We start from the raw sequence: 144179 nt of genomic DNA, 5'->3' as shown, positions 1-144179 counted from the left end.
ATAGTATTCTCTGATGGTAGTTTGTATTTCTGTGGGGTCAGTGGTGATAACCCCTTTATCATTTTTTATTGCATCTATTTGATTCTTCTCTCTTTTCTTCTTTATTAGTCTTGCTAGCGGTCTGTCAATTTTGTTGATCTTTTCAAAAAACCAGCTCCTGGATTCACTGATTTTTTGGAGGGTTTTTTGTGTCTCTATCTCCTTCAGTTCTGCTCTGATTTTAGTTATTTCTTGCCTTCTGCTAGCTTTTGAATGTGTTTGCTCTTGCTTCTCTAGTTCTTTTAATTGTGATGTTAGAGTGTCAATTTTAGATCTTTCCAGCTTTCTCTTGTGTGCATTTAGTGCTATAAATTTCCCTCTACACACTGCTTTAAATGTGTCCCAGAGATTCTGGTATGTTGCATCTTTGTTCTCATTGGTTTCAAAGAACATCTTTATTTCTGCCTTCATTTTGTTATGTACCCAGTAATCATTCAGGAGCAGGTTATTCAGTTTCCACGTAGTTGAGGGGTTTTGATTGAGTTTCTTAGTCCTGAATTCTAGTTTGATTGCACTATGGTCTGAGAGACAGTTTGCTATAATTTCTGTTCTTGCACATTTGCTGAGGAGTACTTTACTTCCAATTATGTGGTCAATTTTGGAATAAGTGCGATGTGGTGCTGATTAGAATGTATATTCTATTGATTTGGGGTGGAGAGTTCTGTCGATGTCTATTAGTTCTGCTTGCTGCAGAGATGAGTTCAATTCCTGGATATCTTTGTTAACTTTCTGTCTCGTTGATCTGTCTAATGTTGATAGTGGGGTGTTGAAGTATCCCATTATTATTGTATGGGAGTCTAAGTCTCTTTGTAAGTCTTTAAGGACTTGCTTTATGAATCTGGGTGCTCCTGTATTGGGTGCATATATATTTAGGATAGTTAGCTCTTCCTGTTGAATTGATCCCTTTACCATTATGTAATGGCCTTCTTTGTCTCTTTTGATCTTTGATGGCTTAAAGTCTGTTTTATCAGAGACTAGGATTGCAACCTCTGCTTTTTTTTTGTTCTCCATTTGCTTGGTAGACTTTCCTCTATCCCTTTATTTTGAGTCTATGTATGTCTCTGCATGTGAGATGGGTCTCCTGAATACAGCAAACTGATGGGTCTTGACACTTTATCCAGTTTGCCAGTCTGTGTCTTTTAATTGGAGCATTTAGTCCATTTACATTTAATTTTAATATTGTTATGTGTGAACTTGATCCTGCTATTATGATATTAACTGGTTATTTTGCTCATTAATTGATGCAGTTTCTTCCTAGCCTCGATGGTCTTTACATTTTGGCATGTTTTTGCAATGGCTGGTACCGGTTGTTCCTTTCCATGTTTAGTGCTTCCTTCAGGGTCTCTTGTAAGGCAGCCCTGGTGGTGACAAAATCTCTAAGCATTTGCTTATCTGTAAAGGATTCTATTTCTCCTTCAATTATGAAACTTAGTTTGGCTGGATATGAAATTCTGGGTTGAAAATTCTTTTCTTTAAGAATGTTGAATATTGGCCCCCACTGTCTTCTGGCTTGTAGAGTTTCTGCCAAGAGATCTGCTGTTAGTCTGATGGGCTTCCCTTTGTGGGTAACCCGACCTTTCTCTCTGGCTGCCCTTAAGATTTTTTCCTTCATTTCAACTTTGGTGAATCTGGCAATTATGTGTCTTGGAGTTGCGCTTCTCGAGGAGTATCTTTGTGGCGTTCTCTGTATTTCCTGGATTTGAATGTTGGCCTGTCCTACTAGGTTGGGGAAGTTCTCCTGGATGATATCCTGAAGAGTGTTTTCCAACTTGGTTCCATTTTCCCCCTTACTTTCAGGCACCCCAATCAGACATAGATTTGGTCTTTTTACATAATCCCATACTTCTTGCAGGCTTTGTTCATTTCTTTTTCTTCTTTTTTCTTTAGGTTTCTCTTCTTGCTTCATTTCATTCATTTGATCCTCAATTGCTGATACTCTTTCTTCCAGTTGATCGAGTTGGTTACTGAAGCTTGTGCATTTGTCACGTATTTCTCGTGTCATGGTTTTCATCTCTGTCCATTCGTTTATGGCCTTCTCTTCATTAATTATTCTAGTTATCAATTCTTCCACTTTTTTTTTTCAAGATTTTTAGTTTCTTTGCACTGGGTACGTAATTCCTCCTTTAGCTCTGAGAAGTTTGATGGACTGAAGACTTCTTCTCTCAACTCGTCAAAGTCATTCTCCGTCCAGCTTTGATCTGTTGCTGGCGATGAGCTGCGTTCCTTTGCAGAGGGCGATGCGCTCTTATTTTTTGAATTTCCAGCTTTTCTGCCCTGCTTTTTCCCCATCTTTGTGGTTTTATCTGCCTCTGGTCTTTGATGATGGTGACGTACGGATGGGGTTTTGGTGTGGGTGTCCTTCCTGTTTGATAGTTTTCCTTCTAACAGTCAGGACCCTCAGCTGTAGGTCTGTTGGAGATTGCTTGAGGTCCACTCCAGACCCTGTTTGCCTGGGTATCAGCAGCAGAGGCTGCAGAAGATAGAATATTGCTGAACAGCGAGTGTACCTGTCTGATTCTTGCTATGGAAGCTTCCTCTCAGGGGTGTACTCCACCCGTGTGAGGTGTGGGGTGTCAGACTGCCCCTAGTGGGGGATGTCTCCCAGTTAGGCTACTCAGGGGTCAGGGACCCACTTGAGCAGGCAGTCTGTCCCTTCTCAGATCTCAACCTCCGTGTTGGGAGATCCACTGCTCACTTCAAAGCTGTCAGACAGAGTCGTTTGCGTCTGCAGAGGTTTCAGCTGCTTTTTGTTGTTGTTGTTGTTGTTTAGCTGTGCCCTGTCCCCAGAGGTGGAGTCTACAGAGACAGGCAGGACTCCTTGAGCTGCTGTGAGCTCCACCCAATTCGAGCTTCCCAGCAGCTTTGTTTATCTACTTAAGCCTCAGCAATGGCAGGCACACCTCCCCCAGCCTCACTGCTGCCTTGCGGCAAGATCGCAGACTGCTGTGCTAGCAATGAGGGAGGCTCCGTGGGCGTGGGACCCTCCTGGCCAGGTGTGGGATATAGTCTCCTGGTGTGCCCGTTTGCTAAGATCTTTGATAGAGTGCAGTATTGGGGTGGGAGTTACCCGATTTTCCAGGTGTTCTGTGTCTCAGTTCCCCTGGCTAGGAAAAGGGATTCCCTTCCCCCTTGCGCTTCCCAGGTGAGGCGATGCCTCACCCTGCTTTAGCTCTTGCTGGTCAGGCTGCAGCAGCTGACCAGCATGGATTGTCAGGCACTCCCTAGTGAGATAAACCCAGTACCTCAGTTGAAAATGCAGAAATCACCTGTCTTCTGTGTCGCTCGCGCTGGGAGTTGGAGACTGGAGCCTGAATGACTTTTTAGTAAACAATGAAATTTAGGCTGAAATTAAAAAATCCTTGGAATTAATGAAAACAGAGACATCATATAACAAAATATCTGAGATGCAGTGAAAGCAGTGTTAAGAGGAAAGTGTATAGTGCTAAATGCCTACATCAATAATATCAAAAGATCTCAAATAGATGATCTAACAACACACCTAGAGGAACTAGAAAAATAAGAACAAACTAACAATAAAGCTAGCTGAAGAAAATAAATAACTAAAATCAGAGAAGAAGTGGACAAAATTGAGACCTAGAAATCCACACAAAGGACCAATGAAGCCAAAAGTTGGTTATTTGAAAGAATAAACAAGATCAATAGGCTACTAGCTAGATTAACAAAGAAAAAAAAGAGCACAATAAAAAATGACAAAGGGGACATTATAAGTGATCCTACAGAAATACAAATGACTATCAAAACTATTACCAACACCTCTATGCACACAAACTAGAAAATCTAGAAGAAATTGATTAATTTTTAGAAACATACAATCTCTTAAGATTAAAAAAGGAAGAAATTGAAACCCAGAACCAATAGATACCATGTTTCAAAATTGAATCAGTAATAAAGAACTTACCAACTAACCTGGCCCAGATGGATTCACAGTCAAATTTTAACAGATGAACCAAGAAGAGCTGATATCAATTCTACTTGAACTATTCCAAAAAAAAAAAAAAAAAAAAAAAAAAAAAGGGAGAGGGAATCCAGCCCTCAGGAGGAGGGATGATGCTATGAAGCCATCTTGATACCAGAACCTGGAAAAGACACAATAGAAAAAAGAAAACTATAGGCCAATATCCCTGATGAACATGGATGCAAAATCCTTACACAACAAAAAGTTAATTCATCAGGATCAAGAAGGCTTTATTCTAGAATGCAAGGTTGATTCAACATATGCAAATAAATAAATGTGTTCATGACATAAACAGAATTAAAAACAAAAATCTTATGATCACCTTGACAGATGCTGAGAAAGCTTTTGTTAAAATTCAATATTGCTTTATGATAAAAATCCTCAGTAAACCAAGCATCAAAGGAAGATACCTCAAAATAGTAAAAGCCATTTATGGAAAACCCACAGCCAATGTCATATTGAATGAGGAAGTGCTGGAAGCATTCCACTTAAGAACAGGATGTTCACTCTCACCACTCCTATTCAACATAGTGCTGGAAGTCTTAGCAAGAGCAATCAGGCAACAGAAAAAAAAAAAAGGCATGTAAATAGAAAAAGAAGTGAAATTATCTCTCTTCACTGACGATGTGATTATAGACCTAAAAAAACCTTAAAGACTCTGCCAAAAGGCTCCTAGAACTGATGAACAACTTTGATAAAGTTTCATAATACAAAATCTCTGTAGAAAAATTAGAAGAATTTCTATACATCAATAGCATTCAAGCTGAGAACCAAATCAAGAATGCAATCCCATTTACAATAGCCATACACACACACATACACACATATGCAAATACTTAGGAATATATCTAACCAAAAAGTAAAAGACTGCTACAGGAAGAACTACAAAACACTGCCGAAAGAAATTATAGATGACACAAATAAATAGAAAAACAGTCCATGCTCTCGATTAGAAGAAACAATATCATTAAAATGGCCATACTTCCCAAAACATTCTGTAGATTCATGACTATCCTTATCAGACTACCAGCATTATTTTTCATAGACTTAAAAAAATATTTTCTAAAATTCATATGGAGCCAAAAAAGAGTCTTAATAGCCAAAGAAATCCTAAGCAAAAGGAATAAAACTGGAGACCTTACATTACCTGACCTCAAATTATACCATATGGCCACAGTAACCAAAACAGTATGGTACTGGTTCAAAACAGACACATAGACCAATGGAACATAATAGAGAACCCCAAAATAAAGCCATACACCTGCAACTATCTGAGCATCAACAAGGTAAACACAAATAAACTGTGGGGAAAGGACTTTTCATTCAACAAATTGTGCTAAGATAACTGGCTGGCCACATGCAGAAGAAGGAAACAGGGCCCCCACATTTCACCATGTACAAAAATTAACTCAAGATAGGTTAAAACTTTAAACGTAAGACCTCAAACTTTAAAACCCTAGAATAAAACCTAGAAAATACTCTTCTTGATTTAACTCTTGGCAAAGTACTTATTCTAAGACCTCAAAAGCAATTGCAACAAAAACGAAAAATAACAAGTGAGACCTAACTAAAGAGCTTCTCTGCAGCAAGAGAAACTATTAACAGCGTGAACAGACAACATACAGAATGAAAGGAAATATTCATAAACTATGCAACTGACAAAGGTTTAATATCCAGAAATTTTAAGAAATTTAAACAACACAACAAGCAAAAACAAATAGCCCCATTAAAAAATGGTCAAAGGACATGAACAGACACTTCTCAAAATAATACATACAGGCAGCCCACAAACATTTGAAAAAATGCTCATCATCACTAATCATTACAGAAATGCCAATCAAAATGAAAATGGGATATTATCTCACACGAATCAGAATGACTATTATTAAAAAGTCAAAAAAAAAAAAAAAAGTGCCTGCAATGCTGTGGAGAGAAGAGAATGCTTATACACCACTTACTTATACACCACTGGTGGGGATGTCAATGGTTTCATCCACTATGGAAAGTGGCTTGGAGGTTGCTTAAATAACTTAGAACAGAACTATCACTTGACCCAGCAAGCTGATTACTGGGTATATTCCTAAAGGAAAGGAAATTGTTCTATAAAAAAGACATATGTGCTCATATGTTCGTTGCAGCACTATTCACTAGACAATGTGTTACATATATGCCACAGAATACTATGCAGCCATAAAAAGAATAAAATCATGTCCTTTGCAGCAACATGAATGCAGCTGGAGGCCATTATCCTAAGTGAATTGACACTGGAACATAAAACCAAATGCTGCATTTTCTTACTTATAAGTGAGAGATAAACATTGGATATACACAGACATAAAGATGAAATAATAGACACAAGGAACCACTAGATGAAGGAGAGAGGGTGTGGGGCAGGGGCTAAAAAATACCTGTTGGCTACTATGATCACTATCTGAGTGGAAGAATCATTTATACTCTGAATCTCAGCATTACACAATAAGCCCATGTAACAAACCTACACATGTGTTCCTTAAATCTTAAAAAAAAAAAAGTTGAAATTATTTTAAAAAAAAGATTTACTAAATATTTATCAGCTTGTTAGTCATAGGTTACTAAATTGGAAAATAGGTCAATATAAATTATTCAAATTGAAGCATGAATAGAAAACAACAAAAATTCATTAAAAAGAGCCTAAGTCATTTATCAGATTTCATGAAAATGTCTAAGATACATGTCAAAAATTTCAGAAACAGAAAGGATAGGACAGATAAATAACTTAAAGTGATAATGACATAACACTTTCCAAAACTGGCAGCATTTTTTAAAAGAACCTGTATTTGAGAGCATTAGGGTAAAATTGCTTAAAAGCAAAGACAAAAAAAAAAAGAACTTCAATGTAGCCTGAGAATTATTGAATTATTTTCTACAGAAACAGCAAGAATGGCAGATGACCTAGCAATGAACAATGGAGTCCAGAAAATAGTGAAATACCTTTAGACTGTGGAAAAAAAATAACTACAAATCTAAAACTCTTCTAATACACACAAACACAAACACAAAAATAAAAGTGAATGAAGTTGATATTTGTTTGGAGGTGGAAACTGATGAAGAGTTGTGAAGATCTAACATGTTTTCCACTTCAATTTTGGAGTGGATGGTGAGAACAGTTCTAGAATTCAAAAGGATAGGAAGAGGAAAAAACTGAAAAGCAAATTACTTGACACCAATGTATATAAATATGCTTGTGGAAAGAAAACTAAGACGGATGTTGGAACTATCCATATGCATTTGGCAATGGAATCCATAAGATTTAATGAAAAACAGACAAATAAAAAGAATCCAATACTAGAAATATTTAAAGAGTAAGAGAAGTTTAAAATTGACTGAAAAGAGTGGGTAGAGAGGAAGTCACTGGTGGTTTTATATATATGACATATGTATGAGAGAGAGAGAGAGAGAGAGAGAGAGAGAGAGAGAGATTTGTTTTGTGGAATTGACTTATACAATTGTGAAGGATGGCAAGTCCACAATCTGCATGGTCAGCCAACAGACTGGAGACCTAGGGAAGAGCCAACATTGCGGTTTGAGTCCAAAGGCAGTCTGTTGGCAGAAATCCCTTTCTTTCTTGAGAGATCAGTCTTGTCTTTATTATAGCCTTCACCTGATTGGATTAGGTATGCTCATATTATGGAGGATAATCTGCTTTACTTAGTCTACTGATTTAATGTTTATCTCATCTAAAAACCATACCTTCACAGAAACATCTATGATAATATTTGACCAAATACCTGGGTATACATAGCCTAGATAAGTTGACACATAGAGTCAACCATCATGGGAATCAAAGCCATAATGCCTTGGTTTGAAGAATATTGTGGAAGTGGAAAGGAAGTTTTAACTATTCTTTCAGAAACCTTGGCTGTGAAATGCAGGGGGGAGCAAGCAGGAACTAGAAGATTCCAAGGAAATTGTGTGTAGGGGTGGTGTGTTGTTTAGAATAGGGAAGACTTGGCATATTTATATTCTGGGGGGAATATTTAGTAAAGAGAAAAATGGATGATGCAGAAGGGTATGTATATCTAGACCAGATCTCTTAGGCAGGAGAGAGACCCTAGCCTAATGGGAGAATTTGCCCAGAAAGTCAGCGCAATTCTTCATAGCTAAGATAGATAGTTTCAATTTTTTAACACAAAGACAATATATTTCATCAGTGGTGTGCTAATTTTTCCACATGTTAACTTTGTTAGCTATATAAGACATTCAATTATGTTTGGATATAGAGAAAAATAATAAAACAGCATTTTATTCACATTTTAAAGCAGCTAGATAGAGTCTTCTATCAGAATTATATTTAGAAGTTCAGGTAAGGCTTCTTGATAAATACATCTTAAGCTATTCTTAGAAATTCATAGAAGTTATCCCAGCAGGGAAAAGAGAATGAATGATATGGGAAAGATTCAATACGTCCAGTTCTGAATAGGATAATGATAAGTTTTGAGTCCAAAAAAGAGTTTTGTTTAGCTGTGTTAAAAGGAAAGCTAATACCATCAAAATATTAATGTAAATTAAAATGTTCATAAATAAAAACAGCAAGGTCTTGTATTTTGTATGTCTTTCTTCACAAATAAAATTTAGAATTCAGTTTATCATAGATATAAATGCATATATTTCTAACACTTATTTTCATTACAAATGTTAAAAGTTTTCAGGCACTTTGTTTGATTATTCCTTATTAAGCTTTTACTATGGATCTAGAAATTATGATATTCAAAAGATAGTGTATACAATGCAAAAAGATCTGGCGCAATTGTAGACCTTACGGAACTTACAATACTACTGAAAATGTGAAGCTCACACACATTATATGCTATTATATTAAATCCAAATATATTTTGGTAAGTTTTAAGAAAGTTATAAAAATTTAAAAGAAGAAAAAACTTTCCTTAAAAATGTGTCATCTAAGAAAAAGACAAATCTGTACGTTTCAATGCCTGGTTGAAGGAAGACTAGAACATAAAGAAACTACTAATTGAGCTCTGTGGCATTTAAGGGAAGGAAAGTCACTTCTCAGGGAATATAGGGGAGGTCTTGTAAGGAAAAATATCATTTTAAGTGAATCTCAAGAATTCTGTAGAATATCAAAGGGTGGGGTGTTGCAGATAGTAATAAGAGAATTCCGTCATTTTATCTAGAGAGACCAGGTTAAGTAAAGACATGAAGTTCAAAAAACATAGACTCAAAAGGTAACCTAGAATTGCTCAGTGGCAAATCTGTCTGAAGGAATAGTGAAAACTAAAACTGGAAATTTATTTGAACTTGTATCATCAAGAACATCAGGGTCAAAAAGAGACTCTTTATCTTAATTTGACAAACAATGGGATAGTTTTCAAATGCATTTTAATGCAGAAAATCGTGAATTAAAGTTAGTTAATGACTTGTCAGGAGGATATTGTAGTAGCTTATACAGGGAAGAATTTGGTCCTAATTTAGAGTTGTGGAAAGAGAAAGGGGTATGGAAAGACTTTGTAAAAATCTATACCTGGATCCCCAGAATCTGAATTTTATAAGACATGAATACTTTTCTTTAAATGGGGGCTACCATAGGGCTACCAACATCTATTTTACTAAGAAGGGATATTTTTAAAGCACATTCTAACTTCATGGCTTTTTCTGTAGTTAGTATTGTCCACTCTAGAGTGTTTGGAAGATCCTTACTAACTGGGTCATCAGGCAAGACTCAATGATAGGGTTTGGTTCCGTGTCCCCACCTAAATCTCATCTGAAATTGTAATATCCACATGTTAGGGAGGGAGCTGATGGGAGGTCATTGGATCATGGGGGCGGTTTCCCCATCTGTTCTTGTGATAGTGGGTGAGTCTCATAAGATCCAATGGATTTATAAGCACCTGGCATTTCCCTGCTTGTACTCACTCCGTCCTGCTGCCCTGTGAAGAAGGTGCTTGCTTCTCCTTTGCTTTCCACCATGATTGTAAGTTTTCGGAGGTCTCCCCAGCAATGTGGAACTGTGAGTCAATTAAACCTATTTTCTTTATAAATTACCCAGTCTCAGGCAGTTCTTTATACCAGTGTGAAAACAGACTAATACACTTGCCTTGTGGATATTTATTCAATCCATAAATATGTATTATGTACCTACTATGTATACTATATTCTTTTACACTCTGGAATACTGCAACAAACAAAACAGAGTCACTGTTCTTTTAAGTTTATACTGTTGGTAGAATGAGACAAATAATTTTAAAAAATGTAAATAGGCTATGAAGAAAAGTAAAAGCTCTGAATTTCATTCTGAGGTAGACAAGAAGCCTCTGGAGGTTCCTATGTGTTCTAAAAGGATTGCTCTGGCTAATGTGTAGAATTTTCATCCGCACTAGTAGAAAAGGGGAGACAAGTTGGGACAGGAGATGAATTAATGTAAGTGAGAGTTGGTGGTGGCATAAAATGGAGAAGTAGCACTGGAACTGATGAGGAATTCCAGATATATTTTCAAAGTAGATTTGACAAGGTTTGCCAATGGGTTGAACATGAGGGTGAGAGGAAGAGGAGAATGAAGTTTTCCACTTTGGCTGGATATTGAATATAGATGTCAGTAGCATACACCCCTTGTGACACTTGTAAGTGTCTTCAGACATTGCCAAATGTCCTGTGGGAGACAAAATTATTCCCCAGAACCACTATTTTAGGCTAAAGAATGAAGATATTTGAAAGACAATTGTCAAGAATTTATTTTAACTTAAGCTAATTTGGGATAATTATTGCATACCTTAAAGGAAAATCAAGTATAAATTTGGAGATAAAAATATATAGCTTAGGAGGCAAGTTAGGGTTGAAGACATGAATGTGAGAGTCATCCATATATAAATGATATTAAAATCCTGAGAATGAAGGAGTGTAAATTCAGTTAGAGAACAGAAGATAGCTGAGAACTAAGCCTGGAGCATGACATGTTTAGTTGTGAAGAAGATGGATTCTATCCACGTAGAACAATTCAAAGTAAACAAGAATGCTCTTCCAGAAGGCAAGACAAGACAATGTTTAATACAAGAAGGAAAGGGTATTTCAAATGTTGCTGAAAAATCAAGAAAAATGAAGGCTAGAATTTGAATTTATTGATCTATTATTATGGAGGTTATTGATGACCTTGACACTAGCAACTTTTATTGAGAGGTAGAGATAAAAATCTGGAACAAATTCACGAAACAACTGTGGTGCAGAATTGGGGACTGCAAAAACCAAGAGCACTTTAAAAGAGATCTGCGCTAGAAGAGAGCAGAGAATTCAGGAATAGCTAGAAAAGAATGTGAGGTCAAAGGAGGTTTTCTGTTCTGTTTTGAAGGTGGGAGAAACAACAGTATATATTTTTGTTGAGGTGAATGATCCAATGAGAGGAAAAGAAGGTGATACAAGAAGAAGGGAAAACTGGAGTGAAGTCCTTGACTAAGGCAATACATGCCAAGATGAAAGCACACTAAGAAAGATGGTTTATTTTTTTTATTTTATTTTTATTTTTTTATTTTAGGTGATATCACGTCTTGAGTTTATTTATTTTTTGAAAATTTATCCGCTATATTTTTTCTGATTTAAGAAAATGCCTTTGATGTGAAATCAAAAAATACAGAAAAATACAAATAAGAAAGCACAAATTGTTTGCAGTCCTGCCATCTGGTGTCACACATTAGTGTACAGGTTTCTCATCCTTTTAAACACACACCCACATGCACATACATACATTTACCAAAATCATTATTCTTCCAGAGGCAGTGTAACAAGGTGGTTCATAGTTTGGACTCTTGAATCAGATAGCCTGGGTTTATATCTCAACTCTGCCACTTTCCAGCTGAGGGACTGTGGGCAAATCACTTTTATTCTCAAGGCCTCAATTTTGTCATCCTTAAAGTGCACGTAATAATAGCATCCACTTCATAGGCTTACTGTGTCTGTCAATGCAATAATTACAAGTCAAACTGGCAAGTGGGAAGAGCCATATAGGTTCTTACTTTATTATTATTAAAGATTTCTTCCCCTTGTTGGATGTACCATTATTTAGACCGACTTCTATAGAACATTTGTATAATAATAATAAATAAATTAAAAATAATAATAATAATAATAACACCCAATTTTGGTGAAAGAACAAGGAAATCACAGGTACTCTTAAGTAATGCATATACAAGTACAAATTATCACAATTTTTATGGAAAAATTGGCAATGCACATTTAAATCTTTGCAATTAGCCATATTCTCAGATTCTCATTCCATAGAAATCGCCATTCCATAGCTAGAAAAGTTTTATATACAAGATTGACTGTTGCAGTGTTATTTGTGATGGAAAAAGTTGAAGAAAGATGTTAAGAGCCTGAATGGTCTGATCTGGGTACACAGGATTGAGGAGTGCCATATTTTCAAGCTCCTGGAGCAAAACTGAGGGTCATATAGGCCACCCCGGCTTAATACCTGAGTTTTCTTCCAAAATTGTCAGCTCTTAGCTCAGAGCAGCAGCAGATATTTTCTACAACGCCCTGTGAGTTGAACGGGCCACTGTGAGCATGCCTTCTTACACTGACTAAGGAAAAAATGTGGGCATCTCAGTTGGCACTAGGATGGATACTAATATTTCCTGGGCAATATTATTTACTTAAATAAGTTCAGCTACCACTTACATGCATAAATAACTCGTTGCTTACTTCACATTAATATATAATTTTGGAAATACGTTTACTATGTAAAACAAAGTACACATCTGTTAAACTCCCTATTTCTTAATCCCAAATCTGTCTTGTTTTATGTAGTCAAAAGTATTTTTTCTGGTTACTTCCAGTGTAGTACTTGCAAAAGGTAAAAATTGAATTATTATGACCTTGAAAAAGATAAAAAGCAGAAATGTATTTGGGTCTATTTTGCAGCTAGATTTTTTTTGCTTGCATCTACATTTAAAAATACAGCAAATAGCAGTGCAAAATTTTTAATGATTATAAAAGATAATGTCTTAATAACAAATTGAACAATTGTAGGAGTTATTTACCCTTGTAGGTTCTCACTGCTTCTGCAGATAGTAGGAGAGACTGTCTTTGATGATATTAATACATTTAGTAGGAAGGAGTTTATCAAGTTCATACTGTTAATTTTGTCATATGGTTCAGCTTCATTTGATTGTATTTCTCCCCCAAGAATCGTTTGTTGAAATGATTCCCTACAGCTATGAACAATTCAGATTCTAAAATCTTATAATGCATTTGCTTGTAATTACAAAGTTAAATTTTTGGTACTCTTGAACCTTTAGAATATTTGCTATGTGTAACCAGTATATTTCAATGCTACTCTTGAATTCATTTGGTGTGTTCCTTACTAAAGGTCAGCAATGTAATACTAATTGGATCAAATTCCCTTAAGCACATTCTCATCTTCTGATGTAAAACAAAATAAAATAGCTTTCACTGTAGACACAGTGGAAGCCTAAAAAATGAAATAAGGACAATATCACTGAATATTCCTAACATGATGGACTGATCTTTCTGCAGAAGTGCTTCCTGTGACTTTTTTTGTCTTTGCTCATGTGGATTTATCTGATCATTTTAACTAAAGCATGCATTATTTTAAAAGGAGGATTTTTTTTCTTTTTTGTTCCTTTATTTTATAACCATACAATAATAAATTATAAGCTATCTATAATTGTCTGCTTATGAAAATGTTTGTAATTATACCTGGAAAAGCATAATATTAATGTCCAGAATTTAAGGCATCCACTAAATACAATAGGAATTTCCTTTCCTGATAGTTTGTGGAATAAAGCAGTTAGGAACAAATTGTGGTTTCATTTCCTTTGAAAATATTTCAAAGGAATATTGTTACTAGAGAGTAGCTCCTTTTTCATGCTTTCTGTGTGGGCGGCAGAGAAGAGGCTCTGCATACATCACACTGCCTCATTCTCTTCAGCACCACCTCTTTCCCTGCTCCCTGCTCTCCTTGCCAAAGATCCAACTCTATGACCTTAACCAAAACTATCAGCCTTTGAGATATGTAAATTGTATATATACAAAGTAATTTTTATATATCTTCTATGCATATAGAGTAACATACATACATAATTTTCCTATGTAACACTTGAATTTGGTAAGACCATCCACCACTGTAACTTTAAAACATAGAAATTGTACAAAAGTGGATGGTTGAAGTATTTAGTGCTAAAACATACTGTACATTCATTCACTCATATCTGTGAGCCATCTCTAAAAAAGAAAAATCATCCTACAATGAGAAACTGCTATCCTATGTCATTTATATTCATTATTCCAGTTAGTCCTCACAATAAAACTAGTAGTTATAGATAATCCATTTTGTACATAATGAAAGTAAGGCTCAGAATGTTAACAATTCATCAAAGACCCAACTGCCAAGTTGGTGAGTTAAAATTTTAACTCAGGTCTACCTTGCTGAGAATTCACAAGGTTTCCATTTATTAATCCATTCAACAAATATATATTGATTATCCATTATGTGTCCTCAATGTGTTAAGTGCTGGAATATATAAATGAATAAGAGGAATATAATCCAGGTTCTCATGGAGTTATAGTCTACAAGGGTAAAAATGTATTGAAAAAGATATGTATAACTTATAATCTTGATGGAATCACTTAAAATTTTCAAAGTAATAGCACAAGGAAAAATCCTGACTGAAAATATATTTATTTATTCTGCATACTATTGGTCTGGGGAGAGTTTTTATTATTTGAATTAATTAGAACATTTGTAAATCAGAATATTTTATGCTCAGACACTGTGTCAGTCAGTTAGAACTACTAAAACAGAATATTTAAGCAACAGAAATTTATTTTTTGCAGTCTGGAGGCTGGAAGATCCAAGATCAAGGTGCTGGCAGATATGGTATATAATAAGGGCATTCTTCCTGGTTTGCAAATGGTTGTTTTCTCCTTGTATCCCCATATAGCAGAAAGAGAGCAAGCTCTCTGAGATCCCTTTTATAAGGGCACAAATATTAATAAGGGCTGCACCCTCATTACCTAATTACCTCACAAAGTCCACTCCTTCAAATACTATCACATCAGGGAATCAGGCTTCAAGATATGAAGTTTTGGGAAACACATTCACTGCATAACAAACACACATATGCGCGCGGACGCGCGCGCGCGCACACACACACACACACACACACACATCTGGATTCCTGGCTGATCTGAAAAAGTTAGATAAGGCTGCTGGGCCATAATTCTGCAAGGAAATAATTGACTAGAGTTGAGGAGATTTGGGTTACTTTGATGGTCAAAAGCCTTTGAAATCACCACATTTTCTACCACTCTTTACTGTCACTTTACTTATTAACAAAACCTGACGGTCACTGTAGGCATCTGAGCTCATGATGCCTGATTTGATTACAGTTTTAGTAAGGGTTAGAATGAGGAAAGATGATCTCAAATGAAGTTACAGATTCGAGTGAGTTAAGCAAAATTCTAAGATCTCCTCCAAAGAGTTATACTCCTATAAGCCACCTCTCTTGAGTTTGAGTAGGACCTGTGAATGTGATTGAATGTTATTTCCTTGATCAGGTTAGGTTACAAGGCAAAGGTAAAGGGATTTTGCAGATGTGATGAAAATCCTAATCAGTTGACTTTAAAGGACTCAAAAGCCTGTACTAGTCAGGTCAGCATTTTCAAGTAGGATCTAGAATTCAGACCTGAAGACGCAGAAACAGTCTCCTGCTGGCCTTGAAGAAGCAAACTGCCATGCTGTGGAGAGACCCATGTGGCAGGGAATGGTGGTGATTTCCAGGAGCTGAAGTTCTCAATCCTGTGGTCACAAGTAACTGAATTATTCATACAACCATTGAGGTTGGAAGTACACCCAAAGCTTAGATGAGATCATATTCCAGACATTTATCTTAATTACAACCTCACGAGCCCCTAAGCAGAACACTCAGCTAAATTATGCACAGACTCCTCCTGACTCTTGAAAACTATGGTTTTAAGCTGCTAAATTTGTGGTGATTTTCTTGAAAACTATGGTTTTAAGCTGCTAAATTTGTGGTGATTTATTAGATGGCAACAGAAAACCCATAGATACTTTCTGAGCACACAGATGAAGAAAATGTTAAGAATGACAATTAGTTTGTGACAGTCACCATGGCAGAGATTGAGTGGGCAGCAGCAAAAGTGGTCAAGAAGGAGAGCACAGACAGGAGCTGCTGGGGCCCAGAATGGAGGATCTACACTCCACATTTTGTATCTAATCCCAAAGCATTAGGAAGACTTCTTTGGAAGGGTTTTAATTTTAGGATTGGTACACTCAGTCTTGTACTTTAAAAGAATGTGTCAAATATGAAAAACCAAATAAAAGATTATTGAGATAGTCCATAAAGCTAGGATTAAGGAAGAAGACATAGAAAAGTAAATGGATTTGAGAACTATCTAGCAGGCAGAATCAACATGACTTGGTAACTGGATGCAGTGTAGATAGAGAGGTGTAAGAGCTAAAATCCAGGCACTGTGCTTCTATCTCTAACTTAAATCCAAGTCAATGAGTTTCTGTTTCTGGAAGAGTAACTATAATCTTTTTCTTCTTTCAATAGATGTCACCTGAAAAGCCTGTTAAAAATTATAATTTCACTATTTTCTGTATAGAGTAACCATTGCTTATTAAGGTTTTAGGGGACAAACGAGGATATAGAGATAATGATGTTTATCTTACGTTCCCACAGGCACCATTTACACCTAAATTTTAAAGAGTCTTCGTCCTTGGAAATGAAAATGGGGCATCGAGAGGCTAATGACCTTCTCCCTAAAACTGACTTTGGTTTTCAAGCACATATACATTTTGTCATGTATTGCCAATTTATTGTCCTTTATTATATGCTGGCCTTCAACTATTTAACTTTTCTGCCATATTGAAGAAAGAAAAGGCTTTCTTTATGATCTACTTATATTTACTTGCCAGGCCTTGGCTGTAGAAGAGTCCCTTATCTGACTTTAAATAATTAAATTTATTTCTTTTTCTCATTCTGTTGCATTAGATTTAACAAACATTTGGAGGATCTTCTAAGTATAGGACATTAAGAATACTGTGGTAGGATAAAGTGCCTGCCTACCAAAAGCTTCCAATTTCATGTAGAAAAAGTTAAGCAACTTTAATACAATGGGAAAATTGGTATAATGAAAATATTTGTGAGATATCATTGAGACACATAAGGGAAGAACTAACCCAGGTTCAGAATGTTCAAGGAAGGCTTCCTGGAGCAGATTATATATGAGCTGGAAGAATTAATAGGAATTATCCAGTAAAAAAGGGTATTAAACGAAAGACTATTTTAAGTATTTATCAGAATATGAAAAAGCACAGAAAGAAGAAATTATGGTGAATTCATTCTCCTGAAGCTCATGCTGTAAAACGGAAGCTGAGGGTTCCCACATGGCAGTGCCGAAGTATGAGGCTTGTCTGGTAAGCAGGACCCTTCTTATGAGTGCCATTGTGTGCTTTGAAAGAATCTTGATATTAGTATCATTAAGGCCAAGAGTACCCACTCTGACTCCTTATGTCTAGATTTGCCAGCCTCAAGAGGCAAAGGACAGAACATTGACCTTTCAATGCTCATTTTCTTTCCTGGAGATAAAATTACTCTCCTGATTTTTCATTCTCCCATGTTCTGCCTTCTACTTTGATGGCGCTGCCTGATAAATGCACTTCTGATTAAAATACAGCCTTATGAAAAGCAGGTTTTACATACAAGAAAAATGCAGAATAATTTAATAAAAGATAAATAAATTGATAGAGGTGGTTTATCTATATCTGAACTCAGATCCTATCAGATTCTTGTTTAAAGGCCTCTGGGCTGGTATTCCACCTTCTACAGCAAAAAAGGCAACAATGTTACTCCCCACCTCCCCACTCCCACCCACAACCTGCCCCACTTACCCCACAACCTATTTGCAATGTGCCTTTCTAGTTTTGCCTCCACACTGTCCCCACAAAACCTCACTCTACAGCCATGCCTGATGTGTCACTACTCCTAAAATATACCACACACAGGCCCTCTGCTATGATTTTGCCCATATTCTTCCCCAGGCTTAGAATGCCTTTCTTCACTAGTATACCTGAAAAATGATTTTCTCAGACTTTAAAATCTATCACAATATCATCTCTGTTTTAGTCCATTTTGTGTTGCTATAAAGGAATACCTGAGACTGGCTAATTTCTAAAGAAAAGAGGTTTATTCGGCTCACAGTTCTACGGGCTGCACAGGCTGTACACTCACATCTGTTCAGCTTCTGGTGAAGCTTCAGGAAGCTTTTGGTCAAATCAGAAGGGAAGGAAAGAAGGTGTCAGATGATCAGAGAGGAAGCAAGAGCAAGTGGGTAGGTACTGGGTCTTTAAACAGCCAGGTTTCAAGTGAACTCATTGCCATGGGGAGGGCACTAAGACGTTTAAGAGCCATCTGCCCCAGTGATCCAAATACCTCCCAGCAGGCCCCTCTGCCAACATTTAGGATCACACAACAACTTGACATTTGGAGGGGACACATGTTTACACCCTATGGAGCTCCTAACTCCAGCTTTCTGTAATTCTGTTTTCATTCCTAACTCTACTCTCAGTCAGGAAAAATTTGCTTCTTCATTATTCTTCTCATCATACTTTCTAATTCTTTTTTTTTATTATTATACTTTAAGTTCTAGGGTACATGTGCATAATGTGCAGTTTTGTTACATATGTATACTTTCTAATTCTACAATTTTTCATGCCACATTATACTGACTTGTGTCTTTGCTTCTGTCTCCCTTACTGGGTTGTAAGGCCCTCAAAATCAAAAGCTGCTTTTTATTCATATTCCTATCCCAGCAACCAGATGGGCTCCACCAAATATTACATGACCAATACATGTTTGTTCAGTGCTGGATTGACTTGAAATGAATCTTGTCACAAGGAAAGCAGTGAATTGGGTTCCCCATGCCCGTTGGTTTTACTTATTTACATATCCTACAGAGCAATCAATCATCATTGATTTATAATTCTCCCCTGGGAATTATAAAGTGATTTTTGAAAGTCTGGAGTGGTGTGGGGTGATGGTGGTGAACTTGGGTTGTACTTGTAAACAAGAACCTGTAAAGTAAACTTGATGCCTTAATAACTGAGGTGTGGTATTTTCCTTGCATCTATCTGGTAGCTACGTGCCTCATTTCTTTCTAAACATAGATCCTGAGTCTAACAGTGTCATCTATATTTCAAATTCTGAGGCTGTGGCTTTTTTTTCCCCCTCAGGTTTGGGTATACATTGGTGACTATATCACTGAGGTCAGTGAGCACTGCTTATATTCTTAATGTGAGCCCTGAATATGACACTGGACCTGTGTCACTATGAGAACTAAAAGGAAAGTAAGACTAAAGACCCACTACAATAAAATGCCAGAATTTCCCCTTATCTGAATTTCACTGAAAAGAAAAATTGTGCCCCCAGCACAAATCTATTTCCAGCATGGCAAAGGCATAGGCTGAGCAGCTTCTCTCTATAATCCTTTAGTAATGAAGCCCTTCTAGCTGGGAATCACATCCTGTCTGTCTGACTTTCACTTAGGAAAACATGTTTATCAACTCAAAGATGAATCATTGCGGCATTTATGTGAAATGGACAAGCCAGGGCTACATAGTTATTTTCCACTGCTATGGCAGTCTTTCTCTTCTATTTACAGCTGAATCTCAGCCCACTCCTGCTGAATAGAAAGTCTGGGCTCCTTCCAGACCTCCCAAATCTGATTATGGAGTCCTCCAAGGATAGATCTGATTGGTATACACCACCTTGAGGGCCAACTCCAGCTCAGGGAGAGCCTTGCTTCTCTGGTCTAATTTGTGTGTCATGGAGATGTCAGCCACACTGAGTCATCAGCAAACGTGAGTTGAAGTACAAGGTGTCCTGAAACTATGCAGGGCAAAGCAGAAGCAGTCTTCAGCTTTGCTGTCTTCTGACTGCTGATAATGTCCAAGAGATTTCAATTATAATGCTTCACATTGACTTCTGGAATGTCTTAAAAGAAATATCTGTCTTTTGTGGAGCGGTATGATGCAGTGGTTAAAGATGCTGCTGTGATCTGAATGCTTATGTGTCCTCAAAGTTTATGTGTTCGAATCCTCACCCTTAAGATGACGGTATTAGAAAATGGGGTCTTTGGGAGGTTATTAAGTCATATGGCCAGAGACCTCATGAATGGGATTAGGGCCTTTACAGAAGAGGCCTTAGAGAGACTCCTCTATGGACTGCCGTGTAAAGTTACAGTGAGAAGAGCTGTCTATGAGAAAGCTTGCCATCATCAGTCACTGAATATGCTGGTGTCTTGATTTTGGAATTCTCAGCCTCCAGAACTGTGAGAAATAAATTGCTGTTGTTTATAAGACACCTCATCTGTTGTATTTTGTTATGGCATTCCAAATGGACTAAGACAAAGTCCTAGGCTTATGAATCAGAAAGAATTGGATTTAGATCCTGATACTGCCCTTGAGCAGATTAATTGATGTCACTAAATGGCGGTTTTCTCATCTGAGAATTTTGGCTAATCTTAGTATCCACTCTATAGTTTTAAAGTGGTTTTAAAGTGGTTTAAATATTTAGAGTGGTTTTAAAGATTTAATTGAATAAAATATATAAAAGGCAGAGCATAGACCCAGGTGTAAGACAAGGGCTCAAAAACTGGTAGATATCATTATGAGTGTTATATTTGTCTTATTTCCATAGTAATCCAATGGTCTTTTAGCTGAGACTACCATCATTCATTCTTCTTATTTAGTCCTTCCCTTGGCTTAACTCTCTTCAGCATGTCCCTTTATGGCAAATCTTCTCTTTCTGTTCAAAACAATCCATTTATCCAAAAGGAATAAAGACAAAATTTTCTCATGTCTGAGAAGAAGTGGTAACGGGTAACACTAACATTATTTTTTAAAGCTCAAAGACTAGGCCTGGAGCGGTGGCTCACGCCTGTAATCCCAGCACTTTGGGAGGCCCAGGTGGGCGGATCACGAGGTCAGGAGATCGAGACCATTCTGGCTAACACGGTGAAACCCCGTCTCTACTAAAAATACAAAAATAAAAATAAGCCAGGCGTGGTGGCGCGCGCCTGTAGTCCCGGCTACTCAGAAGGCTGCGGCAGGAGAATGGCGTGAACCCAGGAGGCGGAGCTTGCAGTGAGCAGTGAGCAGAGATGATCACGCCACTGCACTCCAGCCTGGGAGACAGGGTGAGAGTCCATCTCTAAAAAAAAAAAAAACACTCAAAGACTAACATATCATTAAAATAATGGAACCCAAAGCCCATTTAAAACCTGGTTGTGCTGGTTGTTTGTTTCTGTTTGTTTTGTTTTGTTTTTTTCCTATAGTTTCTACCTTTCAACAACAGAAAATGGACTTAAATTAGGCAGTTGGGCACTAAACCTTGGAGTAATTACTAATATGCCAGAATTTATAGGGTATTGTGTGATAAATAATATAAACAAAGTATAAAACTCAAAACAAAGAAAGCTATTTGTAACAACAGCTAAAACAGAATCTATTTCTACTTGTAGACATGACTTATACTTGCGTGTTCAGCCATGCTGACAATCATCTGATGTTAGAATGAGGCCATGGCCCACCTGGTGCTGCTAGGAAATGTTTATATTAGGCAATCTGATACAGCCAGCAACTTTGCTGAAAAGGCCATTTGGCGTTCCTTTAATATCTTCAGTTTCATAGACTAATTAACTTGTCAGCTTCTGGTCTTTCATCTATTTCTAGGCTTTCAATCTCATATCTTTTCATTCTATAATCGCTGTATTTATTTGCTAGGGCTTTTGAATCACAAAATTTCATGCCAAAAAATTCCATCCCACAAAATACCACAACCTCATTGACTTAAACAACAAAAATGCAGTTTTTCACAGCTCTAAGGCCTGGAAGTCTAAGATCAAGGTGTTGGGAGGTTTGGTTTCTCCTGAGCTCTCTCTCCTCTGACAGTCTCTTTCCTGCTGTGACTTTTTCCTCTGCATATGGGCATCTCTCATGTCCCTTATAAGAAGATCTTATAAAGACAACAGTCATATTAGATCAGGGCCCCACCCTTATGACCTCATTTAACCTTAATTACCTTTTTAGAGGCCCTATTTCCAACCACAGTCATATCAGGAATTGTGCCTTCATCATATGAATTTTAGAAGAATACAATTCAGTCCGTAAAAACAGTCTTGCAGACTAGTCATTTGATGAGGATCAATCCCTCTGACTCTCTTTACTAGAACTGAAATAGCTAAACACTACCCTAATAAGCAGCTTGCACAGAGAACCATGTTCACCTTAAATGGCACCTGGGCCTAACTTAACCACATTTTACAGGGCCTTGAAAACATGGACACATGTGGGCCTTTTGGGCAGGATAACAGAATGGCACTTCATCAAAATTATTTGTCAGGACAATATTTATATAGTGGTGGAGTAAGCCAAAATCATGACATTCCTTTTTATAGTGAAATATTTCAAACATACAGGAAATTTTAAAGAATAATAAAATAAAGACTCATATACCCCACCATGCATCTTGATCAAAACTTAAAAGAAATTAAGATAATTATTTTTAAAAAATACATTATTTTTAAAATATGTATTTCTTGTTAAAAAATACATATATTTAAAGCTACTTTAAATTCCTGCTTGATCATACTTCCTTCTTTCCTTCCCCACAGGTATCAATTTTTGACTTTGTTATGTTGTTATAGTTTTGCTTTATATGAGTAAAACATTATTTTTCTTAATATTAAATGTTATGTAAGTTGCATAATAATATGGGTATCATTTCAAAAGTTTTATACATGTAGCACCAGTTATTTTAATTGTTCTATAGCATTCCAGGGTGAAATATATCACAATGTAACTAGTTGTTGTTCTCTTGATGAATTTGAGATGGTTTTTAATTTGTTAGCTACTACAAATCATACAAGGAGAATTGTTGTACCTAATCTCATTGTGTGCATGTTGAAATTCTCTAGAATATACCCCTGAGAGTGAAAGGATTCCATATTTCCAATTTTATTAGATATTGCCAAATCACTCTCCAAAAAGGTGACACTAATTATACTGTCTCCAGAAACCTCAGCAAAACTTGATATTATAAAATATTTAGAAGCTTCCTAATTTGTGTATAGTATCATGATGTTACTTTAACTCATATTTCTCTAATATCTATTGAGCATCTTCTATGTATTTTTTTTTTTTGGCAATTCAGGTTTCTTATTTTTCTCTCAAATACTTTGCTCACTTTTCTGCTGCATTAACTACCTCTTCGTTTTTATTTTCAGAAGTTACTTATATATTCTAGATTCAAATCTTTGTTGGATATGTTCTTCGCAGAAAGCCTTTGCTAGTCTCTAGCTTATCATTTATTTGTGATATCTTTTTCTGTATAGGGGATTTTATTTTTAATATAGTCAAACTTATCTCTCACTTCCTTTACAATCATTTGGAAGGAGGATTTAATAAATTCTTTCCTATTCTAGCATTAGGTATTCTTCTGTACTTTCTTCTAAAATTTTTGTTTTATTTTCATATTCAAGTCCTCAATTTATTGAATGCAAAAACAAGGTGTGAATCTATTAAGAAGGTTGAATAAATAAGTCAGTAGGCACACTTACATATTTTATAATCTTTGATAGCTTCGTATCTGAAACTTTCAGGGAGATGATATGCTTTTTATGGTTTCTTGTAGCTGATGATTCTTGTTCATAGTAAATTTATTCCTCCTGGATTTTAAAACTGGATGGTGAACTTCTCTTCAGGAAGCTTTTCTCTGTGGAAATCCCGAGAACATGGGTTGGCCATGTCTCCAGAAAGGTGTGTTTGTTTTTCACGGGCCTTCCAGGGGTGCTGTCTGTTGGGTCTGCTTTTTAAATAGGATTTCTGATTGTGGTTTTCTGGACCACTCATGTGGTATAAAGTGGAACCTCTAATCCACACGAGCAAGAAGGAGGTCAATGGTGATGAATTCTCAAAGGAGACTTATGTTTGACACCAGAACCCAGACTCAGACTTATCAGGCTCCTTATGAGTATGGGTTTACCTATGGGGGTGAGTGGGCTCTTTCTATTCTAACCTTTTACTTTGAGTACAGCCTTTTGTGGGAACTACATTAGTATAGGATCTCAGTTCTGATTTGTCACCCTTTTCTTGGGCCCAAAAATAGCAAACTTCTCCACCACCTTCCCACCTCTCCATTTCACAAACCCACCACTTTTACTTTATTTATTATTGAATATATAACATTCCACTTTTTAAACATTTTTAATAAACATAAAATAAGAGAGACTATATTATGTGTCATGTACTTTTTAAATGAAAGGTAGTTATTTTTATACTTTATTTTGATGAAAGTAAAGATTTTCTGAATATGAGTTCAGAGTAATAAATGATAGAAGCAGGAATGTTGAATATTTCCTTTATTTTCTTGTTTGCTCAGGTATTCATTTTAAAAAATTTGAGTATCGTACCCATTCTAGTTGTGCTGATTGTATGTGTTGCTATAAATGAATATCCTGTTTTTCTATTTAAACATATTATATATCAAGTGGACTCACTGATTTACTATAATTGGGAAAAGCAGGATTTATGTTATAAAAACAATTAGCAGAAACTCTCTAGCCTATGGTTTCTGTTTTCTTTTCAGTATTTTTATGCATTTTCTTTCTAATTGGGAATCACATGGGAGGTAAATTAAAGAGTTTAAAATTAGGAATAATGTCCCACAAACAGCACTGCACCATGAATTATTAGCTTTCAGAATTTCCATCGACTGTGACTGGCTGCCAAATTACTTTTGTCATGTAAATTGCAAAAATACCCAACTGAGATATTGTGCTATCAAGCAGTGTTCTCCACCCCCACCACTCGGGAGTGAGAGCTGGGCCAATTTAATTTTTTTTTCAAAATATGTCAATGTTTCCCTGTTCCATAAAGAACATTCTGTGTCCTATAAAGATCCTTTATATCACCTATCTAGCTATAGAAAGAATCAAATGATTCACTTTATGCAATTTCTTGTTTCTCATTCCAGAGGGCCCCAGAAATGTTTTTTAAGCAACTAAAATTTTATTTTATATATTTCTCATCTCTCTCTTTGTACTTCTTTAATTTTTTCAAAACTTCTGTTACTATTTATTATGGGAAACTGGTAGGAGGCATATAGTTAATCTAATCAACCAAGTAACGGTTGGCTTTAGTTGTTAAGAGTTCCCAGAAATCTATTCAATGCTTCTGTCACTATGTCATCTTGAAGAACACGTAATATGATAAGATCAGACAAACAGAGCCAGCGTAAGAGATTTTTTTAAATTAAGAAAGATAAGGATGAAGATGAGCATTTTAATGCTCCTCATGCCATGTGTTTTGGCCGTTTCACTTGCCAAGTCTATCTGGAGAAAGGAGAGTCATGCTCCATGCAATGGAGATCATGTATACCCTAATAAAACTCACTTGTTTGCAAATAACATAGCATTAGAGATAGTTTTCTAACACTTTTCTTCTTTTTCACGGTGATTTTTAAAACGTTTTTAAGACAGAGTCTCGTTCTGTCACCCAGGCTAGAGTGCAGTGGCATGATCTCGGCTCACTGCAGCCTCCGCCTCCAGGGGTTCATGGGATTCTCCTGCCTCAGCCTCCTGAGTAGCTGGAATTACAGGTGTGCACCACCACGCCCAGCTAATTCTTGTATTTTTAATAGAGATAGGGTTTCACCGTATTGACCAGGCTGGTCTCGCACTCCTGACATCAAGTGATCCACCCACCTCGGTCTCCCAAAGTTCTGGGATTAAAGGGATGAGCCACCATGCCCAGCCTATAAAGTGATTTTGCTTAAAAAGTAAATCTTTTAAAAATTCTAACACATGTAATGCACATGCCACGTTACTACTATTTTCAGAGAACATTAGAAGCCATTTCCTGGTGATTATTTCCAAGAGGCTTAGATTTAATACACACTTCCAATATGAATCTCCTTTTTGAGAGTGTCCATTCTTATTTTAAATTTATATATTTCATTCAGTTTTGCCTTTGATATAGAAATAATGCCATTCACACACCATAATTTTCACATCACTAGTCATTACATTGCACTAAAAATCTGTCAAAATATGTAGATAGAACTGTTTTTATGGGATAGGTCTTCCGTGTATTTTAGATCTTGCTTTTGTTGACACATTTGGCAAATATATCAATGGTGAAAGCCACATTGCTAACAGAGATAAATTTTTTATTACTATAAAATGACTTAAGATCATTTCCATTAGCAGTTATACAACTAATCTGTGTGGATTACGCAAAACATATTAGCTATAACATGCTTGATATGCTGCACAGTATAACACATATTGCAAAATGTCTATGAATCAGAATTCTTTAAAAAGCAGAATATCCTGATTAAATTAACTTTCTGGTAGTATCAAGGTACACGTAGGTAGCAGAAAGCAATAGTAGAAATATCTTAGGTATTAGATAACTAAGTACTTTTTAAAAAATCCTGCTTCTATCATTTATTACTCTGAACTCATATTCAGAAAATCTTTACTTTCATCAAAATAAAGTATAAAAATAACTACCTTTCATTTAAAAAGTACATGGAACATAAGATGGTCTCCCTTATTTTATGTTTATTAAAAATGTTTAAAAAGTAGAATGTTATATATTCAATAATAAATGAAGTAAAATAGTTCAGTGTTTAGTGACTTAATAATTCAATAATCATTAGTTAGATTGTCTGTACTGTTAATAACACTTAGTAAACTTAATGACCAATATTATTTCAACATTCATTATTATTTGAGACTTTTCTTTGACATAGTTTTTAATGTTACTTAAAAACACTCATCTCAATCTGAAAAGCCTTGTCTCCCCATCTTCTAGTTCAACTTCATGACTCTGCTGACATTTTTCCATCCCATTTGCCCTTTGTAAGCTGCAACCTCCCATTGATAGGGGGGTAGGGGCAATAATTACTCAGTGGTAAGAAAAGATAGAAATGGATGGTCTACAAGGCAAGAGACACAGGCCAGAAACACTTTTTGTTTCTTCTGTCTTCAAATGGAGTTCGAGGACCTGGGAAAAACCTACTACAATTATAAATGTAACAGACTAATTTGGAGCAAAAGAGGTACTAGGTTTATGACCTCCAGTTTTAGATGCCCTCCTTTACATTAACACCACACTTCACACTATTATCTTATTTCTTTGTATTTTATAATTTTTCACCTCAATGTAAAAATGTAAAGTTTCTATTACATCATAATTAAAACCAATCACCAACATTTGCTTTTACCTGGCATTAACCTAAGTGCTCAGCATGTGCCTTTTCCTTTAATAGTCACAACAATCCTAAGACATACAAAAGAGGAAAAAAAATAGCCTGATGTCTTCAGCTGCTAAATGACAAGTATGGATATTATGGTCTGAACTGTGTTTCCTTAAAATTCATATGTTGAAGCCCTAACCCTCAGGACCTCAGACTGAATATATTTGGAGTGATATGGTCTGGTTCTGTCCCCGCCCAAATTTCAACTTCAATTGTATCTCCTAGAATTCCCACATGTTGTTGGAGGGACCCAGGGGAAGTAATTGAATAATGGGGACCAGTCTTTCCCAGGCTATTCTCATAATAGTGAATAAGTCTCACAAGATCTGATGGGTTTATCAGGGGTTTTTGCTTTTGCGTCTTCCTCATTTTTCTCTTGCTGCTGCCATGTAAGAAGTGCCTTTTGCCTACCGCCATGATTTTGAGGTCCCCCAGCCATGTGGAACATAAGTCCAATTAAACCTCTTTTTATTCCCAGTTTTGGGTATGTCTTTATCAGCAGCATGAAAATGAAATAATACAGTAAATCCGTACCAGTAGAGTGGGGCGCTGCTGGAAAGATATCCGAAAATGTGGTAGCAACTTTGGAACTGGGTAACAGGCAGAGGTTGGAACAGTTTGGAGGGCTCATAAGAAGACAGGAAAATATGGGAAAGTTTGGAACCTCCTAGAGACTTGTTGAACGGCTTTGACAAAAATGCTGTTAGTGATACAAACAATAAGGTACAGACTGAGGTGATCCCAGACAGAGATGAGGAACTTGTTTGGAACTGGAGCAAAGGTGATTCTTGTTATGTTTTAGCAAAGAGACCGGCAGCATTTTGCCCCTGCCCTAGAGATTTGTGGAATTTTCAACTTGAGAGAGATGATTTAGGGGATCTGGAGGAAGAAATTTCTAAGCAGTGAGGCATTCAAAAGTTCACCTAGGTGCTGTTAAAAGCATTTGGTTTTAAAAGGGAAGCAGCATCAAAGTTCAGAAAATTCTGCCTTATGATGAAGTAGAAAAGAAAAACCTATTTTTTGAGGAGAAATTCAAGCTGGCTACATAAATTTGCATAAGTAGCAAGGAGACTAATGTTAATCTCCAGGACCATGGGAAAATGTCTCCAGACCATGTTAGAGACCTTCACGGCAGCCCCTCCCATCACAGGCCTAGAGGCCAGGAGAAAAACGTGGTTTCCTGGGATGAGCCTAGGGTCCCAGTGCTGTCTGCAACCTAGGGACTTGGTGCCCCATGTCCCAGATGCTCCAGTCATGGCTGAAAGGGGTCAAGGGGTATAGCTCGAACTGTAGCTTCAGATGGTGGAAACCCTAGGCTTTGGCAGTTTCCACGTGGTGTTGAACCTGTGGGTGCACAGAAGTCAGTAACTGAGATTTGGGAACCTCCATCTAGATTTCAGAAGATGCATGGAAATGTCTGGATGCCCAGGCAAAAGTTTGCTGCAGGGGTGGGGCCTTCATGGAGAACCTCTGCTAGGCAGTGCAGAAGGGAAATATGAGGTCAGAGCCCCCATATTTCTCTGGGGGAATTCTCCCCCAGAGAATTCGTACTGGGGCACTGCCTACTGGAGCTGTGAGAAGAGGGCCATAGTCCTCCAGATTCCATAATGGTAGATCCACTGGCAGTTTGCACTTTGTGCCTGGAAAAGCCAGCCCATGAAAGCAGCCAGGATTGAGGCTGTACCCTGCAAATCCACAGGGACAGAGCTTCCCAAAACCATGGGAACCCACCTTTTGCATCAGCGTGACCTGGAAGTGAGACCTGGAGTCAAAGGAGATCATTTTGGAGTTTTAAAATTTGACTTCCCTGCTGGATTTTGGACTTGCATGGGCCCTGTAAACCCTTTGCTTTGGCCATTTTCTCCCATTTGGAACTTCCTTATTTACCCAATACCTGTACCCCATTGTATCTAGGAAGCAACTAGTTTTCTTTTGATTTTACAGGCTCATAGGCAGAAGGAACTTGCCTTGTCTCAAATGAGACTTTGGGTTGTGGACTTTTGGGTTAATGCTGAAATGAGTTCAGACTTTAGGGGACTGTTGTAAAGGCATGATTGGTTTTGAAATGTGAAGACATGAGATTTGGAGGAGCCAAGGGCAGAATAATATGGTTTGGCTGTGTCCCCATCCAAATCTTACCTTGAATTGTATCTCCCAGAAATCCCACATGTTGTGGGAGGGACCCGGGGGAGGTAATTGAATCATGGGGGCTGGCCTTTCCCATGCTATTCTCGTGATAGTGAATAAGTCTCATGAGACCTGATGTGTTTATCAGGAGTTTCCACTTTCACTTCTGCCTCGTTTTCCTCTTGCTGCCGCCATGTAGGAAGTGCCTTTCATTTCCCACCATGATTCTGAGGCCTTCCCAGCCATGTGGAACTGTAAGTCCAATTAAATATTTTTTTCTTTACAGTTTCGGGTATGTCTTCATCAGCAGCATGAAAATGAACTAAGACATGGAGATAGAGCCTTTAAGTGGTACTTAAGCTAAAATGAAGCAATTAGGATGGGCCCTAATCCAAACTGACCAGTATCCTCATAAGAGGAGATTTGAACATACAGAAAACACTCGGGAGAACCATGTGAAGGAATCGAGAAGGCGTCATCTGCAACCAAGGAGACAACCCTCAGAATAAACCACCTCGATCTTGGGCTCCAGACTCCAGAACTGCAAGGACATACATTTCTGTTGTCTAAGTCACCTGGTCCCTGGCATTTTGTTATGGCTGCCCTTGTAAGCTAACGCAAAGGACTTAAACTCAAGAGTCTGATCTGAGTGACCACCTAACCACTATTCTAGGGTAGCAGGGCTTCCTCTCATGGTTATCTTAGTTTGTCCCTGATTTTTTCATAACTATCAGTTGTTCTAGTCTATTCATATTATTAATACCCACTGTGAACCTTTTTATCCAGACAATTGTAGAAAACTACTTAGGAATCTAAAAGTCACCCTAGGTTCTGAGCAATGTTTGACAGGTTTCATGTTGGTCCACAAATAACAAATCTTGTAAGAGACCATCATAAATCTTATAAGGAAAAAATTTTGTAAGAGAATTATATAATTCTGGACCACTCATTCCAGAAAGTATAAAATACTTTTGTAAATAAACTGCTTCAGAGACAACCTGAAGGTTCTGAAGAATTAGAAGTAGAAAGAAGCCTACCCGATTATTTTGGTTATCTTAACATTGCCTCCTATAATCCCAAAATGAATTCGTTTCTCATATGTGATTGTTTAAAAAGAAGAAATCCAGAAGAAATGACAGACTCTTTGTTGAATACTTTTTGTGTATCCATGCTCTCAGAAAGTGCTGCCTAATATTATGGAAGAGTACACAGGCACCAGGTGACAAAGCTTTTTGCCTATGCCAATACATAAATTGTCTCTAAGAGAAAAATAAATGATGAAGCAATTGTCATTCCAAGAAAACTTACTGTCAATTACAACCAATATGGAATACCTTACTTAATGTGCACCTACAATATCTAGAATATATATTTTTAAATCAGTGGCTATTTCGCGTCCTACTCCCATAATTTTCTTTTCTTGAATGAACAATATTGGAACACATTGTATTGAGGCATATGTCAAAAGTGTTGATGATTAAAAAAACACATAAAGGGATTAGCAACATTAATGTAAATTTCTTTAAAACTAAGTTAGGTTCATCATCCCAAAGGCTTTATTCTGTGGGAGTTCCAAGTGCTTATAATGACAATAAATTTAATAAATTTCTTGTACCACTGATATGTAATACACCATCAACTTCTCCTTCAACAACACAGGTAGAAATGCTGTCATACAAACAACAATAACAAAAAACCCATACTATTTAAATAAATCTAAACTGGCAAGAAAATAAGGGAAATCTTCACTTTATAAATACAAGAGAGGTTTAAGAATCCAAGGAAGGATATCAGAGACTAATGACAGCCACAAGGCTGGATCTTCTGCTGACTTTGTTTCATCTAAAGTTTTGGTTTGAATAGTTACTGAAGGTACAGAACAAAGCAAGGGGATCATTTGAAACACAGAACAATAAATAATTACTTCAGGCTATGCTATCTCCTGGTCAATAGAGGGAAAAGCAGTATTTCATCTGTACCATTCACTACATACAAATCTCAATTCCACGTAGGTCTAGAATTAAACATGAGAGGCAAAAATGAAGATAGTTTGAAAAAAAAATCATTTCCCAAGGGAAAATTCATCGTTTTCAAAAAAATTTTATTAGAAAATAGGAAAGACTTAAATTTAATAGATTAGAACCAAATTAGGAAATTATTTTAAAAAACAAGATTCACAAAATTTTACACAAGAAAGAAGCAAACAGTAAAGATTATAGTGGAATTAGTGAATAGGAAGCAAAGGTACAAGAATTCCAGCTAAGTTATATAGAGAAGGCTTCAATTAAGTAAAACATTAATTAAAAAAATAATAATATGAAGAATAGAAAGGAGCAATAAAGACAAACGTAGTGTATGTATTTTCAAGGGTAGAAAATATTATAAAATGCAAGCAATATTTTAAAACTCATTGAATATAGTCAAATTCCTAGAAAATTAAATACAATAACAAAATGGACTCAACAAGAAACTTAAAATAATACTAGTCCTAAAATCATTGAGGGTATGAGATTAATAATTTAAATATTTCCATAGAGAAAATACCAATCCCAGCTAATTTAACTGAGTTCTGTCAAACATTCAAAGAAGGGATCATTCCAACCTTGCATGAACTCTTTTGGATAATCAAATTTACAAGAGTGAAAATGTATAATCTTCAGTGCAACATCATGAATGAAACTCAAAAACATACTATTGAGTGAATATAGGAAGTTGTGGAAAAATGCATATAGTAAGAAATTTATGTAAAGTTCAAGCATGCAAAGATATATTTTTAGAGATATATATGTAAGTGGTAAGCTATACAAAAAATAAAAATAATAATCAATGTAATTTGGGATAGTTAGCTTTAAGCAGAAATCAGAAGGCCTCAAGGGGAAATCAGAGACATGCAAGAGGATTTAAAACTATGGATAGTGGTCTGTATCTTAGGCTGAGCAGTTTATATATATATATATATATATATATATATATATATATATATATATATATGTGTGTGTGTGTGTGTAGACAGAATACCGTATATATATATATAACAGAATATATACATCTATATTACAATCATCTATAAAACACACATCTATATTACAATCTTTAACTATTTGCAATGTCAAAATAATGTAAGATAATAAAAGATTAAGTCATTTAAAAAAAAGTCAATAGATAATACATTCACAAAGTTCAACAATGAAAACAAATTGTAGAAAAGTGAAAATCTTCTTCTCACCTTGTCCCTATCCACCCAGTGTCTAACTCTTCCTGACAAACAACCGATATCATTAGCTTGTTATAGCCTTCTACATTTCCTTAAGAATATACATGCAAATATGACCACTTATTTTTATCCTCATTGCCACATATTTACATGAAACATCACACATACCATACCTAGTACAATAGCCGTACCTTACTTTTTTTCTGAGTAGTATATCTTAGGGATCTATATCAGTGCATAAAGTGTTTCCTCACTGTTTTTAGATTTGCATAGTATTCTTTTGATTGGCTATATCAATTTAAGTCGATTATGTTAGATTTGTATAGTATCCTCTCTTTGGCTACACTATATATTTTTTAACTTTTTTTAGGTTCCTCAACTTTTTTTTTGTTCTTGTAATTTACCTATGAGTATCCTTGTAAATATATTTCTCAAATGTGCAAGTATGTTTGAAGGATACATTTCCGGAAGAGAAATGGCGGGTCAAAGGCTACTTCCATTTGTAGTTTTAATAGATATTGCCAAATTGTCATCCACAGAAATTGTATCAATGTAGTCTGCTGATAGTAAGGTAGGGGAAAGATATTTCCCACAGCCTCTTTGAGGGTGTTTTGAAACTACTGCATAGTTTGTGTATGGTGTAGCATCTTTTCTTATTTTTAGAGCCACTATATTTTCTTTTTTCTGAACCATGTGTTCATATTTGCTATTTTTCTTTTCTTTCTTTCTTTCTTTTTTTTTTTTTTTTTCTTCTTCTTCTTTTCAAGAGATGGAGTCTCGCTCTGTCGCCCAGGCTGGAGCGCAGTGGCGTGATCTCGGTGCACTGTAACCTCTGCCTCCCGGGTTCAAGCGATTCTCCTGCTTCAGTTTCTCAAGTAGTTGGGACTACAGTCTTGTGTCACCACACCCTGCTATTTTTGTACTTTTTAGTAAAGACAGGGTTTCACTATATATATTGGCCAGGCTGGTCTCAAACTCCTGACCTCAGGTGATCCACCTGCCTCCGTCTCCCAAAGTGCTGGGATTACAGGCGTGATCCACGACGCCCAGCAGTTTTAGCTATTTTTCTATTAAGTTTTTTCTTTTCTTATTAATTTGTAGAAGCTTTTAAATTTAGAGATGTTAGCTCTATGTCAGTTATATGAGTTGAAAAATTTTCTCAGGCTGTCAGTTGTCTTGGTTTTGCTTATACTTTTTTTCACACAGAAATTTTAAATTTTCCTTGATGAAATTTATTCTTTTTTTAACTTTTGGAATTTGAATAATTGGCATAAAGGTCACTACCCCCAAGGTTATAAAGACATTCTTTCATGCTTTCTACTGATACTTTTATGGTTTTCTTTTTTAATATTTGAAATTTTTAATACATTTGGAGTTTATAATCTATGGTATAATGCATGGAGTTGTGCTGTTTTTAAACATAATTTCTTTTCTCAGAAAGAAATTCTATTTAAAATAGATTACTGTCAGCTTAGAAGAGAATAGTATGATAAATACTGTTTTTTTAAATGCATTATTTTAAGAGAGTATGACTCTGTAATGTTTATATCCTCAGTGTGAGTCTAATGCAATGTTTTCACACATTATTTTTAAAACCATATAAAAGCAGTTCAAAGTTAGATAAAATGAGAGACCAAGTAACTCCAAGGCTGCCTTTTTCCAAACTCAACAATAGCAATGCTAAAATAATCTCAAGCAATATCGGATGCAGAACCTTTTAGTTACCTTGTAGTGAATCAAATTAAATATTTTTGCATGTTTAGATTAAACCAATCTATTAAGATCTACAACCTCTCTCCATTTTTTTAAGACTTAAGATAATCCAATGTTTTAACATTCTAATCCATAAAATTACTATGGTAAGTCTTATTAGAAAAGCATTTCATAAATTAATCTAATAGGGGGAAATTCCTGAATCAACCTTTGGGAAGGACTCTCTCCCGTGCAGTATCAGAGCTTTCTGATACACCACATAGTTGCTTGGCAGCTGTAATGAAAGAAAAAGTCAACGTCCTGAGCTTCTACTTGCCCTAAATCATTGACAAATGTAGAGAAGAAAGTCAAGAGCAAAGTTGACTACCTGTGTTGAGCTGCTCCTTTTTTGGTCAGCCAGATGAAGGCTATTTGCAAGGGAAAGTGAAAAGGGCGCAGAGAACACAGTTTTTTTCTTGAAGTTAGGGAGCACATGCTTCTAAAATCAGGAAAGTTTGGCTTCCTTGAGTGACTATCATTTCATTTAGACATAGGCCTGTTGAAATCTCATCTTCCTACTGGACTGAGCTCATCCTAAATCCATTGATTGCTAAAATCTTGAAAGGTTGGAAATAGTGGATATGTACAATCTGTTTCCAATGTAAAGATTCCAGAGTGTTGTCCCCCTTTGCATTGGTAGATGTTTACCTAATATAATACCGATGAATAATTCAGAGCATAATTAATGATATAGGGAAAAGGAAATGAGGTCATGTCCAAGTAGAATACAATTTAATAGAAAAAGTTTTAGGAGAGCCACGGGAAACTTATTAAAAGGAACAGCAGCATGACCAGACCAGTTGAAATCTTGGTTTTAGTACTAGTATTTCTCTTAACTAGTGATACTACTTTTATCAAGGCAGACCTTGTATGTCTCTATTTATATAATAATAAAATTAAAGATTTGATTTTGATTATTTTTTAGATATAGGGTCTTGCTCTGTCACCAAGGCTGGAGTGCAGTGGCATGATCTAGCTTATTTCAGTCTCAAACTCCTGGGCTCAAGTGATCCTCCAGCATCAGCCTCCCAAAGTGCTAGGATTATAGCTGTCAGTTACTGCACCCAGCCAGGTTTTCATTATCCCCAAAGCTCTACAGGATCTTCTAGCAGTGGCATCTATTATTTGAAAGAAAAAGAAAAGAAAAGAAAAGAAAAGAAAAGAAAAGAAAAGAAAAGAAAAGAAAAGAAAAGAAAGAGAAAGAAAGAAAGAAAGAAAGAAAATAAGAAAGAAAGAAAGAGAAAGGAAGGAGGAAAAAGAAAGAGAGAGAGAAAGAAAGAGAGAGAGAGAAAGAAAGAAAAAGAAAGAAAGAAAGAAAGAAAGAAAGAAAGAAAGAAAGAAAGAAAGAAAGAAAAAGAGGGAAAGAGAGGGAGGGAGGGAGGCAGGGAAGAAAGAAGGAAGAAAGGAAGGAGAGAAGGAAGGAAGGAAGGAGAAAGAAAGAGAAAGAAAGAAAGAAAGAAAGAAAGAAAGAAAGAAAGAAAGAGAAAAGAGGTAGCTTTTATTGGGATGAGAAGAAATAGGAAAGTTTATACTTCGTGTATTTTCTTAGATGTTGATAATTATCTACTTGGCAGTATCTGTTATTTGAATATTTTATATAATTGTTAAATATCCTCATCATTATTCTAAATTTAAAAATATTTTTGCTTAGATATTTCTAGTTATTTTTAAAGTATTTAATTGTTTCTACAGTTTATTTTACTTTTTTTTTTTTTTTTGAGACAGAATCTTACTCTGTTGCTCAGGCTGGAGTGCAGTGGTGTGATCTTGGCTCACTGCAACTTCAACCTTGTGGGTTCAAGCTATTCTCCTGCCTCAGTCTCCCAAGTAGCTGGAATTACAGGCATGTGCCACCACACCCAGCTAACCTTTTGTATTTTTAGTAGAGATGTAGTTTCATTATGTTGACCAGGCTGGTCTTGAACTCTTGACCTCAGGTGATTCACCCATCTCGGCTTCTCAAAGTGCAGGGATTACAGGCATGAGCCACCATGCCTGGCCTATTTTACTATTTTTGAGAAACTTGTTAAAACATATTTATAATATTCACTAAATGATAAAAGAGCAACTGTGGCTACACATGACCTAACGCCATCCTCAAAAGAGCACGGATAAGGGGAGATTATATTCGGGTTTTCCATGAAAAGGAAGAAGCCAAGTTTTCAAGAGGATACACAGGAAACTTAGCTCATATTGTTGGTACAATTATTTCCCTATTTTATTGATGAGAAAACAGTGTGCTGGCGGTCAATTAAACTAGTAGGTCTTCATTGCACTTGCAACTCTTACTGGCTTTTTATATGTTGTCTCCACTAGAGTGACTTTCAGAAGGGCAAAGACTTTGTTTTGTTCATTCCCATACCTCCAGTATACAGAACATAGGTTATGTTAGTGTAAAAAAATGAAATAAACGGAAATCATTACTCAACCCAGTCCACTGCTTTAAAGGGAAGACTTTATATATAACTGACACTTTCTTGTATCTCCATTCTATCATTCTAGAAGTCAGGAAGTTCTTTCTAATGACTTGGAGATAACACCAATGTATCAAATATGTTTGACCAAATCAACAATAATTTCAAAATATTACAATATGGCCATATATGTTTTAAGTCAGTTTTTAAAGCATTTTATACGTCCAAATGCTAGCACCAAATTCATATGTGTCTATATGACAAATTTCTTCGTAGCTATTTGATACGATGTTTTCTAAATTTACAGAAATTTAGTTAATGAAGAAAAAGCTGAAAGGGCATATACACACACCTGCATTTCTGAATCTGAAATTTCATTTAGTGACATTTTATTTAACAGTACTTCATTCATCCTCAGAAATAAAAAAGACAATAGTTTCTCTTTAAAAAAGGAAATAAAATATTAATATCATGGTTTTCAGAATATAATAAACAATTATCTGTTTTGTAAAATTGTTGAATGCATTATAAAGTGGACATAATTAACACGATTTACCAAGGAACATACCCTCAGGATTCAATCATAAGAAATTATGAAAAGAAAATTCCACCTAAGAGAACATGAACTATAATATCTTTCATGTGTTGTGTATACTTGAGCTTGAACTCTATATCTGAAGTGATGCTAAACACATTCATAAAGGTTGGCAAAAAAGGATGTCACAGAGGGAAATGGTTTCCACTGTACAGACTATCAAGGAACAAATATTAAGAAACATAAGAAAATTCTGCCTTGTTTGTGAGCAAGAATCATTAGTCTCTTCTCTAGAGAATGTTTTCCAAACTGTTTAACCCTTATTACCGTATCCTTGTGTAACTGACAAGAAACATAATCTATATTGATTAACAATGTCCTACGTAGTGCACAAAGAAGAATAAAACTCCTACCCATCACAAAGCCACTAAAAGACTACTTCTGAAACATTTTCAAATATCTATCCTTATTCTTCAGGTTATACTTCTTCTTCAACATAACCTGCTGTTCCTTTAAATTCAATGTCTTCTTAATATAGGTTCTGATAGGAGATTATAAAACAGGAGGCTTAAATTTTTACAGTGTTGGGCAAGGCACAACAATGTAGCTGAGAAAAAGGAATAACAGGTTTGGTAAGGATTAAAAGTTAAATTGCAAAGGGTACAAATCATAAACCTATCACACCAAGAACCAATATCTAGGTCATTTAGTTACTAAAATTATGGAGAAGTCAGTTCAAGTAGGAAATAAAAATTTGGGATAGTTAAGAACAATTGTGACTGTAAGGCTCTAAAAACGATAGCTGAAATTAAAATAAAGAGAAGGGAACAAGTTGAAAAGCCAGTTCAAATGTATGTGAGCATGAGCAATTTCTATCATCTTGTGTCAGAGCTATACATTTTCAACATAAAACTTTAAAGATATGTAACATGAAACCCAACTGCTAAAATAGTTCACAGACTAAATGACTGTAATATATAGATTTCAAGATCATGGAAAGACCTTAGAAACACCAAAATACTTCCTCATTCATTTTATAATTGTTACAGAGAAGGTACGAACACAATGTCTTTCTTTTTTTTCTCTCTTCTTCTCCTTTCCATTAAAAGTATACCTAATATAAATGACGAGTTAATGGGTGCAGCACACCAACATGGCACATGTATACATATGTAAGAAACCTGCACATTGTTCACATGTACCCTAAAACTTAAAGTATAATAATAATTTAAAAAAAGTAACTACATAGTCATATTCTCTTAAACTGGCTTCCAATACTGGAATTATGGTCTTTTAACTCTCTGCAGATTTTTAAAAATTGAAATTAACTATGATAATCCATGAAGGACAATTCCGTATAGTTTTAATCTCAAAATGACTTTTCCCGTGCGCTATCTTGTCGTCTCTCCAAGAGTAAGCCATGTGGATAGATATAGGGTCCAGTGACCATGAAGTAACTTTTAAAGACAAAACTGAAACACTGACGTAAAACTTAGGCTCAGGGATAGAGACTACATTTGGGGAGAAGAGGATATCATTTTTGATTCATGATTCCATCATCATGAGACAATAAAATTTCCCCTTTGAAGATAAATAACAAAACTTTTAAATTAAGAGAACAAGAAACTGTCTTTCAATTCATGCTATTGGCTGTTATATAACTTGCTGAAACAAATTAGGATCTTCATGAAATCCTTTTGGATTCACTAAGTTCCGGGAACTGTTCAAGGCACCAGTAATGCAGTAATAAACAGACAGAAAAAAAAAATTCCTGTCCTTATGGAGTTCACATTGCTGCTGGGGAAAAATGTAAAGTAAATAAATAATCTGAATGGGGTATCAAGTGATAAATGCTATGGAGAGGAAATACAGCAGGAAAGGAAAACAGGGCTGTTTCATCTAAAATTGGGAGAGTCCTCACAAAGAAGATGACATATAAGCAAAGACCTGAAGAAGATGAGGGAATAAACTATGTGGATATCTGAAATTAGAGGCAAAGGGAACAGAAATGCAAAAGTCCTGAGGTAGAGGCATGCTTAGCAAGTTCCCAGAACAGCAAAGATGACAGTTTGGCAGCAGTAGATAAAGGAGAGATTCTTAAGAGATGATCTAAGAAAAGACAAGAACGGGGTAGAGAACCTCAAAAGCAAGTAATTAAAGTATTTAACAACTATTTTTGCATATTACTGGCAAAAATGTCAGCCCAATCAGAAACCCTGATATGTTGCTATACTGGTGCTTACTGCCTTCATATCGACACTTCTCATACACCGATATAAAGACATTGACTTTTATTCTTTCAGAGGGTTTTGAGAACAAAATTATCTGAGTTACATTTTAAGAGACTCACTCTTGCTAATGTGTTGAAAATTGACTCTGGCAGCAAGGAGACTAGTTTTTAGATTATTAAAATATTCCAGATGAAAAATGTTGAAGACTTGGGCCAATGCAGTGATGATGAAGATTGGAGAAGTGGTTAGAGTGTGGATATATTTTGAAGACCCAACAGCATGAGCTAGCTGATTGGATGTAGTTTTGAGACAAAAAGAGGAAGAAAAGAGAGGATGACTCCAAAATTTTTATTCCTAGAAAATGGAAATTGGGGTCGACACATAGTGAGGTGAGAAGGCTAAAGGGGAAGCAGGGTCAGAGTGTAAGTAGTTTGGTTTTGTAAATGTTAAATTTCCCATGTCCATTAGCCATCCAATTAAAATTGTTAGCTATATGAATGAGGAATAAGGGATATTACCAGTCTTCCCTATGAATACAAGACACAAAAAACACAACAATTTTCTAGCACTAAAACTTTATGATTATATTTCATAAAACTTTTAGGTAATATTTTATAAACCATCATGCAAATATTTCAATCATATGCAACTAAGTGAATTATGTTCATATATGTATAATATAGGATTTTTTTCTTAATGGCAACTAAGCATTTGTGGCTTCTGTCTTATACTTTTATGATACCAATTAGAAAAAAAGGGAGGAAAACAGCATATTTATTTTTATTTTTAGAGAAAGAAGTGATGCTCAGAGGTACGTGTTCTTGATGATGTTTCTATGTGGAAACTTGCTTCACACCAGAGATTTGATCATCACTTCCCCAAGGTCTCTTTTCACTTGTCAAGTATTTAACTGTTGATATTAGAAACCCTTGACTTTTTGAAATAGCTTTCTGCTTATAATTAAAAATATTTTCTACTCGATCCTCCTGAAGAAGGTAGGTACACACTTTTTGGTAACGAGAGTTGAGACAATATCTCTGGCTTTCTCTGTGTTTTCTGGTTGCCCCGGTTCATTCCCACTGAGGGTATTACTGCTGGAAATGTGGCTTCTCCTGGCCTGCCTTTGGGAGGGAGCAGCAATAATGATTCTTGGTAATCTCAAGAATTCTGTGTAAAGGAAATCCTCTGAGTTTGAGCCAAAGAAATTCACGAAGTCTACTTGTAGATGGTTCTAGGTAAATGTAATTGAGTCTCTTATACTTTATTAGATGACATTTCATCCACAAATAGGGTAAATGAGGGAAACTCACAGAAGACACAAATGTATATTTATTGAGTAAGCATTATTTCTCAAATCAGGCTGATTTTTTTTTTTTTTAATTTCACATCATATTTTGACCTGGGATTACTTTTTTGAGGATTTATTTAAACCAATGCTTTTCTGTAATTCAAATTTCTAAATTTAATATCTTGCCTAATCCAGCCATTTTCTGTGCAAATGTGAAAACCCTAGTAGTTTTATTTACTGATCATTCCTTTGCTATATGTAATTAAAACATTAGTTTACTCCTTTCAAACTTTCACTTGAAAGTTTGACTAGAAGTTATAGCATATTGAATATGTCATTTTGATGAAACAAATTACTATATATTTTCCTTTTTGATCTCCACACATGCAAATATCACAAATTTGAGGAATCCTAACTTAAATAGCTAAGCACAGTTTCTCTCAAAATAAAAATATTGTTAATTTTTAGATGATTTTTTAAAGAAATATTCACTTTATAGATGTAGCAGATCCAGAACTCACAAATTTAACATTAACCATGTGCAAAATAAATGTATACATGTAAAATATAAAATATACAAAATAAAAGTATACATTTCTTTCAAACAGAAATGTATACTTATCCAAAAATTATATTATACTGTACTGGAATTTATAACTCCTTCAAAAGTCCAAGTAGTAAATAGTGTGTAGTACTAAATAAATAGTATATAGTAGTAAAAATTAATAACATTGGAGTAAAATAGCAAATAATATACTCAGTATTCTTCAAGGACTTGTATGGTTTCCTGTTAGACATCTTTTATTTTTCCTGGATAGCTTTGAAAACAAAACTATTTGGTTTTCTGAGTTTTATTTATTGTTTAAGCAAATATAAAATCTTAAAAAATTGAAAAATTGGATTAGAAACAAGATAATGCTTTGTATCTCTGTTCAATGTAAATGAATTAAAATTCACTGCAATTTTTTTAAGTAGTTGAGGATTGGTTGACTCTGAAAACTGCGGTTAAAATTTATTTTGATTTTTACCTAAGTCCCTCTCGTTCACGAGGTGAAATAAGTCTTACAGAATAAATGCACCGATATCAAGGACAGAAATATTTGCATTGAGACTTAAAACAAAGTCAAATACAGACAAAACATCTTCTAAATTTTAACAATTTCCACTATTTAACATGAGTGCCTTGATTATATTTAAGTCCTATAATTCAGTGATTTCTAATTTTTTTTATTTCAATAGCATCATTTGTATACCTCCTTCCTTGAAAAAGGCTAATTTGAGTGTTTCAATCCACAACGTTGTTATTTTGTATTTTTTTTCCTATAGTACCTGGGTATTCATTCCCATATTTAGTACATAATAGAATCCACAGCACTATTTTCATGTCTGATGTTAACCTCCAAATATTTATAAAATAAAAACTTTAATTCTTAAAAAAGAATATATTCTCTAAGCCATTGAGATCATAATATAATAATGTTACAAAGCCAAGCTTCTTTTGTATTTTTACTTATTTGCCCCTTTTCATGTAGTAAATAATGTCAAATAGTTCCCGTAGCATATGGGAAGCTATTTTTTCAATTAAAACCAAAGACCAAAAGCAAGAAAACAAATCCTTTTCATTACTGAAGATAATTACACACCTTGCATATTCAACCAATCTTCTTTTGTTCCAATACATTGGTTTATAATCTGCCTCTTCTTGTATGATCAGTGACCTCACAAAGTTCAAAAGCATTACTATGTTTCAAGCTATGTATTTATATAGCAGATCTAAAATGGAATATATGCGTATGAGCTTATTGTTGGAAAAATGTACATATACCATATCTGAAAGTTCAAATATCATGCTAGAGCTCTGCTCATTTTATTTTGTGTGTTAAAAATTGTTTGAAGTGTCCTCATGGCTGATGGCAACTTTTCACGTAATCATTAATAAATATACACAAAAAAAGAAGCTGAGATATTATTCACCAACCACACCAGGCAGATCTTTAAATAAAACAACAGAAGAGTGTAAAGCCTCTTAGCGAACTTTCTTAATGTAACTTCTTTAAGGACCACAGACATGTCCATAAACCTTTACATTGTAGAAGTAAATGAACCCTGTCCCTAAAGACATACTCCATGGCTCTGAAGGTGTCTTTTTGTGAAGAGTCATAAACATCTTCCCCAATGTCTAAAACAACTCTCCAATTTCTTGATGCAATGCAGGGACTTCTGTTCCCTCAGAAATATTACAGAAGCTTCACATGTTTAACAATATAGCCTGGTTGACAGTGTTAAAGGAAGCTAAGTATGAATGTATGAATTTTTGGCTTTCCTGCTTATGAATGTATGAATTTTTGGTACTATAAAGTAAGTAAGTATTCTGTATGAAAAAACTTAGGAAATATCCCTGTCTACACTTATGCAAACCATTACTGAAATAAAAGAATTCATGCATGCCCACTTCGAAAACTTCCTTGCAAAATTCTGTTTAATACTTGTATATCATTCCAGCATAGTGTCACGTTTATCATTAACATGTATTAAAGTTACTGTATTTAACTTACACAACAGAGACTTAATACTGTATGAGTATGCTCAAATAAAGGCGTTAAATGTCCTTCTTCAAATGATATCTATATTTCACCTATATAATATAGATTTATGTATTTACTTTTTGGAAGAGAGTACAAATAAAATCCATATGCCTGTATCACTGTTTTATTCCATTTTCAAAGAGGCACTTTTTCATATTTGTTAGAGTATATTTTCATGATAATCTCTTCCTCCTTAAATAGTAGTCAAAAATGCGGGCAAATATCACTGACAACATGATAAGAGAAGTTATTTTTAAATCAGTTTTGGAATCACCTGCCCCTGAAATAACTGGAAGAAAGAAAAGATACCAAAAATAGAAGATGGAACAGGTAGGGTGAAAGAAGTAAATGGACTACTGCACCATTCCAAGTCAAATGTGGTAATTCTTTGAAGCCCACAAATTTCAAGTGACAAGACAACTAAAATAGCTCTCAAAGTACGGAGAAAAATTCATTAGGACAAACAGTCTAGTGTGTTAGTGTGTGTGTAAGAGTGTGTGTGTGTGTGTTTGTGAGAGAGAGAGAGAGGAGGTATGAGGAGGTATACTATTGCAATTAAAATACAAGAATATAGGAGTGCTTATAGGCATACAAGTATAGTGTATAGGTTATACATAGACATAGGTATGTGACACAGAATATCATGAAGGGAAAAATTCCTAAACAGTGCTAACTAGCTGGTGCTGAGGGGTAAATTTATAAAGCTGAATGAATATCCCTTGACTAAGGTTCACAAACATTACTAGAAAATTAGTTTATTCACAGAATGAACTAGATATGGTGATTTCAAAAGGCATCATCATTGTAATTTGTTCATTCGCTTTAAAATATTTTACACAATCTAGCCAACTCTCAATTGCTCATCTAAAGATGAGCAGTAATGCAATGCAAACTTTCCAAATGCGGGTCTGGGAGACAGTGTGAATGATACTTATAATTAGATAGGCATACACATAAAATACGCCTTTCTAGTTATTTTTATATATGACACTAACTTTATGATAGGGGAAAGAAGCTGCCAATGCTGGCTGACATCTGAAACTGGGAGAATATTGAAAACTGGAAATAAATGGTACCCATCAAGAGAAACTCATGAGAATGAAAAGTTGACTGCCCTCTGCACTTACAATGTTTCTATTTTATTCCAATGGATTATCCTGCCTAAGGTTTATATAGTCTATAAAGCCCATGGCTACAAAATGTATGTCAGGTAGGCAAGAATGTAAGAATATCAATGCTTAGAATTCTTATAAAGGTAGAAACTGCTGAGACATGTTGTTCCCAGTGCATTCCAATCTCTGTAAAAGTCACAAGGAGGGCAGAGTGCCTGACAGTCATTCTTCTGCACTTGACTGGAGGTTGGCATTATTAAGGTATCTTTCATTTGTGTTACTTAATGTATTTTTACACACATGAGGCAGTCCATTGATGCACTGTACATTGGTGTACTCAGCTTGCTTTTATAATTTTTGGCTGCAGAATTGTAATAAATTTTTGAAGCTTTTGGCTAAAAAATGTGAAGACTGCCACATGCCTTCATTTTTGATGATTTCCAAGAGTTTCTGAGATATTTTTCTTCCAAAAGAATATTTTAATGGTAAACTCTAAATCTCAAAATTCATTACGGGTGATAAAAATCTTTTTTTCACATTGAAATTTAAAATAAAAAAATTTAAAATTTGCTGCAATTGTACACATTTTATGAAATAAAATGTTAAATATACAAATTTCTAAATCAATGTATAAATGATTACATGCTGTCTTAGATGCCTTCCAATGATTTCATTATATCTCCTGAATATAATGTGTTTCTTCAGCCTTTTCTGAAAGAAATTGTGGATAAATAGGATCACGAAGATAATTAACTTAAATTTGAAAAATAAAAATTGGCTCTCTGTCACTTGATGCTACCTACACTATGTTGAGACCTGTTGCTTCTTTGAAGGAAAAATATAGTTCAAATAAGATGGCACATATTTAAAATTGCATTATAAATTAAATTGGAACTCCCTTAAATAGGTACACTGAAAGTCAGTTTCACTATTTCTCATATTCATTAACTTCAGTGGAAGTAGTTTTCCAGAGTTATCTCATGTAATTATCTATAAGATCATTGAATATCTATGATTTATTTTATAAGCCTGTCACATCAAGTATTTGTTAGATCTCAGTAAAAATATATATGTGTGAATATATATATATATATATACTTTTTAACCAGTGCACAACAATTAGAAATTAGCCCCTCATCTGTAAGTGGAAAATTTTATGTTCAAAATTAGCTGTCAAAACACTATTCACATATGAATTCTCATTCTCTTGGTCAAACAGTTTTGGGGAGGAAATGTACTTTGAGTACATTAGAGAGAAATATAATGGGGTCTTGAATAAAGGACACATTGTGAAGACAGTAATTTAAAAAGAAGCCACTCTCTTTTACAATTCGACATCTTAATTGAGGAAACACATCTTTTCATGAGATTCCAAGAATTAAACAACATAGAAGAGTTCAAGTGTTTAGTTTACCAGCTCATCTGCCATTCCTTGTCTCCAAATTGCAAGGCCAATGATAGTTACTAAGACACATTTCTCTGAAATGAAAATCACTAGACAGGAAATACATTAATCATAAAATTTCCTGGAATCATTTAGTTGTGTGTGCCCTTTAAGAGTATGTTTGAATACTGACAGAGTTTCAGAGAAAAACAATGAAAGAACCACTATGACAGCTGAAATATGGCTTCATAGGAAAGAGGGCTACATTTAACTAGCTTTGATTGTGTCTTTTCTACTTTTTGTTATAGTTCATATCACTGGCATGGACTTTTGAGCCAACATTTTTCCAAACTGAGTTACTACTGAAATTTACAAACTTGACATGAAGATTACATTATATTTACAAATAACTTGGCACTTACAGAATAAATTATTGACATTTAAAAAATCCAGCCTAGGGCCCCCATGGTTCAGGCCAAGGAAAGCCTGATGCCTTATTATATATTATGCTACATTAACATGAATAAGTCGGTTTCCAGCTGGTAATTCCTCCACAGTGCTGTCCCTGTTGCTGAAAACCAATACTTCCCATTTCTAATCCATGAAGGGGATGTAGAGAAGTTATTAGTCCAGAGAAAGCAATGGTTGCATGTTTTCTTCCTCATTTTTATCCATGCGTTTTAGTACTGTAGGATCCACTACTGATTGAGATCTGGAAAGGATAAAGCCAGCGTCAGTGAGTTATTATCAGCTAATTGCACAGATGACATTCTCTCCTCTGTCTTTTCGTCATTACTTCTCCCAAGAATGTGAATTCCCTTCCTCTACATCAAGAAATTTACGAACTGTGGATGTTGCACATTTAGAGAAAAACTACTGCTGGTGATGTTTTTCACTGGAGTGAGGAAACAATCCCTTCTGGCCTCTAAATAGAATAGTGAGCCGCCAATGATTCTAAATAGACTATATGTGACTTAAGAGCTCTTCACAGTTGAGCAAGATTCTTTTCTTTGAGATACCAAAAATTTCTAGTGTAGGATAGATGTTTTCCAATAAAACATCTCCAAATGGAAAAAAAAAATACAGTGAAATGATTATGATAAACTAAATAGAAATAACAGGAGGCTTAATTCCAGTCTTTAAAAAAAATTATGAAAAAAATGCAACAAGAATGCACCTTTTTTTGACTGTCATTTTTCAACTAATGATTGTATCAAGAAAAAGATCAAAATTTTTACGTTTTTTGTAAATTTCCTAGTAGAATATCCAAATAAAATCAACCTTATCTTGAAAATGTCATGGAATTTTTTAATTTCATGGATTTTTAAAAAGTAAAACCCCCTCTTGTTTAGGCAGCAACACTTTATGATTAGTAAAGCACATAATTTGAAAACTCACTTATACATGCCTTCGATAGCAGTTGGGGCTTATATCTCAATTTATCATTAGGAAACAACATGAGAGTGGGAAAGAGGAAAATCAATGAAACCTGCTCCTGTCGTGGCAGGAAGCTGCCATCTTAATAGCTATAGCATTTAGTAAGCAGCTGCCCTTTTAGAATTCTCCTTGGTAATGAATTCTTCCCCTGCTGCTGCATTCCAGCCAATTGGCTTTTGCTATGGCAATATGCCTCTTAGCAGACCTCATTAACTTCTGAAAAGACTATAACCTAAAACACAACTGCACATGCAAATGAAAAAGAACAGCAACGGAACTAATCATCACAGAAAAAATAATTACAGGATTAACTGATAAACTGATTAAATTTAAATAAACTTAAATTATTTCCTAAAGAGGGAATGAAAATGAAGGTGAAAGCATTAAAAAATTGAGAGATTTTGTTTCCTAAGTGTCATTTACACTATTTTATCTCAATATTAAATAGGCATTAGATGCCTATCACGGAAAAAAAGACTAACTAAAGTTGTGTGTGTATGAGTATAAGAGAGAATAGATGAGGATATAAGAATAGGATAAGATACGAATATAAGAATAGGATGAGGAAAAGGACAATAGGGAGAAAGAATAGAGAAAATAGAGAGTTTGCGTCACTTTTAAATGCAATAATACATAATCATCTTTATTTCAGCTGCATGAATAAAACACTTTTTAACAAAGGAGACAATTCCATAAAAGACAAAGTAATTAGACTTTTAACTTTGTTTTTAGGTGAGACCCAACCAAGCAAATTGGATTTCAGAAGAATTCATGTCAAAAGGGAAAGAGACTCATTTAATGTCCTGTGCTAAAGTATTAACTTGACAACTGATATGCACTAAACTGCAAGTTCCACAAGCAGGGACTTTATCAGTTTCTTTCCTTATTGTGAACACAACATCCATCATAGGGCTTGGAAAAGAGTAAGGTCTTCATATCTTGACTTCTAGCCAGTAAATAATTTCCATATTAAAAGAACTTCAGTATTAAGCACTCAAAATGAAGAGTAATGAGGATAATAGAGAAAGCAATTCTATTTTCTTTACAGAACATAAATTTTAAAATTTTCATAAAATTAAGTCTATTATATAAATATTGAGGTATATCCTAATAATATTCCATAAGTACATACCAAAGCTCTTCAGACAGCACAAGGCACAATAGTTAATTTGCCATAATATTCTATTGCATATTATACAGATATGCACACATATACGCATTCTAAGTATGTGTGTTTCATGACTGTTTTTGAAAAAATATGAGAGAATGTGACATTTTTAACAAAATATTTTAAATTACAGTGTATTATTCAACCTGGGATTAAGTTTCTAGTTTGCTTTTATCATGCACTACAGATATGAGGATTGTTGGACGATGAATTCTGGTTCTATATGTGAAACAATGCCTCAATCACAGAACAAAAGTGAGTCAGAAACAATTTGAGATTAATTGTTTTTTCTTTTTGGTATTTAGTTGTCCCAAGTGTATGGCTATTTTAGTCCAAATTTTTTTACTCTCTCTTATGACAGAATAGGATTATTTGTGCAGGATCAAAAGTGTTAACGAATTGATTTATTCCAGCCACAGTAGAGGGAGCTGTCTCTCATTAACTCATACATCTCAGAGGTTTCTGTTTTTTTTTTTTTTTCTTTGTTTGTTTTGGTTTTGTTTGAGGCAAAGTCTCACTGCGTCACCCAGGCTGGAGAACAGTGGCACCATCTCAGGTCACTGCAACCTCTGCCTCCCGGGTTCAACTGATCCTCTCACTTCCCCCACGTAGCCGGGATTACAAGCGTGCATCACCACGCCTGGCTAATTTTTGTATTTTTAGTAGAGATGAGGTTTCACTATGTTGACCAGGCTGGTCTCATGTCTCCTGACCTCAAGTGATCCACCCACCTTGGCCTCCCAAAGTGCTGGGATTACAGGCATCAGCCACTGTGCCCAGCCTATCTCAGGGGTTTCTATGCAGCTTCTATTGTTTTCACAATGAATATATTTTCTTTCTTTCTTGAAAACCAGTAATTTAGATTTAGGTATCCAATACTCATTTCTCATGCATCTACAATACATAGTGTTTAAGAAACTAGATTTTGAACAGAAGCGGATCATAACTCCAGTTGCTAATAGCAGCAGTTTACTAGCTGTGTGATCGTGGGAAGACTAAGCTTCCTAAGATCTTGTTCTCTATTTTTGTAAAATGGGGAAAATAATACCCACATCATACAGTTATGATGAGGATCAGATGCAACAATGCATCCATAAACCCCGCACAAATTCTGGCATATGGTTAAGGAAATGGCTCATGGAATACTATTGCCTATGTACAGATATTAGCATTGCTACTTTGTAGTTATGCAACATGTGGAAGTCACTTACCTTTCCTGTTTCTCAGTCTCTCTATCAATAAAATGGGGATACTACTACTTGATTAGTTGCTTCAAGAAGAAAATGAGTCAACATACACAGAGCATTGGAACGGGGTTTTGCATAGAGCAACAATAAATGTTTAACCTTATTCAATAATAGTATATTCAATATTCAATAATCAGAAGTGCATATCATGAAAATAAGTACTGTTGCTCACTACTGTTATGTGCCAGGCACTATCATAGGCATTGGCAACATAAGGTAAAAGGCACTCTCCAGTTCTAAAATACTTACTCTAGTGAACATTGTATCTTTACACATGATGACTATGCTGTTCCTCCATAAATTTATACCAAAAGACAAAGTAATCTTTTTACATGTCTAGCTACATTTACCCAAAAGAAGAATTATCCACAACTCTGTAGTGATGGAATTATTTTCTCTCTCTTAATGTAAAGATATCATAAAACTACCAAAAGAAAAGGGACAAGGGGAATCAATGTGGAACATGGGAGCAATCTTCTCTTATCCTTGATGGTGAACTGCCATTTCCTGACAGAGAACATGAGAATCAAGTGCAAAACCTTTCTTAATTTCATTCTTCAGGAATTGTCCAATAGAATCATAAATGTTTCATATGATACCAAACATATGCCAAACAATGCCTAAAACTCTAGTCAGCCCATGACACCAGCAAGAAACTCAAGATTGGGGCCATTAATGGGCTATAAGCAAAGTGTGCAGAGGAGAAAATAGCCTAATTAGAGAAAGGAATCATGATACAAAAGGTGGATAGACTGGGCTAAATCTAACAAGATGGGCCTTAATCAATTAAAATCATGTGATTGGAGGGCAAAGCTAAACAATAGGAGGATATGGATTGGTAAGTAAAGAGACTTTCCAGTTTTCGGAACTCCCACATGAGTCAGCTCTGGCTGCTTGAACAATAGCAACAGTGACAACAACAGCAACTCAAAGAAGCCACTGAAGTCTATCCTGCAAAGTCAGAACTCTGCAACTTAAATGCAAGTACCAATACCAGGTCAGATGTTCCCTATTCAGTTATGAATACTGCACTTAAAGGGGGCCACTGATGGGCAGCAGAGCACTCCTCCATGCATTCAACTTGTATTTCCTGAGCACCCTCTGTTGCTCCAGGACCTTCTCCAGGCACTGGGGATTCAGAGAATAGGGTAAACACAGGCAATATCATCTCCTTGAAGCTTACTTTGGGGTGTGGAGTGGATATAAAATTGAACAAAATCAGCAATTTCACAGGCTAAAAGTGTTATGAAGAGAATAAAATAAAGAAGGGTGATGGACACGGAGTGACCGGAATGAGGAGGAAGCAGAACTGACTAAGACCAGGTAGGTGATGAAGATCAAAAGACTCTTTTGAGGAGCTGACCTTTGATTGGGACCAGCCATTTGAAGATGAAGGAAAAGAGCATTCCAGGTGGTGGTGACAAGGTTAAAAAGAGAAGACTATTGTGTCTGAAAAGCAGGGGGAGAGGAAGAATATGGGATACACCTGGAGCAGAGAGGAAGGCAGTGTTAGATCAGGTAGCATCTTGTAAGCCATGATAAGGAGGTGATTCTATTCATTGTATAAATAACAGTCATTAAAATCATAAAGCCAAGGCCTGCACGGTGGCTCACACCTGTAATCCCAGCACTTTGAGAGGCCGAGGCAGGTGGATCATTTGAGGCCAGGAGTTTAAGACCAGTCTGGGCAACATAGTGAGACCCGGTCTCTACAAAAAAAAAAAAAAAAAATTAAAAATTAACTGGGCATGTTGACAGGCACTTGTAGTCCCAGCTATTTGGGGAGTTGAGGTGGTAGCATTGCTTGAGCCCAGGGAGGTCGAGGCTGCAGTGAGTCATGATCACGCCACTGCACTCCAGCCTGGGCAACAAAAAGAGAACCTGCCTCAAAAAAATAAAAATAAAAATAAAGCCAAGATGTGATATGGTCTGATTTATATTTTAAAAAGATTTTTGGATTGCCATGTGAATAATAAATTGGGAGTAGGGGAGCAGGTAAGGCTGGAATCACCAAGAACAGTTAAAATATTTTTAGGGGAAGGGTGCAGCTGAGCAGAGTGCAGGTGATGTGTAGAAGATAGAGAGAAAAATGTGCTCACGTGATGGGCCACACGAGGAATCATGCCTCAGGCAGAATGACTGAAGAAAAAGGGCCTCATTAGCTGACAAAGAAGAACACTAGTGGACACCAATGACAGCTGCCTCCAAATCCTTATGTAGTTCGGTTCCTGAGAAAGGGCCTCTGTGCCACGAAAGGTAGGCAGGCTTTATGTCAGTGATGCGAAGGACGCCACATCTCATGCAATGGAGCCCTGCTCCGCTACATATAGACTACCTAGCGTTGAGGAGGCAGTATCTGTTTAACAATGCTGTGAGGATTTAATAAATTAATGTAAAAAAAAAAAAGACACCTAATTCATGATAAGTACCTAGTAAATGATAGATTATAACAACTGTTATCATTAGGATTATTTTATTAGAAGAGCACTATTTTAGGGGAAGTTTCTTTTAACCACTTTTGTTTTAGAAAACTTTTAAATAATTTGATGAAATATATGACTTTTCCACAGAAAATAAATGCATGACATATACATAGAGTACATTCATACTTATGCACACAAAATTTTGCATACAACTTTTAGCACTTAACAGAATCCTTCGAGAGCCCATCCATGAACCCCTTAGGAAAGCATAGATCTCAAGAAGTTCTGTTCTAAAAGAAGGGAGTTAAGAAGCCTAAAGTTGGTTTAAATATAAGCTTGCTAGCTAGTGGAAAATTAGAGCAGGGAAAGTTTCTGGCCTTTCCATTCTCCAAGGAGTTGTACAGCAGCCTGGAGAGAGGAAATCAATGCACACATATACTAAGAACAACCACAACAGAGGCAGCAGCATAAAAAAGACCATCCTGGCCGGGGGCAGTGGCTCATGCCTGTAATCCCAGCATTTTGGGAGGCCGAGGCAGGTGGATCACAAGGTCAGGAGTTTGAGACCAGCCTGGACAAGATAGTGAAACCCCATCTCTACTAAAAGTACAAAAATTAGCCGGGTGCAGTGGTGGGAGCCTGTAATCCCAGCTACTCGGGAGGCTGAGGCAGGAGAATCCCTTGAACCAGGGAGGTGGAGGTTGCAGTGAGTCATGATTGTGCCATTGCACTCTAGCCTGGGCGACAGAGCTAGACTCATCTCAAAAAAAAAAAAAAAAAGACCATCCTTAAAGAACAGGCACATTACTCCATGAGTCAGAGCTATGGGCAAAGGGCCTTAATGCTTTCATCAGAGAAGGATGCCAGACATTGGCATGACCCATTCAATGTCCTTGTATCCTCCCTGAGCTAGGTGAGGGAACACTTGCAGGGGTTATGGTGTCCATATTTCTGTGAATGTGAAATGAACCGGAGAAGTCATATTTGTTACTGTTATCCAAATGGACCCAGAGCTGTTGTTTCCTGGGAAGTCTGAGAATTACACATCTACTTGTTTGTGACAGAATGCAAACTCAGAGCCAGGTATGCATTTGTGCATGTCTGACAACTCCCCAGACTACTGACTGAAAGAAGAAAGGCATAAAAGTGCTGTGAGAGTCAAAGCAGGTATTTGGACTCTGACTCAACAATGAACTCTATAGAGATTAAAACTGAAGTTAAATACAATGTTTTGTATTAGTAATGTTTAGACCTTTAGACAAAGACTTGGCAGAGATATTGAAAAAGGACCACAAACTTTGAACACAGTGTTTGAACTGATGCGTGTAGTTGCTTTCTTCAAAAGAAATCTTACACAGAAATCAAATAAATTGCTTATAGGCGAGTTGCTCCCACTGCAGTGGAAATGGGCACTCTCTCTACTCCACCTACTTGGCCTGAGGCACCCCATCAAAACTCTTGGTTTCTCAGGATACAATTTGAAAACCACCAGATTTGGTGACTTCTAAAGGCCCTGCTAGACTGTTTATGAATTTAGAACAACACTAAGTCGAGGTTACCTCAAATTACTTTATCTTTTTCTTAATTGACAAATAATTGCATATATTTATGGAATACAATATAATGAAAAAATACTGCATGATTTCATTTTTATGTGGAACCTGAAAAAGTCGAACTCATAAAAATGCAGAGTAGAATGGTGGTTACCAAGCACTGGGATGATGCAGGGCGGTTTGAGGGGTGGATGGGGACATATTCGTCAAAAAGTACAAAGTTTCAATTAGGAAGAATAAGTTTGGGAGATCTACCTTACAGAAGGATTACGATAGTTTTCAAATATATGATAATAACGTATTGTATATTTGAAAAATGCTAAGAGAATCAATTTTAAATGTTCTCACTATAAGAAAATGACTTTATCTTTGACTCAAAACTCTTAGATATCCAATCATAGGGCATAAAGAGTTTTAAAATCCCACCAGAAAAATATATACAGAAAAATAGAAAGCTTTGGGTTTGACTCAGGATGCCTCTCCCTGCCCTGGCCCAGCCCGCTCCCCAGTCTACCTCCAGCATACCTCTTCATGGACTTGGGGGAGAGTTCCTTCTCTACTTCCTTCACAGGCATGCTGTAGGAGTCTACATTGTACTCGCTGTCATCGTCATATTCATGGTCTAGCAGTGTTCTTGCCCATGTCCCCATGTCATAAGGAGGCAGCATTCCTCCAAACTCGGAGGGCAGGATCTCGGGATGAATTAGTTGGTGTAGACTGTTCAGGTTGTTACCATGCAAAAATATCTATAAATGCAAGAAGACGGGAGGAAGGGAAAGACACAGAGGAAACTAAATACCATCTAAATTCTACAGGGAGGAAGTGAGGATAGCAATAGCAAATATGAGTTTTCCATGTCTGTTAAAATACATTAGCCAGTCATCTACTCTGTAAAACAGGTAGAACTGGTACTGTTATCCTAATATTTTATACCAAAATCCTGAGGCTCAGACACTTCGAGTAATTTCTGGAAGGTCAGAGAGTTATTGGGTAAAAGAGCTGCAACCACAAATTTGGTTTCCTGCTTCATAGGCAGGGACATGAGCAGAATGATATGTACATGCTGATCTGTACATCATCCTGGTGTTAGTTGTGCAAACTTGATGATGTGTATAATGAATGCAGTGAAAACAGATCCTTCTCATAAGGGGCTCATCAATTACAGAGCCTATGCGAGTTATTACACCCAAAAGCTGTCACTTGCATGGCTTTCTCTTTATCATCAATAAAAATAAGAATATTGTAACCACTAAATTACTGTTTTATAATGCAAAGTGGATGATGTAAATAACCAAAGTAGATGAGTATCATCATAATGAAAGGCTGAGTGAAGTTCATGTCCCAAAGGACATTATGTTCTGTAATGTTGCCAGTATCTTCTCTACTAAAAATTTTCATACTGACTTTACAAATAGAAAAAGAAACAATGAATTAAAAATGTAAAGCTGTATGCATACCTTAATTATTTTGTCTAGATAATGCTTTTAAAAAAACTGGAGCAATATTCAAGCCACATACTCAAGATTTGTTTTTCCATAAACTGCTACCTTTCCTCTTCTTTCATTTCAGTTTCAAAACTGCAGATTGGCCTTCTCTGCTACAACACTGCTGTCTCATATAAATTTATATAATATTTATTTTAAAAATATACTTTATAAGTAACAAAAATAATTTCATTCTTCAGTTCAAGAAGAATAAGCTAATACATTCATATTTGCTTTCCGTACCTTTAGAATCCACTGAAGTAAATATAGTGGAAAACAGAGAAAGACTACTCTACAATATCAAATAAAATTACAAGATAGTAGTTGTCACTTAATAAGTATTTTCAACAAATTACAGAAGAGTAAAAGCAGATAACAGCAGGTGACTGGCCAAAATAGGCAGAGCAAACAGCTGCCTGGAGAACATGACATGAGGCCCAGAGGAGGTGGAAGATGCTGTCTGTCCCAAAGCACACCAGGTTAACTGCAAACTTTATACCTTCCCTCTCCTGTCTGAGGGCACAACAGCCAGTATTTAAGTCCAGGAAAAAACATGTGCACCCTGTGTTATTCTTATAAGAAGAAATAAAAATAATTTTCCTGTGAAAGTTAAGTTATGGCACATGCAACCCTTATTTTATTAGATATATAACTTTTACTTTATCAGATGGGATCATTCACATAAGAAATCTTCTTCAACTCATGTAAGAGTCATGGTAATAAATCCCTGGAGCAGTCAATGTAATCCTAGCACACTACTTCCCCTCTCTTCTCTAACACTCTGTTGCCTCCTTCCGCAGCATCATTTTCCGCTTTGGCCTTGCTTCCACTTTCACTGAGAAAATAGGACAACCAGATGACATCAACCCACCCACCAGCATCTGTGTCTATGTATTTTGCCTTCACTGCTAGTACAATGAACAGATAAACCCTACAAAGGGCAACCTCTCCACCTGCGCACTAGAATTCATCCTCTCTCCCCTACTCGGTTGTATTTCTAACAGTTCTCTCTTATCTCTCACACATCCTCAGATTTCCTCTCTCTGCTGGATCTTTCCCATCAGAGAAAGAACATCCTGACTCCACTCCCCCAAGACAGACACATAAAACCTCTCTTGGCCCTACTTCCATCTCCAGTTGCTTTCCTATTTCTCTCCTTCTCTTTATAGCAAAATTCACCCAAGGAGTTGTCTATATTCATAGTCCAAATACTCTCTCCTCATTTTCCCTAAATGGAATCCTGTCTGGCTTTGTCTCTTACCAATGAATGAAGACAAGTTTTGTCAAGGTCCTTCTCATTGCTAAATTCAGTATCCAATTCCCAGTCCTTATGTATCTTGAACCCTCAGTAGCAATGGATACAGTAGATGACTCTGTTTATTGAAACATTTTCTTCATGCAGCTCTGATTTTCTCCTACCTACCCCCCTAGATACTTCTTTGCAGTCTCTTTTGCAGAGTGTCCTAATATCTTCTTCTTCTTTTTTTTTTTGATGGAGTCGCACTCTGTCACCCAGGCTGGAGTGCGGTGGTGCAATATCAGCTCACCGCAACCTCTGCCTCCCGGGTTCAAGAGATTATCCTGCCTCAGCCTCCTGAGTAGCTGGCGGCCATCACGCCCAGCTAATTTTTTGCATTTTTAGTATAGACGGGGTTTCACCATGTTAGCCAGGATGGTCTTGATCTCCTGAGCTCATGATCCACTCACCTTGGCTTCCCAAAGTGCTGGGATTATAGGTGTGAGTCACTGTGCCCAGTCTGATCTTCCTAATATCTTAACTGGAGAATGACTGGTCTCAGTCTTTGGATTTATTATCTTCTTTATACTTTCTCATTGGTGATTTCATAAGTTCGCTGTATTCAGTCAGTGACTTTCAAATAATATCCCTGCACTAGAAATGTATGTCTTCAATCCAGGCCTCTTTTTCAACCTCTATAACTGTATTTCCACTCTCCACTTAAAATATCCACTTAAATATTCAATGACCACTGCAAATTCAACATGTTCAAAATTGGACTCACAATCTTCCCCCACCCCAAATATGTTCCTCCCTATCTCCAATATCAGTTAATGGTGTGACTATTCTTCCACTTTCTCAGACCAAAACTTTCAACTCAGCCTTTTACTCCTCTCGTCATCTCAGTTGACAGTAAATCTTTTTGGTACTATCCTCAAAATGTATCCTGAATCCAATCATTCTGATTAGCTCTACACCTACACCCATAACACAGCTACTATCCTTTCAGGTGTGCTCTTGCACGAGCCTCCTAACTGTCCTCTCTATATCCACTCTTTCACCTACACTCTATTCTCAACAGGGCAGCCAGAATGATCATGTCAAAATATAAGTCAGGTCATATCTTTCTGCTCACAATTCCCCATGGACTTCTTTCTCTTAGCATAAACCTATAAGGTCCTATAAGAACTACTTCTTTGAACACATCTCCTACTATACACTTGCCTCAGAACATTTATAATGGATATTTCTTCTGTCTGGAGATTTCTACTCCCAAATGTCCTCATGACTTGCTGACCTACATCCTGCACTTCTCTTCTTAAAATTCCTCTTGTCAGGAAAGCCTCCCTTGGTAAACCTATTTAATACTGTAACCCTGCCCAACCTGGAAAGCCTATCCACTTTCTATGTATCATGTTTCTTGACAGCACCTCCCATCTTCTAATATATCATATAATTTTCTTGCTTAAATTATGCATATATTGTCTTGGCAATTCATTAAGTGCAATGCTGTTATTTCTCCAAAGCCAAGATTTGTTGAAAAAATATATATTATATGATGATGCTCTTTTAGAACTCTTACATGTGAATTGCATCTCCAGACTCGGCAGTAAAGATGCATTGCAATTGCCCAACTGTTAAGTTTCTACTTTTGGATTTTTCTTTGTTTTCACTAGTTCTGTGTAATAACATCATTTATTAACATTTTACTATTTTTCTTTCCTTATATATTTTTTCTCTTCCTCCATTTCATGCAAGAAGTCTGGTCCTTGTTGGTTCCTGTATCTCTGAATACCTTAAAATTCTGAGAATTAGCCTGAATAATACTTTCATTTTTATTTTACTTTTCTACACTGTGCCATTAAAGAGATTATGCTAGGTGATCTGGCGTGGAAAAGAACAGATGAAAGACTTTTGAGAATCACCAAGGACTAGAAAACAACATTGGCCATATTGACTAAGAGGAAGAAATTTGTGCCAACTAGTAGGAAAACCTGTTTCCCATCAACTTTTAAGTAGCAGGAGCACAATCACTGACTTGCTGAAGAATGCACTAGGGTAGTGGGTTTCGTTGGATTTTAGCTTCAGCAAAGATACCCCTTTTTCACAGATAACTTGGGAGCAGAAGGAGACCTTAGTTCAAGGAACTAATATTGGTTTGAACAATGAGGACATCAGAAGGGGCCATGATGGGTGGGAAGTTTGGCTCTGCGTGAGACTCCAGATACTGGTGAGCTTTTGAGGAAAAAGGACACCTGTACTAAGGGTGATATTCCCAGCAGCCCAGTAAGTTGGAGACTCAAAGTCAAATTTAATTTAATTTAAGAAAATGAAGAAGCGGGTGATTCTTGCACACCTGAATTTGTAGAAAAAGATTCACAGCTGCTTCTTCAGTTCTCTTTTACTAGTTTTTCAGAACATAGACTTATAGCATCTGAAGTATAAGGTGTGTGAGTAATATTGTGATGCTGACTCACTTGGAATATCAGTGAAGAAATTTAATAGCTTTGCACCGTGTATTGATTATATAAGTAGAAATTTTAAGTATTTAAACATATAGTTATTTTCTCATATGAAAATTTCCAAATCATATAATTTTAACTAAAATGGTAAAGTTTAGATGCCTTCCTTCCATCTGGAATAACGCTACCAATGCATACTTCTAGGTTGTCAAAGCTGTCCAATTCAATTACAAAACCCCAAATGCAGTGCACTCCTTGTTTTCTAGACTTGATCCTCTTCAGTCTTTTTCAACAGAGCAGAATCATGTTAAAAATCATTTCAGAACAAGTAACCCCTGTATTCAATGACCTTCAAAGGCTTCAAATTTCACTCTGACTGAAAGCCCAGATCCCAGCAATGGTATGTGAGTCCCTATGTGATCTGGTGCAACACAGCCCCTCCTATCCCATGCTCTACCACCTACTCCATCCCCTATCATCTTCCCCCATAGCTCATTTTGCTCCAGCTTTTCTACCTTCTTGCTGTTTGTCAAATACATTAGGCATATTTCTACTTAAGTACATTTGTCTTTGCTATTCATTCTGCCTGAAACTCTCTTTCCCATAAATTCATGTATCCGGCTCTACTATCTGCTAGCTGTGATTCAGAGCAAATTGGTTGACCTTTCAAGCTTCATTTTTCCATCCACAAAATGAGAAAAATAACAATATATACTCCAAAGTGGTGTTGTAAGTACTAAATGAGTTAACATATGCAAAGCACTGAGAACAGCATGTGACATTGAGTGAATACTGTATAAGCATTCACCAGTATAATTTGTACTAAAAGCCCCTGCAGGTTTTTTGGATCACTTGATCATCCTTTCATTAAAGCAAATCTCGAAAAAGCACTTGTGAGGCACTTCAATACACTTTCTGAATTCCAAAATATGAATTAATTTGATACTTGGTGGTAAAACAATTTTTATTATAAATTATAATTCCTTATAGAATTCTTCCTCCTAAACTACTAAAACATTTTCAACAAATTCATTTACAGTAAACCCTGTGTTCACTAATGCTTGATATGGACATGTAATTATTGCACTTTCATGAGTGCAAATTCATTTACAGTAAACCCTTTGTTCATTAATGCTTAATATGAACATGTAATTATTGCACTTTCACACTCACAATAAAGCTTCTACCTGAAGTGCCTTCTAGGTCATTGAGAAACATGGAAAATTATCTTCCATATAGATTTAGAGGAAAGTGTATTTTGCTGTGGAACTAATCATTTGAAAACTGAGAACAGCACCAGGAGGTAAAAATAGCTCTATACGTGGGGCTGAAATATTTGGGTTTGTATACTAGCTCTGCAACTTTTCTTCTGTGTATGTGAGTAAGCAGGTTATTTATCCATTCCAGGACTTAGTTTCTTCAGCTCTAAAACAGGAAATAATGCTTACTACATTTACGTTTCAGAGCTGTTGCAAGAATTAGTGAACTGTACATCAAGATGTATTTTAATAAAAATAATGTGTTCAGTATTTACCTAATGCCCTGCATTGTATTAAATGTTTTACATAAATTATCGCAATCTCAGAAAAATTATTTTGTTTTATGCAATTTGACTATCCTCATTGTTAGATGAAAGTGAATTTAAAGAGACTTCAAGTAACATGTAATTTAAAGAAATATTAAAATTACCACAAATTAGCAGTCTTTTCAAAATGTGTGATTGATCATAACCATTGTAAAAAATTGTATTAGATACCACAGATTTCACTACATTCATTGCAGTATATACTGTGAAAGAACATCCACTTATCGGCATATAAAATTATAACTTTTGTTTAGACTTTACTTCAAATTAAGTGCATCAATAGCACTATAGTAACACAGCATAAGAGATTTGCTTTTGCCTTTAAATTGAGTCTTTAACATATAATGAATGTACTAAAACGTCCTTTTTGTGAGCAAGTAGGAGAGCTAGCTTTTAAATGCTTCTTTCACAAATATACTGTTCACATCCACAAGATCTGGAAGAATCTTAAAATGTTTTCTATGTTGATTTACATACAATGTAGAAGTACATTTTACTGTAGCTAACATTATATACACATTATGCATTATAATTCACTGGATGGGGGAGGAGAAAGGATTAAAAAACAAAGAAACGAATACCCTTTTCCGAGTTTTCTCCTTCAGGAAAGGCCGGATCACGGTGTACAGGGCATGTATATACCATGGTTGATTCACAAAATGAATTCCTCCAAATCGCGCTGGGAAACTATCCTAGAGTAACATGGAGAAAGAAAAATCCAAATATGCTTTAATATACTGAGAAGGTTTAGGAATGGTTATATGGCATACAAATTTATTCTTTCACATACTTAGATGAGATTATCTGTAGAGTTAAGGAGAGAAAAGAAGAAAGAACCTTACCACATTAAACATTGTACTTTTCATACAGTAACTGAAGCAATGTATAATAAATCAAATCTTTCCCAAGAATAGGTTATTGATAAGAATGTCAGCATTTTTAAGAAGGTCGTATTTTAAACCTGTAAATGCTAATAGTCAGTACAAGCCAAGAAACAAAAAGAAAAGTCATTAGAGATTTGTCAAATAATGAATCTACATTGTATAAAAGTTTCATTTATTTATATTTATATTAAAATCTATTTTTTAATAAAATATTTTATTAAATCCCTATCTAGTCATCCATAGTGTGAGCAATGTCAGACACAAAACTCATGTTATTCTCTGTATCTTATTATTTTATCAACTTTGTTATAAACATTATCTTTTCCTTATTTTAACTACAAAAAAGTAACGTGCTTTAGCAAAATAAAAATGCAGAGTTATACTGTAAGAAACTTAAGGATGCATTTTGCTAGGTTAAATGAAAATCAAAGCTCTCTGATCTCACTCCACAGGAGAAAAATGTAAAGCCAGCCTCCTCCTCTTCCTACCCATGATTAAACAGGTACAGCCCTAGCCCATTCCAAAATATGAAGGGAACCCTTAAGCCAAATGAATGGCAACATTTGACACTGCGCTTGAGTATGTTAACGATTCTACATAAATGGATCTGATTCTTGCTACTATTTCAAAGTTACACATGGAATCGACTACAAAGGTCTTCTTTTAAAAAAAAAAAGCTAGCCTACTACAAGCACCTCTGAAGTGGCATCGTAATACTTGGCATTCTGAATTCTATTTAGAGCATGAGCAGGAAGAAAAGTAAAGTAAAGGAACTGAAATAATTGCATTTTTTCAATTTAAATGTTCTCTTGAATAAGAGTCTCTGGTCAAAAACTTGCATGGCATAACCCCATTCTTTTTTTAAATTTTGGACACTTATGAGCAATAGTGAATTATTTTATTATTTGCATATTGATTTGCAGAGCTATCAAATTGTATTTTGCAAGGCAACTTCTATCTCTGAGAATAATACACTATAAGGCAATAGTAGTTCAATAAATAATTAAAATAGCTTAAGATAAAACTTTTACTTTTTATGCCAGTGTTTCACTTCTTTTGTAAATATGTGGTTTTCATTCATCGGGAAGTTATTATAATAATAAAATGAATCTGAAATACAGGCATAGTATATTTTAAAGTTATGAAATATGTATAAGTAAAAAGAAGATATTATATACCTAAATAATAAAGAGAATACTAAGACAAATACTCATGTATCTTATTATAGTTATTAATAATTATTATTTCACCTGGATATGGGAGTGATAGAGAGGTTTCCTGGCCAGCAGGGATTTTCCTAGTTTAATGTTTCCCTAAGAATGTAGCACCTATAGGAATGAGGTCTCACATCCAGTCCCCCACTTGGCCTCAATATGTGCAAGCCTAGTCTTTCCCCCTGAGCACCCTATAATTCAGGCAACTACTATTCTCCAAAGTTCTGGGTTCCTGTAATTAACAATTTCCTCCCAGCCTTCACCTACTCTCCTGTTTTTCTCCTGTAGATTTCCGTGTGTGCTTGGCTTAGAAGGATTTGTCTCACATTCCTGAGAGTTCAGCAATGCACCTGGAAATAATTTTATTGTGAGGAAACCAACATCTTGGTACTTTATGGCAAAAGGATCTTTAAAAATTGTTAACCTGCTACACTACCTGAAGCAATCTCTAGAATAAAACTAAATGAACACTAACAATATTAAGCCAAAAGTCTTGGCTCAAGTGATTTTTTTTTTTTTTCAGACTGAGTTTCACTCCTATTACCCAGGATAGTGTGCAATGGCGCGATCTCAGCTCACTGCAATTTCCTCCTCCCGGGTTCAAGTGATTCTGTTGCCTCAGTCTCCTGAGTAGCTGGGATTACAGGCATGCACCACCACACCCGGCTAATTTTGTATTTTTAGGAGAGACAGAGTTTCACCATGTTGGTCAGACTGGTCTCAAACTCCTGACCTCAGGTGACCCCCCCACCTCAGCCTCCCAAAGTGCTGGGATTACAGGCATGAGCTACTGCATCTGGCTGGCTCAAATGATTATTAAACTTTGAGAATCACAAGAAGGTCATGCTTCTCTCCTGAAAAATATGAATATGCAAACATATACACATAACTTGCACACATGTCATGGGCTTTCTTGGACACCTCTTTAGATATACTTGATCAATACCCAATCACAGTTGAGGCAGAGCGAAAGAGCAGAGAAATTTCTGACTTTGCAATCAAGTAGATTTAGCTTAAAATTCTGGCTTAATGTCACCTGTCAGGCATCAAAGTCCAAAACAAGAACATGGTCCTTTTCCCTCACTGTGAGCTTCCTCACTTCCAATCATGCCCAACTGCATGTCATTTTCCTGCCTCCCCTTCACTTCTGTGGTCAACATGCTGTTTTACGGCTTGTTAACTGTTTTCTCCCACACGCCTACTGTGGCCTTTCCTCCCTTTGAGTATAATCTGGTTTTACTAATTCCTTAAGACTTAGCTCCAAAAACATCATTTCCAGGAAGCTCTTTTTTATCCCTTCTCTCACTTCTCACTCATAAAAGCCCACTCTCTGTCATCACTAGCAAAAGCCTAGGTCTATCACTGCACTTGCCATATGACCCTGAAATTGTCTCTTTGTCTGCCTCCACTGTTAAACCGTGAGCGCCTTAAATGCACAGTCTATTGGTGCCTGGCCTGTAATCCATTTCCACTCACATCATCCCCCACCCTATAAGGTAGGAAATGGAAGGTTAAACATATAATTCTAAGTGGGAGAGTTCTACCCATGAGATGTACCTGAGCAAGATTTAAGGGACCAAAGGGAGGCAGCAGTCACCTTTTTGTGCAGTGGCAGCTACTAAGCACCTTATTAGCTGAGAGATTGTTTGCAGCAATGTCTGAACCACACCTTCCTCTTTCTAGGTGTCACTTAGGAGGTGAGAGGCCTCTGGGACAGCAGCAGCCAAGATGGACACTAGTTTCTTGACTCTGACTCACTTCCACAGGGATGTGGTCTCAAAACCAAGGATTCATCAGCAGTCCTCCTTTAACTTCCATGGCCCTAGGTCTTCCAATGAGGCCTTAAACACTAACTTCCTGTATTAAATCCATTTGTTCTTGAACTATCCAAAGAGATTTTTGTTTTTTGTTGTACTGAACTCTGAGCCAGACTGTGCCTCATTCATCTTTATATTCCCAGAATTTCAAAAATGTGCTCTGTGTGTGTGTGTGTGTGTGTGTGTGTCCCAGAAGAGGTAGATAAATGTTCACTGAATAGACCTAGATACATACTATTTAAATAAACTATTTATCTTCTCTGACCCATAATGTCCTTATCTGTAAAATGGGAACAACATTTAATAGGATTGCTGATCACTCACAATATCTGTTAATTATTCAGCACACCCTCTAGATACAGGGCCACCATATTAACCACCAGCCCCATCTGACAAATGTGGAAATGACCATGGAGGAGTGAAAGGAAAATAAAATGTCAGGACATCAAACTCACTAAGACAAAGGGAAAAGTTAAGCTTGGAAACTGAGTTACACAAAAAACTACCTTTGTTCCTAAATAAATAGCTGCAAGATAGAAGGCCACATATCTTCCCAAGTGGTCTCCCTCATCCTGACAATACAAATTAACAGCTTATCTTCACAGGTCCAGGACAAAGACGAGACTAGAAATCATCCCCCTACCAGCCGGGACAAATGCAGATTTACCAAGTAGCAGGAGATGAATGCACAATTGACTGTACTTCTAGACCCTCCCTTCACACCTAATATGTAGATTCAGTGAGCAGCTAATCAAAGCTTCACAAGAATGTGACCTTTTATCTCACTACTTATTCTTCCTTGTTTTTTCTTGTTTTTTTTTTTTTTTTCTTTCCCCTTTCCCTCCTGCCCACTCATCCCTCCTTAAGTACTGAAGTCCTCAGAATGCACTCTGGAAAAAACACAGGCCATAGATCCTACTGTGGCTTGTGTCTCCTTTTCTCAGGCACATCCTCAACTTTGGCAAAATAAGCCTCTAAATTGATTGAGATCTATCTAAAGCACTTTTGGTTTTACAGAGGTAGTTTTACAGTGTGGTTTAAGCGGCAGTTGTTTGACCCTAGATAGCACTACAAAGTACAAAGTAATAATAAAAATCACAATATTCAATATGCCCATCATTGACTCTGCTGGCTATACGGTTCTTCACTGGAGACAATGAAAAAGAATGGCTTGGCAATCAGGAAGAGTACAGCCAAGATGGGTTGCAAAAAGGTAATAATATTTCTAACTTCCAAATGGTTTTGCTAATTCACCTGCTTCTACTCCCTTTTTTCCTTTGAGCAAAGCACTTTGTGCCTAATGCAAAGATTAACTTGCTTCAATGCTTCATTAATGGAAAGTTAGATGTCATTTATGGGGTAAATGTATTTATATGTATCATTACATGTGTGTGTATCAGTGAATTATTCATATATTTCTAGAAAAACATGTTTGCCTCACACATCTAACTATTCAAAAAGAAAAAGTAAAGAATCTGAACCATAGCATATTATTCTAACTTTTAAATAAGTTTTGATGGAACACAAAACTTATGTGTTAGGATAAGTACTATTACAAGTAATATTGTCTGATTTATGAAGAAAATAAATCAGTATAATTTCTGGTACAATCAATCAGGATACAGTTTATGGCTCCAAATGAGAGCAAAATGAACTTTTCTATGAGAATTAAATCCACAACTTTCATCTCATTTCACAAGTAACACTGTCTAGGGTCCTAAACCAATCAGTTGTGTTAATATGTGTTTTCAGTGTGAACACAAGCAGAAATTGTATGTATAATTTACTTATTTAAAATTAAATCTATCAGCCTTTAAAATACTTTTGTTTAATCACTTTCTTGTACTTTTTTGAAACATTTAGCTCCAACTACTATAGGCCCCATAGCAAAGGGCATATAGTGATAAGGTATAGCACCCAGCACCTAGAAATTACATGTTTAATTCCATAACTCTACCCAAAAAATTATACTAGGACCTAAAATATTGCATTATTCCTACCTGACACTAGGAATACACTATGTGGAGAAATATAAAAGATACTTACTCCAGAAATTTTTGATACAAAAAAGTATAATTTAGAAAATCACTCATAATTTTACCAACCAGAGGAAAACACAATACTCTAAGAATCTTGATGTATGCTCTCAAGCTTTTTTCCAAGATTTATATAGATAATATGAAACTTGATGTACCTGTCTGGAATTATGAAAATAGTTATTGGTAATGGCTCAGAAGTGTACAACATATGTAATATTACTCTTTCTGAAAGTGATTTGGTTTAAAGATAAGTGATTTTGTAGCAGTTGGTATTACTGATTCCCTCAGGAGCACCACTATTAGCTTCCTTCAGATGTGTTTGAATTTAAGTTTGGTCTGCCTTGACGTACTAACCACACTGTGGTTCCCTAACTAGGACTTTTGGGTGTATCTTTTCTAGATAGTATAACAGCATTTGTGTCCATTGTTTTTAGAATGTTTTATTAGCTGTTTGTATACAGGTCTTATTCATCTTCTAGAAGGTTCTGATTCCTGAAGAAAGTCATGCTTTTCCCAGTTCCAAATCGCTGCTTATTATCACTAGTGGACAGACAGATCCAGGCAAGCCATTCACTTGCTTTCCTGACGAAAGCAAAGATTTTTACCAAAACATTCCAACCAGTGTCTTCTGCCAAATTGAGAAGAGACAGCCAGGAAACTGTTTAATTACCAGCTAATTGGAATGTCTTTTTCTGTGCCTCACTTATAACTGGTAATGAGCCATATTTGAATGAATGGATTGAAAACAAAAGATTTCATCCTTCATACAGAGATAAGAGTTTAAATTAGGATTGTACACATGACAGAGGCAGCCCCACCTCTGTCCACTTAACTTTCGTTCCTCATTAAAATCTCATGCTGTCCTGGCACACATACAATAAAGGAACTTGATTAGATGTAAGGAATTGTGTAGAAGCCAAATTCCACCCAAAAAAAAGTAATTAATCTGATATGTAGGAAAGCAATAATAAAGAATATTTTTTTCTTACTAGGTTATTTAACACTTAAGAGTTTGCCATCAGAGAAAATAGAAAAAAAAGATAATTGAATGGCTTAAAAAATGAAGAGTCAATTCCTGTTACAGGAGACATCATAGAGATATACAACACTGTATTTTAAAATAAATGGTTAGAAAGGGCTTTTACTTGTTCAGCATTCTCTAAAACGAAATAGACATGAATCACATATTTACATTTTCATAATTCCTTAAAAATAGTGTCTGAATTTTAATAAATGTTTTAGGAAATAATATGGATTTACCATGATAAATCACTTAAAATAGTGATTAAAATGATACAATCATTTCCCGTTAATATGTGGCTTTGTAGGTAAAAAATTTTAGAATATTCAATTTTTGAAATACAAATATATTTTAAAATAATTGTGTCCTCTCAAATGCTAAAATCTTAATTCCAAATATGCACTAGAATGTAGACAATTTTTAGCACTGATTTTTAAATTGAAAATTGATGTTCTAGCTTCACATCTAGATACTTTATAGTATCCCTTTAAGACCCTCAGCCAAACGCCAGCTATTGTTTAAATTTTCCATCACAAATATAATTGTGTCAACATGTATTTCTCTTAAGTGCAGTCAACAGAATGTGCTCTATCCAGAGGCATGCATGTCCTTTCTGCCATTATTATAAAGAATATAATAATTTCCCCATTCTATATGTGTTAATATTGGCTAAAGAAGACTTCACAACATTGTGACTCCTAGAAAATCTCTGTTTTACCCTGTCACTCTCCTTTTAGGGAATTCAGTTCCCATTATAGAGACCTGCAGCTTTACTCTGTTTCATTTCTGTCTAAGGGTGTTTGTTTGTTGTTGTTGCTGTTTTATAGTTAATTAGAGATAATGCCCAAGTGACATATCTTCTCAGTGCACACTACTAGAAAATCTGCCATGGATTCTTAAGGTTTTACAAAATCGTGTTCTTTAAACTGTGGGCGGGCATTTACTGTAGGGAGAACAGGTCTCACACTAACATTTTGAAGGCAGAAGGATTTGGCTGCATTGCTTTGGTGATTCTACAATCACTATTTATAGTTTGGATAGGGAGAGTTTTCAACTTCTACTCAAGATGACTGGAAGGAATTTTCCCTGCAACTCAGAACTGTCCGTCTATTCCGTCCTCTAAGTTTTTGTTTATACAACCTGTAGAGGAGATTATCAGACAACGTCATTGCACTTGGGCATTATTTCTAATTAACTTTAAAAAACACCGTGGTGCCCAGGACTGCTCCAGTTTATGAAAATGCAGGCCCATACAATGGTATGAGTTCTACTTGCTTCATACAAGATAGCACATGACTGTCACCCGCCTATAGAAAAATGAGAGTTTTGTAATGGTCTTATCATTAGTGTAATCTTAATGTAGACTATCATTTCCAAATTTTTAATTTTTTAAAATCTGAAAAAAACTGTATGAATAGTCCAAATATACAATGAATAACTTCATTTCCTCTTTTACCACTTAATTATCACTTGTAATTAACAATTCTTTTCTTTTCTTTTCTTTTCTTTTTAGATGGAGTCTCACTCTGCTACCCAGGCTGGAGTGCAATGGCGAGATCTTGGCTCACTGCAGCCTCAGCCTCCTGACTCCTGAATAGCTGGGATTACAGGTACCCGCCACCACGCCCAGCTAATTTTTGTATTTTTAGTAGAGACGGGGTTTCACCATCTTGGCCAGGCTGGTGTTGAACTCCTGACCTCATGATCCACCTGCCTTGGCCTCACAAAGTGCTGGGATTACAGGCATGAACCACCATGCCAGGTGCGTAATTAACAATTATATATTGATTCCATGGCAGGGAGGACACAATGTTACTGTTTTTTTTTTTCTTTTTCTCCTCTGTTTTGAACACATGTACTGAAATAATCTACAACATTCTTGACTCCCAGATTCCAGTAATAATCCACTTATCTATTAGATAATGTGTCTCTATCAGCAAAGGTATCCCTGCCTCTCAGTCTCAGCCACATACCCAGAATTACCAAATAAAGCAGAGGAATTGTTATGGGGAAAAAGCCTACAGGAATATATTATGACTATATGCACAGGGCCTCTGATGTGTGGGGGCCAGACATGATTAAGCTGTCTCAAAATCTGAGGCATATTCTAATTATTGACAAATCATTCTTTTGTTACAGTTTTTCTGTGCCTAGAGTTGATCACTTGGTGCTGCCTAACAGCACTTCAAATACAACCCAACCCCTGTCCAAGTCTGGACCCTTGATACGATGTTAATGTATTTGTATGGATAGATCTCTATACCAGGAAAAAACTCAGCTTTGGCGACTGCTGTTTTATTAGTGATTCAATGACATCAACTTTGCACATGGAGTGGAATGTCTGAGTCCTGAGTACATTAAAATATACACAACTTAAAGTAGAATACTATATAAAATATTCTCCCTTGAAAGAGGGAATTTTACATAGCTAAAGAGCTAATTTTACCTAGCTAACTATTTCTCAAAGTAAAATCAACACTAAAAACTCATCTGTAACATGTTTAGTCATCATAACTGAATGGGCAAGAAGATCTCTCTTTTGTGAGCAAAACATATGTGGCCTTCTCACCAGTTAACCTTTTCTGCCAGAGATGGCTGATAACAAATGTAAGCAATTCACAGTCACACACCTCAACAGGAAGATGCAGGGCTTAAGTCAGCTGCTGCTGGTGTGTGCCAGGTACAATCAGGAGTAAAATAGCCTACAGAATGTGACACAAAGTCATTCTCACACCACCTCACAGTCTAGGAAGCACCAGTCTCCATCAAGTACAACAGCAGGAGAGAACACAGAGTTAAAAACTACCACCTTATAAAAATGTGTTCCTAAGTCGGGCTCCTTCATTAAAACTAAATGCACAGTAAGGATCACAAATAATTGTGTCATTTTTAATCAAAGAAGTGAGTGTATTAATTTTCTATGAACTGTATTGAGACTTGTAGCTCCAATTTGTCAACTGACAGCAGGAAGGCCTTACTATTACTCCAGCTAGTATATCAATAATGGATTGTGTCTCCTACTTGACTTTCATACTACTTTAGATAACACACATTTAGAAGTGCTGATGTTCTCACACCTAAAATTGCCAAAGGGGAGGTAAGTGGCAGAATGTAGGCTAGAGAAACTAAGAGGAACAAATTACAGTAAGAATCAGGCTAAAGTCTTTAGTGGATATTCCAGGACACTTCTGCCTACATCAGGCATGTGAAACTGGCCAAGATTGAATTTAATGATGAAACAATGCTGAGAGGGTTTGGCAAGACAGGAACTGTCTTATTCTGAGGAGAGACCATACGTGGGTAAAATATTATTGAAATAAACTTCAAAACATACTCGTTATATCCCTAATGTTGCTTCCAGACATCAGTTATAAGAAAATTATCATTAATTTGGGCAAAACGTTTCGTGCAAGAATGTTTGTTTCATTTTTACATTTTGTAATTCGGAAAAATATTGGAATCAATTTAAATTTACTTCAACAAGAGAATATGTGGATAATGTATTTATAATATGTAATATCAAAGAGCCAGTAAGCGGCATTTTCAAAGAATTCCTAATGATAAAAAAAAATCAAAATACAATATTAGGTTAATAATTAGGAAAAATAATTTATTTTAAAAATAATATAAGGCCGGGCGCGGTGGCTCAAGCCTGTAATCCCAGCACTTTGGGAGGCCGAGACGGGCGGATCACAAGGTCAGGAGATCGAGACCATCCTGGCTAATCCGGTGAAACCCCGTCTCTACTAAAAAATACAAAAAACTAGCCGGGCGAGGTGGCGGGCGCCTGTAGTCCCATCTACTCGGGAGGCTGAGGCAGGAGAATGACGTAAACCCAGGAGGCGGAGCTTGCAGTGAGCTGAGATCCGGCTACTGCACTCCAGCCTGGGTGACAGAGTGAGACTCCGTCTCAAAAAAAAAAAAAAAAAAAAAAATAATAATAATAATAATAATATAAAAGACTTGGAAAAAATACATCAAAATATTAACCTGATTAAATTTGTGTAATAATAGATGACTTACTTTATTCTTTGTACATTTTATATTTTGCAAATGTTCGAAGAGGCCAATGTACTGCACACATGCATGCACGTATACACATTTACAAATATGTATAATAGAAAAATATCACATTCTTTAAAAGAAATCGGCACAAAGACAAACTATATAGCACTCTAAGCATTAATTAAACTTAACAAATATTTAGTAAGACTTACTCAACATAGGAAATGTAAGAGGAATGTGAATGAAGTATGTGAATGAAGAAGTTTATATTCTGGTAGAGAATAAGTAACATAAAGCATGGAAAGATAACTTCCATAAGGTGTTAAGAAGCTTAAAGAAGAGAAAGAATGGGAGATTTAAAAGTTGGAGGGATGAGGAAAGAACTCACAAAAGAGATAGCACTGGGAATGGATCTTGGGGGTGTCAATAAGAATCTGGTAGAAGAGTGTCCCAGGAAGGGGCAGTAGGAACAGAGATAAGAAAGAGCAGGCCACCTCTAGGATCCGGTTGCCAGAACTGTTTGTTTGGAGTTGAAGGTAAGTGTGAGGAAGTCTTGGCAGCACAGCTGAGAAGACAATGTGGAGCCTACCTGGATAGTGCCAACTGCCTCACAGAAAGGTTTGTGCGTATCTTAAAGGCACTGGGTATTCTTGAGAAGGGAGTGACACCATGTTGAAGCTGTACTGTGGGAACATTAATTTAGTAGGGGTATGTGGCTTGATATAGAAACTTCACATTTTAATATTTATATTTTAGTGTGACCACTTTAATGTGGAGACATTGAGTCACAAGTAAAGAAAAAAACAGCAGTAGCAACTAGTGTCTTAGTTTATTTTATTTTAGTTTAGTTTAGCTTTTCTTAATGATTAAGTAATGTGTGAGACAGACATCCATATACCAGGTTCCCCCAATTCACATCATGGCCATCTACCTCTGGGTTAAGGCAGTGAGGGTCAGGGCTGGGTAAGCACTGGAGTCAGACTTGGGAACTGATGGAGATCTGAGTAGAATTAGGGTCGTGGGTGCCTTTGGTGCACGTTTCTTTCAGCAGAAAACAGTGATTTTATGTTTTGGCCTGCCAAGGTTGTTTGATAAATACTTGCAAAATTCTCTACTTTACTTGATTTCAAGTAGAGAGAAGTGAACTTGGAGACATCAAGTCAAAGCTGTCAGTACTGGCAAGTAACCAGAGCCCAAATCAGAGTTATACCAAGGGGTTAACTATAAAAGAAAAACTAGGTACCCATGTTGAACATATGAGTGACATGAGGTTCTACAGCTTCATGAACAATTGAATACGGTGGGGACATGGGGAGAGAATAGCTGAAAGCAGTCTGACACAGTTTAATCTGGGTTAGTTGAGAGACCACTAATTGTACTACAAACTGAAAAGAATCATATTTGAGAGAGTGATGTGAATTTCAAGTGTCTGTAGGCCCCACACATGGAGATGTTCCTGAGGTGGGATAGCTCAGGTCAGGGTAGAGATGTAGAAAAGCAGAAAGACAGGAAAAAAAAAAAAAAAGAAAAGAAAAGAAAAAAAAATATATATATATATATAAAAGTTTCGTGAATAAGGCATTTTTAAGTGCCACAGTAATCTGTATGTTTGAAAATAATAAGAATACACAATTTTGTCTCTAAGTTATTGACCAATATCATGGAGCTGGCTTGACTAAAGAGTTGGAGAGAAGAGGGAGGTTACTGAGCCAGAGGGATGATTTCCACTCATCTGCCAGAACGCTTTTAGCTCTACCACCTCCTTTCAGAACTGTGTGGTGTCCATATGGATTGTGAGGCAGTCGATTATAAAGATAGCTTGAGAGGATCTAAAGATGTTTCAGGCACATGTTCTTCAAAAAAGCACACATGAACAACAGCAAGACTGGGGCTCAGCGTGTAGGCAGCCCCTCAGTCTGAAACTGCTGATGAGGAACTCTAATTCTGTCTCCAAATGTTTCCTGAAAAGGTGAGGGGAAAGGGGGATGGTACCTCAGTTTAGCTAATCTGAGAAGATCTACTTCCTCTTACCTGTTAGTTTTATTTAACACAACAAGAAGGAAGCAAGCATTTAGCTTGGAATCATTACCCTCTTTTCAAAATCCAGAAACACTTAATGAATGTACCTCTAAACACAAAAAAGAACATCTAATTCAATGCTTCAAAGATTTTACTGAGCCTTTCTTGCATTTATTGCAAAAAATCTTACAGAAACTTATTAATTTTGGTTAATTGGAGAAGATTCTAATTAAAACACCAGGAAATTCAGATGGCCTGAGTAAAATTCTTCCTCCTTTTGCTTTACCCCCTGTGACTTTATTGGAAAGTAATTATCACCCAAAGCTATTCTCTAGAAGTTTTATTTCACATTGCTACAAAGTCCTCCAACAAATAAAGCTTCTCAGGAGATAATAATTGACAAGTTGTTGAACCATGATGCAATTCATGGGAGTGGAGATGTCAGTGATTAGCACTTACTGTCTCCCCCTAGCATTATTGTGCATTCAATGCTTCCACTCCTCAAATTTTACAATGGAATTGGAGTGTTTATGCTAGTATTTGGTCTACTAATATGCATGTGGAAGATATGCAAGCATCTCTGTTTGTCCCAGCGTACACATCAGGACAACCACACACATCTGCAGTCTTTCCTTCCACAATCTCAGTCATACAAAGAAAAAATTTCCATCCCAGCCACATCACTACTGCATAAAATCCTCTAGAAAGAACAGATCTTCTGAATAAAGAAATGTTGTTTCCAACAGTTGCTGTGTATATGGGTGTGTGTTTGTGTGGTTAAGAGACCTCTCTAGCTCTTTGACTTTTTCCTTGATTTTATGAGTAGAAGTGAAAAAGATTACATGCCTTGCCTTTCCACCCACCCTTGATACCTAACTGAACAAAGCAATTCTGAAAGTAGAAAAAAAGATGGTTCAATAACCTGTTTTACAGAACATGAGAATCTGACACTGGGGCAATGCATGTCATTTTAAACATGGAAGTATGTGACATATTTATTATATTTCAATCTTCATTTTGCTTTGAAACCTAATCTCTACTCTTTAGAATAGTGTAGCTCAACTAGGTAGATTCCAGAGATTTTTGAAGACAAAATATGAGACCTTTTACCCAACATCTTCATCTTCAACACTCTAACCGACCTCATCCATGTAGATTGTCATTAGATCAGATTTTGATAATATTTCTTTTTTTTCTACCATCTGTTTCGCATTCCTTGAACATGAGACTTATATGTGTTCACGTTTGTATGGGTATATATGTGTGTACCCAATGGTAAGTTCCATTTTAAGATTTATGTATTAATCCTAAAAAAACCTCACATATAAAAAAAAATCAAAAAATCCTTCCCTTGTAAAAGTTAGCAAATTGGTAGATTTTACTTTGAAGAATTCTGCTTTTGTCCCTTTTATTCTCTCTGCCATACAGATTTGACCAAAAACAAAACAGTAACAAAATACCCTACTTCTTTTAATGATGCAAAACAAAAATACTTTCTGAAGGTAATGCCATGGTGTTCTTCAAAAATGTTCATCATGGTGTTCTAACAAACATGTTTTTTTTTTTTTTTCTTCTCATTCAACAAGTATTTATTGTGCCTGCTGTACTCTGTATTGGTACAATGCTGGTGGTGGGATGCTGACTGTATATTTTTACCTTTCACCACTCAGAAAGTACCTGAATCTATCTACTGATTTATTTACTTTTTCACTTTGAAATTATAATAGATTCACAGGAAGCTGCAAAAACTGAGCTGGGTGTGGTCTCATGCACCCCTTGCCCAGCTTCTCCCAATGAAATTACTACAATAATGACTAAAACCAGGAAATTGACAGTGGTACGATCTGCAGAGCCTATTCACATGCCACCAGTTTTGTAAGCACCCATTTGTGAATGTTTTCATTTATGTACTTCTAGGCAATTTATTACCTATGTAGCTTTGTGTAACCACTACCACATTCAAGATACAGAAATGTTCTATCACCACACGGCTCCTTCATGCTACCCCTTCAGAGTAACACTTAACCTATCTGACCTCAATTCCTAACCCCTAGTAATCATTAATGTCTTCTCTAGCTCTGTAATTTTGATGGATTTTGTTGAGAATTTTATGTACATGATACAGTATGCTGCCTTTTGAGATAGGCTTTTCTCACTTACCATAATGCCCTTGATATCCACAAAAATTGTTGTATGTATCAATAGCTTTTTTGTTTTTTCTTTCTACTGCAAAGTAGTATTTTATGGTATAAATGTATTACAGCTTTAACCATTCACCTATTTTAGGACATTTGAGTTACTTCCAGTTTTGGGCTATTATGAATAAAGCCACTATAAATGTCTGTGTACAAGTTTTTGTGTGAAAATAAGGTTTCATTTCTCTGCATTAGATGTTCCAGAATGCAATTTCTGAATCATATGGTCTCATGTTCAACTTTACAGAAAACAGCCAATTGTTTTCCGGAGTGCCTGTGCCATTTTATATTCCTACCAACAAGGAATGAGAGAGCCAGTTCCTCCTCATCTTTGCTAGCCTTTACTATTTTCACTTTTAAAAAAATTAAATGATTTTGAAAGGTATGTAGTAATATATCATTGTGGTTTTAATTGCATTCCCTAGTGGCAAAGATGTTGAACATCTTTTCATGTGCTTATGTGCCATCTGTATCTCTTCCTTTGTGAAATGTTTCTTCGTGTGTTTTAAACATATTCTTATTGTTTTTTCACTGTTGAGTTTTTAATGATTTTTTATATTACCATAGATAAAAGTCTTTTGTCATATATGTGGTTTGCAAACATTTTCTCCCTATCGGTGGCTTGTCTTTTCATCCTTTTAACAGGATGTTTCACAGAGTAAATTTTTTCTTAAATTTTGGTGAGGTTCAATTTACCAATTTTTTATTTTATTGATTATGCTTTGGGCATCAAGTCTAAGAACTCTTTGCCCAGCCATAGATCCTAAAGATTGTCTCCTATTTTTTTCAAAACTTTTATAGTTTGCTGTTTTACATTTAAATACATAATCCATTTGAATTAATTTTCGCCTAAGGTTTGAGCTGTTAGTTGAGGTTCTTTTGTTTCATTTGCCTATGATTTTCCAATTACTTCCAGCAACATTTGTTGAAAAGCTATACTTCACCTGTTTAATTGCTTTTGTACTTTTCTCAATTATCAGTTGGACATATTTGTATATGTCTATTTCTGCATCCTCTATTCTGTTCCATTGATCTATGTTTATCTCTCTGTTAGTTCCAAATTCTAATATTTATCTCTCTACTACTATTACTGCTATATCAATTTGACAAAAAAGAACAAAATCTACTTCTTTTCACTATGTACATTAAAAATATCCTTCAAATATAATCTTATGTTGTTCTCTAAAAGATAAATTAAAGATGATTTTTAATAAAATAATTCCTTACCCCCAAAGTTGACAAATTACTTTATCATTTTAAATCTTTCACCTTCATAAACCAAATAATATTAGTGTGAAATTTTTCCTTTAAACCAAAAATGGCTAATATGCCACCATGAAAATGGTACACCTAAGTCAAAGATTCATTATCTAAAGACTGAGAAAAATTAGTAGAAAAAAAATACAACTAAAAAATTACTAATTCAAAAAACTCTTAACCATATAAAGAAACAATAGATAACAAAAAATCCTTGCTTGTCTGGATTTATAGAATACCCATAATGCCTTGGACAAACCTGTCATTGTATGATCTTAATTTTATACCTGAAGAAACTGAGGCACAGAAAGTTTAAAGGCTGATGTAATCGAGCTGTTGTTGATCCAGGTAAGCATGGACCCTACCAGTTTCAAATCTACTGCTTATTCCACTTACCTATAATTTTTGTATTCACTGATAAGTGGGAAAGATCAAATTTGAATATTAAACCAGAGCTCAGTATCATACTAAGAATATACTACTTCACATACTCATAGCCATGCAGTATTCACCAACTCTACAACCAACACTCACTTTTGTAATTTTTTAATTTAGGTTAAGACATCATATTTTATTGATGATAAAGTAATTTAAGGAATATTTGTTAAATGCCATTTTTGCCACTCCCCTAATGAGTGTAAGACACCATGCCTGCCTCCATGGATTTTCCTTTCTAATTGAAATAAGATGTTTTACTCTATATTTTGCCAGAATGCCTTTGATAAAGTAAGTATCATTACAAGTAGGTATTTCTGATTTAAAGTGACAGACTGAAAACATGTATTTGTCTCCGCTACCCCTGAGATTTTATTTAAAATAACAGGACAATATTTTTTAAAAGAAAAGCACAAATAGTGAAAGAACTGGAGGAAAAATTATCATGCAATTATTTCAAAGTATTCTCAAATAGGAAAAGGAGATAAAAGCCTACCAGGAAAGATCAGGAGCACTATAGATGCAAAAACCAAGGGGAAAAGGTAGGTGAATTAAACAAGAAACTGTAGGTTTAAGTCAAGAGTTAAGTGAACCCAATCTGGGATATTAACCCTGCAGCAAGACCAGGAATCAATTAGACAAATTAGAAAAGAAAGTGACTGCACTGAAAGAATAATTTTTAAAAGAATAGAAATAATTTCCCAAATAAATATTATGAAAAGTTAACTATAAGATAATGGCAGTAAATAGTGAAAAGGGGGTTCTGGCATGTAACTATAATCTCTTCTACTTAATCTTTACGAAGAGTTAAGTATCTTACTTGATATAATATTAAATCAAGTTAAGTGTCAAAGAAAGAAAAATAATACCAAGTTCCTCATAATGAGGCTAAGGCAATTAAAAAAAAGAAAAGAAAAAAAAAAGCACTACTGGTAGACCTCCAATACATCCCTGGGTGTCTTAGCAGCAGAGTTTGGAGTTTCACTCCCTGACAATCTTCTGGAAACAACCACTTAAAAGATCATTGGATTATTTTTTCCCCCTGGTCTATTGAGGTGTAATTGACAAATACAAATTGTATCTATTTAAGGTGTACAACTTAGGGTTTTGGTAGACACAGACTTTGTGAAATAATCACCATAATCAAGATAATTAACATATCCATCACCTCATATGGTTACTATTTGTATGTGTGTGTGGTGAAAACACAGTCTGCCTTCTTAGCAAATTTCAAGTATGATACAGTTACTATTAAGTATAGTCACCATGCTGTACATGAGACCTCCAGAACTATTCATCTTGCATAACTGAAAGTTTGTCTCTTTTGACCAACATCTCCCCATTTCCCACTCCTTTAACAGATGTAGGAGCTGGAGTTAGAACTGCCATTTGCTTGTGCAAACAGAGGTAATGATAACATTTTAGATAGGATTGAGATTCTCGGCAAGGCATGGTGTGGCTCACGCCTGTAATCCTAGAACGTTGGGAGGCTGAGAAGGGAGGATCACTTGAACCCAGGAGTTTGAGAACAGCCTGGGCAATATGGCAAAACGTTGTCTTTACAAAAATACAAAAAATTAGTCAGGCATGGTGGTGCACAAAAAATACAAAAAGTTAGCCAGGAGTGGGGGTGCATGCCCATATTCCCAGTTACTTGGGAGGCTGAGGTGGGAGAATCACTTGAGCCCAGGAGGTTGAGGCTGCAATGAGCCATGATTGTGCCACTGCACTCCAGCCTGGGCAACAGAGTGAAACTCTGCCTCAAATATGAATATATATATATATATATATATATATATATATATATATATACATACACACACACACACACACACACACACACACACATATATATATCTGAGAATATATATGATATATATATTTGAGAGTGTGTGTGTGTGTGTGTGTGTGTGTGTATATACACGCACATATATATTCTCCTTACTAAAGTACTTTGACCCTGCTCTAATGCTAGCAAATGAAGTAACCTTTAAAGCCCTAGGATTAACTCCATTTAGTTTGGCTGAACTACTCCTATATTAACATAAAGAAGAAAGTATGTGCTGGTCTCAGATATTAACATTAAGAAGAAAGTATATGCTATCATTTGGATATGCACAGTCTGCAGTCTAGTTCCACTTCAATATTAGCTGTACTGCAAAGTCCATTTTGGAGCTATGGAAAGAGACAAAGGGAAGCAGAACTGGAGAAAATATTACTGAAGATAGGGCTGACCTTCATGCTCAGCCAGCAGGGAATGAGCAATTCTCCAAACAAGCAATCATACATGAATCTGAACAACAGATAGTTTTAGGTGGCATAAAGCTTGACTTCAAAATGACTCATTCCTTCTTCTCCCTGCTAGAGCACTGAAAACATTAAAACAGAACATTAGACAAGGTTCTTGGATAACTGGGACTCCACTGAAGATTAAACACTACACAATGAATTCAAGAATCCAGTCTCTTATCTGTCTCTTATAATAGCTCTACAGGAACAGAGATGAGATGAAAGATCCTAACGAATAGAAATGAACAAAAAAAAAAAAAGAACTAAATTTACACACTTTTATTAGCAGCCCATTTAAAATTCTATTTCAAAGAAATAAGAAAAAGTGATATGAAAGGAGACAATGGAATATTACAAGACAACACTGATGGTGATAAACTGTATTTCTTTTTCTGACAGCCAGCACTTGCACAGTTTTTACTCTGCTCTCTCTGTATGACTTGGTAAATGTCCAGTGTGCAGAGGTTATGAGCATTTCACTAAGTGAAGGCGATGCATCTTCAGGTCTAACAGCCATTCTCCATGTAGGACGATGCGTGAGAACTGGTCACACCATGCTCTTGACAAAAACTGCTTCATCGATCTGTTTTAATGCTCAGGCTCCTTGCTACCTATGAATTCCATCATCAGGCAGTGTTTGTAAGAAATATGGCTGCTGACATACTTAAAGTGAAACAACTGCATGTTGCAACTGTTGTAATATCTTCCCCTGTTTAATCCATTCTTTATCATAGGGATGCTAGATTTATCTATTAAAATACACTTGTCCTGTCAAGTCAAAAACTCTCCTACAAAAACAAACAAACAAAACTTACTTTTTTTTTTTACAGTAGCATTTATGTCCTTCTACTATTTAGCTTCAACTAAATTTTCCAACCTTATTTCCTATTTATTCATGAATATTAAGATACAACTAAACTAACCTACTTCCTAATACTCAAATGCCTCAAGTATATGATCATCTCTTCATCAACTGTTTCTTCATCTATAATGCTTCCAACAATGCATTTCTTTCTTTCAAAAGGCCTTCTATGGATATCTTTCTTCTCAGTCCTTTCCCTAAGTAAGATCTTATGGCTCTTTACTTCCTTTTCCTTTCATATGTTGTTTTCACTTTTACAGAGCATTTGAAAGTTTAAATTAACACAGTCTTTAGCTTTTTAATAAGATACTTTTCTAATAGTGGGAAATGTACACCACACTGATCAAAACATATGTGGAGTGATTACTTTCCTACTTTGGTATCTTAGTATGAAGAGCTATAACAAGAATATCATAGTCTGGGTGGTTTAAACAACATTTGTTTATCACAGATATGGGGGCTGGAAGGTCAAAGATCAGGGTGCAGGCATGGCCAGGTTCTGGCGAGGGTTTTCTTGATTACCTCATGTGGAAGAGAGAAAGAAAGATAAAGCAAACTCTCTTGTGTGTCTCTCCTCATAAAAGCACTAATCTTACCAGGAGGGCTCCACCTTTATGACCCAATTACTTTCCAACGACCCCACTGGGGATTAGAGTTTCTGCCTGTGAATTTAGGGGTGGGGCAAACACAAACATTCAGTCCCTAGCATTGACGATAAACTGACAAAACGTTGTGAGTTTAGAAGGTGACTAATACTCTATTTTAAAACTATGTCATGAAGAGAAAGGGATAGAGAACAGGTCGTAAACATTTGGAGAAAAAAAATTATAAAAATGAAAAATACCAGACAGCTTCCAGTGTTCAAAGAAGCAGGCTGCCTATGTGTTTGAAAAATTGTTTCATACAAGACAGTGCATTCAGTAGAGTGGCATTAATCCTGTGTTCAAGATTTTAGCTAAATTTAGGAAAGAATTTTGTTGCCAAACTCAGAGATGAAAAGAGCTGCTATGTGAAGTAGTACACTAGCATGCTCTGAATGTGCACAAACAAAAGGTGCATTACCTTGTTTTTTTTTTTTTTTTCGTTTGTTTTTGTTTGTTTGTTTTTTAGAGACGAGGTCTCGCTTTGTTGCCCAGGCTGGTCTCGAACGTTTGGGCTCCAGCAATCCACCTGCCTCAGCCTCCCAAAGTGCTGGGATTACAGGCATAAGCCACAGTGCCTGGAAGTTATGTGTACACAAGATGTTCTGCAATTTCTAAGTTTCCTTCAAGTGCTAAAATTCTAATATTCTAGACATGTCTGCACTAAACTTTTCATTGCAGGATCTAACACAGCATGTGCTTCCTTATCTGCTAAAACTGATTTAGATCTGTATAGCATAGCCAACAGTTCAACACAAAATGCCAAGAAATAGAATCCCTATTAAATGAGAACAATCACATTTAGGTGCTCTCTGATATTTTAACACTCAGTTTTTCACTCATGTGCACTAAATTATTGGTCTAGAAAGTCTAAATGAAAAATAAGTCGTCCAACTCTGAATTTGTAACCCTTAAACCTTTAAAGTACACAAGTAATTGCTTATGATTTACCAACATTTGATCCGATTTTAGAAGTAAATAAATGTTATTATTAAAAATTCATGTAAGATATTATGCTATTAATGAACTTCTCTGTAAATGCACAGTACATTAATATAATAAACACAACTTATCATCAGATACAGAGCAAATGCAAACATAAACCTTCTCAAGCAAATCCTTTCCACAAGAGATTTTAGCATGCATAACAAGTTATTTAATTCTTTTTTCAAAGAATCTCTTTAAGCAGCATTCTAAATTAGGTCGCAAACTGTTGTTTTGCCAAGACTCCTGGTTTATTTCACTTAAGTTAAGCCTGATGAGCTCCAGGTACACACAGTATGGCAGAGCCCTTACTTCTAGTCTATGCAGAAGAAACAAGATGAGAAAACCAGTGGACTGGAGAGAGTGACTGTGAGAGAGAGCATGCTTTCAGAAGACAATTGTGATCACCATGCACAGGAGAGACTAAACAGGGGCAGGCTAAAGGCAAGGCAATGTCCTTATGTTCTGAGGTAACCAAGGTGAGATGAAACAGAGATTTAAATGAGGACCGAAGAAAAATGTGAATAGGAGAGGACAAAGACAAAACTACCTTTCCCTTCCTTTTCATTATCACTTGGCCTGCACTAATATGGATTTTTAGCATCTCTGGGCTGGATTGCTATGAAAGTCTCTAAACTTCTTACTTCTTGAATTTTCTTCTTTAAAATTATCCCATTTTATGAGTATTTATAGGGTGAAAGCATAAACAAATGAATGGTGTCACATTAATTTTTCTCTTGTCCATTTTTCACGATTTGTTCCTCTACTCAAGACCTCACTGATTCTCCATTCTTCATAAAATAGAGTTTAAATTCAAAGTTCATCACATTTTGACCCCTATCTAACAGATGACTTCTTCACTTTATCTTGCTTGCCTTCCTTTGATCAACTCTTCACATCAGACAGCCTAGACTCATTATGTTACCCATAATGCAATATATGCATTTTTGCCTCTATACTTTAGCTCATGCTGTTTCCCTCCCTACATCTCTCCACATACCCAAAGAGAATCCTGTAAAATTTATTTTGCCATTTGTTGAATTGATTTTAATAACATAAGAATATAACTAACAGACAAGAACAATGCATCTTGTTTAAAAGCATGAGTGTCTTCATAAGATGTAATTTTTCCTTTTTTTTTGTTTTAACTTCATTCATGGCTATCTTATTCTAGATTTTCATAAAACTATTTTTAAATGGTGCTTATTGATGGCTACTGGACTGAATTCAACTTCTTTCCTTTCCTCTACCAAAAACGGATCAGTACATGCCAGGTACAATATTAGCATAATATTTGGGATTTTATATATATCTGATAACTTCATAAAATATGCTTTTCAAAAGATGTCTGATATTTTTCTCTAAGGCATATTTACATTTTCACTAACTCTGCTTCCTCAGGTCTTGCTATAAATTTCCTTTGTGGTCCCAAATGTGACCCACCACAGTTATATGTATTTGCAATGCATAATTTTCTTAAGATGAGTAGCTGCAACTGCCTGATGCTATTAATTTGCTCATCAAACTATGCTAATATTATTTTTGAAATAAAGACTAAACTTTTCAACACAATGCATTGTATATTTATTTGCAAAATAATTTGCTTTACTTTTTACCATATATCATGTCTCTTTGAAATAAAGTTTTTAGGGTAAAAATATTATGTTCCAAATAGCAAAATGTGTAAAATACAGAAAATAAAAAAGAAAATTTCACCATAGTCCTATTAGTCTCATATAAGCATTGTGCCCATTCCAATGCCTTTTCTTCTGTCTTTGAATGTATTATTTACATCAATATGACAATATTTTACATTTGATTATATTGTACATATTCTACTTAATATTATGCATAATGATTGTTCATATTATTACACTTTGCAAATATTACTCTTAACACGGAAAGATCATCCTTCATAGAAATCTGTTTCACTCTATTTCCTTACTATATGCCTATTATGTGGGTCACAATTTTTCAGCCTTAAAATTATCAATATATTCATAAATTTAAAATAAATATCATAAATAGTGCTATGTGTTTTAAGTGGCATTTCCTAGGTAACAGATACCAAGACCAGTATTTGCTTACAGAAATTTTATCAGGGAGTGATTTCAGGAACAAAACTCATAAGGAAGAGAAAGAAACTAGGCAGAGGGAGACATTCAACTATGATGCAGTTACAACAGAGGAAACTCCACAGAAAGCTCTGGAGTTGAGGTGGCCTCTCAGAATTGTCCATAATGGAGCAAATGGGTACAATATTTGTACTTGTGCATTGAAGCTATCACATTATATTTACTTATGTTCCCTGGGGACATAAACTCTGGCAAAGTAGCTCCCTTTAAGCAAAGGCAATTCTTGGAGAGGGACTCAGCTTGAGCTATCAGCAGCAAGCATTTCTGACACCTGGGAGTATAACTGCCTTGGTCCTAAGGAAGGGATCTAAAGAGCACACCACATTATCCATTACAGTTCACCCTTTATACCACTCAGATTCATTTGCTTCATATATGTTCATATTATTTTGTGGAGAGGAACTTAAAACAGGATAGTGAGACAAATCACAGCTCTCACAGATGCTACTGGTCTCAATGCACTTCCTTCTTACAATGAATTTTTTCCCAGACAATGACAATGAGCCCAAGAACTGGGCTATGGATTCAGTCCACCACCTGTGAATCAGATTACAGCTAATACTCCATTTGTTCATTTTTTTGCACCTATTCATTCTCACTGTAATGTAAGGGGAAGGAGGGCTTAATAACGGTTTTCCAGGTCTCTGGATATTGATATCGGCTTATTTCCTGTGTCCAACAGACCTTTAAATGGCTGGGCAACCCCCTTATTCCCATGAATGTCTCAAGTGAATGACTGTAAATCTCTTTGAAAACAACTGATGAAGTAATTATATACCCTTGGTATTGCAGGGTCTTTTCTCATGGGGATCTATATTCTTCTTCAGTTCATGATTTGGAGTCTGAGAACTGGCTCAAGTGAAGAAAGCAGACATGGTTTCCTAAGCTTATATTGGGATAGCTGCCCTCATCCTTTTGATTTCTTTTGGTTGACTATTTTAATACCTTTATTGTCTTCCCATTTATATTTCTCATAGGAACATATGGCTTAATAATTATATCTAAAACTTCCTGAGTACTAGGCATCCCCTATGCTGCCATTCCAAGTGTGACACTCGTTACAATAATTGCGCCCAGCATCCTTCTAACATTAAAATGCCACAACGTGGCCAGTATTATTTCCAAATCTTATTATCGCCATTTTTCAAGAAAGTATTTCTGTAATACATTAGATATCTTTCTCATAGTCTTTTTGATGACTACTTATCCAGAATCCTTCAAATGCTTGAGGTATTGAACCCTCCATGGTATGATCTCTGAAGAGAATCCTACCCTATTTCATGTCAGGTGGAAGTTTTAATAATCAAAGTTCTACCATATGCCTGTAGTCCACCCGGAGCCAATGGTATGACCCTCCTTGTTGCCATCTGGTGAGTTCACTGAATTGAGTGTTTTTCTTACCATTGAGGGTCTCTTCATCTAGTAGAGAACAGTGAGAAGATATGTGTTTATTAATCATGTCTATCAAATCTCTTAATGTGGTTTCGGTAGAAAATATTTGTGACGTTCCCAAAAGTGAAAATCTCAAGTTTTATATCCTAGGAATAAACCAGTGATTTCCATTTGTTGTAAAGAGCTAATACCTATTATAATCATTTCTAATCATTATCTTACAACCTGGAAGGCCAAAGGCAGTGGCTATAAACTTCTAAGAGAAAAACTGCCTATGACTGCCTAACAGTTTTTTAAAAGGAACATTATTTTCAGAAAATGAGGGTGGTGTATGTTCTTCATATCAAACTTCAGTTGGTGAGTTTTGTATGACATGCCAGGTTTGGCTGATTAATCACATTATATAAAAAACACATTTCAGCCTGAAGGGTTAATATTCTTGTTACATAAGTTTACTTACATTCTCTTTTTGAGCATAGGACAAAAAAGAAAGGAATGACCAAAGCTGATTTTAACCTTATAGGACTGGGTACCATGCCAATTTCTTTCATGTACGTCAATTCATATAATTATAACAATACCAGGTAGAAGCTTTAGCCCTATTTTTAGATGTGATAACAAAGACTTCGATCAGTCAAGTATTCTATCCAAAATTAAAATCTGGACATGATAGGGGCAAGATTTAAGTCCAGGAATGCTTGATTCTAAAGTCTAACCTATCCTAGCAGTTGTCAAGAGAAGAGAAAACTCTGATTGGACTCTATCTTATGTAATTGTTCTCCAAAATCTCTTTATGAAGAAGGCAGATAATCAAAATATGATTTTCCCAGAAGCTTGCTTGGATGAGAAAAAGTAGATCTCTTCCTTATACGGCTTCATGATAAAACTCAAATCACAGTACATCAATTATCTCTTATTGTATATAACTTAAGAATGTTTTGTGCTTGTAAATTAGGTTATAAATAACCTTATGGGAAGTCTCCAAGGGAAAAGAAAAGGGAGGGGATAATTCTATTCTTAATACCAACACATGAGCTTCCAGTAAATAATTCCACCAACTCTAAAAACAAGAGCTGAGTAATGAAAAACAGGGACTCTTGTAGGGAGAAGCTTGGCAACTCAAACACATAAACTGTGAGATTCAGGGACAATGCAGGAAAGCCCTACTTCTGCAGCAACCTCAAGTTATTCTAAGAGACGGGCCTTCTTTAAAGGACTTGATAGCTAGAGAGAAACAGAACTGCAAAGGGAGAAAAGGACCCACTACAGCAACTGAGTTCCAGAGAGCTCTCCATGGTGCTGCTCAAGTCAATCTAGGCTTCCTCTGATGGTTCCTAAGCAACATTTAAGTTACTTTTACTCTTTTTGAGTTAAGGTTCTTCCTACTTCTAAATATCCGTAAAACTGGAACACAGTTTTCTGTTATTTACATAAGATTGCTTTTACTTCCCTTTCACTAACTAAATTATGTCTCCACATTTAGCATTTAATAGGACCTGCTTTGATGTTTATCATCTACCTTAAGTTAAGACACCATACCTCACTTATCATCAAATACAGTTGGTTGTCCAGTCCTGCAGAAACCCATAATTATTCTGTGTGAGACAGAATATGTTTTCCCTTAGTCATCTTAAGAGAAATAATGGGTTGACCAGATGTATCTCCCTGAGGTCTTTTGAAACCAAATGATAAAGTTGCTCATCTGCTTGCATCACTACCCAGCTATAAGTAAGCGTGGTTTTCTAAGTTTAAGAGTCTTAGTTCAAGTCTGGTTGTATTTATTTGCCAAGAATTATAAGTACATCCATTAGAATTTTGATTTTGGAAATGAATTTGTTCCATAATTTACCCCGGGGGAGGGGGGGAAGACCTCTCTGGGGATCCAGATCAAAGAGTATCATCTTTATCATCATCATTACCATCATCATCACCATACAACAATTACCATAGAGAAAAAGAATAATTTATCTCCTAGCACCGTTATGCTAAGGTAAAAATGGTGGCTAATGACCTTCATTTTTATCATCTTGTAATCATAAACTAATCACTGGCTTTAAGGCATTAAGGAGCTTCCAAGTCAACATGGCAGACTGAATAAGCACAGTTTCCTTACCTCCCTCCACGAGTTTAAATGACAGTAGACAGTACAAACTATGATGAATTTTCAACAGTACTAGAAACCAAATGAGGCAGATTACATTAGTAAATCAGACAGTTTGATAAAATTTTAGAAGATAAAATGTACATGTGGCTCTAACTTCTGCTTCCATAAAGATGGGATGGTCATAATTTTCCCCATTCCTCCCATTAAGTGTAACTAAAATGCCTAAACATTATATACAAAATAAACATAAGAATACTCTGAAAGGTAAGGAGAATAAGGCATATCACCTAGGGACCTTGATACCCAAAGAAAGACACGGTGGTAAGTTTCCTTAGTTTGATTTTGCCTCATAGATTCCAAATTTAAAGCTAAAGAAACTGGAAAATCCTATGGGCACACAAAGACTAAAAGCGGTAAGAAAAGCTTGTTCTCACTAACCAAAGAATCAGGAAAGATATATACTAGCAACAATTTTAGGTAATAACTGTACTATTCTAGCCAGATATCAGGAGAAAAAATATGGCCTCATCCTCACCCATACCAGCAAAGGTTGAGAGGGGAGCCTACAGTTAGGACACCCTCACAAAGCTATAATGAGGCATCTCATCCTCATCTGAGTGATGCCAGAGAAGGCTGCATAGGCAGCCAGGTCCTTCTTTCCTGCTGTATCAATGCCAATTTCCTGGTTGTGATATTATACAATCGTTTTAGATGTTACCATTGGGAAAGACATATTTGGGATCTCTTTGCATTATTACTTACAACTGCATACAAATCTATAATACAATGATCTCAAAAATAAAACATTTATCAAATATATGTAATTACAAACGAAAAATGTTATTATATACAGAGGATTAAGAACACAAATACAAAAGTCATGCTATAGAAACACCAAAAGAAGAATCAGAGGAAAAAATAATAAATTTTTTTTAACTGAAGAATTTATTAAGTGTCTGGTGGTCACATAAAAAGATCCCCTCATGGTTGCGTGCTTGAATGCCAAACATAACAAAAAAGATATTAAAATCTTTTACAGAGAGATTTCAGCTACCTACAAAGTAATAAGAACTTGTTTGAAGTTAAGGTTCTCATCAGAAATAACGGATGCCTAACAACTATAAGATAATAATTTCAAAGTACTAAGAAAAAAATTATTTTGAAGTCATATTTGTATATCTAGAAAAACTATCAAACAAATGTGAAAATAAAATAAACACATTTTAGAGAATGCAAATATCCTGCAATTTTACCTCCGCTGTACTCTTTCAGATAAGTGAACAACAATGACAAAACCCTTAAGATTGAGTCTAACAAAACAAAAGAGAGAGAGGAAAGAATTCTAAGACTTGCAGCAATGAAATTCGAGAAAGAGCTAAGATGACACAAAGGTGAAATTTTTTAAATTTCTAGGATGACAGCTCTAATATAGGACTAATAAAAAGAGGAAAAACAAATATATATATATAACATAAAGAGCTTCTAGAATATTCCCAAGAGGAAAGTTGCTTCTTTGAAGTTATAACATAATGAATAAACTAAGTAATGATAATGTAATTTTAAATTTTATTTATTAATTTCTATACTGATTAAAATTGTATTGACTTCTGCATGTTTTCAGTATTTGGCCAAACAGTAAGTAAACCTCCAACCAGTTTTTAAAGTACTTGATAAATATTGATGATATGGTGAATCCTATTGACATGCTGAAGCTTAACAGTGATTCTATTCTCTAAGTCTACACATACAACAAGACTTTATTGTGAAACTCTTTCAGTATTGTGGCAGCTAGTGTTCATTTCTGAAAGTTTCTTGTTAGGCCACCTCATTTTTCAAAAATATCTTATCCTCATTTTATGACAACTAAATCCCAAGTTGTGATGATTTCTAACTTCAAGGCAAAGCCACAGCTATATTGCTACAACTTGACCATCACAAATCCGAAAATTCAAAATCTGAAGCACTGCAATATTCAAAACATTTTGAGCACTGATACGGCACTCAAAGGAAATGCTTGTTGGAACATTACAGATCTTGGGTTTTAAGATTTGGGATATTCTACTGGTAAGTATAATGCAAATATTTCAAACTCTGAGAAATAAAGAAATCCAAAATAATTCTGATCTCAAGCATTTTGGATAAAGGAATATTCAACCTGTGTAGCTATTGTGATCATTTATTGTATCAATTTGACTAGACCAAGGGGTGCCCAGGTATTTGATTAAACATTATTATGGGTGTCTGTGAGGGTGTTTGGGATAGGGTTAACATTTGAATGGATAGACTGAGTAAAGCAGATTGCCCTCCCCAGAGGGGAGAGTCCTCATCCAATATGTCAAAAGTCTGAATAGAAAAAAAAAGGCAGAGTAAAAGTCTCACTCTAGTTATCTGTCTTTGAGCTGGAACACTGATCATCTCCTGCCTTTGAACTTGAACTTGGACTATAACTTATACCATGGGCTCTTTTGGTTCTCAGGCCTTTGGACTTGAACTGAACCTATACCGTCAGCTCTGCCAGGTCTCAAGCTTGGTGAGTGCATATCCTGGGACTTCTTAGCCTCCGTAACTGCATAAGCCAACGTCTTATATAATAAATTGCCTGCTGTATTTGTTCTATTTCTTTGGAGAACCTAGACTAATACAGCTGTCCTGGAGATAATCTTAAGAATTTACAGGAATAATTTACCTTTTTTTTTCTTTTTAATTTAGGATGTTTGTAAATACTCATCATAGGAGCCAGGGAAATTTGTGGAGAGTAGAATTGATTGAATCACAGGTGTATTGCATTTGGTATAGAGACATAGCTATACTGATACAAATAAATAGAAATTGCTTGCCCCTTAACCTATGCAAAGCTAGTCAGATACAGATAACAGTCAGTACATAGAATGAATTGTAGGGATGATGTATTTATTCCTTCATACTTGAATGTAGGAATTAAAGTTCTTCAAAACACTGTCTGATTATCAACACTTCCTTTTACAGAACATAAGCAAAACACTCCTAACAGTGCCAGTTGAAGAATCATCAAAATTATTTTAGAGGATCAGCATTGTGAAAGAGAGTACAAGGTGCCCACCCATTCCTCCTCTTCCTAAGACCAAGTTATATTCAATTTCTCAGCCTCTCTTGTCATAATGACTGTCCCCTTGTGTGAGTTCTAGCCAATGGAATGCAAATGGCAACGATGTGCAACATATCCAGATCTGACCCATAGGAATCTATCACATGTGATTCTCCCTGTTTTTTACCCTACAGGGAAAAGGAATAAAATTGAGCAAAGTGGCCTTGGAAACCATATAGAGAAGACGGCAGGGCAAGAATTTGGAAGGAATACGGGCCACTGAATCAAAAGGAGCAGCAACATCACTTAGACTTCATGTGAGAGATGGTTGAGTCAATGAACACATTTTGGTTTGTTTGTTACAGAAGCTATCATTAAATTAAGTAATGACCTTACACTCATCCACATTTTAAAACTCAAATTGAAGACTTTCAAAATGCAGTTGACTTCAGGCCATAGAAACACACTGTTATTAATTGCGCATCAAATGGTATTCCAGGATGAATGCAAGCAGGCATTCCTCTTGTGAGTTTATTGTGGCTTCTCCAAATGCAGATGAGAAGAAAACCAGGCCCTTTTTTTTTTTTTTAAAAAAAAAAAAAAAAAGCTATTCACAATATAAAGAATAAAGAGTATTTTAGTTTTCAGAACAATCTTAAGAGAATAGAACAAGAGTGTTATTCATGAATAAGAAAAAAGAATCACTCACTTCTAAAATTCTGACAATATAGTACCAGAATTTTTAAATACAAGAAAACAAAAATAACCCCTTAATTTGATATTTTGAAAGATTTTAATTAAGTGTTTATGAGATAAAATTTATAAAAGTGAAATGACTAGACATTTAAAAGATAAGTATGTCAATTTCATCAGTATCTACAGAAAAAACGGATGCCATTGAGTCCTAAACTAGTGTTTTAAAAGGATAAATTGATGTTCACATTTTGGAGTTTTGATCTGAAGAGAGAAAAAAATGCTGGGAAAGAAAAACACATCAAGATGGATTTACATTGCTGCTGAAAGAATAAGAGAGGGCCTGCATTCACTCATCTTTTTTGTTCTCTAGTTCGGGACATGTCTAAACATAGCCAATAAAATGAAATCCAGAGTAGTTCATATGCTTTGTTCAGTTTTTCATTATAGATAATTACTTTTTATCCATTTGTCATTAGCTCAATGACTCAGACCAAAAAGTGTTTTTTCTTCTTTCCCTTGTGTTATTTCAATTATTCTACCATTTGAAGCAAAATGATAACAAGTCACATTGTCAGTGGTTGAAGGTTTAGAACTATTACATTTTATTAATAATTATCTTTAATTCAGTAAATGTTAAATAACCCTACAGTACTCATTTCTCTATTTTACTTTTTGTCAAGGTTGACACCTGCTTCCTACAACTAAACACTTTTAACAGATTTCGCTGCTAATCAAAAGAAATGAACAGCAATTTTAACACAAGAAAAACACATCAATTATATGTACATACATACATAGGTATATGTACAGAATTAATCTAGTCCATTATCAAAGGTTACATAATCCTTAGCCTGCTTGCTGAACAGAATATTATATATAGCTTTTACCTGTTGTCAGCTTTTAAGAAAGACTTACAACGTCCTACTGTGAGAACTAAACCTCTCAGCCAAACTACATTCTCAAACCATGAAAAAAAGCAACTTTAGGGTTTCCACTCATTTTGTTTTAGGTTAAGTAACAACTAAGAGGAAGCACACTTAGCTCAGTCAGTTATGCATGTGATGAACAAAATGTCACTTTTTTTTACACACTACCCTTGTCACTGTTTCTCAATGTGGTTATGCCTGTGCATACAAAATGTGGAAATAAACGTTCCCATCTCCAGGCTGCCTGAATGAATACAGTTTATGAGTCTGTGTGTTTACTTTCAAAAAGATAGGCATTGCTTCGGCCCCCTCCCATCAATGCATCAAAATGCAGCCTTAAACTTAAAATGTAGCTTGTAAACAAGAGGTTTCTGCTATTGTCCAAAGCATTCTAAGCCTGAAAACTATTGGCAGCTTAACAACCACTGCAAAGAACACTGTTGTAAAACACAGACTCCTTTTGTTTATTTATGAATTCCTAATTTAGTCAATATCTCACTAAGTTCTTTTCTGCCTCTCCCTTAACCATCTTACACACACACACATACACACACACACACACATGCACACGTGCAATTTCAAAACTGTTAGAAATTACAAATAGGTAGGACTTGAAGGACTGAATAAGCAAATGCTATAGTGAAGCTAAGGGAGCTCCTCACGCCGCAGCCTTGGACAGTGATGTTCTAAGTCATTAGCATGTCCTCTGTTTTTGGCAAGATTCCCTAGGTAGGACTGGGCTTCCAAATACTTAGAGCCAGAATGTGTGGCAGCAGCACTTTTTGCCTTCCACATGAATGATCACAGCTCTCAGAACTAGCAGATTGGTGGCTGCTGGTAACGCCGGGCTTTTGAGTCAAGTGAAAGGGCCAGTGAATTGATTACATATTCTTTATTCTGTCACAAGTCCTACTTATTAAGGGCTCTTACAATATCTGGCACTATTTTAGGCATTTTGTGATGGCCCTACATCTGAGTCTTATGTAGCAATTCAAAGAGCTATTCAATCCCTTGTTACAGCCAAAACCCTTGCCAGCAAGCCATGCCTTGACTACATTATGTACTTATTGGCAGATGGAGTTTGGGGAGTTCTGTCAAATTGTGAAGGCAAAAGCACAGAGACCCAGTAGGGCAGAGCTAAGGGAGAAAAACAGGTAAATATGTCTCAAAGGCAGCAGGGTAGGGTTAGGACAAGCTAAAAAACATCTACAAATTGGGAGATTCTGGATTTATACAAGAGTCTGAGTTTCTCATTACTAAAGAGTTATAGGGATACTTTATTTAAAAAAAAAAAAGTAACCCTCCCTCTCCCCCCCGAAAAAAAGCAGGTAATTTTACTCTAAATTCAGAGTCTAAGCTTTTGTAGATATTTCTAAACAATTTGTGTTTTAGTTGGCTTTCCAGGCAGATATCTTAGTCGACCAGTCACGTTCACTTAATCTTGTATTGATTTTCGAAGAAACTTTCTGTTTCTATGAGTACCCTAATCAATTAACTTATTGTAAGTAGCAAGACAATTTTCTATTTTTCTTTTCTATCAAATAAAGCTGAATACTTTCTTAATTTTTTCTTTTTTTTTTCTGTTTGCCACCCTGAATATTTCCTTTCCACAAAAAAAAAAAAAAAAAAAAAAAAAAAAAAAAAAAAGTCTGACGTGCCTTACCTATCAAGGAAATACATTTTGTTGGTAAAAATAGTTGCTGTCTTTCATATTTGAAAACATTTGAAGATTTTTGCACAGAGAAAACATATAAACTTGCCTTGGACCAATATTATGAATGGCTTATCACTTTGTTGTTATATTAATAAAAGTTTTCTTTGGTGATCAGCAAAGTGGCTTGCCCTTGGCTTTCATGCTTTATCCTGGAGAACTGGGAGGCTCACAGTAACTTAAAGAGATGGCTCACTGGGAAAGAACATGGTTCTGCCACACGGTGTCAAAAAAGTCCAAAGCCACAGGCCAGCCATTTGTGATGTCTTTAGTTAAAATTGCACTGTCTATTCCAATAAATAAATTTCACCTATATTAATATGTGAGAATTTGAGTATTGGTGGGAGAAGTTACTCTGATCTGAGCCTACCTACTATTTCTTAGAGACAGACCTGGAAACAATAGAAGATTCACGAAAGACATTGGCCTTTGGAGTCAGACAACCAGGACTCAAGCCTTGAGGTCAGCTGAGAAAATTTGATTAAGCATCTTAAACTCCTTAAAGTTTCATTTCCTATCCTATAAAATGATACTATTACAATTATTTCAAAGCTGGGATGGGATTCTCCAGATCTAACTTCTCTTTCCTTTGATCTAAGTCAATTCATTTATCCAAAGGATGTTTCCAAATCAGAGAAGTGATTAGGACACTTTCCTGTCCCAAAGCTCCCTATATTTGGAGAGCACAAGCCACACCATATAGTATGCAGTCTTTTATGCCATACAGTCAGGGCGCAGCCTGCCTTTCCAGCCTCATCTCTGGTTATTCTCCTCAATTCATTTCCCATTCTAGCCATGTCAATACAGATTCATCCTGTGTTTTCAGCCCCCTATAGCTGCATGTTTGTTCAGAGTACTTCCCCAATGTTGCTCTGATCAATATGTCCTTCCTGTTTTTGTCCACTTAGCAAACTTTCGCTCAACTTTCAAAGCCAAGGATATCTCCACAATCCCCACCTTTCCAGCTATGCCTAGAGCTTCTTCCAAGAGAAACAAAGATTCAATTTCACCAGGTGAAACAATCCCATTCTTTGCTTCTAAAATGAAAAATGTATTTTATTTGCCACCCAACATAAATATATCTAGATGCTATTTAACCACAGAAAAATTGTAGAAAAGAATGCAGTCTGTGTATCTAAAGTCTGAGCACCAAAAAATACTATGATATTATTCAGATTTCCAAAGTCAGTCAACTTTAATTCATCACAGTTTATGTAGTCACTGACTTGTGAGAAAGGCAGCGCACATCCAGAAAAATATGCCACCCGAAAAATGAGCTGATCCACATCAATTACTTTAATCATTGATATTACCTGCTAGGTACAAGATGTATCATTTCTAATATAATAACACTTGAAAATTGGTATAAATGAGTTGACTGAGATTCAAACAAGTGCCCAGGTATTTGATGCATGGCAGGGTTGCCATCCAAATCCTGTTCTGTCTGACTCTAGAACCTTTTTTATTTCTACCTTTCCACATTGTCCCTTAATTGATCTTATACTACATTCATGTATGAATATATATAACAATGGTTCATGTATCTTTATACAAGGTATAGCGTGCTATCTCTAGCCAGGTCACTTTAAATGCTCTTTTGCTTAAGAAAAAAAAACGTAGCTTATGATGTGGATTGATAGGTTACAGCCAACTCTAGAGGAAGAGAGAAAAGGAATCTTCAAAACAGAGTTACATCTCATTCATAATGCATATAAGTTTCCTCTCTGGCTGCTAGACTGGTGGCCTTTCTTATTTATGGTTCAATTCCCTATAATTTTTTTTAAGTTTGTCTAAATAAAGGTGACATGATAGCAGAATTATGGCATACGTGCTAACTGACTTATTTAAAATCTTCTCATTTCTTCATTTTCCTGACTAACTGGAAGGGATTTATTACTGTTGTGGTGGTGGTCTTGGCATGGTGGTGGCTGTGTTTAGCAACCTAAAACTGTGTATGTATCTTTACTTCAAACATTTTGTGATCTTTTGATGATATTGAAAAAAATGTTTATTCATATTCTGAATGAAATATATAGTGGTACACAACATTTCTCACATAGCAAATGCAAAGTAAAACAGTGACTTGATTTAAAAAGTCAGAAAGTGTTACTTCAATACAAGAGTAAATATGAGATCATGCGTGTCACAACGGAACATTTCTAGCAATCCTATATTCTCATTCAGAATTCCATTGTTTTTAGATACACATATAGTAGACACAGACACAGATACAGACACAGACGTAGGTATAGATATAACTATATAGCATTTAAAAGTCAATTTGAACTGAAAATAAAAATGAGTTTAAAGGTTAGTAACACATCAAATCTATTCCCAGGAAGAGCTTCCTTCTCTTAAGTGGCTTCTTAATTGTAAATCAGGAGGAATCAACCCTGCTTACTCTGTCTTGTGTTCTGGGAAGAAGGAGAAAGGGGCTGAGATATTTGTGGGGAACAGAGAGAAGGCAGCTCCAAATGTGCAGCCAGAACAGGTCCATACAGGTATGGGGATTATTTCCCTCACTAGACAATAAGCACAGAGGTTTTCCCTGAGGGTAGCTCCTGTGGTGTTCACATGTAGCACTTAGAGAACTTCTGATAGTAGTTACAGCTAACAAGGAAGCTCCCAAACACCTCCAAGTTGTTAGTTTGTTCTCCTGCGATGACTTATCACAATATTATTTAAAAACTCCATAAAGTAGGTTGGAAAGTAGCAAGATACTGAGTCTATTCTTGAAGAGTTTTTTATTAAATTTCTTGGGAAAAAATATGAGTTCTCCAGTCCTTCATGAGCTGAAGGCCTAGCCTAGCTCCAGAGCAAAGAGAAGACACAGGTTAAATAGGGACAACAATTGTAAAAGGCTAGATTACCATTCTGTGTTAGGTAACATAGTGGGTGGTAACCATTCTTGTTCACAACTGAAGAACACCGTATACATGCTGGAAATAGGGCAGAGCTAGGACGGATTCTATATAATATACACATTTCCAAACATGCATTATCTTATGCTGTCTACCATCTTGTATTAACTGTCCCTGTGGAGGTTTCTAAAAAGCATTGTTTAAGATAAGACAGAGCAAGGCTGTCTCACCAAGAGCAAGTCAGGAAGCCTTCATCAGGAAAAACCTATGTGGAGAAGAATCATCAGTGTGTCTTAATAAGTCCAGAGGCAGAAATCAAAGATTTCCAGCACCTGGAAAAGTTGCCCACTTTTAAGAGGTCAGCAATCATCAATTTAGGTGTGTATACATGCAGTCAGAAATTACTAATGAGTAAAAATCTAGATGACTTGGGCTTACTCAACATTGATGCCCCGGTCTAATGAATGACATCACTCAAGGACTAACTTGCAAATATTTTTAGAAGTTTAAAACCAATTCCATAAGTATTGTACACAAAGTAGCATAAAGCAAAGAGAGAGAATAGAAGGACACCCTGGAAGTTAAAAGCAACTTGACAATAGCAGGTTTATGACAGACCAATAAATAATAATATATTTCCCATCTGCTAATTCCCAAGCAGTTAAACATTATTCACTGGAAGAAGCACTATTACTATATAAATTCCATGTGACAGCCCCTGCCACTCACAAAAAGACCTAATGAAGTCTAAAGAAAATTTCAGAGAGATATCTTTGTATCTTAGAGACCAAAAAACATATTGATTGACTTTCCAACAGTTGAACATATTGCTGATCATATCCCAAATTCACCAGGTTAAATGAAATAATGAAGCAAGTATTTAGCTAATTAATATGTACAGAAAAGAGAAACAAAAACAAGCCTAAGTAACTAATCATTACAATCTAAAAAATATTGCTTGTTCTGATTTTCAAGATTAAAAATCTCAGCTCATTACCTGCATTTATGTTTAGACAGGGAGCACTGTACTAGTGTCACAAACTCTCTTCCTTCAGCGTTTCTTCTATAATCCTTTCTTCAGATAGTATTTTAATGTTTGTGCTCAACAACTACAATTTGTTTTTGTTTTTGTTTTTCTGAAAGTAAGACATTTTGTCATTCTAACACATTAGACAAGAGAAGTCAAACAGAAGAGACCAAGGAAGTAGGTAATTTGCATATCCTACCTGCAGGCCTTCAATAGCTAATCGCAGCATACTTGGTGTGAGTTTAGAGGCTTGCTTGAAAGTGAAGTTACTCCAGTCTATGATCAAAACAAACCCATTCACTTGAAGCTCAGGATCTTCAATCATGGCTTCTAAAGAAAGTAAGATGGCGCGCAAAATATCCACCAGTGTGTACCTATCGGCAACAGAAAAGTACTAAATTAGGTCTGACAACCATTTTTATAAAAAACTATAAAATATTTTCTAGCACACTAAAAATTCACTTTAAAATATCTTCAGAATCTTAAGGAAATAATTTTGTTTAAAAAACTATTTTAGGAAGAGGTTTAATTTATATGTACTCCAAGAACATAATCGAATGTAACATGTATTCTGCCCAAACAAATGGCAATGCTTTCTCACATTTTATCATCATTTAGTTTACCTCCAGGCCTTCTTATGATTTTCTAAAATCTCATTCAACTAACCCAAAATTAGGCATTGCACTTTTTAAGTGGTTCAAAAATGCCCTCAGTAATATTGACATTTAATTTTTTCATATTTGAAAAAACTGAGAATGAGATTTGAGTGAGTCTCATCAATAAATGAAAACACTGTACATGACAGCTATGAATAAAAGTTACTCAATTCAAATGACTTGTATTGAGTTTGTATCATAAAGAAAAGGAAAGGTGGGAGGGATAGAAAGAGAAGGAGATAAATATAAATAAAAGTGGAAAAATCATGGAAATTTACCTACAATAATACAAGCCATCTTAACTCAAGGGTTGGATTTTGTTTTGTTTTGTTTTCTGTTTTTTACCTTAGCACAGTTCCTGGAACGTTCCAGTAACCCAATAAATGCTCTTTATGTTACTGTAAAAGGGACTTGACTAGAGTAGAAAGACACTGGTTGGAGATTAAGACACCGCTTCAATGAAGGCAATGGAACTAAGAACAAAAATAAGAAGCCAAATTTGAGTGGCATTTTAGACAATCTTGCTATACTGTGACAATGTGAGGACTGAAATTAGGGAAGTGTAAAAAATGACACATATTTTAGCTTCAGAGCCTGAATACATAGTAAAATTTTTAATCAATATCAATAATGAAAAAATAGGATACTGTTGGAAATGGTTGGAAATACAAAGTTTTGAACAGAACTTATTGTATTTGAGAAAGATGTAGTATACCCAGAGAGGTATATCAAGCAAGATTCTGAAAAAAATGGATCCTGAACTCAGGGAAGAGCTCAAAACTGAAAATTGTGGAATTAAAAGCATATGGACCCTACGTTCAAGGAAGCGAAGGAGGTAATGCAGTCAGAGTTGAGAGATACATCAGATAATTATTCTAAAAAGGGAATCTCTAGAAATTCCAGCACTTTAAGAGGAGTTAGAAAATTTATGGAAGATGTTAATAATTTCAATTTTTAAACACCTTGCATTTTAAGTTATTTTTCTCGTAAGACATTCAGGGGAGATTTCAGGAATAGCTAGAGAAAGAGATCTGGACCTCAGGGAAGAGGCAGGATGGGGAGGGGAGTGGATTAGGAGTCAAAATCATTCCCATTTATTGGAAATGATGAGTTCGTTAGGAAGGCAGTATGATACAGTGAAGATACATGAGGGAGTAGGTCTATTTTTACTTCTAAAAACACTTGGATGTGCTAGGAGACAGCATAGTAGTTCAGAAAGGAAAGAATAACATTGGAACTTCAGGCAATTTCTCACCATTTCAGGATCTCATTTCTTCACCTGTAAAATCAGCAGTTTGGAACAGAATCTTGTTTAGAATCCTAGCATTAATCAAGCACAGGGCATGGTGTCAGAAGACTTCAAGATGAAATCTCTGCCCAATGCCTCATTAGCCATATGGTCCTGGATATGTCGCTGATTTATAATTCTGAGGATCACTTAACTGTCCCTATCTCACGCTATTCTCATCTCATTGGCCATGGTTGGGGGAGGGTTGGGGGCAGCACCAGAGAGTCATCAAAGAGGTGACTCAAGTGAAAACATTTGTACAATTTGGCACAATTCTAGGTATAAACAGGTGTTCAGTAAATGTTGGTTGGAATACACACAGAGCATACTTTTTGTTAGAATGATAAGCATAGATATAGTGTACTAGGCAGAGTGTAAATCAGAAGTGATCATCTTTAGGATAGCCTATTACTATCATAAAAGGCAAAAGGCAAAAGCCTTAGGGATACAGCATCCAAAAAACTACCTGAATATATAAATAATAAAATTTTTATAGACCTCTACTATGTATTTGTTATTAAATCTCTGAAGCATGTGTGGCTGAACACCTTTGAAAGTCATTTTATGGCTGACCTACCTCCATTTTAAACATAATGACCTGACACTGTCAGGACCTGAAGCCTATAAACATAGGCACTGGAAAGTTGGAGCAGGAAGACCATATTTCTGGTTGAAATTCAGACCCCCACCAAAAAAATAAAAAATAAAAAATAAGTTTTAGTTTCTGAAATTCATAATAATATCATGGTAAAGAAAATTAGGGATTCGAAAAGTCCGACTTCAAAGGTTTCCCTCATTATGAGATCGACCATTCTTATGTTATCCATAAGAAATTAAATAGCATTAATACCAAAATGCCATTAAATAAAATGTAGATTTGAAATCAGCTTTGGAAGGATGATACATTGTATGTAATAAAAATTAATCAAAGTACCAGTACAGACTGAAAACAAGAGGCAATGTGTTTTAAATAACACACTTGAAGTATGGTTCTCCTAAACTGTTTCAAAATCAAGATAAACGTTGATACACATATCATTATTCCAAAGGAAATAATATAAGGCAAATCCCAAAATCAGCAATGAAGAAAAGTAGGTTTGCAAAATTTTCAAGACTAAGTCTAACCACGTTTTTTGAATTCAATATCTGGCTCCAGGAAGATAATCAAATGATTTTTATAAAAATCATATTAATTTAGAAGTTTAGAAAAATAAACATAAAAATATAGTAGTTAACTCCATTCAATGGGCAGGTCAAAACCACTCTTGACTTAATTCCAGTCCCTTATTGTCAAACATCTCACATTATTACCATTAGCAGCTCAGCACGCTATTCCTCAGCAGAACAGGACTACACAGGATCTTGCCAGAATCTGTAAAATATCTTCCAAAGAAATGTAGCATCTATGAATTTTATCTCTTCAGGACTCCTGCCATATTCTCCTTTTTAATATTTTAACTGTTATAATTTACAAATTAGAGGTCGCCACAATGAAATACTCTACTTGTTCATGTTTGGGGTTTACATTGAAATTGTGTGAGTTCCACCATAGCTATTCTTCTCTTGTATATGCTGAAAGCAAGCTATAAATCAAAACTACCACATTATTGCAGCTCTTGACTCCTGATTGTGCTTCTCAAAATAGCATTAAGTAAAATTTGAATTTGTGAAAAGAATGCTGTGTAGCATGTAGTAAGAAGAAATCATGACACCAATAAGAAATTTTACAACTGACACCGGACTATGTAGAACACTGCTCTTGGAAAGAATCAAAGCTGCTAGAACACATAGACAACATATGGAGAAGACTTTAATATCCGTAGCAACTATGTACTACCTGTGCAATCAGAAGGAAAACATCTAATCCTTCTTGAAATTTTTCAGTTATAAAATCGGTCTTCCTTGCAGAGTAGGATATATACTCATGAATTAATTATTTGGGGCATGTTTATGTAACTTAAAAGCCTTTTATAATGTAAAACTCATAGCTCTTAACAAATACAAAATAAAATGCAAATTCCTGATTATTTGTCTAATCTTAGCTTGTTCTCATACACCTTGAAGTTACTGAACTTTGCTAAGCCTCCATTTTCTCTATTAAAAATGGTGATAATAATAGTTACATCATAGGACAGAATGTAAAATACTTAGCCCAATGGGTAGTACATAGCAAACAATAAATGTTAATTTCTACGACTTCTACATTTGTATTACTTTTGCTTTTTCAACAATCACATATTCTATACTTGCTTTTTGTACTTTTTAGTCACTTAATCTTAACTTCATAGAATTGTTGTGAGGACAAAATGAAACAAAATAATATATGTAAAGTTTTTAACAGTACTTGACATAGAATAGAAACCATAAATATTTGCTGCAATCATTGCTGTTGAAACTCTTCTATTTGGTTCTGTGATGCTGCATTGAACATTCTCTCCTTCCACTTTTCTGGTCACTGTATTATCTTTCATGTTTGGTTCCCTGCTGCAATTATCCAAATGTAGAAATAAGATTTTATTCCCCTGCTGTCATCATATAGTATCTCCTGGAGTTACCGAATCATGCACTTATCCCCTTGGTCAATACATTGGTGATGGCTCGATATCCACAGAGCTAGTGTCAGTCCTGTGCAACATCCTCATCTTTCTAGTTGCCATCTGAACATTAGCACCTTAGTGACTCCTTGTTACCTGAAATATATTAGTGTAACTCAATTTAGTGTCTCCCATTTTCCTCTGGGATTGCCTACATTAATCAATTTATGAAGAATCATTCTCAGATATTCCCTTTCCTTCTCCCTCTACATTTATTCACCAAGTCCTACATTTATTCACCAAGTTTTTTTTTTTTTTTTTTTTTTTTTTGTCTTTTATATATATATACGTCTTTGGCATCTAACTCTTTCTACTAGAGTCCTAGCTTTATTTCCTAATATAATAGCACCTGTGTTTCTTTTTCTTTCTCTCCCATCTTTCTCTTCCAGAAATCTTGCCTACCCTCTATTGTGTGATAAATTGTCCTAAAACATTAATTGGCCTGAAAAATTGTCCTGTACACAACACTGTTCCCCCATGGCTCTTTCAAAACTGCACCATTCCCTTAATAACCATACTTCTCGTTTTGTACACCCGTGCATAGGCTCACCCCCACCACCAAGGTCTTGTCATATTCAACCCCCAACAATCTGGTACACTCTGATGCTTTATCTTCACTTAAATCTAGGGGAACACTCCCCTTCCTTTTCACCTCACCTAAGTTCTACCCTTCTCTGGGCCTACAACCAGCTTGCCCTGCTCTTCAAAATTATCTACTTGCTGGAGACCTCAGCGCCCTTTCTCTCATATTCTGAAATTCTGGTGCTTCAGTGTTTGTTCTATGGCCCCAGACATATAAACTTAGCTTAAAAACTCTTTCACTGTTTGATACCACTTTCTATCTTCAGCACCAAACACTGTGCACTGCACACTGTGGGTGCACAATAATATATGTTGAAAATCAAACTATTTCCCAAGGGCATAGACCATGCTGCTTTATTTTACCTACAACAGTCATCAAAGTGCCATAATGGTATCATTTAAACATAACATTCACTTAAGGCTTCCCTGTCAGCCCAATACAAAACATGCTCCTGGACCAGAAAGAGGACAAGAGCCTTGTACTGCCACATTGTGGAGGGGCGGCACCCTGCCTGCAACCAAGAGCCCCCTCAACTTTTTAGATCAGAGAAGCTTCCTCTCCTGCCTCTGGCCATGCAACTTTTTTGGTGACTACCTGACCCATGCTTCTTTGCTGGGGTTCACAGCATCCCCTCCTCTACCACAGCTTTCAATCAGGGCAAAGATCAACTTAATGACAAATAGGTCATGTCCCTCTACTTTTCAACCTTTTCAGCATGACAAGGAAAAACTAGTATCTTGGCATCGCATTGAGCAGCACAACACCAGCAATTTCTCTTTGTCAATAAATCAATCAGCCATTATTAAATTCTTCATTAAGGCTGCCCCCACCCCTCAGTTTTCATTAAGCCACATTTTCTAATGTCTGAAGCACTTCATAGTAGAAGGTGCTAGGGGGAGGGAAAAAAGCAGAATAATTACCTTTATTAATGCCGCAGGGTACTGTTAATGGTAAAGCTGATGAAGCCTTCTAGGTGTTTTATATTACTGAGTGGTAATAATAATAATATGTCTATCTGGGTAATAGTTTAAGATTTCCAAAGCAATTTCAAATGCATTATCTTAATATCAAAACAATTGCAAAATCTCTGAGCTGAATTTGTTCCTATTATTTCACAGACGAGGACAGAGGGTCTCAGAGAAATTAAACAGTTTGCTTAAAATCACCTTAGGAAAAACAGGGAACCTAGATTCAAAGCCAAGTTCTCTAATACCACATAGACCAGTGCTCTTCCCTCCTCATGGTGCCTCCTACTCAGAACAGAGTTTGATGAATAAATAATTGGTCTGCTTTTTCTTTTCTTTTCTTTTTTTTTTTTTCCTTTGGAGATGGAGTTTTGTTCTTGTCGCCCAAGCTGGAGTGCTATGGCATGATCTCAGCTCACTGAAACCTCCACCTCCTGGGTTCAAGCGATTCTCCTGCCTCAGCCTCCCTAGTAGCTGGGTTTACAGGCACCCGCCACAAGGCCCAGCTAATTTTTGTATTTTTAGTAGAGACGGAGTTTCACCATGTTGACCAGGCTGGTCTCCAACTCCTGACCTCAGGTGATCCACCTGCCTTGGCCTCCCAAAGTGTTTGGATTACAGGCATGAGCCACCATGCCTGGCCTGGTCTGCTTTTTCATGGTAGCATAATATGTATATCAGAAAATAGGAGATCAGGAAGTCAATATCCTGGCACTCTCCAGCCTCACCACAATAGGGAACTTTGGTGGAGGAAAAGCAATAAGACATCCTTAGGACTCAGAATAAGAAATGGCTAAATCCACAATCCCTGGAGGAAATATGATCTCTTGAAATTTCATCTGTCTGGCTTGTATTACTGAGCACAGATGATTAGATGTCTGAGCCTTGCTTTAATATTACTGCTGTGGGAATGTAGGTGAATGAGAACAAGAGAATCACTGGAAATGAAACATCCACAGGCAAAATGTCTTTCTTTGAAGAAGATGGGTAAAGAAAAACTTTTGCATCTATTGCCACCAAAAAATAAAATAAAATAAAACAGAACCGTGCTGGGAGCACACAAACACATTAGAAAGGCAACTCTTTTTATCAGGGCCAAGTACTTTAAGCAAACATCTAGTTAGTAAAGTCTTTGTCTTCAGAAAGTTTATTCTTCCACCTTAACATTCTGCTCTTAATTGCCTGTATTGTTATAGTTAATCGAGATTTTCTAAACCATAGATGGAATTGTCTTTAATTATCAGAGCTTGATTTTTTAATACATTTGCCTTTCCCTAGATTTAGGTTGGTAACTGTCTACACACACACACACAAAAAGTGACTAATTCATTTACTAATTGTATGATCATGAATGAAGTACTTAATTGCTACAATACACACAGTAGAATTATTTTTAAATGAATAATGAATAAAAATGGAACAATAAATGTTGAATTCAGTTAACCAAGCAGGCAATGTTTTTCCTACACAACACTGAGTATCCCACAGCTGCCCACCTGTCCCCAACTTCTAGCACTGGTAAACAATATCCTCATTAGTTGCGTATGACCTCTGAGAGTTACTCAGCTTTACATGTTTTTTCTTCCCAGAGAGATACTATTACATATCGCTTAATAGTACAATGTATGTGTCTTTATTTGCCCCCAGCACCTACTAAAATGCTACGTACATAACAAATGCTCAATCAAAGTGTATTTTTTTAATTCATTTGAGCGAAATAGTAATCATTCAGTTTGTCATTTGATATCATAAGGATCCCACATACAGGAGTATCCTTTCCTTCATGATACTATAATAGTGTAATAACCACTTACTGTAATAGTTAAATAGATGTACCTGCCCTCAGTGAAGTAAGAGAATTTAATATTTCCCTCAGAAAGGAGGAAATTTATTAATTTACTAAGGATAACTTGTTAATATACTATTGGCTCATGTTTTAAAATATCTTTAAACATTTCTTTTGAGGCATCCTTTCAGGACACTGTAGTAACCTCAAATCCTTTGCTTCTCGACCTTGTTTAAAGTTGATTTTGAAACATGAAAATAGCTTGGCTCAGGCCAGACTTAGTCAACGTCCTACTGAAGGTTGGCACTTGTAGCTTTTGCTGTTATTTCGGGATTATTTTACTAATTATTGCATAATTGCCCCAGTTTTTGGAGATTGTCCTATTTTTGCAGAGATTCATCACAGTATTCCTCCAACATTTATCAGGACAACTTTTTCCCTCCCCTATTTGCCATGATATGTACCAAGAGTATACTTTGGAATAAGTTGCAGTCAGCAGAGGCCTTGTTAAAAGAGTTTCCCTGAAAGGAAGCAAGATGGAAGCTCTGCTGGGACAGAGGTCCCATGGAATACACACCTGCCATTTGTGGTTTGGCCCTAACCAGTGTCCACCCAAAAGACAGCAAAGCTATGCCTCCAGAATTTTTAAGAGAAGAACTCCTGACTGTGCCACTAGTTATAACTAGGTATTGAAGCAAAAAGTTGGGAATTATTTAATATGTTAATAAACCGAGAAAAAAATTCTTGAAAAATTAAGCTGCAAAGTTAAATCTCTTTTTTTTTTTTTTTTGCTTTTTTTGTTGCTGAGTATAAATATTTCTCCACAATTATCTGGATAATTGCCCTGGACTGTTTTAGTCTATTCCTGTTCATTTTATTTTATTTTTATTTTATTTATTTTTAGTACAATTCCAGAGATAAGTAAAGCTTTGTGACTGACATTAATGCACATCTGTGTAGTCTGTGGCTATGTTTTAAAACTGTAAGCTATCAGCACCATAATCTTCTATTCTGAACATTGGCCATATTATTTTAGTAAATGGAAACATGATCCTAATTCAAACTGAACCACAAATAGCAACCATTCATACAATGTTTGCTTTTGTATGAAAAAGCCACAAAATAGGAGAAAACTGACAAGTTTTTGGGGCAAATTCCAGGAAAGTTGAAGGATCATATCAATGTCTGAGCAATCAATTTTCTGCCCCTTCCAGAGCTTCACTACTGTAAGTGGTAATCAATGTCCACTATGATAAGCCAAAGACCATGCATGGCGGCCAGTGATTTCTGGATTGCCACCATGCTAAGAATCATTTTGGTTCTAACTGTGCTTGTTTTCGAATGGCCATTAACTAGATTCCAGATAAATAGTGGTTTGCTACACTAAAGTTCAGAGAATTACTGTTTCTAATGACTATTAACCATATTCCAGATAAATGGTTGTTTGCTGTACTAAAGAATAGTGAACTACGTACTTCTAATGAGATCTAGAGAAATGAAATATGACTTGCAGGCTGACAACTTACAGGTGAACTCTCATACTTCCTATCATCATTATGTTTCAGGTGACACAATTTCACTCATGAATATTTCCAATAATTATGTGACAGCAGATTTCAATTTCTTAGATACCTGCTTGCATGCTCTAGGACCTAGAATGCCATGTACTTTCTTTCCAAGTTGCCTTTTCTCCAGCCGTGTTAACCTCCGCTAGCTTTATGACACATTATGCTCACACTCTGTTGAAAAGATCATGCAAACCATTTGAAGGTATTTGCTGAGTCCTAAGCAGGTCACTATCATTTAGGAAGGAAAACAGTATGCAATGCATGGAGGATAAAGGCATCCTTGTGATGCAGTGTAACAGTCAAATCGTTTTTAATTCCATGGCGTTTTCATTTGTTGTCAGAAATTATATAAGGCAATCTAAAAGGAGATAAAATTATATGAATCCTTTCCAAGGCACAGCTCAACAAATGTAACAGGTCATCTGGGCCTGCTCTATTCTTTTTTTGAAAGAACCACAGACCACACTGCAAGTCATTTTGACATTTGAGTATTTCCATTTTCTTTTCTTAGATTTGTTAGAAGGAGGGTACACTGTAAATATTACGATTTTACGTTAGTCTTCTTAATGATGCCATGTCTCTCAAAAAGACTTTGGAAATAATCCAATTCTTTACAATAACCTAAAACTAACCTACACTATATTGCAGCAGAAACAGACACTATTTTATTTATAGTCACTGTCTCACACGCTTTTACTGTTTTCAGTGTCCTGAGGAGCACAGAAAATTGTCCCACAGATTTGATAAGGGCGAAAGCATATATCAAATAAATCTCTACTCAGAATTCTTTTTATACAAAGGCTTAATTCAATTCAACTCTAACATTTATTGAGCATCTACTCTAGTTCAAGTGCTGTAATAAATATGATAACATGATGTAGTCTTTTTCTTACATCAATTCTGTTGGGGGTCTTTACAAATTTTTAAAAAATTCATAAAATCTTGTTTTTCCTTTTGTAGTTGGAAAGTTATAAATAACCTGTTTTCCAAATACATGAAGGCATTTTCTTCTGCCTCGTTTCTAGAATTTACCTATGTAATCATCTACACTTCTCACATACTGTTTCTTTAAAACAGGCTACTTTTTAAGAAAGTTGTTGAAAGCCAGGTGACTTAACAACTCAAAGAATGTTGTTAGGATTATTTTCAGACATGCAGTCTTCTGGAGAAACCCAGGTAGTTTTGGACTGGTGGGATCAAGGCCTGAAAGGTGAGAACATCTCACTCACAGAACAAGGGAGGGATGAAGGACAAGAGAAACTAGCACATGGCATCATCCACCTAACAGAGCAATAATAGTAACAAACATCTAGGGAAAGAGGCAGACTTCTGTAGGAGTCAAGGAGCCTTCAGGGTCGAGGAAAGGAATTCAGGCTGAGAAGGGTTGGTAACATCCTGGCATTGGCAGAAAGGCAGCTGTCCTTTGAGTTTCAGTGCAGGAGCCAAGGAAGTTTTTATGCACATGTTCCAGTGATAAAGGTTTATAGAGGGTGCCAAGATGACGGATCTGTTTGTCCACTAGTCCCTGTCATTGGGTTATGTAGATTTGGGATAAACGGAAGGTGGGGAAGAAGAGGGAATTACTATTTTTTTAATATAGGAAGAAACTCGACTGAAATTTCGACTAAGCTCTAAACCACTTGTATATATTTTCACCTTGATATGCTATAACTTCTTGATTATACCTGTTTATTTCCAACCATAGAAATAGAATTCATAATTACAATTCTAGACATCTTGACAGGGTATTTCTACAGAACACAGCTTTTCATTTTGTTCTAATACACAACATTTTAGTATTTAAGATTATGTGTAAGTTTAATAAAATATAATTCTATATACCAATTATTAACTTCCTTTACATTGTAGATTTCCAGAGAAAGAGAATTTGATTACTAGTTATCTTCCCTTTATATGGAAGCATGAGATGGACAACTAAAACACAGTATCTTTAATAAATTCAGAATTATCACCTTCTCCTATATATGAAAACTATAAGTGACTTTCATCTTAATTAGGTTTACAAATCATTATGAATATTAATGTACTTATAGAAATTAATGAAAATAGGTCTGATATATATATATATATCTGATTGCAATCTGCCTCCATAATGGTATCTCTAACAGATTTCAAGATTTATATAAATATAAAATTTCCAGTTTCCATTTCACTATAGCTAAATTAACAAAGTTCCAATCTGACATACAGAATATTAGTTTTTTTCCTTTAATAAAATGTTTCAGCTTTGTTATACACAGTCATTGATTTGCATGATCCTACAATGTACTTTTATGATGAAAAAAACATTTTTTAAACAAAAATTGTGGTCAATGGATAAAATGTTGTAATTCTTTAAAATTTTAAGCTACCTGATAAAAAGTCAAATAACATCTCTATAACTGGCCAAAGTAAGTAACAAAACTCCATTCCCTCTGAATGACTAACTCTGCATGAGTTTCTCAGCATTATGAATCTTCAGGTAGTAGTTTGTCTTTCTATTTGCCTAAAAAAATCAGAGTGATTCTTAACCTAGAATTACAGGGGAAAAAATCACAATAAAATGAGAGAAAAAATAATTTAAAATATTAATTTATATTCTAAAATACCAAGACTCAGAAGTCTATCTGGAAATCTCTATAATCTACAAGCCTTCTCAGTAACTGTAAATGTCTTGTACAATGGCTCCAGAGATGATTTAAACTAACCAGATGCATCGAAAGTCACCATTCACAGAACTAAAAATACACCAATGTCTTAACAAGCAGCTTCTTATGATTCATAGCTCTGGTAGCATTTTTAAGTCCCATGAAATATATTTAACTTTGAACTTAATTGAAACTACCTTACACAAGAGCCTTTTATAATTTCTTATATCTTTCAGTCTGAGAAAACAGTTCTGATTGAGGATACAGAAGTGTCATTGTCTACATTTTTCTATAATAATGTTGATTAAAAGAATATTATTTCTCCTCTATTAAATAGCACAGGAGCTCAAAAAGTCCAACTGACACATCTGAATATTTTCCACTTCCTTCCAAAAGATGAAAAATCACATAAGACAGGAAACAGATTCTTTAGATTAGTGGCAGGTGTAGAACACATACACCAGTCAGTGTACATTTTCAGTTTCAGCAGGCATGCTCAGCGACAGAGGATGAAACTCTTCCTTTCATTGAAGGGACACACATCATATTATTCCTTCTTCTACACATCATCAAGCAGAGAAGTTCCCAAGCAACAAAACTACTTGCTTTTGGTCGAACACCAGGCTACGCTTAAAAGATATAAGGTCAGTACCAAAGAGAGGATGATGATGATGTGATGATGATGACCATGATGATGGGTCTAGTTTAATAATTTTTTTTAGGAAGAAGGAGGAAAAGTTGTCCTCATTTTCATACTGGTTTATCCAGCCTAATAAACTTATTCGGAAGGTGAAACATATAGAGAAGCTTTATTTACAAATTAAGTGATTTAGATCTAGTTGCAATAACATGATTAAGGTAGCACCTTAAAGCTGCAGTAGAAACTGGGTGTTAATGAAGTAAGTTTTAAAAGCAAAAATACAAGCCCTCCTCCCTTCCCAGGGTACCCACCAAAAACTCATCTCCTGGTTTGTTTCTCTTTTCTCCAAGCCGAATAAACAAAAATATCAAATCTACAAAACCATGACACTACTAGGGGTAAATTCTGGAAAATGGGAGAGTAAAAGGAGAACACAAGTTTGGATTTAGGATTTACCTGCTCTGATCCCAATTGGCAGCAAAAAGGACTAGAATCTTCCTGCCATAGTGGTCCAGATTGGCCAGGCCCCCGGGAAAGCCATCCTTCAGTGCCTGCTTGATGCCAGGGTCGGTGGCCTTAAAGCTTTTGAACATGTCCAGGTTCTGCTGCCGGTACTCAAAGTACTGCGCCAGGAGGCGGAAGGCCTCAAAGTGATGAAACTTCCTAGCCCGCAAGAAGCGTAAGATGAAGGCATCATCCGTACGCAGAAAGCCAATGTCCGGCCTGGTGATGACCATATCCCTCACCTCCTGGATGTCCTGGTGCAGCGTGTCTGGGTTTTCATTGAGCTCCAGGCGAGCTTTCTCCAGGGTCTCAGGGGAGAGACCAGCTTGCAAATGAGTCATTGTTCTGCCTATCCCGGAGATTTCCCTCAGAAGCCCTTGTTGACTGTCCCAAAGCAAACCTGGCCCTTGCCACCACCAGACTCCAGCCCCCAGACCTCCTGCTGCCTGCTTCCTCTCCCCTACAGGAAATTAATAATCTTGGTGTCCAATCAAGTGCCCTGTTGCTCCTACTTTCCCCCAGCTTTACTGAGGTGGGGGTGGGGTACGGGGTGGTGTAAACTTCTTCCTCCGCCCCCTAAAATACAACACCCCACTTTGGCTCCCTCTTCCCTTTCCTTTAAAGAGATGTAAACCCCTGAAGGGCTCTGCACTCCTCTTCTTGTCCTTTCTCTCTCCTAACAAATCACCCCTAATCCCACCTAGCACGGGTGGTTCTGATCTTGGTACTGTCCTCTTCTCTTCTCTTCCAAGATGTAACAAAAACAACCCCCACGCACATCTCAGCCCCTGCACTGTGAATGTTCCTGCGGTCCCTGCTGAAGGATACGCCTGCCAGGGGTGGCGATGGAAATTCTGATTAATAATAAGGTAGCTCTTCAGCGCGGAGCTCCGGGGCGGAGAGAGATCATCTTTGCCAGAAAGAAAAAGAGACAGAGAGAAAGATGGGGAGAAAGGAGATTATTTCTCCCTCTACTTATTCAAAGACGATATTTTTAAGAGACATATTTGTGTGATTGATTTAAGATTATTGTGATCCAATTAGGTGAAGACTCTGCAGATAGCGTACCTTCCCACCTCCCCTTTGAGATACACCGTGATCTCATAAGGCACCAGCAGGGGTTCTGGTGGCGTCGGTACCAGCGTGGGCTCCCCCAACCCCACCCCCAACTTCTGCCTTCCTCTAGCCCTTCATTTCCAGGGACTTGCCGCGGGGTGGGAGAAAAGGGGGGAGGGGGGAGGGAAGGAGGAGACCGGGGATCTCTCTGGGAATGCACATTTCAAAAACGAAGAGAAGGGGAGAGCGTTGGGAGAATGAAATAAAAATGTCCTTATCTTTTCTATAAAACCCCAAAGCAAGAAAGAAGAAAGAGCAGCCGCTCCTACCAGCAAACCCGGAGGCGGGGTCGCTAAGCAATGCGGCACTCCCTGGCATCCATCAGCCGCGGCTTCAGCAGCGGCAGCGGCGGCGACAGCGGCATCAACTCCTCTGGGCGGGATGGAAGGAGCAGAGAAGAGAGGCGGCGGCAGGGACCCGGGCCGAAGATGCGCTCGGGGGCAGCCGCGGCCACATCGTCCGCGGGCAGCCCGCAGCCTCTCCCAGCAGGAGGGGTGGGGATCGCAGGGCTAGGGCCACCGCTGTGCCAGGTCCTCGCCTGGCCCTGCCATTTTCGCCTTCGGGAGAGAAGGTGGGGAGGAGGACCCGAATGCCTGGACGGAGAAGGCCACTCGGGCGGTCACCGCCTTTGTGCGCCCTCCGGGAGCAGCCGGGGCGGTGGGAAAAGCCGGGCGGCTGCTGTGCGGCGCTGGCCTCTCCTGGGGCTCTCCCGAGCTGTCCGAGTCGGGCGCGCCCCTCCGGGCTGCGGCGGCGGCTCCGGCTGCTGCTGCTAAAAGAGGACTCGGCTCAGCCCAACTCCTCTCTAATTATCCCAGCACAGATCTCGCTGCGACGTAAGCACTCACTCAGCTCGCGAGCGCACTCCGCTCCTCTCCCTGCCTGGTTGGGGTAGGACGGCAATTTGGGTGGCATCGAAATATCCCGAGCACTAAGTTTAGGCTGCTCTTCGTCCCCACTCCTCAGCAGGCTGCTGAGCGGACGTCGCCGGGCCAGCGGGGTGGGGGGCGGGTGCAGCGATGCTTTCCAGCCTCCCCACGCCCCTCTCTCTCCCTTTGTGTGCAAGACCCCAGATCGGCCGGGAGAGTAGCTGTTGTAGACGGTAATTCATATTGACACGCATTTTCTAGTTCCTGTAGGAGGCAATTTTGATGTAGAAGGAGTACGGAAACATTTTGTACTTTTCGCATTTGTTGTAGACAGAGATATTTAATTTAGAAAAGACCAGAGTGGTTCCAAGTCAATGTGTTGATGATTAAGCCTCCGGAGGAACTTACATGAGTAGTTTTTCAACCATACAGTCTCCCCGCTAAATTTCTGTTGGAGAGGATGAAAATGAGCACTAGGGTAAATGATAATAAAAACATAATTCTCAAAGGAAGAAAAAAATAGGTGCTTCAGTCATATGTCATGATAAAGCAAATATTTCTGGAAACACATACCATCCTTCCTTCAGTTGTATACATCTGCATATGAGAATCATTATAAATAAACAGGAGTCATTGCGCTTAAAATGACTACGGATTTAAGGAAAAGGGATATTTTCTATTTTCAAAACACAGCACGTATTACTGAGCGTGTTACTAAGAGCAACTTTTGACTTACAAACTGTAGAATGGGGTCTTGAATTGAAGTTAACTCAATGCAACTAATATTTACTGAGTTCCACGAGGTGTGGGTCATTTTTCTGGATTCTGTGTATAGGAAGTGGTCTTCAACACAAGCAAATTTTGTCATTTTCTTATCTTGACATTTCTTACCTTGTCATTTTCAATTTTAATGACTACGAGAACCCTCAAAATACAGGCACACTTTTTTTGCTGTTCTCACGGCGATGGTGCTGACAAAAAGAAAGAAGGAAAAGGGTTGTATGGTAGAGCTAGAGCATTTATTAAATTAATGCAAATTAATGTAGGAACTCGAATAAGACAATAAATTACACACACACACACAAACACACACATACACAGTCATTATTGTCAAGGAATTTATGTTTTAAATGGAGAAGGCAGAAAATAAACCACTTAGGTGAGTGTATGTATGTTAATACATGTGTGTGTTGTATATATACTCTCTACATAAGGTCCTTATAGGATTTTAAGTGATTATGACTTTCTAAGCATTCTGAATCCAATGTGAACTGTTAAATTTTTGGTTCTCATTTTTAGAAATTGGAAAAAAATCATTTTTGTCTAATATTTTAGAGGTTGAAGAAAATTTATGTTTCGTATCAACTGTATGAAGAGGTTAGAGTCATCACCAACATGGTGAGACAATTCTCCCTGGATCCATTGTGTTTCTACCTGTCTTATGAGCAAGGCACTAACTACCCTTTTGCCTAGACTATTTTTTCAAGGGTATTTGTACAGTAAATGGTCTTGAAAGATCTTGGAAGATAGAGATAGTACCTCCACCTGAAACAAAGCCTTGAAATCTGTGATATCCCTCTCCTGACCAAAAGGTAGGCAGGCTTATTTGAATTCCCTAAACTCAGAGCTTCTCTACTGTAATGCCACCCACTGTTTATGCCAGTATCACTTGATGCTCTTTCTTAGCTCTGTGGGAATTAGAGCTCAAGGGAACAGTGCAAGATATGCAGATACTCATACTGCCTGCTATGCCTGAGTGACAAAATCCTTTATCTCTAAGCCAGGAGTTTTGCATCTTCCATCTGCATCCATAAAACTATAGCCAGTTAACTTGTTAGCCTGTAAGTAGAGTTAAAATGCAGATCTTTCACCTTGATGAAAAACCAATCGCTTAACTTTGTTCTCTGAGATGGACATATTAGACTATATTTTTAATGAAATTTATAAAATAAAATTTATTTTTTTTGCCCAGCATATGATATGACCAATATTGAAAGATGACATATTTGTTATTTATTATTAAAATAGATTTATTTTAACATATCAACATATGACAGAAATAGTCTCTATCACCCATTAGGATTGTTGGATAGGGTCAGTATATATGAGATTTTTAAATCATATTTACAAATCATTAGTGATTATACTGTTATTCTCTCTCTACTTATACATTTGACTCAGTTCTGAAACCAAAATGAATACACAAAGCTATCTAAAATTAAACAAGGTGTTTATTCAGATGACATCAGAGCATTTGATTTTCATTCAATATTAATTTACCTTGCCAAATTAATGCAAAGTAATGTAGGAACTGGAATATGAGAATAAATTATCTTAATAAAAGGATTAATTAAAGCATTATTGGAAAAATAATTAAATCAAGGACTGCAGGTATTTTCAAGTAACTAGAAAGAAGAGTTTGGTTTACTGCTAAATTTAAAATGAATAGAGTAGTTTACGTTTTAAAACATTTTATTCTCTTTATTGTTAAATAAAATATATGCACAAAAAGGAGCACAAAATAAAGATATACAGCTCAATTCTATCTTACAAGGGAAACACACATGTAGGTGTCCAACCAGGTTAAGAAACCAAGCATTGTCAGTAGCCGGAAAGCCCCCTCCCATTCCCCTCCTAACTACTGACCTCTTTCCAACAAAGGAAGCCATATTGTCTTTATTTTAAAAGTAATCCTTGTTTGTTTGTTTTTAATTTTACCAACTAAATAACTATAATTTTGTTTTTCTGTTTCTGAACTTAAACGTAATCATTCATATGTAATGTTATGATTGACCTCTTTCATTCAATATTAAATTCGTGTGATTTGGCAATGTTGTTGTATGTAGTAGCTCCCTCATATTCAGTAATGGTGCATATAATTGCTTTATTTATTTATTTATTTATTTATTTATTTATTTATTTATTTATTTATTTTCTGAGACGGAGTCTCCCCTGTCACCCAGGCTGGAGCGCAATGGCATGATCTTGGCTCACTGCAACCTCTGCCTCCCAGATTCAAGTGATTCTCCTGCCTCAGCCTCCTGAGTAGCTGAGATTACAGGATTACAGACATGCACCACCACTCTGGGCTAATTTTTGTATTTTTAGTAGAGACAGGGTTTAACCATGTTGGTCAGGCTGCTTATGAACTCCTGACTTTGTGATCCGCCCACCTTGGCCTCCCAAAGTACTGGGATTACAGGCATGAACCACCGCACCCAGCCCTAGAATTGCATTTTTATACACCTACTATAATATGTGTGTCCCTTCTACTGTGGAGGGAAATTTGGGTTGCTTTCAATTTGGGTTAGTTTCAGATCTTATGAACCATGATGTATTAACATTCTGGTACATGTCTTTTGGTGCACATGGAGAGACCTAGGAATGAAAATGTTTGGGTCATATGTGATGTGCATCTCCAAATTTAGTAAATAATGCCAAACTCTTTTCCAAATGGTTGTTTCACCAACCCCCCAGCAATATATGAGTGTTCCTACTGTGACATGTTCTCAGAAATCTTATTATTGTCTATAATTTTAACTTTATCCATTCTGAACAAGGGTACTGCATTATGGTTTTGGTATGCTTTCCCATCATTACTAATGAGGATAAACTTCCACATTGTTTTGGGCCATTTGTACATTATTTGTGTGAAGTGTCATTTCAGAGATTTGGCTGATGTTTATAGTGGGGTGTTGATTGCTTTAATATTGAATTGTAGAGCTTCTTTATAGATTCTGAATATAAACACTTTGTCACTTGCACATGTCGTGAATATCTTCTCCATGTCCATGGCTTGTTTTTGTTTTTCACTCTTTTAGCCCTGTCTCTTAATCAACATAATTTTAAATTTTTAAGTAATTCAGTTTTTCTCCTATGAAGAGTGCTTTTTGAGTCCTGCTTAGAATATCCCATAATTACTCAGATATTTATTCTCCAGTATACCATCTAGAAATTTTGTTGTTGTTGCCCTTCACATTTAGACGTGCAATTCACCGGATTGTGTTTTGCACATAAGGTGAAAAAGAGGTCAAGTAATTTGTTTTCCATGTCAGTAACCTGTTTACTCAGTACCGTTTATGGAGACTCTTTGTTGAAAAGATCACCTTTTTTTTTTCCCTACTAGACAGGGTAACTGTTGTCACACAAAAATAATTTTTCACATGTGAGTAGACTGTGATTTAACGTAAATTTTAAACTCCACATTTTTTTATACAACCAATATTCCTCAGTGGTTCCCAAAGTGTGGGTCCCAGACCAGCAGCATCAGAATTACCTGAGAATTTGTTAGAAATGTAACTCCCATGCCTGACATACTGAATCAGAAATCCTCCCTAAAATTCAGGGGCTCACAAAGTTTTCTGCTCAGTCCTTTGAGTGATTCTAATTTACACTGAAATTTGAGAATTAATGCTTTAGATTTAACCCCATATGTATCCTTTTTACTCTTCTTTATTCCTTCCTGTATCTGAGTTTCCATATAGTAGTGATTTTTTTTTCATTTGAACACATTATAATGTTTCCTTTAGTACAGATCTGAGGGTTATAAATTATTTTATTTGTCTGAAAGTTATTTTATTTTACTTTTACTCTAAAAACATATTTGTAAGCTATAGGATTCTAAATTAGCAGCTATTTCCTTTGAATACTTTAAATATTTCGCTTCTTTTTTTCTGGCTTGTATTATCTCTGTAGTAAAGTTAACTGTCAATTTTTTCATTATTCCTTTGAAAGTAATATCTGTCTCTAACTGATTTTATTTTCTCTTCTCATCTTTAATTTTCAGCATATTTCTGATGAGCTTTTCTTTATGTTTGTTGAGCACATAAATGCCTTCTTTTGAGAAGTGTCTGTTCATACCCTGTGCCCACTTTCTGATGGGGTTGTTTTTTTCTTATAAATTTGTTTACATTCCTCATAGATTCTGGATATTAACCCTTTGTCAGATGGACAGATTGCAAAAACTTTCTCTCATTCTGTAGGTTGCCTATTCACTCTGATGATAGTTTCTTTTGCTATGCAGAAGCTCTTTAGTTTAATTAGATCTCACTTGTCAATTTTGACTTTGCTGCCATTGCCTTTGGTGTTTTTGTCATGAAGTTTTTGCCCATGCCTATGTCCTCAAGGATATTGCCTAGGTTTTCTTCTAGGGTTTGTATGGTTTTAGGTCTTACACTTAAGTCTTTAATCTATCTTGAGTTAATTTTTGTATAAGGTGTAAGAAAGGGGGTCCAGTTCCCATTTACTGCATATGGCTACCCAGTTTTCCCAACACCATTTATTAAACAGGGAATTATTTCCCCATTGCTTGTTTTGTTAGGTTTGTCAAAGATCACATGGTTGTAGATGTGTGGTGTTATTTCTGAGGCGTCTGTTCTGTTCCATTAATCTATATATCTGTTTTGGTACCAGTATCATGCTGTTTTGGTTACTGTAGCCTTGAAGTATAGTTTGAAGTCAGGTAGCATGATGCCTCCAGCTTTGTTCTTTTTGCTTAGGATTGTCTTGGCTATATGGGTTCTTTTTTGGTTCCACATGAAATTTAAAGTAGTTTTTTTAATTCTGTGAAGAAAGTCAATGATAGCTTAATGGGGATAGCATTGAATCTATAAATTACTTTCAGAAGTGTGGCCATTTTCACAATATTGATTATTCCTATCCATGAGCATAAAATGTTGTTCATTTGTTTGTGCCCTCTCTTGTTTCCTTGAAATGTAGTTTGTAGTTCTCCTTGAAGGGGTCTTTCACATCCCTCGTAAGTTGTATTTCTAGTTATTTTATTCTCTTTGTAGCAATTGTGAATGGGAATTCACTCATGATTTGACTCTCTATTTTGGTGTATAGGAATGCTTGTGATTTTTGCACATTGATTTTGTATCCTGAGACTTTGCTGAAGTTGCTTATCAGCTTAAGGAGATTTTAGACTGAGACGCTGGGGTTTTCTAAATATATAATTATGTCATCTGCAAACAGAGACAATTTGACTTCCTCTAGTCCTATTTGAGTGTCCTTTACTTCTTTCTCTTGCCTGATTGCCCTGGCCAGAACTTCCAATAGTATGCTGAATAGGAGCAGTAAGAGACAGCATCCTTGTCTTGTGCCAGTTTTCAAAGGGAATGCTTCCAGCTTTTGCCCATTCAGTATGATATTGGCTGTGAGTTTGTCAAAAATAGCTCTTATTATTTTGAGATATGTTCTATCAATACCTAGTTTATTGAGAGTTTTTAGCATGAAGGGGTGTTGAACTTTATCGAAGGCCTTTCCAGCATCTATTGAGATAATCATGTGGTTTTTGTCCTTGGTTCTGTTTATGTGATGGATTACATTTATTGATTTGCGTATGTTGAACCAGCCTTGCATGCCAGAGATGAAGCCGACTTGATCGTGGTGAATAAGCTTTTTGATGTGCTGCTGGATTCGGTTTGTCAGTATTTTAATGAGGATTTTTTTCATTGAAGTTCATCAGGGATATTTTCCTGAAGTTTTCTTTTTTTTGTTGTGTCTCTGCCAGGCTTTGGTATCAGGATGATGCTGGCCTCATAAAATGAGATAGGGAGGAGCCCCTCTTTTTCTATTGTTTGGAATAGTTTCAGAAGGAATGGTACCAGCTCCTCTTTGTACCTCTGGTAGAATTCGGTCATGAACTCGTCTGGTCCTGTGCTTTTCTTGTTTGGTAGGATATTAATTACTCCCTCCATTTCAGAACCTGTTATTGTTCTATTCAGGGGTTCAATTTCTTCCTGGTTTAGTCTTGGGAGGGTGTATGTGTCCAGGAATTTATCCATTTCTTCTAGATTTTCTAGTTTATTTGAGTAGAGGTGTTTATAGTGTTCTCTGATGGTAGTTTGTATTTCTGTGGGATTAGTGGTGATCTCGTCTTTATTATTGTTTATTATGTCTATTTGGTTCTTCTCTCTTTTCTTCTTTATTAATGTGGCTAGCCGTCTATATATTTTGTTAGTCTTTTCAAAAAACCAGCTCCTGGATTCATTGATTTTTTGAAGGGTTTTTATGTCTCTATCTCCTTCAGTTCTGCTCCGATCTTAGTTATTTCTTGTCTTCTGCTAGCTTTTCAGTTTGTGTGCTTTTGCTTCTGTAGTTCCTTTTATTGTGATGTTAGGATGTTGATTTTAGATCTTTCCCGTTTCTCCTGTGGGCATTTAGTGCTATAAATTTCCCTGTATACTCTGCTTTAGCTGTGTCTCAGAGATTCTGGTACATTGGTTCTTTGTTCTCATTGGTTTCAAAGAACTTATTTATTTCTGCCTTAATTTTGTTATTTACCCAGTAGTCATTCAGGAGCAGGTTTTTCAGTTTCCATGTAGTTATGTGGTTTTGAGTGAGTTTCTTAATCCTGAGTACTAATTTGATTGCACTGTGGTCTGAGAGACTGTTTGTTATGATTTCTGTTCTTTTGCATTTGCTGAGGAGTGTTTCACTTCCAATTATGTGGTCAATTTTAGAGTAAGTGTGATGTGGTGCTTAGAAGAATGTATGTTCTGTTGATTTGGGGTGGTGAGTTCTGTAGATGTCTATTAGGTTCTCTTGGTCCAGAGCTGAGTTCAAGTCCTGAATATCCTTGTTAATTTTCTGTCTCATTGATCTGTCTCGTATTGACAGTGGGGTGTTAATGTTTCCCAATATAATTGCATGGGAGTCTATGTCTTTGTAGGTCTCTAAGAACTTGCTTTATGAATGTGGGTGTTCCTGTATTGAGTGCATATATATTTAGGATAGTTAGCTCTTCTTGTCGCATTGATCCCATTCCCATTATGTAATGCCCTTATTTGTCTTTTTTGATCTTTGTTGGTTTAAAGTCTGTTTTATCAGAGATTATGATTGCAACCCCCGTTTTTTCTTTTCTTTCCATCTGCTTGGTAAATATTCCTCCATCCCTTTATTTTGAGCCTATGTGTGTCTTTGCATGTGAGATGGGTCTCATGAATACAGCACACCAATCGGACTTGACTCTTTATCCAATATTCCAGTCTGTGTCTTTTCATTGGGGCATGTAGTCCATTTATATTTAAGGTTAATATTGTTATGTGTGAATTTGATCCTGTCATTATGAAGCTAGCTGGTTATTTTGCCCATTAGTTGATGTAGTTTCTTCATAGTGTCGATGATGTTTTACAATATGGTGTGTTTTTGCAGTGACTGGTACCGGTTTTTCCTTTCTATATTTAGTGCTTCCTTCAGAAGCTCTTCTAAGGCAGGCCTGGTGGTGACAAAACCTCTCAGCATTTGCTTGTCTGTAAGAGATTTTATTTCTCCTTTGCTTATTAAGCTTAGTTTGGCTGGATATGAAATTCTGGTTTGAAAATTCTTTTCTTTAAGAATGTTGAATATTAGCCCCCACTCTCTTCTGACTTGTAGGATTTCTGCAGAGAAATCTGCTGTTAGTCTGATGGGCTTCCCTTTGTGGGTAAACCAACCTTTCTCTCTGGCTGCCCTTAACATTTTTTTCTCTATTTCAACTTTGGTGAATCTGATGATTATGTGTCTTGGGGTTGCTCTTCTCAAGGAGTATCTTTGTGGTATTCTCTATATTTCCTGAATTTGAATATTGGCCTGTCTTGCTAGGTTGCGAAAGTTCTCCTGGATAATATCCTGAAGAGTGTTTTCCAACTTGGTTCCATTCTCCCTGTCACTTTCAAGTACACCAGTCAAATTTAGGTTTGGTCTCTTCACATAGTCCCATATTTCTTGGAGGCTTTGTTCATTCCTCTTCATTCGTTTTTCTGTAATCTTGTCTTCATGCTTTATTTAATTAAATTGGTCTTCAATCTCTGACAACCTTTCTCCTGCTTGATCGATTTGGCTGTTAATACTTGTGCATGCTTCACAAAGTTCTCATGCTATGTTTTTCAGTTCCATCAGGTCATTTATGTTCTTCTCTAAACTGATTATTCTAGTTAGCAATTTCTCTAACTTTTTTTTTTTGAGGTTCTTGGCTTACTTATATTGGGTTAGAAAATGCTCCTTTAGCTTGCAGGAGTGTGTTATTACCCACTTTCTGAAGCCTACTTTTGTCCATTCATCAAACTCATTCTCTGTCTAGTTTTGTTCTTACTGGCAAGGAGTAGTGATCCTTTGGAGCAGAACAGGCATTCTAGTATTTAGAATTTTCAGCCTTTTTGCGCTGGTTTTTCCTCATCTCTGTCGATTTATCTACCTTTCATCTTTGATGCTGGTAACCTTCGGATAGGGTTTTTGTGTGGACATCCTTTTTGTTAATGTTGATGCTATTTCTTTCTGTCTGTTAGTTTTCCTTCTAGCAGTCAGGCCCCTCTGCTGCAGGTCTGCTGGAGTTTGCTGGAGGTCCACTCCAGAACCTGTTTGCCTCAGTATCACCAGTGGAGGCTACAGAACAGCAAAGATTGGTGCCTGCTCCTTCCTCTGGAAGCTTCGTCCCAGAGGGGCATCTGCCAGATGCCAGCTGGAGTTCTCCTGTATGAGGTATCTGTCGACCTCTGCTGGAAGGTGTCTCTCAGTCAGAAGACACAGGAATTAGGGACCCACTTGAGGAGGCAGTCTGTCCCTTAGCAGAGCTTGAGTGCTGTACTGGGAGATCTGCTGCTGTCTTCAGAGCTAGGAGGCAGGAACATTTAAGTCTGCTGAAGCTGCACCCAGAGCTGCCCCTTCCTCCAGGTGCTCTGTCCAAGGGAGATGTGAGTTTTATCTATGTGCCTCTGACTGGGGCTGCTGCCTTTCTTTCGGAGATGCCCTGCCCAGACAGGAGGAATCTAAAGAGGCAGTCTGGGTACAGCAGCTTTGCTGAGTTGCGGTGGGCTCCATCCAGTTTGGACTTCCCGGGGGGCTTTGTTTACACTCTGAGGGGAAAACTGCCTATTAAGCCCCAGTAACGGTGGATGCCCCTCCCCGTACCAAGCTCAGGTGTCCCAGGTCAACTTCAGACTGCTGTCCTGGCAGCAAGAATTTCAACCCAGTGGATCTTTGCTTGCTGAGCTTTGTGGGGGTGGGATTCACTGAGCTAGACCACTTGGCTCCCTGGCTTCAGCCCCCCTTTCCAGTGGCGTAAACAGTTCTATCTCATTGGCATTCCAGGTGCCACTGGTATATTAACAAACAAAACAAAACAAACAAACAAAAATCTCCTGCAGCTAGCTCAGTTACTGCCCAAAGGGCCTCTCAGTTTTATGCTTGCAACTCAAGGCCCTGGTGGTATAGGAATCTGAGGGAATCTTCTGGTCTGCAGGTTGTGAAGACCATGGAAAAAGTGTAGTATCTGAGCCAGAATGCACTGTTCCTCATGGCACAGTCCCTCATGGCTTCCCTTGGCTAGGGGAGGGAGTTCCCCAACCCCCTGTGCTTCCCGGGTGAGGCAACACCCCACTCTGCTTTGGCTCACCCTCTGTGGGCTGCACCCACTGTCTAACCAGTCCCAGTGAGATAAAACAGGTACTTCAGTTGAAAATGCAGAAATTACCCACCTTATAGGTTGATCTTGCTAGGAGCTGCAGACCACAGCTCTTCCTATTCGGCCATCTTTCCAGCCACCTATTGCTTTACTCTTTTATCACTCTGTTTTTCTTATATTACTTTTTATACATTTTAAAAATTCTTCATGGCATTTATAAGGCTTCTTGATTCTATCTTGATGACTCTTATCTATTTTGGAGTGATCTAAGTCTTGACATCTTCAAATATCACTTCTGCTTCATTTTATTTCTCCTCCGCTTCTGGAATTCCAGTTATACACATATTGTATCTCCTCACTATTTTCTCTATATCTCTTACTGTATCATGTGCATTATTCATCATTTTTTTCTCTCCATCTTTTATTTTGGATATTTTCTGTCTAATGTGTTTTTCAGTTTATTAAGTCACTCTTCAGCTCTTTCTAATTTGCTGCTCTCTGTTTTCACTGTCTCTTCATTGAATTCTTTTTTTTTTTCTTTTTCTTTTTTTTTTTTTTTTTTGAGATGGAGTCTTGCTCTGTCACCCAGGCTGGAGTACAGTGATGCAATCTAGGCTCACTGCAACCTCCACCTCCTGGATTCAAGCGGTTCTCCTGCCTCAGCCTCCTGAGTAGTTGGGATTACAGCCACCTGCCACCATGTCCTGCTAATTTTTTGTATTTTTTAGTAGAGACAGAGTTTCACTATCTTGGTCAGGGTTTCACTATCTTGAACTCCTGACCTCGTGATCCACCCACCTTGGCCTCCCAAAGTTCTGGGATTACAGGCATGAGCCACCATGCCCGGCCTCATTGATTCTTACTTTTAATTATTGTATTTTCTGATTTTAGGATTTCTACTTGATACATGCACAGAAATATACACACACAAAATATTTTTCTATATCCTTGTACATAATAATCAGTGATTTTAAAGTCTTTAATAACTCTAATATTTGGGTCCCTGGTAGATATGTTCTATTATTTATTATTTTATCTATTGATTATGTTTATTTTTAGTTGTATTGCATTATCTTTTTCAGTGTATGACTCTATCTTTTTATTATATACTTGTCCTTACACTTGCAAAATAAATTGAGGCCTAGGATGATGTTATCTGTCTCCAAAGAGTTTTTACATTGGCTTCTATCAGTCACCTAAAAACACTGGCACTCATGGACAGTTGGGCACTAGAACTGCAGATCAACTCAGTCCCATTTCAGGGAATAAAATTGTTTGGAAATGAGCTGCACACTCTATGAGGATAAGTATACTTCTTGCAGTGAACTGAATGTTTATGTTCCCTCCAAAATTCATAAGGAGAATCCTAATTCATAATGTTATGGTGTTTGGAGGTGGGGCATTTGTGAGGTGATTAGATCATGAGGGCAGAATTCTCATGAATGGGGGGATTAGTGCTATTATTTCAAACCCCATAGAGTTTGTTCACCGATTCAATCATGTGAGATTACATCAAGAAGATGGCTATCAGTGAAACAGGAAGCAGCCCTCATCAGACATATCTGTTGGTGGCTTGATCTTGGACCTCTCAGTCTCCAGAGCTGTGAGAAATAAATTTCTGCTGTTTATAAGCCATTCAGTTTATAGTATTTTTTGTTATAGCAGGCAAAACAGACTATGATGCTTCTAATACACTTCCCCTTTATAAGCTATGGACTCTAACCAATCCCCCAGAACTTCAAAGATGTCAAAAGTAGTGGTCAGCCTCTCAAACGCTAAGCTGTTCTCTCTTCAATCATCAAGTGTCTCCAGTGAAAAAAGTAGCCCCAAGTACTGGATTTATATCATCTAAACTTCCTCTGATTCTACCATAGTAACTCTCTGATATCTCTAAGCAGAACTTGCTTATATTTATTGTCACTTCTAGACATCCTCAGCCAGAGAATTGATCTCCCAAAATACCTAAACTGATTCTTTTTCCTTACGAGACTGAAGAATAACTTAAGCCAGTTTCCAAATGTTCTTATTACTAGTAGACGATTTTTTAATGTCAGGGATTATAATTTTATATCTCTATCCATATTTATGTATATAATTAGAAGATATTTAGAAACTATTCCACCAGAAGAAACTATGTCTGCATTATTAAATCACTACTGGGAGCTCACATGTTCATAACAACAACAAAGAATTTTACTTAAGCACTAAAACATATTTCTAAATTTTCCCTTTAGTATTTATTTTTTCAGTGCTTATTTATTTCATCATCTGCAAGTATGACCCACAGACAAGTGATAGCTGATACCAAAAGTATGGGAAGAGATTTGTAGATTTAAAATTTAATTAAATTAAACTTTAAAATTAGGAATTATTATTTAACTTTTTATTTTGAGAAAATTATACATTCACTGCAGTTTTAGGAAATAATACAGAGTGATCCCATGGACCCTTAGCCCAGTTTCTCCCAATGGTAACATCTTAAAAAATGATATGGTTCAGATCTGTGTCCCCACCACATCTCATGTTGAATTATAATTCCCACTCTTGGAGGTGGGGCCTGATGGGAGGTGATTGGATCATGGGACCACGTTTCTCATGAACAGTTTAGCTCCATCCCTCTTGGTAATGTCCTCACGATAGTAAGTTCTCATGAGGTCTGGTTGTTTAAATGTGAGTAGCACCTTCCCTCAACTCTTGCTCCTGTTCCTGCCATGTAAGACACCTACTCCCTCTTTGTCTTCTACCATGATTGTAAGTTTCTTAAGGACTCTCCAGAAGCAGAACCCACTATGTTTTCTAGGCAGCCTGCAGAACCATGAGCCAATTAAACCTCTTTTCTTTATAAATTACGCAGTTCCAAGTGTTTCTTAACAGCAATGTAAGAATGGACTAATACATAAAACTATGCTACAGTGTTACAATCAGGATATTGATACAAAAAAGACTCTGACTAAAATGGTCAACACAGGGATCTATCATGTTGTCCTTGTAAAGCCAACTTACTTCCTCTAAGTTCTATTTAGCCCTCAGACCCCAAAAGACCAGTTCCCCTGATATATCTAAAGGGACCAAACACTTTAGAATCTTCTTTCTGCTCTATGTCTATATTTAATGTATAATTTAGAAACTAATTCACCAAAAGAAACTATGTCTGCATTTTTAAATCACTACCCAAAGCTCACATGTTCATAACGACAACAAAGCATTTTACTTAAGCGTTAAAACATATTTCTAAGTTTTCCCTTTAGTATTTATTTTTTCAGTGCTTATTTATTTCATCATCTGCAAGTATCACCCACAGACAAGTGACAGCTGATACCAAAATTATCTGTAGGTAGTACTACAGATAAGTTAAATTAAAAATGAGGGTATTACCTTTAAAAGCATTGCATAGAATAGATGTTGCAGATGTAGTTGGCAAATTCTCAGAACAGACTCTTTTCTGTATCAATATCAATATCCTCATTGAGTACTATATTAAGAAATACCTGAAACTGGGTAATTTATAAAGCAAAGAGGTTTACTTGGCTATGGTTCTGCAGGCTGTACATGGAGCATAGTGTCTTCTGTTTCTGGGGAGACCTGCTGTATTACAGGGTTCATAACTAGGAGTCTCCTAAACACAGGGGAACATTAAGAACAATGAAATAATAATTTGGCAATCATCATTGTCATGAGAATAATTCACAATCACCGTTGTCATTGTTGTATTTAATAGGCAAAGTGCTTACCTCCAGATGTTTACGTCAGTTTCTTCTTTCTTTTTTTTTCAGATCTAGGTAGAACTACATATAAGTTAATTAAAATGAGGGTATTGCCTTTAAAAGCACTGCATAGAATTGATGTTGCAAATATAGTTGGCAAATTCTCATTTCATCTTAGTGTTGTGTTATCAATAATATCACACCTTCACAGAAGCCAGTAACAGCGAATTGATCCGGCTAGTCCCTTTGTGATAGAAATGCTTTCCAGATATCCCGTTAGATGCAGTGGAGATTGTTAGTGCTCTCCTTTCTTTCTGAGCAGTAATAAGGAGGTGATTATATTAAATCTTATTAGTCTGAAGAGTTTTATCTAAAATTATAACACATAATATATACAAATATTTTTAACAGTTTTCATTTCATGGATCATATTAAATCAAGTTTTTGGCTATTTTATTTTATTTTGCAATGTTACACTCTACTTTTAATAAGGGCCTTCACAAAAGGATATAATTTGCTCAAGTCACTTAATTCCATGGGTCAATAGTTCCAACATAATTATACAGGTAGAACTAGATTGAAATAATCATCAAGGGCCACCTCAAAGAAAAACACTCCCTAATAGTTTTGAGAGGGGTATGTGTGCATGACTGTGCATGCACGTGTGCAGGCAAAGACTAACGAAGATCTGGATGGATATATAAGAGTCTCAACTGTTTTTAACATAATCAGCAACCATGTGCTCAATCCTTGGGCAGCAGCTTGATACGAGTGATGCAAACCCCCATAAAGCGTCTATTTAGGGTGAAGATACCTCAATAGATAAACATATCGAAAACTGCTATTTTGCTGACTCTCTCAGAGTGATCATTTCTTAAATGAATGCAGTTATACCTAGGACTGTCAATGGCAGCAAACATGGCTGTGACTAAATGTCACCCTGTTGGTGATGTGTCATCAGTAGATAAGAACAAAGTCAATTCTGCCTCGTTGCTCTTGTTTTGAGACATGTAATTTCGGTTGTAACATATTTTTCTACCAACTGTTCAAATTTGAACCCCTTTCATTTTCTCAGGAGTAATTTTATTCTCAAAAATATTGACAATCTTGTAATTGCATCCTATCTGTTAAAAATCATCCAATAGGACCTGGGTTTGTTTTAGTGGAACATGATTAGCTAAACTTTATAAGTGTTAGAAGTAAGTTTTTTAACACAAGCACAAGCGAGTTTGTTTCCAGGGTTCCAGAAAACTGGAAATCATATGTCTGTCTGTCCTGCCTCATAGCCCTCACCTCTAGCATGCGTTAAACACTCAAAAAGGCCACCAGTAGGGAAAAAAGTAGAAGAAAAGTGAAACTCATGAAGGTTAAAAAAAAAAAAAAAAAAAAAAGCCCTGATATGTTCCAGATATGGGCCATGTTTTCCTTGTGGAAATACTTCATATGATATGCAAATAAAATATTTCTAATTATTTAAAGTAATTCTTTTTGACATTTGACTCAATGTGTGATCAATTGCTGTGATTTCTTTTGCACTTCAGTTGAATAGTCCTCTGAAACTGTTTCTCTTAGATTTCCATTCATTCACCTTTTCTCTGGCAATAGTTACGGATACTCATGTGCCTTTCCAAACTGTTTATCTTCTGGCTTACTAGGCAACGAGTGTTGCTTATACAGTACAAGAAGACCTTGAGCCTGTCCAGTTGGATATTCACTGATGGATTGTTAAGAAAACATCCTAGTCATATTTTTTAAAAACCACGTTTTGTAGGAGGAGGGGAGATTTATTTATATCTTATTTTATAATTTCAACTTTTATTTTAGATTCAAGGAGTACATGTGGAGTTTTGTTACATGAGTGTATTGTGTGATGCTTAGGTCTGGGATATGAATGATCCAGTCACCCAGTTTGTGAACATAGTACCCAATAGTTTGTTTTTCAACCCTTTCTTCACTTCTTTCCTTCCCATCTAGTGGTTCCCAGTGTCTATTGTTTCCATCTTTATGTCCATGACTACTCAATATTTAGCTCCTACTTATAAGTGAGAACCCGGCAGTATTTGATTTCCTGCTCCTGAATTAATTTGCTTAGCATAATGGTTTTCAGCTGTATCCAGGCTGCTGCAAAGGACATGATTTTGTCTTTTTTCATGACTGTGTAGTCTTCCATGGTGTGTATGTACCACATTTTTGTTATCCAGTTCACTGTTGACGGGCACCTAGGTTGATTCCATGCCTTTGCTATTTTGAATAGTGCTGTGATGAACATGCATGTGTCTTTTTGATAGAACCATTTGTTTTCTTTTGGGCTTATATCCAGTAAAGGGATTGCTGGATCAAATCATAGTTCCAATTTCTTTGAAAAATCTCCAAGCTGCTTTTTATGGTGGCTCTACTAATTTACATTCCCGTCAACAGTGTATAAATGTTCCCTTTTCTCCACAGGCTGGCCAGTCCCTGTTGTTTTTTGGTTTTTTAATATAAGTCAGCCTGACTTGTGTAGGATGGTATCTCATTGTGGTTTTGATTTGCATTTCTCTGATGGTTAGTGATGCTGAACATTTCCTCATATGTTTTTTGGCTGCCATATGTTAAAGGCCACTTTAAAAAAACACTCAAATAAGTCATGAATTTAATCCTCACATGAAATTTGAAAAAGATGTTGTTTTAACATACAAATGGAGTTTCATTCCCTTATTAATGCATTTATTCTTTCACAAAATATTTGTTGAGAACCAGTTATGATGCAGGCTTTGTACTAGGCAACTCTCCCCTCTGCTTCATTGTCAGCTCACTACTGTAGGATATACTGCAGGTAAATTATCTAAACTAATAGAGGCTTATTTCTCAAAAGCTTATTTTTAGGATTTTATTGCTATAGTCATGTTTTCTAGTTTAAGATGGGGACCTATCTAGAAATTCAAACAAACCGGTCAGGATAGCAACCAGTCACTACCAGTGATACTGTAGCTTTTCAAATCAATGGTATACCAAAATGGTATCCTTTAGCATCCCTTCAGGAGAAGCTTCGTTTTTCTTAACCACTCAAGCCATGTTTTCTCAACATGTTTAGGATACCAACACATGTGAGGACATCATCCATGAACCCTCAGAGAAAATAGGCCTTTAGGTTTTGTTTAATCCCTGGAAAGCTTTCCTTGTCCAGTAATTTTCCACTCAGAAAAGTATACCAGAAAAAAAGAGAATGAGTTATAAGAATATAACCAGGAGTTTTACTGTCAATTTTCTGTGTAAAGGTCAGTAATTTTCAAACTTCACTCCTTCAAGTCCTAGTGGCAGCACATTATATGCAATACACCACAATTGATCATTCACAAAGTATGTGTGTCAGCTCCTTGTAATTAAGAGCTACTGGCCTTGGCTTCATCAACTGAAGTGAAGCTTAGCTAGTTTCTGTGTCTGAATAATTAGATGCCTTTGATAACACTACTTTTGATGACAGTTTTCCCTTTAACAGTGTCAGCAGCAACTTTACTTTCTCTGCCTCTGATTGACCCAGGTTTGCATAGCTGAAATCAATGTTGGCTGCATTAGAAGATTCTGGTCCTTCTTTGCTTTCCAGATCACCCAAAACAAAAGTGTAAACCTAGGTCCCCAATGTCATTAAGGGCCCAGCAGGGCATCTGAAGATATGAAGCTGCCTGTGTGAGGCCACAAGAACTGATGGTAATTGTGGCAAACTAGAGAACATGCTCAGCCTCCACATGTCCTGATTTCTTTTCATACTGCACAGGCAACCAAAACATCTGCTGGGCTACCAGTTTGCAACTGTTGACATTGTAGAAAACCTTCTGCCCAAGCTACTCCTCTCTTATTCTTCAAACCTGAGATTTTGGGGACCATTCCAGTTTCTGGATGCTCAAGTTGTGCACCCACACTGACCTCCCCCAACAGCACCTGAAAACTTCCTTCTATCTGACCCACAGGTGGACTCAATCCACAGGACTGAGCTGTGAAGCATGCCCCACACCCTTACACACTGACTAGCCACCTGTTACTCTGTTTTGCTCCTTCTGGTTGCTCTCCCTGTGGCTGTGTTAGTGGTGGAAGAGATCTAAGTTACTCCAAGTTACCGGCAGCAAATCCATACGCTCTGCAGCAACTTCGGCCTTGGCCACCTCAGAAGAAAAAATTCAACTGAGAGGCATAAAGCAGAAAACAAGACCAGACCGAGGCAAGTTTCAGAACAGAAGTGGAAGTTAATTTAAAAGGCATTAGAACAGGAAAGAAAGGAAAGTTCACTTGGAAGAGATCCAAGAGGGCATGTGACGGTTAAAGAGAGAGGTCAAGTCCCCATTTAACCACAATCCTTGGAACTTTACAGGCTTGCCTGTTTCCCATGATTCTTCCCTTAGGGTGGGCTGCCCGCATGAGCAGAGTCCTCCTCACCCTTGGGAAGTGGGCAAGCACAGCCTGTTTAGGGAGTTGTACACATGACCATCTGAGGCTTTCTTCCTTCATCTGGTGGAACCTACCTGGAAGATCATACCTCACCATTTTTGTCTCTTAATGTGCATGCCCAGGAAGTTGCTTGTCCCTGGGGTCTACCTTTAATTAACACTTTAATGTTAACAGGTGTGGGCAATCAGGAAATCGCCTCTGACTGGTGCAGACTTACAATTTATCACTTTGAGAGAAGCAATGCAATAATTGCTGAATCATCACCCGATATTTCTAGTGGGTGTGGGGAGAGACCTCTGCTGTTCTACTCATGCCTATCTACCTGTAACAGCTGGAACATTGCCTTGTGTCTGAAATTAGGTCCCCACTATTAATAGACAATTTTTCCGGAGGCTGACCACAGACCCACTGACGTCAGAATGTTCTTCCACCCTGATGGGGACTGGAGGCTGCAGCCTGACTACCTGAACATGCAGCCAGGTCCCAGAATCTACTGCTACTAGAATCATGGTTGAGAGCAAGTCTTTCTTCTAATTCTGTGACCTAAGAATGCAATCCCCACCATATAAGCATCTGAAGCCTAGCAGCATCTCAGAGAAATTTTAGGGCTCCATCCTTCTTTCTTTATCCAACAAACATTGTTCCTCAGTTCACCAAAATTGTAATTCAAGAATATGCAATGAATAGGACAGAATAGGACTTTAGTTTTCCACCCACTGAATTATGCATGTTTCTCTCCACATTTCAAGAAACTATGGATAATTTGCTGTTGACCACTAGAGGGAAAACCACTCATAATATACTGACCAGGATACTCTGCCTTGTGCAGCCAGCAGCTTGGCCAAACGGTTCATTTTCATGCTGCTTGGTTGCAAAAGTTAAGAGGCATCTTCACTATAAATACTTTCCTACAACTCTGCAACTTTGTAGCATACGCCTATCAAGTCACTCTGAAAAAGATGTGAGCAACTCTCACAATGAGACAAAACATAATAAGAATATTACATCATTAAACTGTTAGTAGCAATTTTCTCCATCTTGTGCTTTCAAATTGTCTGTTGCTAAAACAATAATCCCTGAAAATCATCTTACTTCTTCCTTCTGATCTTGTAATCCTCTAAAAGCTACAAAACAGGACACTAAAGATAGTTCCAAGTTTGCTGAAAGGCAGTACAAAGGAATAGCAAAAGAGTTTGTTATATATTTATTGTCAAATAGAAGAAATAAAATACTGGCATCATGATTTCAAAATTAGTCAAAGAATAATTGACTTAATATGACTGTAATAATTTCTTAACTATAAAACAATTTATGGAATAAAATTTCAACCCAAATCTTCAAAATACTCCCTACTTCACGCAAAGTGATCCACTCACTATCCCCTGTAATCAACATATCCATTCTCCCAGTGCCCTCCATTCCTCCATGCTCACAGAGCTCTAGTTGAAGATTTGGTGTGGCTTCCCAGCAGAGGGAGCTGTAAATTTGATAGACCTTGACTAACATCCAGTGATCAAAAGCTTAGTGGTCACTTGGGCTCTGGGCTATTGAATGCCATGTTGGATGATTTATGGAGAAAAAAAAAAAAGAAAGATGTTCAGATAAATTTGAATTTTAGATAAACAACAAATAAAATTTTTCAGAATAAGTATGTACTATGCAGTATTAGAGACATAATTTAAAATTTTTAAGTTAAACTTAAATCTAATTAGACATCCTATCTTTTCTCCAGCAACCCTGGTTGAAAAGTCAGTTGGCTACAGAGGGGAAGAAAGAAGAGTAATATTTAACAGTAAAAGACAAGGCCTCTTTTATCAATACTAGAAACAGAAGCAGGAAGGAGATGGTTAGCAACATCAACCTCATGGTGATGGCACTGCACCTGCCAGGTCAGATGATCAAATGTCTGCAGGAGAGTAGCCTGCTAGACTATGGGATAATGGCAGTGGGTGGAATATAAGGAGTGGACTCCAGAGGAACTTTGCATAGGAGCTCAATAAGGGTGCCTGCAGGCTGGGAAGCAGTCATTTGACTTATCTGACCTATCTTATGTGATTGCCCTAACTACTTTTGGAAGTAGGGCAGAGACTCTACTTCCAAAAGTCTCATGAAAGGGAACCAAGGAGGTGAAGAGTTGGAAGTTCAGAAATATTTTGTGGACGTTTGAATTAAATGTGTCTTTGAGTATAATTCCAACCTTTGAAATACCCTGTGGCTTAAATGAAGTAAAAATAGCAAGCACAACTATGTCTGTCTTGCCTCCACAGGATCCTTCAGCTTCTTCAAGAAAAGGATAGGACCTTGTTCATCATTGACTCCCCAGTAACGGATACAAACTTGTTTCAAAAGACATGACTCTAAATGTCTATCGATTTGATTTGTTATAGTTATGAGACTAAAAATAGTGTTTCTCCAAAGAAAATAAATTGGTCTCTTACAGCATCAAGAGCTGTATTTGTTTTTAAAATGATCAATAAATCAAGATATAATTGAGAATGTTTTAAAAAGCAAAGGGAAACAAAAGTAATCTGGTAAAAAAAAAAAAATCCTCTTTCTTTATAGGAAACTGTACTATTTATCTTTGAACACTATAAACAACTGATATTTCTATGCACAACCGAACACTCTACCCTTACAGGAAATGGTTAGCTATACTCTGGTGGCAGAGTGATCTCAGTGTGATCGGGATTTAAATCACTGGGTGGATGAGGAGTACCTTGTGGAAGAGCAATGAGCTTAATAGCCACTGATGTGTCTGGAATACTGTCCTGTCTTAGCCTCCCTCCATCTCACATCCCTGGTCCAGTGCCCGAACTTAGACTGCTGTGAGACTCATCATGTCTTTTTCCAATAGATGAATAGCGTAGTTCAGAAGGAAGTGCTTCAGCCTAAGAGACTTACCCTGAAAAATGTCACTTTGAGCATAAAATGTTATATTAGATACCATGAGAATAAGGAAATGATATGAAATCAGGAGCATTAGACAAAGCAAATGTTTTAGCTATATCATAAGCTTTATCTTTCACATGAATGCCCAGACTGTCTGGTTGATGTGAAAATTCATTAGCTGGTATGGTTTAAGTCACCCTCTAAAGTCCATTTTACTACTTGTATAATAAAGTAGTTTTGAACTGTTTCAAAATTGAGATTTTTATACTGTCAAATAGTAGAACAACATTATACTAATTCTTATTAACTGTCATCTTACCTCCATGAAAATGACAAAATGAGAATATATTTTTAGAAAAAAACTGACCTCTCGCAGAGGATTCGCTAAATTCATAATATTTGTAACTATTCAGGTAAAGGCAGAGGGATAAGATAAAAGAGGTATCCCATGAGGGTTTAAATGATCAGCACTATTTTATATTTTAGGGTATATGGTGAGCATAAAGATTTTCTTGTAATACTCTTTGTATCTGTTTCTATCTTAAATGTTTTATAGTAAGCTTTTAAGAAAGATGAAAAATCATAGCTATTTCATTCATACACATATTACAGTGACCTTATACGCAGGTCAAATTACGTGCTACACATTTATTTAGTATAAATTTTTTATCTTTAGGAATGTGATTGCCCCTCTTCTCTGATGCTTTTATAGTTATTTAATTACAAATCAAAGGAAGATATTTTGATGAGCTATTGAGATGGCTTTCGATTTTCAATATCTATCATCTGTAAAAAATCGTATTGATTGTAGGCTTCTTCAACCCCATAAACCTCTCAAACTACCACCCTCTTTCTTCGTCTCGACTTCGACATTTCGAAAAAGCTGTTTAAAGTAACCATCTCCTCTTAGCTGCCCTCCATTCATCCTCAGTTGTGTCCTGTGACTCACTCCATTAACATTGAAGTCATGCATTAGTAGTTGTCACTAACAAATTCTTGCTAAATCTTACTTAATCTCTGTAGCCTTTGCACTGTTAATCTTCTCATCTTTCTTGTCACATTAGCTTGTCATCTTTAGGTTTCCATAATATATTGACTTGGCTTTTCTCTTCTGAGTCCAGTTTTCACCACTTAGCCACTTTCTCTTTACAATTTTACTCTAAACCTAATTTTACCCATAAGTCTAACTTTCTTCACTGTGAATATTGTTCATTGCAGTGTGACCTAGATTGCTTATTGTGTCCATACAGGGGAATTCCAGGCAACTATTTTAAAGTATAAGGTAAATCAGTTATGACCATTTGGAAAAAGTAAGTGGCACAAAATAACACATTAAAAAAAAAAAAAAAAGAATTGTTGATAGCAATATAAATGCTCAGAGAAGGAAAAATTAAAGAAATATGTGCTATGCTTTACCAAAAGTTGTTTTGTAGAGTGGATTACATAGGATATTTACCTTCTAAATTCTATATTTATATCATTTTGAATTTTGTAGGAGCATATATTACTTTGAAAGCTATAAAATATGAAAGAGAAAGTGAGAAATAGGGATGTAATAGATTTCATTGTATTGTCAGGTTGATTAAATGACACAGGACTTGCCTGGATTTATTGTGGGTTTAACTGTCTGTTGGACATCATAAACCCACAATAAATGTTAACTATTTGTATTACCTCTTTACACCTTTGTAGTTTCATTCTTCTTCTCCTCCCAATCCTAATGCTTTGTTCAGTAGGGTTGCCACCTCAGCTCTTTTCTATCACTCTATATACTTCCCCTGACATTCCTGTGCCACTAACTCACACATTTCTAGCCAAATTATCCTATGAAGCTCCAGACCCACCTGCCATAGTCTTGAGCACAGTTCTACTTGTATATCCTACAAGCCCCAAAATGCAATGCGCATAGAGCCAAAGTCTTCATCTTGACCCTCCATAAGTACTTGGCCTCTGAGGTCCCCATTTCAGTGCCTAATACCATCATCAATCCATTGTGCAAGCCAGAAACCTGAAGGTCAACCAATATTCTGCCATCATCCCTTACAACTGATACCTGTGTGCAGTTGATTCTTCCCCTTTATCTCCTTCGTAGCTCGAGAGCCCATCCACTTCTATTCAACTCCACTGCCATTCCCTTGGTCAGGTCCTACAACATATCTGTAACTGCTTCCTATTGAACTCACTGCCTCAGTTTTACATCATCCCAATTCATTTATTCAACAAACTTTTACTGAGCATAGTTTATAACCACTGGGGAGAGAAACAAATAAATTTGCAATCGTAACTTCTGCTTTCATCAGTGCTGATGTGGTTCTTATTTCCTATATTATACACACATACACATATCTTATTCATGTTCAATTTTTTTAAGAACACAAACATTTTAATGCAATCATACTATAGGATGACAATGGTATAATAGTGATGGTACAGAGAATCTCAAAGACACAGAGTAGATGAAAACCAGCTTAGAGTAGGTTATTTCAAGGAAGGCTTCCTGGAGGAAGCAACATCTGTGCTGAAATCTAAAGTATGTGGAGGTGTTGGTCAGACAAAGAGGAAAAGAAGTATCCCAGGTCAGAAACTGCATTTTTGATGTTCTAGAGGCCATTCTTCTTAGTATGAAACAGTCTGTTCCAGTGTTGCTGTTATCTGTCATCAGAATGGAAGAAACCAAGGCAGATTCCTGTAAAATTTATAAGGATATTACATTCTGTCCTAGGGAGAATGAGAGCCATTGTATGATTTGAAGCAAGAACATCACATAGTAAAATGATCACCCTGGCCACAGGGGTGTCTGTCCCTGCCCTCCAAATCAGAGTGAATTCTGTGCATTCTACTTAATACCCTTCAACAGATCTCTATTTCCCTGTTTTAAGTCCAAGTATTATCTGATCCCTGCTGACTTCTCTATTCATATATCTTATTATTCACCCAGCTTTAACAAACTCAGCTTCAGCCAAATCAGTCTTCTAGCACCCCATGGAAACAAAAGTACTGCACAGTTTACTTCTGAGCCTTTGCAAACTCTGTTCCACACTTCCTTCACTAATTCTGGAACATATTTCCATCTTTCTTCACTATGGTAACAACTAATCATTTAGAATTCAACTTAAAATTAACCCTGTTATATGGCATCCACCAACCACATCCAAAGTTTGATCTGTGCCCTTTCTTTGCAATCAAAATACTATATGATGATCTTTATATTTTATCATCTATCATGCTCCACTGTAAGTGCCTGCTTTTCTCTTTTCTTTTCTTTTTCATAAGATACTTTGATACAGGCATATAATGCATTGTTTTCTTTTCTTTCCTTTTCGGTCTTACTCCCTAGTATACATAAATTCCGTAAAGGTAGGGGTTTGTCTTGTAGTGATGTGATAAACATGTGTTGAATTAATGTATAACAGTATTTGGCTTTCTTGTTTAGAGAATATAGCAGGTTTCTAAAGAAATGCAAATTATGTATCAATTAATGTATCAAGCAAAATATTATAATAGCATTAATCTAAAACATATAATAAATAGTTTTATAAATTACATGCTAGAAATTAGAGAATTCAAGAGATTCAATTTAGTTACATCTTTCTTACTTGCTGTGCTTTTAAGTTATTTTTAATATTTCTTTCAAATTTAAAATCCTCTAATCAGATAATAAAATTGATTGTAGATAGAATCTATGTAAGTTACAAATGTTTCCCAGACAACAAAATTAACAATGTAGTTTACTTATTTCTATTCAGTTGTTTAAAAAGAAAGCGGGAGAAAAAAAATCTTTGTAAGCCATCAATGTTTGACTAATATTTTTCACACTATCCTGATAAATTGGTTTGTTTTTGTGATTATGCTACTGAAAGAAAAATTTAATTCTTAAATAAAATTGTAGTGGAAAGCAATTTGTCTCAACTATAAATGGTGCCTGGAAACCCACTCTTAAATCTTCTCTTAGTAATTCAGTTCTAACCAGTATAATTCAACTTTAGATAAAAACTCACTTATCAATTGAATAGTCATTTCCTCTGACTCTGTGTTTTATTAGTATCTTTCTATGTATTGCCTTCTTTAATTAGATAAATACAGAAACTGGCATAGAGAATTTCAAACGTTAGTATTATACTTCTTCAAATGAGTTTAATGTCAGAACATTGCCACGTGGCTATAAATCTAGAATTTCCAGTTTTAGATGAACAAGGTAATATCACCTTTGAGAATCTATCCACAAACTGCCAGAGCAAAATTAAAAGCAATTCATCAAAAGAGCATACGGACTGTCTTAGTAGAATGGACATTGATTATGTACCAATTAAAGCGAACATGACTCACACTGAATGGAAATCAATCGACTCTATCTGTATAATAAGCATGTTCCCCTCTTCGCGCTTGGAGAAGGAGCCATGCAGACAGCTGGGGAAAGAGATGGGCACGATACGTCACATGAGTGCTGTATTGGAGTTCAGGAAAGATGAGGGTGAGTCCCAAAGGATGTGTGGCCAAGGAAACACCAGACACAGGCCTGTACACACACACCCCTCCATTTACTTAGTGGCCAGCCAGCCTGTAGAGGGAACTGTAGAGGGAATCCTGTGAACTGCTGGCCTCAGCCAGACCCAGGGCTTCTCCAAAGACAAAGAAGATTGAACTAAGTTGAGTGTCTGGATGAGGGACAGAAGAAGCCCCCTCTCCCACTAGAGCCAGCCAGTGTGCATTCCTCAGAGCAAAAGTGAAAAGCATCTGCCTTTACTTTTCTTTCTTTCCTTCTCATCTCCCATTTATTCTTTTTTTTTTGGTATCAGATTTATTGAGATACAATTCACATGTCATGTAGTTCATCATTTTATAGTGTACACTTCAGTGGGTTTTAGTATATTCACAAGGTTGTGCAACTATCACCACTATCTACTTCCAGGCCTTTTTCATCACTCATGCCATTAGCAGTCATTCTTTATTTCTCCTCCTCCCACACCTCACCCCAGTCAACCACTAATCTCCTTTCTGTCTCTATTTTGTGTGCCTAATCTGGACATTTTATATCAATTAAGTTATACGTGGTCTTTTGTGACTGCCTTCTTTCACTTAGCATGTTTTCAAAGTCTATCCATGTTGTAGCATGTGTCAATACATTCCTAGATATGACTGAATAGTATCCCACCGTTAGGATACTCTGTGCATCTATCCATCCGTTGATGGCCATTTTGGTTGTTTCTACATTTTGGCTATTATGAATAGCTGCTTTAAACATTCATGTACTTGTTTTGTGTTGACATGTGTTTTCATTTTTCTTGGGGAGATATTCATTTTCTTGGGGAGAAATGCTGTCATATGGTAACTCTATGTTTAACCATTATCCTAAGTGAATTAACACAGGAACAGAAAGCCAAATATCACATGTATTCACTTATAAGTGGGAGCTAAACATTGAGTACACATGAACACAAAGAAGGAAATAATAGACACCAGGGTCTACTCGAGGTGAGAGGGTGGGAGAAGGGTGAGGACTGAAAAACTACCTATTGGGTACACTGCTCGTTACCTGGGTGAAGAAATACTTTGTACACAAAACCCCGGGACACATAATTTACCCATGCAACAAACCCGCACATGTACCCCCGAACCTAAAATAAAAATTGGAAGGATAAGGTCCCTGGCTTTAAATTGGTGGGTGTCAATGTATCCCTTACCTTCTACTTCCTAACAACTGAGTTCCATACTGCATCCTCCTGGTGCTGCTGTCATACACTCAAAGGTTCCCCAACAACATTTATTAAAAGAGAAAAAACAAATTCTTACATTTTACACACTTTGCTACATAGCACTAGGATGGTGAGAGTGAAGGCCTAAAAAATCTCATCAGCTCCATTTATTAGATGTTGTGAACCTTCTATGGCTTGTACAGACAATTGAGCATTGCAGTGCAATGAAACAAGAACAACCACAGGATGCCTGAAAAAGCTCTTTGAGTTGTGTGAATTCAGTAAACCATATACAAATCATGAGAGCAGCTGCTTTGACTAAAAAGCGTACTATAATTTGATGCTATTTTTTTCACGGAAACTATTTAAACCTATAATGTTATATGGTACATTTAGAAAAACTCCTCATTATACCCTCTTTTATCTTATTAATTTTTTTTTTGTTATTGACTACAAATACCACACATATTATCAACCTTCCTTTGAGATTGTGGATTAAAAAAAAAAAAAAGAAAGAAAAACCTATGCTGTTTTCTTTAGAATTCAAACTTGTTTCACACGATTGTTTTGTTTTGTTTTAAGTGGTCTCTCAGGGCAAGAAAATATATTACCTTATATTTGATTTTTCTCAGGCTCTGGAGATAAATTGCAACCCTCTAGTTAAGCATTTTGTTTCTTTCTCACTTTTCTTTTCCTCTGGATTTAATTGCTCCTTTCTCTGTCTTCATTTATTTGGACCTCTATAAAAGTACTTGTTTTATTCTGTCCAGCAGTGGATCTCTGCTGCGTGTTTTTCTCTATGGAAGGATGTGCAAGCTCTTAAGAGAGTGGCGCACGTGGCTTTTTCATGTTTGCGTACCTAACAGCCACACAAAAAAAACGTAGCTTCCAGAGACCTTGTGTCTGATTGAACTAAGTTGAACTAACCAGGTCAAAAAATCTTGCTTGTAAGAGATTTAGAGAGAAAAAATACATATTGACAACAGTCAACCTCTGTGATCACTATGGACAATCTATGATCCACAAGAGTCCATGCAAGAAGATCCATTTTGTGATCACATTAGGCAGCAGTGTTCCCTAAAGACACAGGATGGAAACTAGATGCAAAGATCTGACATTTAACATAAGCAGTAGTGTGCAAAACACAACATTTTTCTTGCTCTTATTGAATAATATAATAAAGCACCAAAGTAAAAACATCTGTCAATTATGTGGTCGTTTTAATGACAAAAGATTAAAATAACAAATGGTTTAAAGGCATACATTTTATAGGCTATATACACAATTGCTATTTCTAAAAAGCTGCCTATTCTGTGTCAATTGAGCAAAATATTTGTTTAAGTGATCCAACTTTATGCTTTCCACACAACTTTGTACAGATAATAACTTTAATTCATTTTTTACATGCACATTCTTCCATTTAGCACATTTATTTGGTGTTTACAATGCTCAAGTGTCTATAAAATGTGTCTTAATACTTTATATTTGAAGTTTCTAAAGTGAACCTGTATTCTTTATAGATTTCATCTTTACAACAAGCCAGTATTTGCCTCTGAGCTAAAGGAGTTTTTAATTCCTACTTTAGAGATGAGAACTGAGGACATAGAACACAGGGTACATGACCAAAATCCCACTGGTAGCATATATCTGAGTCAGGACTTCTAACTCAAGGAAACTAGAAACTTCCCAGGGCTCCTCAATACTGTACCACATGAGCATATCCAGGGGAGATACTTGGGATTGTCACATTCATTTGATTCTTTTTTTTATACAATCCTTAACCTTTAACAAGGGCTCCATGCAAATAAAATTACATACAGGTGAAATGATGTTATGTCTGGGATTCTCTTTAAAACACTGTAGGGGGAAAAAGTGAGGGTAGTGGAAAGTTTCAAAATAATTGAGAAAATGTTGCTAAGTGTTGAAGCACAGTTATGGATATAGAGGACTTGCCATGCTATTTGCTCTAATTTTGCGTGTGTATGAAAATGCCCATAATAAAAAGTTAAAGAAAATAGAGGCAATTTTAAACACTCACTTGGGAGCATAGAGGGTAAATTATTCAAGTAAATGGTTCCTTCTGATCTTGACAACAGAATGATTCTGGAGGAAGTCCAAGATTATAACTCTTAGAGCTTTAGACCTGTAGATTCTACTTCAACTCATCTCCTTTCAATAAACAAAATGTTTACTCTGCAAAAAACATTTACCAAGTATTCAAATTCTTCCATGAGCTAGCCAAAGAAAACAAAGTTAATGGAAAAATTATGCATAAAAGCAAAAATTAAAATTCCTTTCAGAATAATGGATGAGAAGAGCTATTGGGAAAAGGAAATGATAAGAAAACACCAGTTGAATACATTATTCTCAAATTCTTTATAATATGCATATAGCTTGACACATTTTAAATTTCAGAATTTTTATGGAACGTAGAGAATACTCTCTAAAATAATGCAAGAATAAAACCAAGGATGGGAACAAATTTAGTATAGCATGAAAAAGAAAAATGAAAAGTGTGACCGCTTTACCCTGGACCCCTTTTATGGCCTTACAAGGGAAAAGTGATGCAGGAACATGACCTCAGATTTATTATAAATGCACCACATAGTAGGTGTGATGGCCCTTAGTATGTCACCTGTGAAGGGAAATACATATTTTTCCTAACCCAGTAAAAATGAAGACGTGAAATATCAGGTTTTCCCCTACCCAGAGTGACAAAAATTAGCACTCAGAATAAGAAAGCAAGTGTCCAGTAAGACAATCTGCTTACTGATCCATGAGAGCAATTTGTCCAAATTTTCTAAAGAAACACAGAACTGAACTTTCTGCAGAGAGTAGCTAACTACCTCAAAGTATTATGGCAACCTCTCTGAGCATTTGATTATATTTGGGGTTTCTATAATTAGGCAGAAGTTAAAAGAGAAGAGTGGAAACATTAGGAGTCTCTGTTTCTGCATTAACTTAGGACAACAAAATTCATATTTTTGTGTTAGAAAGTCAAGGTCATCCCACACTAGAACAGTGAAGGGGAAAATACAAGTTGGAGCCATATTAGGAGAGATAAAATATGATCATTATATTATTCCTGCTCTTTCTTTTACCTTCAAGTGATTACACAAAATGTTGTGAACCAATGTTAATATTTTTCTGCTTTTATGATTCTATAGTGATTTTGTCAATCACTTAAGGCAGATAAACTCGAAGGCAAGTTTTCTTATAATTGAGCCCTCTGACTTTTCTCTGGAATGTTCTAAGGGAGTGGGCTTTGCTATTTTACTCCTTGGGTTTGAATCTCTCTTCCATAAGTTACTTATCTGGAGCAAGCTGCTGAAACTCTGAGGCTTAATTTTTCTATCTATGAAATGGATATCAATGTACCTACTGTAATAGAATTATTGCAAGGGTTAAATTAGGTACCACATGTAAAGGGCTTAGCTTAGTATTTTGACATGTAGTAGGAACTCTACAACTGGTAGATAATATTATGCCCATTACAACATATAAGTCTTTCTAATTTTTCTTTCTATGTTTCTTTCTGTTTTTAATTAAAATGGATAGACCATAGGCCAACAAATCTCAGTCTTGGATACTGAAGTACAGTCCTGATTCGTGATGAATCAAAGATTCTGTTTTAATAGAATATCGTTAACAATGTTTTCACTTACCAAGAATCTATGCAAACTCCCTTCTTCCT

At 36.3% G+C, this 144179-nt stretch overlaps 1 protein-coding gene across 2 annotated transcripts; it reads right to left on the bottom strand.

Moving 5' to 3' along the window:
• Window positions 1-43388: 43388 nt before the first annotated feature.
• On the bottom strand, window positions 43389-113308 carry CLVS2 (clavesin 2). Of its 2 annotated transcripts, none has more exons than XM_015137306.3 (6): window positions 112800-113308; window positions 111367-112324; window positions 98382-98556; window positions 61186-61296; window positions 54362-54582; window positions 43389-46720 (listed from the first exon to the last, which is right to left on the bottom strand). In XM_015137306.3, exons 2-6 carry the CDS (start codon window positions 111753-111755, stop codon window positions 46633-46635), a joined length of 984 nt encoding a protein of 327 aa, XP_014992792.1. In that variant the 5' UTR covers window positions 111756-112324; window positions 112800-113308; the 3' UTR covers window positions 43389-46632.
• Between the last annotated feature and the right edge of the window lie 30871 nt (window positions 113309-144179).

This window comes from Macaca mulatta, chromosome 4, assembly GCF_049350105.2.
Source record: "Macaca mulatta isolate MMU2019108-1 chromosome 4, T2T-MMU8v2.0, whole genome shotgun sequence".
Lineage (NCBI taxonomy): Eukaryota > Metazoa > Chordata > Mammalia > Primates > Cercopithecidae > Macaca > Macaca mulatta.
This window is presented reverse-complemented; position numbering and strand designations above follow the sequence as displayed.

What these genes read in the sequence shown, in the direction of transcription:
- CLVS2 (XM_015137306.3), bottom strand. Translation starts at nt 111,755, where the DNA reads ATGACTCATTTGCAAGCTGGTCTCTCCCCTGAGACCCTGGAGAAAGCT. An exon ending in TAGCTATTGAAGGCCTGCAG is followed by an intron (nt 61,297 to 98,381) that starts GTAGGATATGCA and finishes ATGTTACTCTAG; the next exon opens with GATAGTTTCCCAGCGCGATT. An exon ending in AGGAGAAAACTCGGAAAAGG is followed by an intron (nt 54,583 to 61,185) that starts GTATTCGTTTCT and finishes TTGCATTTATAG; the next exon opens with ATATTTTTGCATGGTAACAA.